We start from the raw sequence: 121,613 nt of genomic DNA, 5'->3' as shown, positions 1-121,613 counted from the left end.
AGCAGAGCAGGCTAGAAAAACAACTAGTCTGTGGTGAGGTTCGAACTCACGACCTCCTGTCAAGCCGGGACCGTCGCTCTACCAGCAGGGCTAGATCTCAGTTGTTAACACACTTATGTGTTCATGTTTCATTGAATATATGATATGGTACTGTGATACGCCTTCAATACAGATTGAGCAAGCATTGACGTACGGTTGTTTCTCAGCTCGCTACCCTCTGAGCCTATATATGTATGTATAGCTTTTTTTGACGATTTTTAGAAAATCCAATTTTTCTGGGAATTTACCGGAATTTTCAACAAAAACCGGTTAGAACCGCCTTAAACTGGTTAAATCAAGAATTTGGGGCAATTAGGAGCAACAAAGTTTTTTGGTGAAATTTGTAAATTTGGCAAGGCTATAGCCTTGGTGTTTTTTCGATTTTTGAAAAATCCAATTTTTATGGGAATTTACCGGAATTTTCAACAAAAACCGGTTAGAACCGCCTTAAACTGGTTAAATCAAGAATTTGGGGCAATTAGAAGCAAAAAAGTTTTTCGGTGAAATTTGAAAATTTGGCAAGGCTATAGCCTTGGTGTTTTTTCGATTTTTAGAAAATCCAATTTTTCTTGGAATTTACCGGAATTTTCAACAAAAACCGGTTAGAACCGCCTTAAACTGGTTAAATCAAGAATTTGGGGCAATTAGGAGCAACAAAGTTTTTTGGTGAAATTTGTAAATTTGGCAAGGCTATATAGCCTTGGGGTTTTTTCGATTTTTGGAAAATCCAATTTTTCTGGGAATTTGCCTGAATTTTCCACAAAAACCGGTTAGAACCGCCTTAAACTGGTTAAATCAAGAATTTGGGGCAATTAGAAGCAAAAAAGTTTTTTGGTGAAATTTGTAAATTTGACAAGGCTGTAGCCTTGGTGTTTTTTCGATTTTTGCCGATTTTTAGAAAATCCAATTTTTCTGGGAATTTACCTGAATTTTCAACAAAAACCGGTTAGAACCGCCTTAAACTGGTTAAATCAAGAATTTGGGGCAATTAGAAGCAAAAAAGTTTTTTGGTGAAATTTGTAAATTTGACAAGGCTGTAGCTTTGGTGTTTTTTCGATTTTTGCCGATTTTTAGAAAATCCAATTTTTCTTGGAATTTACCTGAATTTTCAACAAAAACCGGTTAGAACCGCCTTAAACTGGTTAAATCAAGAACTTGGGGCAATTAGGAGCAACAAAGTTTTTTGGTGAAATTTGTAAATTTGGCAAGGCTATATAGCCTTGGTGTTTTTTCGATTTTTGCCGATTTTTAGAAAATCCAATTTTTCTGGGAATTTACCTGAATTTTCAACAAAAACCGGTTAGAACCGCCTTAAACTGGTTAAATCAAGAATTTGGGGCAATTAGAAGCAAAAAAGTTTTTTGGTGAAATTTGTAAATTTGGCAAGGCTATAGCCTTGGTGTTTTTTCGATTTTTGACGATTTTTAGAAAATCCAATTTTTCTTGGAATTTACCGGAATTTTCAACAAAAACCGGTTAGAACCGCCTTAAAGTGGTAAAATCAAGAATTTGGGGCAATTAGGAGCAACAAAGTTTTTTGGTGAAATTTGTAAATTTGGCAAGGCTATATAGCCTTGGGGTTTTTTCGATTTTTGGAAAATCCAATTTTTCTGGGAATTTGCCTGAATTTTCCACAAAAACCGGTTAGAACCGCCTTAAACTGGTTAAATCAAGAATTTGGGGCAATTAGAAGCAAAAAAGTTTTTTGGTGAAATTTGTAAATTTGACAAGGCTATAGCCTTGGTGTTTTTTCGATTTTTGCCGATTTTTAGAAAATCCAATTTTTCTGGGAATTTACCTGAATTTTCAACAAAAACCGGTTAGAACCGCCTTAAACTGGTTAAATCAAGAATTTGGGGCAATTAGAAGCAAAAAAGTTTTTTGGTGAAATTTGTAAATTTGACAAGGCTATAGCCTTGGTGTTTTTTCGATTTTTGCCGATTTTTAGAAAATCCAATTTTTCTTGGAATTTACCTGAATTTTCAACAAAAACCGGTTAGAACCGCCTTAAACTGGTTAAATCAAGAACTTGGGGCAATTAGGAGCAACAAAGTTTTTTGGTGAAATTTGTAAATTTGGCAAGGCTATATAGCCTTGGTGTTTTTTCGATTTTTGCCGATTTTTAGAAAATCCAATTTTTCTGGGAATTTACCTGAATTTTCAACAAAAACCGGTTAGAACCGCCTTAAACTGGTTAAATCAAGAATTTGGGGCAATTAGAAGCAAAAAAGTTTTTTGGTGAAATTTGTAAATTTGGCAAGGCTATAGCCTTGGTGTTTTTTCGATTTTTGAAAAATCCAATTTTTATGGGAATTTACCGGAATTTTCAACAAAAACCGGTTAGAACCGCCTTAAACTGGTTAAATCAAGAATTTGGGGGCAATTAGAAGCAAAAAAGTTTTTTGGTGAAATTTGAAAATTTGGCAAGGCTATATATAGCCTTGGTGTTTTTTTGATTTTTGGAAAATCCAATTTTTATGGGAATTTACCGGAATTTTCAACAAAAACCGGTTAGAACCGCCTTAAACTGGTTAAATCAAGAATTTGGGGCAATTAGAAGCAAAAAAGTTTTTTGGTGAAATTTGAAAATTTGGCAAGGCTATATAGCCTTGGTGTTTTTTCGATTTTTGCCGATTTTTAGAAAATCCAATTTTTCTGGGAATTTACCTGAATTTTCAACAAAAACCGGTTAGAACCGCCTTAAACTGGTTAAATCAAGAATTTGGGGCAATTAGAAGCAAAAAAGTTTTTTGGTGAAATTTGTAAATTTGGCAAGGCTATAGCCTTGGTGTTTTTTCGATTTTTAGAAAATCCAATTTTTATGGGAATTTACCGGAATTTTCAACAAAAACCGGTTAGAACCGCCTTAAACTGGTTAAATCAAGAATTTGGGGCAATTAGGAGCAACAAAGTTTTTTGGTGAAATTTGTAAATTTGGCAAGGGTATAGCCTTGGTGTTTTTTCGATTTTTGACGATTTTTAGAAAATCCAATTTTTCTTGGAATTTACCGGAATTTTCAACAAAAACCGGTTAGAACCGCCCTAAACTGGTTAAATCAAGAATTTGGGGCAATTAGAAGCAAAAAATTTTTTTGATGAAATTTGTAAATTTGGCAATAGCCTTGGTGTTTTTTCGATTTTTGGAAAATCCAATTTTTATGGGAATTTACCGGAATTTTCAACAAAAACCGGTTAGAACCGCCTTAAACTGGTTAAATCAAGAATTTGGGGCAATTAGGAGCAACAAAGTTTTTTGGTGAAATTTGTAAATTTGGCAAGGCTATATAGCCTTGGGGTTTTTTCGATTTTTGGAAAATCCAATTTTTCTGGGAATTTGCCTGAATTTTCCACAAAAACCGGTTAGAACCGCCTTAAACTGGTTAAATCAAGAATTTGGGGCAATTAGAAGCAAAAAAGTTTTTTGGTGAAATTTGTAAATTTGGCAAGGCTAATAGCCTTGGTGTTTTTTCGATTTTTGACGATTTTTAGAAAATCCAATTTTCTTGGAATTTACCGGAATTTTCAACAAAAACCGGTTAGAACCGCCTTAAACTGGTTAAATCAAGAATTTGGGGCAATTAGAAGCAAAAAAGTTTTTTGGTGAAATTTGAAAATTTGGCAAGGCTATAGCCTTGGTGTTTTTTCGATTTTTGGAAAATCCAATTTTTATGGGAATTTACCGGAAGTTTCAACAAAAACCGGTTAGAACCGCCTTAAACTGGTTAAATCAAGAATTTGGGGCAATTAGAAGCAAAAAAGTTTTTTGGTGAAATTTGAAGATTTGGCAAGGCTATAGCCTTGGTGTTTTTTCGATTTTGACGATTTTTAGAAAATCCAATTTTTCTGGGAATTTACCGGAATTTTCAACAAAAACCGGTTAGAACCGCCCTAAACTGGTTAAATCAAGAATTTGGGGCAATTAGAAGCAAAAAAGTTTTTTGGTGAAATTGGAAAATTTGGCAAGGCTATAGCCTTGGTGTTTTTTCGATTTTTGACGATTTTTAGAAAATCCAATTTTTCTGGGAATTTACCTGAATTTTCAACAAAAACCGGTTAGAACCGCCTTAAACTGGTTAAATCAAGAACTTGGGGCAATTAGGAGCAACAAAGTTTTTTGGTGAAATTTGTAAATTTGGCAAGGCTATAGCCTTGGTGTTTTTTCGATTTTTAGAAAATCCAATTTTTATGGGAATTTACCGGAATTTTCAACAAAAACCGGTTAGAACCGCCCTAAACTGGTAAAATCAAGAATTTGGGGCAATTAGAAGCAAAAATTTTTTTGGTGAAATTTGAAAATTTGGCAAGGCTATAGCCTTGGTGTTTTTTCGATTTTTAGAAAATCCAATTTTTCTTGGAATTTACCGGAATTTTCAACAAAAACCGGTTAGAACCGCCTTAAACTGGTTAAATCAAGAATTTGGGGCAATTAGGAGCAACAAAGTTTTTTGGTGAAATTTGTAAATTTGGCAAGGCTATAGCCTTGGTGTTTTTTCGATTTTTGACGATTTTTAGAAAATCCAATTTTTCTTGGAATTTACCGGAATTTTCAACAAAAACCGGTTAGAACCGCCTTAAACTGGTTAAATCAAGAATTTGGGGCAATTAGAAGCAAAAAAGTTTTTTGGTGAAATTTGAAAATTTGGCAAGGCTATGGCCTTGGTGTTTTTTCGATTTTTAGAAAATCCAATTTTTATGGGAATTTACCGGAATTTTCAACAAAAACCGGTTAGAACCGCCCTAAAGTGGTAAAATCAAGAATTTGGGGCAATTAGAAGCAAAAAAGTTTTTTGGTGAAATTTGAAAATTTGGCAAGGCTATACTTGGTGTTTTTTCGATTTTTGACGATTTTTAGAAAATCCAATTTTTCTTGGAATTTACCGGAATTTTCAACAAAAACCGGTTAGAACCGCCTTAAACTGGTTAAATCAAGAATTTGGGGCAATTAGGAGCAACAAAGTTTTTTGGTGAAATTTGTAAATTTGGCAAGGCTATATAGCCTTGGGGTTTTTTCGATTTTTGGAAAATCCAATTTTTCTGGGAATTTGCCTGAATTTTCCACAAAAAACGGTTAGAACCGCCTTAAACTGGTTAAATCAAGAATTTGGGGCAATTAGAAGCAAAAAAGTTTTTTGGTGAAATTTGTAAATTTGGCAAGGCTATAGCCTTGGTGTTTTTTCGATTTTTGACGATTTTTAGAAAATCCAATTTTTATGGGAATTTACCGGAATTTTCAACAAAAACCGGTTAGAACCGCCTTAAACTGGTTAAATCAAGAATTTGGGGCAATTAGGAGCAACAAAGTTTTTTGGTGAAATTGGAAAATTTGGCAAGGCTATAGCCTTGGTGTTATTTCGATTTTTGACGATTTTTAGAAAATCCAATTTTTATGGGAATTTACCGGAATTTTCAACAAAAACCGGTTAGAACCGCCTTAAACTGGTTAAATCAAGAATTTGGGGCAATTAGAAGCAAAAAAGTTTTTTGGTGAAATTTGAAAATTTGGCAAGGCTATAGCCTTGGTGTTTTTTCAATTTTTGAAAAATCCAATTTTTATGGGAATTTACCGGAATTTTCAACAAAAACCGGTTAGAACCGCCCTAAACTGGTAAAATCAAGAATTTGGAACAATTAGAAGCAAAAAAGTTTTCTGGTGAAATTTGAAAATTTGGCAAGGCTATAGCCTTGGTGTTTTTTCGATTTTTGACGATTTTTAGAAAATCCAATTTTTCTTGGAATTTACCGGAATTTTCAACAAAAACCGGTTAGAATCGCCTTAAACTGGTTAAATCAAGAATTTGGGGCAATTAGGAGCAACAAAGTTTTTTGGTGAAATTTGTAAATTTGGCAAGGCTATATAGCCTTGGGGTTTTTTCGATTTTTGGAAAATCCAATTTTTCTGGGAATTTGCCTGAATTTTCAACAAAAACCGGTTAGAACCGCCTTAAACTGGTTAAATCAAGAATTTGGGGCAATTAGGAGCAACAAAGTTTTTTGGTGAAATTTGTAAATTTGGCAAGGCTATAGCCTTGGTGTTTTTTCGATTTTTGCCGATTTTTAGAAAATCCAATTTTTCTGGGAATTTACCTGAATTTTCAACAAAAACCGGTTAGAACCGCCTTAAACTGGTTAAATCAAGAATTTGGGGCAATTAGAAGCAAAAAAGTTTTTTGGTGAAATTTGTAAATTTGGCAAGGCTAATAGCCTTGGTGTTTTTTCGATTTTTGACGATTTTTAGAAAATCCAATTTTCTGGGAATTTACCGGAATTTTCAACAAAAACCGGTTAGAACCGCCTTAAACTGGTTAAATCAAGAATTTGGGGCAATTAGAAGCAAAAAAGTTTTTTGGTGAAATTTGAAAATTTGGCAAGGCTATAGCCTTGGTGTTTTTTCGATTTTTGAAAAATCCAATTTTTATGGGAATTTACCGGAATTTTCAACAAAAACCGGTTAGAACCGCCTTAAACTGGTTAAATCAAGAATTTGGGGCAATTAGAAGCAAAAAAGTTTTTTGGTGAAATTTGAAAATTTGGCAAGGCTATAGCCTTGGTGTTTTTTCGATTTTTAGAAAATCCAATTTTTATGGGAATTTACCGGAATTTTCAACAAAAACCGGTTAGAACCGCCCTAAACTGGTAAAATCAAGAATTTGGGGCAATTAGAAGCAAAAAAGTTTTTTGGTGAAATTTGAAAATTTGGCAAGGCTATAGCCTTGGTGTTTTTTCGATTTTTAGAAAATCCAATTTTTATGGGAATTTACCGGAATTTTCAACAAAAACCGGTTAGAACCGCCTTAAACTGGTTAAATCAAGAATTTGGGGCAATTAGAAGCAAAAACGTTTTTTGGTGAAATTTGAAAATTTGGTAAGGCTATAGCCTTGGTGTTTTTTCGATTTTTGCCGATTTTTAGAAAATCCAATTTTTCTGGGAATTTACCTGAATTTTCAACAAAAACCGGTTAGAACCGCCTTAAACTGGTTAAATCAAGAATTTGGGGCAATTAGAAGCAAAAAAGTTTTTTGGTGAAATTTGTAAATTTGGCAAGGCTATAGCCTTGGTGTTTTTTCGATTTTTGACGATGTTTAGAAAATCCAATTTTCTTGGAATTTACCGGAATTTTCAACAAAAACCGGTTAGAACCGCCTTAAACTGGTTAAATCAAGAATTTGGGGCAATTAGGAGCAACAAAGTTTTTTGGTGAAATTTGTAAATTTGGCAAGGCTATAGCCTTGGTGTTTTTTCGATTTTTGACGATTTTTAGAAAATCCAATTTTTATGGGAATTTACCGGAATTTTCAACAAAAACCGGTTAGAACCGCCCTAAACTGGTTAAATCAAGAATTTGGGGCAATTAGGAGGAACAAAGTTTTTTGGTGAAATTTGTAAATTTGGCAAGGCTATATAGCCTTGGTGTTTTTTCGATTTTTGACGATTTTTAGAAAATCCAATTTTTCTGGGAATTTACCTGAATTTTCAACAAAAACCGGTTAGAACCGCCTAAAACTGGTTAAATCAAGAATTTGGGGCAATTAGAAGCAAAAAAGTTTTTTGGTGAAATTTGTAAATTTGGCAAGGCTATATAAATAGCCTTGGTGTTTTTTCGATTTTTAGAAAATCCAATTTTTATGGGAATTTACCGGAATTTTCAACAAAAACCGGTTAGAACCGCCCTAAACTGGTAAAATCAAGAATTTGGAACAATTAGAAGCAAAAAAGTTTTCTGGTGAAATTTGAAAATTTGGCAAGGCTATAGCCTTGGTGTTTTTTCGATAATTTTTCTGGGAATTTACCGGAATTTTCAACAAAAACCGGTTAGAACCGCCTTAAACTGGTTAAATCAAGAATTTGGGGCAATTAGGAGCAACAAAGTTTTTTGGTGAAATTTGTAAATTTGGCAAGGCTATAGCCTTGGTGTTTTTTCGATTTTTGACGATTTTTAGAAAATCCAATTTTTCTTGGAATTTACCGGAATTTTCAACAAAAACCGGTTAGAACCGCCTTAAACTGGTTAAATCAAGAATTTGGGGCAATTAGGAGCAACAAAGTTTTTTGGTGAAATTTGTAAATTTGGCAAGGCTATAGCCTTGGTGTTATTTCGATTTTTGACGATTTTTAGAAAATTCAATTTTTATGGGAATTTACCGGAATTTTCAACAAAAACCGGTTAGAACCGCCCTAAAGTGGTAAAATCAAGAATTTGGGGCAATTAGAAGCAAAAAAGTTTTTTGGTGAAATTTGAAAATTTGGCAAGGCTATATATATAGCCTTGGGGTTTTTTCGATTTTTGACGATTTTTAGAAAATCCAATTTTTCTTGGAATTTACCGGAATTTTCAACAAAAACCGGTTAGAACCGCCTTAAACTGGTTAAATCAAGAATTTGGGGCAATTAGGAGCAACAAAGTTTTTTGGTGAAATTTGTAAATTTGGCAAGGCTATATAACAGCCTTGGTGTTTTTTCGATTTTTGGAAAATCCAATTTTTATGGGAATTTACCGGAATTTTCCACAAAAACCGGTTAGAACCGCCTTAAACTGGTTAAATCAAGAATTTGGGGCAATTAGAAGCAAAAAAGTTTTTTGGTGAAATTTGAAAATTTGGCAAGGCTATAGCCTTGGTGTTTTTTCGATTTTTGACGATTTTTAGAAAATCCAATTTTTCTGGGAATTTACCGGAATTTTAACAAAAACCGGTTAGAACCGCCCTAAACTGGTTAAATCAAGAATTTGGGGCAATTAGAAGCAAAAATGTTTTTTGGTGAAATTGGAAAATTTGGCAAGGCTATAGCCTTGGTGTTTTTTCAAATTTTTCTTGGAATTTACCTGAATTTTCAACAAAAACCGGTTAGAACCGCCTTAAACTGGTTAAATCAAGAATTTGGGGCAATTAGAAGCAAAAAAGTTTTTTGGTGAAATTTGAAAATTTGGCAAGGCTATAGCCTTGGTGTTTTTTCGATTTTTGAAAAATCCAATTTTTATGGGAATTTACCGGAATTTTCAACAAAAACCGGTTAGAACCGCCTTAAACTGGTTAAATCAAGAATTTGGGGCAATTAGAAGCAAAAAAGTTTTTTGGTGAAATTTGAAAATTTGGCAAGGCTATAGCCTTGGTGTTTTTTCGATTTTTAGAAAATCCAATTTTTCTGGGAATTTACCTGAATTTTCAACAAAAACCGGTTAGAACCGCCTTAAACTGGTTAAATCAAGAACTTGGGGCAATTAGGAGCAACAAAGTTTTTTGGTGAAATTTGTAAATTTGGCAAGGCTACAGCCTTGGTGTTTTTTCGATTTTTGCCGATTTTTAGAAAATCCAATTTTTCTGGGAATTTACCTGAATTTTCAACAAAAACCGGTTAGAACCGCCTTAAACTGGTTAAATCAAGAATTTGGGGCAATTAGAAGCAAAAAAGTTTTTTGGTGAAATTTGTAAATTTGGCAAGGCTATAGCCTTGGTGTTTTTTCGATTTTTGGAAAATCCAATTTTTATGGGAATTTACAGGAATTTTTAACAAAAACCGGTTAGAACCGCCTTATAAACTGGTTAAATCAAGAATTTGGGGCAATTAGAAGCATAAAGTTTTTTGGTGAAATTTGAAAATTGGCAAGGCAATAACCTTGGTGTTTTTTCGATTTTTGACGATTTTTAGAAAATCCAATTTTTATGGGAATTTACCGGAATTTTCAACAAAAACCGGTTAGAACCGCCCTAAACTGGTTAAATCAAGAATTTGGGGCAATTAGGAGCAACAAAGTTTTTTGGTGAAATTTGTAAATTTGGCAAGGCTATAGCCTTGGTGTTTTTTCGATTTTTGGAAAATACAATTTTTCTGGGAATTTACCTGAATTTTCAACAAAAGCCGGTTAGAACCGCCTTAAACTGGTTAAATCAAGAATTTTGGGCAATTAGGAGCAACAAAGTTTTTTGGTGAAATTTGTAAATTTGGCAAGGCAATAGCCTTGGTGTTTTTTCGATTTTTGACGATTTTTAGAAAATCCAATTTTCTGGGAATTTACCGGAATTTTCAACAAAAACCGGTTAGAACCGCCTTAAACTGGTTAAATCAAGAATTTGGGGCAATTAGGAGCAACAAAGTTTTTTGGTGAAATTTGTAAATTTGGCAAGGCTATAGCATTGGTGTTTTTTCGATTTTTGACGATTTTTAGAAAATCCAATTTTTATGGGAATTTACCGGAATTTTCAACAAAAACCGGTTAGAACCGCCCTAAACTGGTTAAATCAAGAATTTGGGGCAATTAGGAGGAACAAATTAGGAGGAGTATTTCAATGGTTTGGGGACTTATTCCGATTTAGACGGTACTACGACTATTAGGTATTACTGTATTTTGGTCTTATTCTGATAACTGATATTGTTCAAAAGTCGGTCTTAAGGCTGGAGTACATATTTGCCTGCACAATATCAGCGCAACCCGAGCAAAATATTTCAGGTCCAGAAAAAGTTTTTAATCCATAATCAGAAAATAAAGCCCGGCATTTTAAAGTATAGCTAGCGCTAATTAAGTTTTTACTCCTGAACCGTTTCAAATACAACACAATTAGTTTTAAAGTGCTGCAGAACTTTAATTCTCTTAAAGGCACTAAAATCGTTTTTCTTTGAACTTCTACCAACCATAATTAGGTAATAAAGGTTCGGGATTATGTGAAATACCAATTTTTTTTAATTCACACGCACGGGTTTTACATTTCAACACAATTCTAGCAAAGGCGTTAAGGTTTTGATAAAAAAAACGGTGAAAAACGTTTTTTCGCACGCTTGACATTTTGCACTCCACATAATCAGGTGAAACTCGAAAGAGGCCGGAAAAACGGAAAGCGATCGAGAGGCGTGATTTCGAATCGTGCAACCTTTATCGCGTCATAAGGGCCGTTTATCACGCAATGTGACGCACACTCAGCCATACCTTGGACCAGTGGTCGGCAAACTTTTTTGTCGCGGCCCAAAGTACTATTTTCGGAGCTATTGAAGGCCCACTAGGTAAAACCACTACGAAACAGTTGCAGGTTCAGGATATTTGATTTTAAGGTGAATATTACACGGCGCCTTAATGCCCAAAACTCTGCAATGTCATAATATTTATCATACTATAAAACAAAGAATATACGCGCAAATCGCGAAAATTTTTTGAGTTTACATATAGTTAAAGTTGGCAAAAAATATAGTTCGATCAGGACCACATTTGGCACGTGGGCCTTTCCAAGCTGAGTAAATAAAAAAATTCTATGACACACCAATTTTTTAAATAAAGTGCCCACATTTTGCCGACCACTGCCTTGGACTGAGTTCAAAAAAACTTGCGGAGAAAACGAAATGTTTGCTTTAGTAAATTTTTTTATTATGATTGTTTTACTTTACTCACAAAGATACACTCGATATTTTTTGGCAAAAGTATCGTGATCCTGTATGATACCGCATGACATCTTTACCAAACTCATGCAAGTAAAATATATAAAATTAAAACCTACAATGGTAATGTTTCCAGTTGAAATGGTGTGAGTATAAATTTGTGTTCGCTGCCCGCACCGTACTTTTTAGTAAGTTGTTCGCAAGCTGCGCTGCACCGCAAATTATTTTCGCAATCTCTAGCTGCGCTGTACCGCGAAATTCGGAAAATTATGTAGTATAGATGGGTAATATCGGTGTTCTGTAGTGATTTTCGGTTTATGGGTTTGCTTGTTGCTTAAAAAGTGCAACTTTTGTAAAACGAGAGTCACTATAAGCAATATAGTCCAACACCTTAAGACAAAAACACTAGAAACACTAAAAAAAAAAACACTAGAAACACCAAGCTTAAAGATAGTATTTGTTTAATAGTAAAGGTCTACTCAATGAAATATGCACACACAAATGTCTCTGCTTGCATCATTGATCGACAGATTCGGTGAGTCTGCGATCGCTTTCGGTGTACTACTGGTCTACTCACGTATTATTTACAAATATCGAAAAACCTTATTTACTAACTTTTAAAAGGTGTTCTAGATTTCTTACACATTTCAGTTGATTATAACCAATTTAAGCAGAACTTTACGAAGCGAGCCACGGAATATTTTTTACAAAAGTGGGCCACCACCATAAAAAAGTTGACAACCCCTGGACTACATTTTATACCATTGATAGCAGAGGTAAGCAAAGAACACTGCTATAATTATTTATTATTATATTTTTATCTACAATTAGTTTGGGAACTTTTAACAATTGTCACAAGGTGTAGAGATAAAAAAAAATGTTTGTCCCACTCTTGTAAATAAAGTACTTAAACCCATTCGGCTGCCTAGATTTGAAAAATCCAATAAATTGGTTTTACTTTAAATATTTTAGTTTCGCAGCAATGTTAGAAAAAACATGGACTAGCAATTTCGATACGAGGTTCGCTGTTTTTATAAAAGCCTTGAAAATTTGCTGTTAAAAACAGCTTGGTAAATTTAAAACACACAATGCCACTCCTAGCATAATATCGACAAATTGCCAACGCTTTTTTTAACTTATAATTTTCAGTATAGTTCACAATCCGATATGAACGATCTTAATTTGCTGCACAGTAGATTCCGTCCTAAAATCCCTTAAATTAATACATTTTTAATAGTGAAAATAACGGCCCAAATAGACATAAAAAGCGACATGCTTTATTTTCAAACGTTTCGGCAATTTCTAATGCCATCATCAGTGATCACTGATAATACATTTTTTTGAACAATTAATTGCAGCTAATAAAATGCGTGCAATCACGCAAAGGAAAAGTCATTAATTAAAACAAAATTTAATGTTGCTTGTTTTTAAATGCCCCTGTAGAATATTGTATCACATTACACAGTTTACAGTCGTTGAAAAGTCAAAAATAAGGACCAAGTTGCTTGGAGTGTTCATTCAGTAGTTTTAAATTGGAATTGGCAGTGGCGTATCTTGCATTCAAGAAAGGCGCAATGCCAGTCAGTACGAGAAACAGCAGCAGTCGGACAGTTGAGGGATACGTGGGTTAATTACCGGACGCACACTGCCACCGGTTAAATGTCAAATCTGCACGACTGATATGACTGATTCACAGCTAGCAGCCCTGACAGAACAGACTGAGCGAAAGCGATGGTCGATTGTTTGTTTGATTGTGATTCACAAACGATGGTTTCGTTTGTTGGGGTTAAATACAGTAGTAACATGTTAGTGTTTGTGTTTTTTTAAAGTAGTTATGCATCTGGGTTAGCCGATTATACCAAAGCTTTTATGCGAATTAGACTGCTTAGAGTGACAGCCCCGTTAGGTCCTTAGGGATAAAACAAGTTGTTTGACTAAAGACATTTGGCTGAATAAATTGATTTGAAATAATGTTAAACGTTTTGTGCGAATCTTGTTAACTGGAATAGTTGCTCGTAAAAAAAGTGCAAACGGAAAGCTCGTTTGAGATTTATAATATTTTGCGTCTAATTTGACATGCCAATGTTTTGTTGTATGGATATTTTCGAAAAGAGTTGTCAAAATCAGAGAATGGTTATAATAATACTTGACCGACCCGAACCCAAACGCTTACTCGCACCTAAAATATGTTGGCAATATAAACCCCAGGACAAAATGTACTAGGATTCTAGACGCGCGCTTTTCTAACGCAGGCTGACTAAGAGTCTATTTACACAATTAGGCTTGGCTCGATATTAATTAACTTAAAGGCCTGTTGCTTAAATATTTGTTTTGCATTTGAAACGCACAACCATAAACACGCTGGCGGAAATTGTTAGCGCTGTGCAACGAAGGCTTTCTTACAAGCTTTTAAGCTGCATTCAATTGCCGGAAACTTGTGACGCAATTTAGGTAACAAGTATTCGTCAGAATGCATTGCATTAGGGGCATCGTATGGTCTTTTTGGCAGATTAAGTGTTTAAGGTAGCGCTTGCTGTATAATTTATTAAATTTAAAACATGCATGACTAAAATTGACTGAAATCTGGGAGATTCTAGAGCAGTGGTTCTTAAACATTTTTGGGCCGTGCATTCCTTAACACAATTTATAAAAACTCGCGCCCCACTATGTGAATAACATGTTTTAAATCCACAATGATCAGCAATATACAGGTATATTGCATGCATCAATATTGGTGTAATTGCCAGGAACAACTTTGTTATATCATTTTAAGCCTTCAAAAGCCTAGATATTGATACAATAACGGAGGGTGTGGAAAACAGAACTAGCAAGAGGCAAATGTTATTTTGTGCATCAGGTAGTGTTCAATGTTTATTATGTAACAGTTACAAACTGCATGAAGGTAAGTAGCCTAGTCTGGATTGTTTGGTGAAAATGCATGGTGACTTATTTTACACGGCATAACATATGCGATAGTGTCACCGGCTCCTTTTAAGGGAAATAATCCATTTATATATAGCAAATATAAAATAGGTTTAGTATGGAGGCATGGCCTGGTGCAATTCAGCTTGGCAACCTCGAATAAGATAGGGGCAATTTTAGTAAGAAACCTTACAATTCGATAACAGTGCTTAAGGCGAAAGAAAATATTTGAAAAGCGACATCAGCAATTAAACCTATTGTATGCAAAGCGTGTTATGAGCATATCAGCGTCAGCTACAAATACTATATTGGATTGTGTCCGTATTAGATATAACGTGATAAGGGGGCAAGTATAGGGGGACTGAGTACTACTGCAAGGCTCCTTAACTGGATACTGGTACTACTAGTCTATAAGGCCCTGTGTTACGCATTGAGCTATGCAGTTAACAAATAAACGACATTAAGGCTTTTTCTTCCCGAAACGCATGAAAATTTTCAGAAATGACGTCACCAAGTTACGTCATAACGGGAGGTATAAAACAAGTTTTCCTAGAAAACCGGAGCTTATCTTTTGACTTAGTACACAATTATGCAACTAGAAATTTAGTTTGAACACATTAACGAAAATGGTCTGGCCAAAAAAATATTTTTTTAACCTATAGCCTAATAACATTCCACTGCTTTTTGGCGTGGAATATCGTGGACCTAGTTAATTTACCAAAAAAATCTCGTTTTTGGTGTATATATTGTCCTATATTGGCGCAGAATTTTAGCCAAAATAATTTTTGGCGTAAATCTTTGCCGGCCACAAACTATGGAATGCAGTGTATCAGCACAAAATAGCAGCAATTATGTTCTTTTAAACCGTTTCGGTTCACCTTCACCACTACATTAAGGCAAAGTGTAGGTAGAGTGAACAGCTACTTTAAAGTGTAGGCTACCCACCGAATACATCGTCACTCTTACAAGTTAAAAAAACAAATAAGGGTTATTTGAGTCTGTAATTAATGTACTCACCGAAACTAATAAAAGTTTTCTACCAGGAATGTAGGAAATTGTCACACGTGACGTCACAATGTTACGCCATAACGAGTCATCAAAACAATTAACGGCGACCCAACCGAATCGTACGGCGACCGTTTGGGTCGCGGCCCATGGGTTTAGAAAAACAGGTTTACTGGTAAAAGTGTGATTTACTAACGTCTGATTGTATTACAGGTTGATGTCGACCTGCATTGTTTAGGCCTTGCCTTAACCACTTATAGGCAATAATGTAAGTGTGGCCGAACTGTAGTAAAAAAACAAAGGCTGCTTTGAGAATGGACGCCGGCCGAAATATGCAGCGTTTTCACCGCCAGGATCGACATGACTATTTACAGCCGATATGTAAGTGCATTAATAGTGTTGTAAATCCTGAGAAGAGTGTGTTTTGGTAAAACCTCGTATTACAACCGCAACGAACTAAAGCCTGCCTACTCCAATTCAGTCACAGTTTGTCTTGTATATGCTCTATAGCAGTGCTTTTCAACCTTTAAAATTTCCATCCGCACTTTTTGTTCGAAACATTTCCATCCGCACAAAACAGGCACAGTAAGTTGCAACCTTCAGTTTTATTTGTGGAATAACAATGAAAGGGTTTGTGTATTAAAACCGTGAGCCTAAGCCTTGACCGATATAAAAAAGATAGCTTAAGCTGCAATGAACCACTACGAGACTATATTACTGCACTTGTAACACATAAGTGGGCGTACCAGCTTATTTGCTTACTGTATTACACATAATAAAAGATAATAATATGCATCATTTCCATCCGCACAACGTTAGTTATCCGCATTACAATTTTTTTCATCTGCACAAGTGCGTACCATCACACGGGTTGGAAAGCACTGCTCTATAGTTTTAGCTAAAAGCGTTTTTGTCTCAAACTAACTTTTTAAGTCACGCAGTCAAACGAGTTTGGACGAATTGTAAAGCAAAAAACCTACCACTCTTGGTCCCAAATATTGGCTCGTGATACTCTTGCCAAAAATATATATCTGCTTTTATTGATTTAAATGTGGTCATAAGGCATTAGGTTATTTTTCTTGTTTTTGCGAAGCCCTTTATTTTCATTCTGATCTTAATAAAAACTAAGAGCGCTATTTTAATTTAAAACATAAAAAAGTAGGCTCGTAAAAATATAAAAGTTTAAGCTTCTAGGTCAGGGGTTCTTAAACTTTTTTTACCGCTGACCCCTAAAATTTTTTTGCTTCGCATGGACCAGTGGAGGCAAGAAATTTTTAAATATGACGTCATAAAATTACGTCATAATACAAACAGACTTCAGAAATTTCCTGTTTCCTGTCCTAAATATGTGAAATGAAATAAAATCTAAATATATTCAGTGCAAAAACGTTTTATTTTTAATAATAAATACCCCCAAGGGGTCCACGGACTCCAGTTTAAGGACCCCTGTTCTAGGGAGTTATGGCATTTAAACGTTTCTAACACCGCGATTGTCTCCATTTCGAGATGACAAGGCACGGTAAACGTTTTAAAAGGTCGGCAACTGTATATTGTGTGCGTCGTGCTGTCTCCGTGAATACATCGACACAAAATGGGGAGGCGACATTTCGCGAAGGTTTTATAATCTTGCAGCTTTCATTTGTTGATCAGCGCATATACGCAAATCGACGCCACGTTTTACAAGGCGCTATTTCCATACAAAATTTGCAATTTCGAAACAAACGTTGTTTCTGTCGAACGAAATTCGGAACAATATTAGGAGCACCATGCAAATTCCTATATCAGACATCTCCAGCCATAGCTCTCATCATATGGAAAAGAACCACACGCTTATAGACGCCAAACTTAAAATTCCAGGGCGTTTAACCAGAACAAAATGCTTTAATTACCAACGAAGCATAACAGCTCTTGGAAAAGCATTTTTTTACGACATTTTAATCAATGGGACAATGTGTGTGCCTTCAGTAATTTCGCCAGAACAAATTGTTCTTTACTAAGTGAAATTGGTCTTTCAGTGCTTCAGTTTATATGTATTTCAGAAAAGTATCGCACAGTATTAATGAACCTAAAGTGATTACTGAAGGCGCATTTTGCCTTATCGTTATAGTTTTCTCTATGCACACGTCAAATATGTTTTAGTACGCAAATCGCATCCACGTTTTAATAGGCGCCATTTCCAGCCATATCCTCATCATGAGGAAAAGCGTGCATTGAGGCTGAGGCCAATCCGGTTTTAGAGTGAGCATGTCTAAGGTCAATCACGCTGGCAATTCATGGCCGGATGTTGGCTTTATTCCTGGAACGCGAAAGCTTAACTTGGTTGCAAGGAATATAACGACATGCAAATGTATTGCCCGCGAATGAAGTCCATCGTAACAGAAGTATGCGCCCGAATTGATGCTTTGTAGGAACAAAATTAAAAACATACACTATTCAATGATCTTTGGAAATAGCTTGCCACTCTTACAAAGGCCCAAGACACTTAGAAATACCCCTGAATAATTCTTTCTTTCGATTGACCTGGAAGTGGTGAAGGTTAGTCTATTTCCCTCAAAAATCAGTGTTGACAATAAGGATTTAACAGTGTTACAAGGGATGTCATTTACAATTTTTTAACGTTATTTCTTATGGTTTTAACAAGCTAAAATGCAACCAAAGAAAAATGTCATACTTGTCGCATAAACAACGTTGTTTACTGACGCCAAAGCCGCGTCGGCTAAAACAATGAATACAATTATGTACGTACAAATAAATCTTTTTTTTTTCATTTTGTAGTGTGTTCTGATTTACTTACTTAGCAAATGTAAAGAAGCATATTTATTTATCCCATTTTCCCCACATTTTACTACACCCCAGTCGCTGTGTGTACGCAATTTTTGTGACCTGAAAATGACACCCATTTTCAATTAATCCAGGTCATCCCCTGATTAATAATTGTCGATAACTTTATGTGATTGGTTACGGCTCGCGAATGTGAAAAGGTTGCCGACCTCTGCTCTATAGAATGGATAGCTTTAACTGCGACTTCTATTATTCTCGTGTTCTTAAAGTTTTTTTACCGCGGACCCCTAAATTTTTTTTTGCTTTGCATGGACCCCGGTAAGCAAGAAATGCTCTAAAATTACGTCGTAAAGTGACGTTACAATACAAATAGACTTCATGACTCTGTTATTTCGGTCCGAAAATGTGAAAGTTAAATGGAGTCTTACTATACATTCAGTGCAAAACCGTTTAATTTTTAATTAAAGTGTTTTCTTTGAAAAAATTAATTACTTCTTAAGTATACACTAGTTCGTTAATTAGGCCTTCATGGACCCCCTTAAACTAGGCACCGATACCACCCTAGTATCGGACGAGTGCTGATACCACCCTAGTATCGGACGAGTACCGATACCACCCTAGTATCGAACAAGTACTGATACCACCCTAGTATCGAACAAGTACCGATACCACCCTAGTATCCAACAAGTACCGATACCACCCTAGTATCGGACGAGTGCTGATACGACCTTCTGGCTTATTATTGATTTATCAGACATTCCTAAATTTGACAATCGATATATTCAGTGTTTAAACCAATTTGGTTGCAAGCTTATATATTGATCGCCTTCGGTACGACACTGGTGTACACTTGGCAGCCTAAAACCGTTTTATGACATTCGGGTATTAAATGTTTTAACGGAGGAACTCAGTGTTGCTGTAAATCGAGACATTTTAAAAAATAACTTCCAAGTCTTTTGTAATAATTTCCAAGACAAGGCCCAGTCCAAGTTATAAGTTGGCGAAGTAAAGTCAAATCAAGTCATTGACATAAAAATAAAATGTTAGACCATTGAAACTGACCATGCCATATGAGTAATAACTCAATAACGCAACATATAGCACGTAAATTGCATTGCGTGCAACATTGAGACAAATTTAATTTTATAAAAAATACGGTTGCTAAAACACTTAATTCCAACCAAGTAGTTTGACCTTATGAGCTAAGTCCAAGTTACGCTATTTGGCTAACTTGGACTTAGGCTTAAGTCAAGGTAAGTAGTTTGAAAACAGGAACCTAAGTGTACTTTATGCGTTTGTTTAGTTCTTATAATGTGCCAGCAAACTTAACTAAAAAAACACATTTTGCTTTAATTCATTGAATCCGAAATTTAGAATGCACTAGTTGTCCAAGTCTGGTGGCTATAACTACAGCAATGGTATTTAATTAACATCACGGACAAATAATTACTGCTAACATTAGATAAGTTGAAAGAACGATATATTTTTTTCTTTCCTGCAACAGCTTTCAAGAAAAAGCCTGTGAAATCGAAAAGATACTGTTCGAAGTTGATCGTTGGCTGCCTCGCAATACTCACACTGTGTGCAATTGGACTTTCGGCTTTCTGTTTGGTCCGGGTAAGAACACAAAAAAACAATTATTTTCAACTGTATTAGAAGGACACTATATGAAACCTCGTTTGTAATTATTTTTTTGAAGTATTTCTGATAATTCTTATCCTACGTAATGGTTCTTAAAATGAAGTGTTGTAATGAATTCGTTAATGACTAGACTACGTTTTTTTTTAAATGATTAAACTTGACTTGAGTAGTTTGACTAAAATACTTGACTTGATAATGACTTTCAAAATGACGTGTTAACAACACTCAGACCTTTGCAATGTAAGTGGATCAGCCTTTTTTCTTTAAGATTTTCGTTGATATTCCAACATTTTTCAATCCCTATAATATTTGAGTTGTTTAATCACTGTTCGATTACAGACCATTATTTAAAAATTTTGAAAAAAAAAATATTGAATAATATATAACTGATTCAGCAAGTCTGATAAAGAAGTTAAGAACATCAGTTTAACATTTACGGTGTAAATTAAGAACATCAGTTCGACCTTTTTTTAATGATTTCTTTTTTGCTTCAAAATGCGTGTTGCTTAACCATGACTCATTTGAAAATTTGCTCAGGTGACGCAAGTGACTGGCGAAGCTTTAAAATATCCGGGTCCAGAGAAGCTTACCGATCCGGAGCGACAGAGTCCGGAGGAAATGACGAGCGAACTCCAACAATCGATCGACAAAATCACCAACCTCCTAATCTTCGCAAATAAAACGGTGAGAATAAAAACAAAATGCACACATTCGCTGACATTACTGTATTTGCATTCTTGGCAATGTACATCATCTATAGTTTTTCTCAACCTTTTCTAACTAGTGCAAATTGCGGCACCCCTACAAGATTTTTTCCGAGGTAATTCATTAAAATGTCACAATAAACGGAATGGAACACCACACATCAACTCTACACAACGTAGGAAGTTACAATTGGATTTATTCAATTATAATCTTTACAAAAAAGTTGTAAGAATTGAGCAAAAATCAGGTTCTTAAAGTTTCTAAAATATCTCTCGGCATCCTTGAGCATTAAAAATGGCACCCCAGAGTGCCGCGGCACACCGGTTGAGAACCACTGATCTATATAAATGTAACCAGGCATGACAGATACACTCATACACATGTACAACAACTGTGAGATAGTCATTACAACACTGAGTTTGTGAAACAAGGGGGACCACAAAGTATTTAGTGTCAATGGAAGGGGGCACAACTCATAAAGTTTAAGAACCACGACTTAAACTATTTGGCAAAGCGCTTACCCGTTGCCGTGACGTGTCGTTCAGTTATTTACTTTCAAAAACAAATCTCACGATAGGTTGCCAAGATACTGGACAACAACGACCTAGCGGCGGACAACGACGCCACCTACCGGCTGCGCACTACGTCACTGCTACAGTCACATGACTTCGTGCTAGCCGAGATTCAGCAGCTGCTGGTTTTGCTCAACTCCACCTCGCTAGCGACCAGTCGGCGGCTCAAAACCGGTTTGAACCGGGTAAATCGGGATTTTTCGCACATGAACGGTTCGACCAGGGTAACGCTGCTGTACGTTCTGCACCAGCTCGAGAGAAACCAGGAAAAGATCGCTGACTTACAGAGAGGTATGGTAGAACGTGGCACTGATTGTGTGATAATGGAAATAACTTTCACCCAAGATAAAGGTCGACCTTAATTACTGACAAGTAAGAGCAGAAGCCTCAAATTTAGGTTTTTTGAATTTCCTGCGTTTTATAGCAACGTTACACTGAATATGTGATAATTAAAATCACTTTGACCGTTGTTTTGATGCTTTGTAGACTCAGGCTGGATTTCATTGTTCAACAGCTACCAGTACCTGGTAGAAAGATCAGGAATGAACTTTACAGATGCCCGGGCGTTTTGTAGAAGCAAAGGAGGTGACCTGGCCACGGTTGGTATGCGAAACAACGTTAGCAGAAGGTGAGTGTTGGGTTAAGGTAGGGCTAAAGTGCTGTAATGAGCAATGACTTGGGTTGAAATGAAGTGTTTTCTAGCTATTTATCCAAATGTTTGCACATAAAACAATTTTCTTGCTATATGTTGCGTTTTTCTCATTTTTTAGTTCAGTTATTGCTCATAATCGTACGAGATTAAAAATTCCAATGGTTTAATGTTTTATTTTTACGACAAGACCATGACTTGAAGTTGACTTGCCCCAATTTTACCTTGACTGGGACTTGACTTGTTATTTATTCAAAAAGACTTGACTTGGACTTAAGTTATTTTACAAATGACTTGACTGGGACTTAAGTCAATGACTTGATTACAACAGGGCTGCATAACCTTTCAGCTTTCGACGGTCGCAATACGAGTCTGTATTTTTCTTACGGTCGCCAGTATGGAAGCCTGATCATTTTGGATCGGAGGGGATAACTGATGTCAAGTTATGGTATCGGTTTTCGTCCGATACTAGGGTCGGCGCCGATCTAATGTATTTAGCCATGATTTAGCGTTCCAGTGCAGTAATTTCTACCTTGAAAAGTGTTCCGTACGACCGCCAAAAAACAAGCACACGCCACATAAGTAACTGTCAACGACCGCATTGGACCTAAAGAGGTCTTTTTAACGCTTTGGGTGAATTGCTTTGCTCTTTAGTTCTGTGTTTGGGTATGTCAAAAAAGTTTTACATGAAAAAAAGTGTATGTCAAAAAACTTTCACGTATCGGTGCTGGTAGCAAATTGAAGTATTTGGCCATAATTGAGCGTTCCAGTGCATTGGTTTTACCATTATATAGTTATAAGTCGGAGATGGTCTGGAAATTAACCTTTTTGTAGCAACGCACGGCCTCCAAAAAATATGTACACGGCCACATGCGGACTAACGACCTGGGTCATTTCACAAATGACTTGTTTACAACAACACTGCTTATTCCCAACAGCTATCTCACCCAAGTGCTTGTACCCTCCAAGACCATCTACGGAACCTGGATAGGCCTGGCCGACCGGCGGGCCGAGGGGGAATGGGCCTGGTTGGACGGCGTCAGGGCCAGCGCGGCCAACACCGACTTCGTGGCCGGGGAACCGAACAATTCCGGCGGCGGGCAAGATTGCGCTTACTTGCACAAGTTCGATGACCGCTATAGGATGGCAGACTTCAGCTGCGCAAGCCGATTTTCGGCGCTCTGTGAAAGACACATGCAGAGGAACAACTAGCCATACGGGTGTGACTGAAGTTTGGAGGTCACAGGTTCGAATCGCACCGCAGGCGGCTGTTTTTAGACCATCTAAACGAACTTACATCATTTCAGGCTTAAGCAAGATGATTGATCGAAGTCGTAGAGTCTTGGGTTCGAATCTCATCGCAGGTGGCCGACTATACTTGGTCCAGATGTACTTAAAACGTTATAGCCGATTGATTTCGGTTAGTCACTACTTTTGGACTTTAGCAAGCCGGTGTGACTTAAGTTTAAAGGTTGCGGGTTCGGATCTAATCGAAAACACTGTCAAGCTGTATTTTGGTTTTAAAGGAAGTTAATGAAAACAAAGCGCTCCGGATAATTTATTGTTTTGCTAGAAAAATATAAAACAAAGTTGTGAGCACTCCTTGAAATTTCGTCACGCAACCCAGTTTAAAAACCACTATCTTAGACGCTTTTTTGCGTCAAAGTTAGAAGGTCGCGGGTTCGAATCTCATCGTAGGCGGATTTTTTTGTTTTTAGCGCTAATGCCTCCTTTAAACAAACTTAAAACGTAGTTGTCATCAACTATTCGAGTTTGACCATTTTTCTATTATCAGGCAACTGTTATCTTTAAAACGGAGTTTAAACACGTTTTATTACTTCTTCTCCCAACCTTATGAAACGGTGTATTCATGTTTAAGTTCATACTTGTATCCGATCTGTGCGTGCATTTCAAAAAAGTGAAAACTATTTTGCTTTCCTGTAGTTCAGTATTTATTTGCGCGATTGACTCTGTTTTATTGATTTATGTTTTTGAATGCCCGGTTGTGTATTTTTGTCTTGTCATATTTAAAGCTATCTGGACTAGAACGCTTGGCTTATCATGCTTTATAACTAATGGTGAAATTTAGCCGGGACGGTGTGGAAGGACGCCCTGTTTAATATATTCTTTTTTCAGGTTTTTTCGTTTCCTTGAACGTATTTAAACTACGGTTTTAGTTGGATACATGCGCACTGCATAGAACAATAAACCCAGGTTTTCTAAGATGATTTGTTTTGAGCATACCATTATGAAGTAACAAAAAAAATCAATGTTTAGTTTAGAAAGGTATTTTACTTTATCTCCCGTTTATAATTTAATAACTATCAGTTTTTAAACATATTTTTTGTCGTTTTTAAGGATCAATTTATGCAAACTGTTTACATTTTCGAGAACTGTCTTTATTTTTTATTTATCATTTATGTCACGTATTCTTACAGTATATAGTTGAACTCGCCCAAAACGGTTATGTTGCTTGCTATTAGTTAAATCACAGTTTTTTTTAGTCTCAGCTCATTGTACATCACAATCCATACAGTTGTGATGTCACAAAAGCAGTGTTGTAAACAAGTCATTTTGAAATGACTCAAGTCCAAGTCAAGTCTTTTTTAAAAAATAACAAGTCACAGTCAAAGTCAACAGTAACCCAAATCAAATCCCAGTTGAGACATTAATAAAGCGATAACAATTATAATTGGTAATCTCGTTAGATTTGTAATAAGTCAACCAAAACTCTGACTGTTTTCCATTTGAGATAAATTGCTAAACTTTAAAACAGATTTTAAATAAATCACTTAATTTCAACCGAAGTTGTTAGTCCAAAAAACTTAAGTCAAGTCAGGTCATTTGTAAACAGTGAATTAAGTCCTGTCAATTCAGTCAAGTCGATAGTTGGGTAAATGGTCAGTGGAGTAAAAGTCTATTAAACCATTTTACTCTGTTTGATAAGAATTAACTAAAAAACAACACATTCCAAACTCGCTGTCTGTCCTGCAAGGCCGGGTCATAACTTGTTCATAAAACTTGGACTGTTTGAATCATTTTAAAGCATTTTTTAGAACTGTGAACACAAATTAGAACCAAATAGGAGCTATACAAATATTTATAAAAAGTAACAAATTAAGATTTCGAACAAATTCGGACCGGTTTTCGATAGCCAGGCATCAGTTGGGTGACGGCAGACTTGGACAACTAGATAATTCTAGTTTTGTCGCTAATTCTAGCAAAATGTGGCTACTATTCTAATCTAATTTGTAAATTGCTTTTATTCTAAACCTAAACAAATTTCAAAAAAATAAATCTAGTTGTCCAAGTCTGGAAAACGGCATCACGCGGCAACGTGGATTGAAGCCGCAAGAAGCAACCACAAGCAGCAGGCAACAACCACCAGCAAGTGTTGGTAGTGCGCCTTCTGTCCGCGGCCGTTGCTACAATGCCATAACTGCGGGGCGCATTGTAGCCGTGTATGCAACGCATGGTCCCCAACTCGCAGCTACAGTTCAGTTAATCGCTTCCATCCCGACAGTCGGTCCAGCGGTCACAGAATTGAGAAGGCTTAAGGCAACGACTGCCGTCCATGCAGCCTATATGGCTATCGCAGTAGCAGTTTAACTCATCGCTACCGTCCGTACAGTCGCTCACACGATCACACACGTGCCCTAAAGCTATACACTGGCCCCCGGAGCGGCACAACCAAGCGTTAAGGGTGCAGGAGATACAGTTTGCCTCGTCACTATTGTCGTCGCAGTCTTCAAGGCCGTCACAATGTCGCTTCTTGTTAAAGCACCCGACGCCGTCCGCGCACCTTGCCTTTGTCGCAAACGCAGTTCCACTCATCGCTTCGGTCTCGACAGTCTTTCACGCCGTCGCAGATATAAGATTGAGAAATGCACTCTCCAGTGTCATTACACAGGACTTGGTCTTCTTTACAAGTGCAGTTCGACTCATCGCTTTCATCTTCACAGTCATGAATGCCGTCGCAAACTCTTTCAAAGCGCAATCACATTCAGGACCATAACAACCAGAGCAGCTTCCAAATGACATCAGAAATAGAACTGCAAAAGTCAGTACGTACAGCATTGCGTTCTTAGACTTCACCAAACACCGCTTTACTCTTAAATTCTGAAACGATTTCAAAGCAATAGCTACTTTACAGTTTTCAGTCACTATAACTCAACCGAAAAGAAGTATTTTCTGTATTTTAATCTCTCTGTTAAAAAAAGTTACAGACTTAACATTTGTTAAACAAGGCCTAACAAAGGACCTTGTAATCTTGTATGCCCGGATATTTTTATATCTGTACAAGTTTGTCTCTCTTTAAACCAGCTCGCGTACAACTGTTTGCGGGGTATTTGAGTACACACGTGTCGGACACGATTGTATGGATAGGAAAAGCAATGTGGAATTGCCAGGCTGGGCAGCATGTACTACGTTATGGAAAATACATCAAACTTATGCGACAAGGTAAACTTAAATCACGTGGCTTTACAATTTCAATACAAGCAGGGCTAGCCTGGCAAAACTAACCAACGGTAAATTCAAACTCTGTTAAATTCGATTAATTTTGTCATCTAATGATCAGAAACGACCTATATTTGACATTTTCTTGCACTACCCGATATTTCGACTGAAAATTATAGAGATTCAATACCAAATGACGTCATTGGTGAGCCCAAACAAGAATGAAATAGAAACATTTGAAGCTTTCATTTTTAAGCTATGAGACCAAAACTTGCTTTTTTTCGTGTAGCCAACTGTAGAAGCTTACTTATCTTAGTAAGTAGAAATCTCTGGCATGACTCGAATAGTCAAATTGTTGCAATATCCATGATAATATGGTATCGGATCGTGACGGACGTATGGGCGCCCAACTTGGAGCTTATGGAGTTCCGAGAACCCTACTTCCACATAAATTCTGACAGTTAGTCGAACAACTTTTAAGCAATGTTTTAAATAGTGCTGGGCTATTAATTCCAACGTTTATAGTTATATCATGAAGATCGCCGTTCGTAAAACGAAACCATGAAGGGACATTTCCTAAATACAAGTCGCATTTTGTCAAGTAATAAAAGTTTTAAATAGCAAAAGAAAAATAAATCTTACTTCACATATAAACTCATATTTTCAGCGGGCTTTTAGTGACGTCATTTAAGTGGACAATTTTGAGCACCCCTGTGAAAAACAAAAGTCGACGTCTATGATCGAACGAGTACAGATACTACCACTGGGCATGGAGTGAAGTGTCATCAAACTACACAAACCTTTATTTCAGTTTATTTCCACAAACGTAAAAGTCAGGAAAGGACAAAAAGCATCGCCAACCTACAACAATGCGTATTGTTCGTTAACAAAATGCAGCAATTGGCTGGGTGCTATTTTCCAAGGAACACAGGAAATGGAACAAAAAATCTGTCAGAGAAATAAAAACTGCACGATTTAAGTAAAATAAAAAATCGGGACTTCGCTCATACAGTATGATTGCTCAAAATAAAGACAACAGAAAGGCCTGTTACAGATGCAGCATAACTTTACTAAACTTGCATTTAGCAGTCATACACTACACAAAATAATTTGTGGCCGAAATTAATTATAAACATATTAATCGAACACAAAATGTCTTCGTAAACGCTTGCAGAAATCAGTAAGTCTGATAAGTATTATATTATGCCCGTATTTTTAGAAAATAAAGGAACAAACACGGTTGTTGATCCCCTTCAATTGAGGTTGCATGTACGAACAGGATGCAGTAGGCAATTTTGCTATAGTTATTTCTCAACTTTGTCTCCTTTAAGCCTGTGTAGCTCAGTTAGTAAAGCGACGGTGCCGGTATGGTCGGAGGTCGTGAGTTCGAACCTCACCACAGGCTAGTTGTTTTACGTAGCCTGGCCTTGCTTGCAGACTGATAACAGTAAGCCTTTCCGAAAGCACCTTGCGTGTTATATAATGTCTGCCACTATCGCTTGTCAGCACGACTCCAGAATGGCTTGATCACAGAATACACATTGTGTAGGTTATATGTACGTTTTAGAAATTAATCCAAATGGGATTGATGAAAATTTAGTCCAACAAATAAATATGCACGGTGCTTTCGACAGTTTTGACAAGTTATGGCACAAATTACATATTGGTAAAAAATTATAATGCAAAACAAACATCAGCGTAATTAACGCAGAATTGGCTAAGACAAGATACACGAGCCCTGAACACAAATATTGGATGAAATGAAAGCTCACAATTCAAAATAAAAGTTGTTAGACGGATCGAACCATAACAAATACATATGATTCTTTTTCTGAGATCCACAGCTAGCTTGAGAGACTTAAATTTGCGATAACAAACCGACAGAAGTTCATAATGCCTTCAGACGCAGGTGGTACTACAGCCATGTATGTTAGGTAAATTTGTGTCAATCACACCGATCAACCCAGAGTGGTTAATCTGATTGTAAACTTTATAAATTGTTACACACCCAATATGATTTACCGTGGAACTTTTTTAGATATAACGTCACCAATTCACGTCATAACGTGACGTCACAAAGTTAAGTAAAAACGTGACGTCGCAAAACACCATAGGAAACCGCGTATAGTTGGTTTATTTTGTTAAAGTTTGAAGTTGGTCAGGTGTTACCTTAATGCAAAGTTACAAAGAGATCAAATGAGTATTTTCAATTCATAACCAAGAAAGTAGAGCTTGGTCAAGTATATTAAACCTAAAATGTTTTAAACCCTGGGTTAAGGTATTATTTTACCTTTTCGGTCAGGATTCGGTAGTTTTATTTTATTAGGTATTTCTACCGGTTTAGCAAGGATTCACCCTAGAATTAAGATTGTTCAAAACAATAAAAATATGAAAAATTACAGTTTCTTTCAACTTAGGCAATTCGTAAGCTGCCCGTAAATATCCCGAAAACTTCAGGTGTACAATCAGTAAGTTTTTTTCGTTTTTTGATGAGGCAGTTTATTATGCTTATCAATATGCTTGACAAATAAACTTACTTAATTGCTGAATTAGTAAAGCAAGAGTTAAGTTGTACTTTTGTTGTGTATAGGTGAGAATGTTGATCGTGTGAAACCACTTTATGCTTTCTCTGCACATGCAGACGCCATAGAAGATGAAGTAGCAGTAAAGAAATGGCGAAAACTGGCCTTTTGTAAAGTCCAGTAACTTTAAATGTATGATCACACTTCCTTGATCAAACTTCGTCGTTCAAACTGGGTTGTAAGGCTTTAGCTTCAGATTACCAAAGCAAATACCTACCCAAGCTGAAAATGTATCTGAACGCAAAAATTAGGCTCTGAGAGACGAAATCGTTTACACTTCGTTGTAAGGCTTCAGCTTCAGTCTTGGAATGATATTCATGGACGTTAGTTCTTGGAAAAGCAGCTTACAGGCGTATGGGATCTTCAGGGTGGCAACCTCCTTGGAAGACTTGCACAACTGACACCAGTTGTCGTAACCCAGAAGACCGCATTTGCCGCAAACGTCCACCTGAGAAGGTTTGTTTCAGATGTTGGGCTGGATTTTCAGTAAAAATGTAAAGTGAAAATCTCGCAGTAAAAAATATTAGTTGGAAAAAAAGCATCACCAATAAGAAGTGTTGTACGTGTGTGTGGCTCGGTAGTTTCTCAGAGGTCAGGTGTTTAATAAAAATAGGTTAAAAGCAATATTTTTGGTGAAGCTTGTTTTTGTCACGTGTTTATTAAAGGGGTTTCACCCGTCACGCTGGTAAGTTGCACATGCAAACGACCGAAAAAAAAAAAATTTTTTTTTTTAAATTGGGGGAAAACGTTGGCAAAAATAAATAGATTTCACAATTCTCAAAATAAGAAGAAACAAGTTGAAACCAGGCGGGGTTGCGGTTGTTGTACCCTTTGTTAGGGGGTTGTTTTTCAGGCCCTTGTTGGGTGATTTGTCAAACAAATTGGGTTGTTATAAATAGGGTAATTTCCCAGGTTATTCTTTGTAAGTTTGGGGAACATACCAAAATGTGGAACAAAAATATTTTGTTTTTTACAATTAAAAGTTGAAAATACTTTTCACCAAACAGACAAACGTTCCTTTTTTGCATAATCGCAATAAAGAAATATTTTTTAGAAAGCAAAAAGATGCAAAATTTTCGTTTTGAATGTAAGGTAAAAATCAGCCATTGCAGAGAAGCATTAAACGTCGGTCGACCGAAAATAACCAAATAAAAACCAAGTGTTTTCAATCTTTAAACGAAAAACCTTACAGTGCGTAAACGATAAAAATGTTTAAGCCGAACCGAACTGACCCTCATTAAACTCAAAAAAGAAATCTACATAATCAAAAAAATAAACAGAACTTAGTTAGAAACTAAAAAAATTCTGACATAAGTAAACAAATATTTCAATTAAGTCAAACTTACGAAAAGCCAAAAAACGTTAGTTTAAAAACAAAAAAAAGATTAAAAAATAAAAATATTTCCACAACAAAGAGCAAACGCCATTTTCCTCGCACAAGTAAATCACATAAGGAAAAGATACCGACCTCAAATTGGTCGCTTGAGATCATGAGTCGTTCCAGCAGCAGCATACTCGCCCCATAACCGATCAAACAATCTCGTTCCATCTCACCCAAACGCAAGCCCCCGTCCCTTGATCGACCCTCGGTCGGTTGCCTGCAAGAAGTGGGGGTTATTACTTGTTTTAGTTTCATTTTTTACCATTTTTGCTCAAATTCTGACGGAATGAATTAAACTGCAATTTTTTTTTAAGAATTTTGAGTAAAACGTTAAGTTGTTTTGTTAATGGAGACTGCCTGTAATAATGTCTTATTTTAAAACTCAAACAAAATAGTTTTTGATTTGACTTAAATTCGATTAATATAAGGCTAACGCTATTCTATTTGGGAAATGAAGGCCGTGGCGAAAAAAGTTGTTTTATTAGGTGTTTTTCGTTGCCATGAATAATTTTGCTTGAATTCGGACGAAACACAATAAATCAAAAAATAGTAGTGTTTTAGTTTTTGATGAATTTGGGGTAAAAAGATATTAGTTCTTTAATAGAGGCTGCCTGTAAACATGTCTTGTTTTTTTATGTTATCATTTTTAGTATTTTTGTCGAATTCGGATAAATTGAACCACAAAGATAGTATAGTTTTCAATTTCTGGTGAATTTCGGGTAAAAAGTTATTTGGTTTAAGTAATGGAGGCTGCCTGCAAAAAATAGGGATAATAATTATTGGCTTCGTTGCCATTTTAACATTTTTGCTCGAAAATGAATTAAACTACAAAAATGCTAGTTTTGTTTATTTCTCATGGAATTTGCTAAAATGTTATGTTGTTTGATTATAGAGGCTGCTGTAAATAGGTTTTTGGCTTTGTTGTTTTTTGTTATCATTTTTATCATTTCTACCCGAATCCGGACGAGTAGTCTATGAACACATTGATCGGCCTTCAACGGTTTATGGTCAGACTTAATTTACTAGTAACAGTCATGTCATTGAGGTTTGAACTTACGCCTTTGGCCAAACCGGGACCGCCGCTCTACCAGCTACACAAGCTCAGGGGAAAGCGCGTCGAGCCTAGGTTAGTCTACGATTGCTTCCGTTCTACTAATGACACGTAATCCGTAAGCAACTCAGTCCGGTAAGTAGAGCAAAAGTCCCGGTATGACCGGAGGTCGTGAGTTCGAACCTCACTGCAGGCTTGTTGTTTTTGTAGTCTGCCCTGCTTGCATCATTGATCGACAAATTCGTGCGTCTACGATGACTGGTGTACTAATTATATGTAAGCCGTTATCGTTGGTCAAAAATTAAGGGCTAGATCACAGTGGTCAACACATATGCGTGTGAGTGTGTGTATGTTTTATTGAACAATGATATGGTAGATCCCTTCAATGTAAGGTTGTTTGTACTAACAGAACGCAGTAGGTCGTGAGTTCGAACATCACCGCATGCTAATTGAATTTCTAGCCTGCTTGCATCATTGACCGACAGATTCAGTAAGTCTGCAATGGCTTTCGATGTACTACTGCTACGTAAGCCGCAATCGTTGGACAAAAGCAGCTTCAGAAGGGTTGATCACAGTTGTTGAACACATATGTGTGTATGTCTGATTACCTGGTTAAGACGGCTCTAGGACCCCGTGCTCTGGCGTGCATTTTGTCGACGACCATATGCTTGAGTTTCTGGTAGTACACAGGACCGTGGTAGATGTACGCCTCCAACGATTCGCTGCAAAAAACACCATTTAATTAATAGTACAGCGAAGAGTAGTCTAAAAATGCTTTACACACTAGACAAGATATATCTAATGTTCGTTTGTTGAGTTAAAATCCAAATTTAGCGTTCAAGACTTAAACAGTAAACTCCCTTGTAAAAGGACTGGTTCAAAAAGACCTACTTCTCTATGGGCTTTGATAGTCAACCTACAGCCATTGTGTTCCTAATAAACCTAATATTTGTAAAAAAAATTAAGAATATATCGCCAAAAAAAATGCCTTAACGTTAATTAGGCATCACATCGGTGCCGATACAACTTGTATTTCAGGTAGACATCGATATTATACGACATTGTAACTTGTTTGCAGTCTTAAAGGAAAAGGGAAAAACACAGCCAAAAACAATATTTTTGGAAGAAAAATAGAAATATTTGATGATCATTTTATACTGTGCGATAGTGTTATAAAACTAAACATTTGCCTCAATTATCACACTACTAAATACTTCTTAAACTATTTATGTTACCTAAATAAACAGTGGATCAAGTCAAAAATAGCCGCAAAGGCCAGCTTTTTTCACAAAGGACCAAAAGAAACACACCCTGTGATTCCCGAAGTAAGGCAGTCCTTTCCGAGGTAGTTGAAACCGTGGTCGGATAGAATTTGCGAGAGCACCTCTACCTTGTCACCCCCGAACGCAGTGCCGTAGTGGAACTTGCCCTCAACCGCTCCTAACAAATAAAAACATAAAATAAAATTACAAACAAAAAAATGTGTTGCTGCTTACAATTCGGTACCATTTATAAAAAATAGATAGATTTAAGATAGAATCTATTTTTGTGCAACCTTGAAAAAGCATAAATAATAACACAAGGTCAGTGAAAGGAGCTTACGGTCGTCAAGTCAAGCTGCCCACAAAAAATAACGTGAATTTCAAGTAACTGTGAAAATAATTGACATCGCCCATAAATAATAAAATCAAGGATATACTTAATACTCATGCAAGACAGGATAAAAAAGCAACTAACATAATATATATTATAACAAATTAGACAAAAAATAAGATATTTTGCTTATAGGTATATTATGTTAAAACACTGCCCATGCAAGCCAGTCTAGAAAAGCAACTTATATATATTTTATACGAAATTAAACAAAAAAAAGCATTCTTTTTGGGTATATTTCCCTTATTTTCTCACCCGCTTTGCTTCCCAGCAGTTCCAGCAGCTTACCCACAGTCATACGCGAGGGGTAACCGTGGGGGTTCATTATGACGTCAGGGCAGATGCCAAAGTCGTTGAAGGGCATATCTTCCTGCTGCGCGATGAGGCCTGTCACACCTGAGTGAACACAAACAATTACTGTTTGTTCACTCGTGAATTAAAAGATAGATTAACCTCCGAGTTATTATTGGTAATTTTTAAGTTGTCAAATAGTCATATAGTTATATATATTATCTGTAACATCATTGACGTATATGTGTTACAGCGGTTCTTAACCTTTTTTTTTCAGAGGTTCTAGATAGTCTGGCGCCCACCAATATAAGGGCTTTACTATAACTAGAGGGTGAGTGATACAGTGAAGTTATTTCAGCGTTGTGCATTTAAATAGTTAAAACTTTAATCCTGAGAATATGGTAAATTTGAAATGCTTTATTACCTTAAGAAAATAAGGACAGTATTTTATTTTCTCAGTCCTCAACTAAAACATGTATGTGCCCAAAATACACTTTCAAGCAGTGCTTCCCAACCAGTGGGTAGCGAAGCATTTCTAAATGGTACAGTTTTCTATTAGACCTTTTGGCAAATTCTTGTATTATTGTTATGTAATATTTATACAACAATATCACAAATACGTAACAATTATGGATGTGTTGTGTCGCATTAACTATTTCAGTACGTACGCCAGTAGTAAAGATGCAGGTTTTATGAACCTTTATTTGTTTAGTCATATCTTATGGTGGGTCGCACAATAAAACTTACTTTAAAAGTGGGTGTTCGTGTAGTAATTGTCCAGAGCGGTTTTGAAAGGTATAGACACAATGGCCAGTTCACGACACAAGATTTACATTTAACATGTTTCTGAGACCTTTTAAAAACATCTTCTGTGTCATTTTAACAACTTTGGGGTGCAAACCAGGATGGAAAACATTTCCATAGCATCCATGTCCAGTAGTAAAGATGCGGGTTTTATGTAACTTTATTTGTTTAGCCATATCTTATTGCGGGTCGCACAATAAAACTTGCTTTAAAAGTGGGTCGCGAACTGAAAAGGTTGGGAAGCACTGATTTAAACCAGAGGTTCTTAAACTTTTATTGCCCCCCAACCCCGAAAAAATTGTTTGCTTCGCATGGACCAGTGAAGGCAAGAATTTGTTGGAGATGACGTCATAAATGTACGTCATAATACAAACAGACTTTCAGTTAAAAAAGTGTGAAATCAAATGAAGTCTAAATATACTTAGTGCAAAAAAACTAAAGCCTACTTTTTTCTTTAAAAAAAATAGATTGCTTGAATATATATTCCTTCATGTACCCCCTAAAACTAGTCCATGCACCCCCATAGGGTCCATGGACCCCAGTTTAAGAACCCCTTGCTTCAAACGAACGTAAGGCCCTCAATTTACTTTAGTTTTGTAAAACCAAGCGTTCTCAACTTGTAATGTTTTTCTATATTGAACTAGTGACGTCACGAACCTTTTTGTCCGTGTCGGCTGCTGAATTTATCCCCCAGCTCGGGGCGCCTGGTTTGCCGCAGCAGCATCTTTATGAGGAAGGCCTCCTCATTGTTTGAAGACACCATCACCTAAGTACAGACATTTAAAAAAAAAAACTATACAGTTTTCATATTTTAAAAATAGAGGAGTCTAGTCCAGGTTTTTTTTTCATATTCCTCCCTTACAAATCCAAAAAACAAAAAAATGTTAATTCCTTCCCAGCAAAAAACGCGAAATAATGTTTTTATTTATTACTTTGATGCACCCTGCTGAGAAACAATCAAACCTACAGGAAAAAGTCGACAAAATTAAAAAAAGTTATGGAAAACTGCAATAGTCACGTCTGCTCTAAAAGCCAAGACTTGTTACAAAATTGGGATGCGCTAATTCTGAAAGTTGTGTTTGTTTGAAAGTATGGCGTAGGTATTAATTTTATACCTATGTTAAAATGCCTACATTGGTGTAAATTTTTGAAATTGCTGTAACTGTGAAGAAGTAATAGACGAATACTGTATGTAGTTGTGAAGAAACAATAGAATTGGATTACGGGCCTAATAGACTCTTAACAATAACAATAATTACAGTTAAATAAGCTTTTTATTGCTCATAATCGATTAAATGACTAATGTCTCCCTTTGAGAAATTTTACCCGTAAAACAAAAACATATTTGATTTCAGGGGTGGGCAATCTTTTTCTTGTCGCCGACCAAAACCAAACTACTGTAGTCACATATATAATCAATAGACTGTTGCTGCCAGGCTTTGTTTTAAAAAATATTCTTCTTAAAGTACCAACGTTTCGACCACCTATTCCGGCAATTTTCTTCAGGGCGACATTATTGCAACTATCTTTAAACTTATCTTTAAACTAAACGACTCTTAAAAAATCGGCATTATGTTTAGCTAATGCTGATACTATTGTCTTCAAGCCCTCACTTTTTCGATCATGGAGGGAATAGGTCCACGATATGAGCTCGGTGTGTCCTGGTATTGAATTGTCTGCTCCTTGTTCATTACGCTTGTTTGAAGTGGGCACGACTTGTTCACGAGCACCTGGGATGGATATGCGGGTCAGTTTGGGAAAAGAACGTTTGGTTTTTAAGGTTTTAAGGCATGCACTAACATTGGACAATTTACTGAAAAAATATTTTTTATATAAAGAACAATTTTAAATTACCACAGCTACCACTGTTTTTTAAAAAAATGTTCGTATTTCAATCCTCTTAAAATATCATTTTTAACAGCGAAAAAAATTTTAAAATATTTACACAGTTCCATAAGCAGCTTTAGTTACAAAACACTTTTTTACCAAGTTAAAACTTTAAATGGAAATGCATTGAACTCTTTAAATTTCCACTAGTTACGACAGTGTTGCTTTTTTGTTCGGCAAAGCCAAGCGCGTAAACTTAAAAGCTATAGATAAACAGCAGAACAATGATAATAAAAAACTGATTTCTGACATTTACCTAAAACCTCTAGCTTTTTATAGGTTTCCATAATGTAATCTAGTCCTTTTTAGCCATAAATAATCAAAATTTTTACGGCTAGGAAAGCCGAAATTACACAGAAGAACCCATGTTTTTTTTCTTAGGGTGATTTTTACCCTCATTTAAAAAGTGCCTCAACTCAAAGAACAAAAAACGTTTTGCCCGAGTCCACAAAATTAAAAAAAAATTGTTATTTGCACAAGGTTAACGCTATTATACGTAAAATATAAAAAGCTGACTATAGTGAGAATATCTCATATGCTTCAGCGCCTCAGCGGTAATGGCAACTACTTTAACCCCATAACCCCACCTAAATCTTTCGTGAAATTACTGTCGGTATAAATTTCCATTAATTCCATGTGATTTGTTTAATAATACTATACCATAAGCGCACTATTAGCACAGCATGTCGACCAGCAGGCCCCTAAAAAGTTGAATATGGGGACTTAAATTAATGCCAAGTTGTCATTTAGTCCTTTTTAGCAATTAATAAAAAATAATATACCACTGTTTGAAAAGTTGCAATTACACAGAATTGACAGAAACCCATGATTTCTTCAAGAACCTTTTAGTTGTGTGAAATTTTGTTTTGTGAAATACGGTCGGTATCTAAATTTCCATTTAATTCCATGTGGTTTTGTGCAATAATACCACAAGCGCACAATTAGCACAACATGAGAGAAACCTTCGTGTACAGCACTATAGTGCGAAGTGTACCACAACCGCTGTTGCAGAGATAAAGCGTGCAATCCAATAAACTCATTATTTCACTTATAATGGTCACTTAAACATAAAAAATGCGGCAAGTTATTCTTTGGTGGAAGTAATATCACAAACACTTTAAAAAGCAAATCAGCAAAAGCACAACTATTTATCACAGTCGTATTTTGGGAAATCACACAACTTGTTATTCGAACACAAAACGGAAAATTATTTCTTCGTTTAATTTAACGAAGCTTTCGTAAAAGTTGCGATATTAACAGCGATCAACTTTATTGTGGCGATTTCTCGACCAACCTGATAAAAAATATAGGTTTCGCCCGAAAAAAGACCCGAAAACTAAAAAAAATTACCGACCTGCTTATTTTCGATTCTGCTTCCAGGCATAACAATTCCGTCGGCGTCGAGGCCCCGGTGGCGCCAGATCGGTTCCCGGGTCTCGGCGTCCAATGCCGGGCCCATGACGCGGTCGAATGACTGGTTGGCGTAACGCTTGAGTACACATTTCTGGTTCCGGTAGACCAGGCAACGACCGTAACCTTGGAAACAAAACGTGTTTTGGTTTGAATTAATCAGTGTAATAAGTGTTCAGATTCAAATTCCAATTGTTATGAGCCTTTATCTCGAAAAAAGTGTTTTGGTTTGAATTCATCAGAATAACAAGTGTTTCTGTTCGTATTGCAATTGTTATGGGTATCAACCTTAAAAACATCGGGTTTTGTTACTTAAATTACTTAGTCTAAAACATGTTTTGGGTCTCAACCTTGGAAACAAAATGTGTTTTGGTTTAAATTAATTAACAAGAGTTTTAGATTTTAATTCCAATTGTTGTGGGCCTTTATGTTGGAAACAGAAGGTGTTTTGATTCAAATTAACCAGTCTGTGGTTCGGTGGCTACTTTAACTCAGTAACCTATGTTATTAAACATAAATTGTTTCAAACAAAATAGGTAAAATAGGTTCGGGTTTAAATTAAAACCGCAAAGATGTACGGTAAAATATTTTTATGCTCGAAATTAAAATGGTCAAGATGGAAAAGGCAATGGTAGGTATGACCGGAGCTCGTGAGTTCGAACCTCACTGCAGGCTAGTTTTTTTCTAGCCGGGCCTTGCTAGCATAATTGATCGACAGATTAGGTGAGTCTTTAAAAGGAACTTAAGACGGGCTATATCACAGCTGTTGTACACGTATTTGTGTGTCTTTTATTTAAATTACATGGTACTGTAGACTTCGTTGCATCATTGACCAACAGATTTGGTTAGTCTGCGATGGCTTCAGGCGTAGTTAACACAAGCTAGGTTTATTTAATGGCGACAAACGCCGGATTCCACGCACCTCTGTCCACCGACGCCTTGTTAAGAACAAGAGCATCTTCGATGTCGTAGCCACTGTAGCTCATAACTGCCACGATGGCGTTCTGCCCGGCTGGAAGCTTTTCGAAGTTCGTCAGCTCGATCGTGCGAGATTTCACCAAGGGGGCCTAAGAGAGCAAGTTTTTTTAACGCCACTGGGGACGGAAATTTTGTTATTTTTGACAATCACGAACTTAAACAAGAAAAAAGCTCAAGGCTGTACGACTGACACTAGAGTGTCTCGGTATTGCGTCTAAAGTTGTGCTTCGTAAGACGTCACATTTCGTCATGCGGTGTTACGTCACTTTGCACAGTAAAATATGACGTCATCTTGATTAGACAGTGTGTTGTTTATTTTTTATTATAAGATAAATGTTTCTCTTTACAAAAAAAAAATTATCTACCAAGGGTTTCCGCAAGGAAAAAATAGAAAAAAATAAAAAATAATAGTCCCTACTAAAGGCAAAAATCATGCACAAAAAAAAAAATTATACACAAAAAAATTATACAAAAAAATTATACAAAAAAAATTATTTATTTTTCGCGTTTAAATATAGTTGTTGCACAAGAAAACCATTATTTTTTCATTTTTTGCCTCTTTTAATCCCTAACAGATTAAAAATATGAATATTTTTCATTTGTTTGAGTTTTTACTGTTTTCTCTTTTTACTGAAAAAAAAAAAAAAAATAATAATAATACTGTCAAAACGATGTACTTAAAAAAATGTAAAAGGTAATTAAGGACTGCATAAAAACTCCTGGACAAAAACTTTTTGCCTTCTTAGTGATGTACTGTGGTTTAGGAAAGCACTTGCCTGGGGGTAAACAAGAAGGTACATGAGTGTGTCGATTCTCTGTTGCTGGTTGTAGCCAATCGTGCCTGAAAATGCAACAAAAAGTTAGCATAACGCATCCTTGACATAACATAGTTGTAGTAGCATAAGGCCACACCTATTGTGCCCAATATCATCAGACATTCCTACCCAGACTTGGACAACTAGATTTATTTTAGCTTTTTTAAATAAGATTAGAACTAAAATTAGAGCATTTCAGTTTTTCCAAATAAGATGAGATTTAGATCATTTTGAGTTTACTCAAATTAGACTAGAATTAAAGAATTAAAAAAAACGAGCTTGAACTAGAATTTAAACTATAATTACATTTGATTATTCACAATCAAATCCGTAAAAAAACAGAAATCGAGAAAGTATTTTAATAAGAATGTTTATGTGTGTGCTAAGTTTTCAGCCTTTTAGCATAGCATATGCTTTCAGACTGTCAAAATTACGTTCCAACCAAAAAGTTTGAATTAAAATTCTTTGTTTTGACTAAGGGAATAAAAATACCGTTGGACAAAGTAGCATTTTTGGTAAAATCCGAATTAGATTAGAACTAGAAGGTAAGCACACAAGCAATTCACAAATTAGTATTAGAATTAGCCGCATTTTGCTCTAATTCAATTAATTAGAAAACTAGAATTATCTAGTTGTCCAAGTATATCCTACCAAACAACTTGAAGAACTTGTCTAAACACAAGACGGAGGTGAACTTACCCACTTTTAAAAATATATTATTTTAGTGCCAAAAAGTTTTGTTTTGTTGGATATAATGGAAAGCATGACGCCTTCTGAAACCAATTTATCAAAATGGGCTGAGACATAACCTAGTTTAGATTAACGCGCAGCCGCGAAACATTTTAGCATTCACGTACTTGAAATGGGCCAAAAAAACAGTTTAGAGGGGTTGCATGGGCACGTGCAGCACGCCACCGTTAAATACACAAACAGGACACTACAAATACACGAGCAAGTCCAACTTATTCAAGCGAATAACAGATTAGATTCGAAGCCGCATTTTGCCCTCTAACGAATTAGAAAACTAGAATTATCTAGTTGTCCAAGTCTATCCTACCAAGCAACGAACTTGTCTAAACACAAATCGAGCAAGGACAACTCACCCATTGCCTGTTTTCCCATGGCGCACTGGTAAGTGTTCCTGGGTGACTGGTTATGGTGGGGGTAAGGGATTAACCCCGCACACACCCCCAAAAGGGTGAACGGCTCGATTTCCAGGTGGGTAGTCTTCCTGAAAAACGGAAAAGTTTTCCCCTTTTTCTCAATTCTAGGCAGTCTTCTTAAATCGACTGTTTTAACGAATTGCAATTTTACTTTATAACGTGCTTTTTTGATTTAATTTTGCAGATTTTTATAGACGAGAATTAATGGGACATTTTTGTCTGTTTTACTGAACAAATCCGGTTCGATCAAATTAGCATTATGTCCATTTTTTTTGTTGGAAAAAATATTAAAAGTACATTTTTTGGTTTCAATAATTACTTACTTCAAAATTCTAACTTCCTCCTTACATTTAAAAAAAGTGGAATTTACTTTAGAGTTCGTAAACTGATTGGTTTATTTGTTCAATTTTATGTAGTTTCTTACATTTATCAAGGTTACTACAAAACTTTATTAAACAAACTTATGACATTTAACAACTTTTCAAAAATTGGTAATTGTTTTTTTTAACAGCGCTTTCAAAATACAAAACTGCAGCTGAGCATAAAGAAAATTTTAAGACAAAAAAATGTATTTTTTTTCATTTATGGCCTTTCTACCTAAAATATGTAGGGAAAAAATGAACTACAAACTTGTTAGTGAGGCTTTCTTTGAGCGCGATACTGCAGTCGTTATTGTTAGAATAGAGACTTTTCAAAAAATTGTAATTATTTTTTTAACGGCGCTTTTAAAACACAAAACTTCAGCTTAACAAAAAATAAATTCAAAGACAATTCATGTATTTTTTTCAGATTTGTGACCTTCCTACTTAAAAATATAGAAGAAAAAATGGACTACAAACTTGTTAATGAGGCTTTCGTTTAGCGCGATGCTGCAGTCGTTTTCCTCATTGACATCAAGAAACTCGACGAGTCCGGAGCGAAGAAAGTCGGCGAATGATCGTAAACCTCGCTTAAGTTCATGGATATGCTCACAAGTCACCAGCGGAACGCCGTCGCTCACCAGAATGTAAGGCCTGTATAAAGTTTTTTCGTTCAATTTGCATATTTTTTTAATTTTACACCAGAATGTAAGGTCTGCGGTGTTGTTGATAACGCTTATTATTGAAAAAAAATATTTTTTTTGTTATATTTGTGATACTTTTATTTTGCAGAAGTTCATGCTCTCACTAGTATGCAAGGCCTGCCGAATAAATATTTTTTCGTTTAATTTGCGAAACTCCTATAATTAAATCTATAGTTAATATTTTTTATATATATTTTTTTCAAATAAAAATTGATTTGCGATACTATTATTTTTAAAAAGTGAATATTTTCATAATTTTGATTTAGTTCCTTTTAAATTATTTAAAAAAAAGTATCTTATAAAAAAAATAGCTTTGATATTCATAAAATTTTCAGGAAAACTAGCGGGCACATTGCTCATATGTAAGAATCGATAAAAAATAACTTCCTAAGTTTAAAGAATGACTTGATCTACTTATTGGAGTGGTGCTTTCAACTTAACAGTGTTTCTCAACCTTTTTAGCGGCGACACAAATCCGAACGCTTAACTATAACAGCGTTTGGCGAAATTTGTTATCTTCAACTCGTGCCATTTCAAAACAACGACTTAATTCAATTTCAGTCCTCAATAAATTTAGTCTTAAAAAACTACAAGTTGACCTGCAAAGCCTAACATTATTATGCTATAACGAGAGTGAAACATGAAACTAAAACGTTTCAAGGTATAAGTACAGGTTGACCTGCAAAGCATTCCACTGTGCGACGAAAATTTGCACTTTCGTTTACTTTTTAATGATTGAAAATTGATTTAAAACATTTTTTATCTAACTCGTACCATTTCAAAACAGCAACTTAATTCACTTTCAGTAAATTTTTAATAAATTTAGTTTTTAAAAACTACAAGTCGACCTGAAAAGCCTAACGTCATTATAATGCTATAACGAGAGTAAAAAAGAAACTAAAACGTTTCAAGGTATTTTTCTAGGATTTTACACCAACATTTCTTTTCTCAACGGCAGCAAGTATTCCTCCAGTTCATGTCAATAAGTTTAGTTTTTAAAAACTACAAGTTCACCTGCAGAGCCTTCCACCATCCGACGAGATATATACGGTGTTGTGGGCACGGTTTGTACACACAGATATGAAGTCGTCCAAGTATCCATGTCGCCTCATCAACCTCAAAGTTCTCACCAAACCCTGCGGGTCGCGAACAACCCCGATCATGTTGCCGTTAAGAAACACCATGAACGACTGGTCTGAGTGGATTTCCTCGCCTGCAAAACACAGGATGTTTTTGGTGTGTTTCTGTTTTTTTTTTTTGCTTTTACGTGTGTTTTTGTGTGGCCAAGTAGTTGTCTTCATATTTTTTTATAGTTATGTAGTGGGAATGCTGTCATCGCCTTCGCGTGAATTTTCACTTTGACCCCTTTGACCCCAGATAGCGCACAAAAAGGTTTTGTTCATTCCCAGATTCCTTTAAGACAAATAGGGTTATCAACCATGTTTTTTTTTGTTATGTTTCGGTGTTTTTTGTTTTGCGTGTGTTTCACTCTTTGTTTGTTATTATTATTTTGTATTGTCATTTTTTCGTTTTCGCTTTTATATTTTTGTAGTGTTATAATATTCATACCTATTTTTTTTTGCGTTTTGTTAATTATTTGTTTTATTTAAAACAAAGGAAATTTATTTAAAACAAAGGAAAAAGGCTATTTCAAGATCCGGTAATACTCCGTACAGACGCATTGAGCAAAAAAGAATTATTTCTCTACATTAAGTTTTTAACTTTAAATAATAAGATCCCAAAAAAGTTTTTCGAATAAAACATATTCAAAGAAAAAAAAACAGATTACGACTAAATAAAAAGTTTTTGTAAGTTATAGTTGGGGTGCAGGTCTTTGTACAATGTTACGTCTAAAATTTTTTTGTAATACATGTAATTTGTTTTTTAATATTTTAACCAAATATTTTATTTAGTGAACATGAATGTTTTTAGGTGTTGAGGCGGGAGTCCGAAACAAACAAAAAACAGATTAACGCCACAAAAAAAGGGTAGTTTGGAACATGCTCATACTGGTTATTTGGCTTTTAACTTGGAAGTATAATAAAAAAAACAGAAAAAATATATATTTCGGAAAGCATGGTTGGCTAAAATATAGTTGGGGCGTAGAATCCTCGTACACTAACCTAAGAGCATATAGACGCCGCGAAAATGAAAAATCCCAACAATTACCTTGCTTCGCTTGAAGGATATTATTAGTAAAGTAAAGCTGATAAAACGTGTTTAGTTTCGCTGTGGGTTTTGTTGAGGTTAAGTGATTTTAAAGAACCTCTTTTCAAATACAATTAAATCTCGGTATTCAAGTTTTTAAACACACTTACTTCTCATTATCCAGTTTTAAAATACACTTACTTCTCAGTATCCAGTTTTAAAACACACTTACTTCTCAGTATCCAGTTTTAAAATATACTTACTTCTCAGTATCAAGTTTTTAAAATACACTTACTTCTCGGTATCAAGTTTTTAAAATACATTTACCTGAAAGCATGTAAACATCCTCAACTCCGAGATTAAAGAGCAGCCTCCTGGTTGGTTCTTCCTCCACATCTACAGTGATGTGTGTCATCAAAGCAAGGTTCTTCACCAAACCTGCAATAATATATCACGTTAGCAACCAGATAGAGATTCACTATACTAAAATTTCCTTATGTAATTCTTCGTTATGCAATTCTGTGTAATGTCACAATATATTGAAGTGGAACAACAAACATGAACTCTACACAACGAAGGAAAATATAATTGACATAAAAATTCGTAGGAAGTTATTGCGTCAATAAGCTTCCAAGCCACAATTACAGCAAGTCAACCCCAAGTCAAGTTCTTGTCAAAAAAACAACAAAATGTTAACCTATTAAAATCGGTAAAGCTGTCTAAATATAAACAATAAATCAACTGTAACAAAAATGAAACATATAGTAAACAAGTGGTATTAAGTGCAAAAATTAAGATAAATAACCAGATTTAAAAAATTTGCCTAATGAAAACAACTTAACCCAAGTAATTTATTGAAAAGAACTAATTGAAGTCATTTACCCACAATACTGAAGTCAAATTAAGTCAAGGCATTTGAAAACAAGTCATTTAAAACGAAAAAGGAAAACAGTGGTGTCCCCAACCATAAAAACAACGGAGGTAAAGTAACAAAATCATGCGGTGAAAGCAAAAAGTACAAAAAATTGCATTTTAAAGTTACAGGTAAATTCGGGGAAGTAAAATTAAATTACCCACCGCAAGCTTCACCCTCAGGGGTGTCTGAAGGGCAGAGCATTCCCCACTGGGAGGGTTGCAGGGACCGGGGTCCGCTAACTTTGCGCGTTTTCTCGAACTGTGAGTTGACTCTTGTCATCATCCCAAGTGCTGAGATGTACGAGAGGCGGCTGAGGACTTGGGTGACGCCCTTTCGTTCCATCTTGAAACGCTTCACCACCCAGTTGCCCTGGAAAGAGAGGGTAAGGGGTAATAAAAAGAGGATTATTTTGGGGTAATATTGGCGCTCGGAAAAGCTTTGAGGAAGGGGGAAGTTTAGTTTAAAAACAGCAAAATTTTTTTGGTGTGTTTCGTTATGTTTTTTTTGTTTTTCGATCGAATTTTTTTGTTTTTGTTCGAACTTTTCCCTCCGTTTGTTTAGATTTTTTATTGTCCGTCAGAATTTTTGTTGTTGTTTTTTGCGAAAATTAAACAATTTAAAAAATACAGTACAGTGATGTACTGCTATCACGCGACCCACAACTACATGACGAAACTGAAATAATAAAAAATAGCTCAGATTTTACAGTTTGGTTTCCGGTATACTGCTTGAAATAACAAACGCGTTAGAATAATGCCTAAATTAAATTAAATTATGCACAATTCCAAGACACTGTTGGTCACATCATAATGAAAAGTTAAAAATAACACATGGACTTCAAGTTAACATATGAAAAGACTTTTCTATTCTTCTTCAACATTTTGTAGTTTGAAGTAGGAATCGTAATCAACGTTCGAACTATAAACACTGTTTGCAAGAAGTGATGTTTAATTTTACACTTAGGTGTGGTTCTTTAGTGAAATTTTTTTCAATAAACTAAACGTTATTCACATGTGTACACTGTGCAATCAATTCGTAGAAAAAACTAATTGTAATGTTTTGTCAACGATGGTTAGTTTTCTTCTTGTAATAACAACTAATGGGACCTGCCATAATGTGTGTAACCACTAAAACTGCAGCTATTGGTGAGTGATGGCGACCCCATAAAAGGTTTAGGCAACCCTAGGGGTCTCCATAGGTTGGAGACCACTGGCTTGGAGCCTATAGATTTCAGTCGCTTCATCTCTATGGTAGTTATGGTTTCTCCAACATAAAACCACATCTCCCTTAAATCACATCACTCAGTTTAACCAATAAACTCAGTAAAACCACTAAAACCGCAGCAATCTGTGAGTGATGGCGACCCCATAAAAGGTACATGGGTCACAACCCATAGTTTGGAGGCCAGCCTTCGATTACAGTCGCTTTCTCTTTATGGTAGTTTCCGCCAACATAAAACCACATCACCCTTAAACCACAACAACCAGCTTACCGTTGAAATGGCGTTGATCAGTGACGAGGTGATGAGATCTTGTCGCATATGACGCACAATGTCGAACTGGGCAGCGCGAGGTTTGGGAATCGTAAGGTCGGCAATCTTCTTAAGCTCAGAGTTGAACCGCTTGAAAAGATCCTCGAACAGAAGCGAAACCAGCTGCAGGAAAATGTACAGTTTCAGGGGGAAGTCCCTTCGAATGCGGCGCGAAAACAGAGGATTTAGGGTCGATTTTGGTCTAATTCCTAAACTTGGGTCTGTTGACCCCTTGGGGTACGTGGACTAGTGTCAGGGGGTAAAGGAATTCCAAACTAAACCTTAAGGTACACTTTACAAATTAAATATTTTTTGAAATAAAGAGTTTAATTGAAAAAAATATGCTTTGGGTCATTTGAATTTAAACTCTATTTTAAAGTCCAATTCGTTTGATCGAGCTGCAACAGAATGTACAGTTTATGAGAAGTCGCTTTTAAAATTTCGTGAGTCAAGAGGTTTTTAGGTTAGATTTTCGCCAAGTTAATTTTGCTTAACAAAAAGAGTTTAATTGAAAAAATACGCTTTTGTCCTTTTTTCTTGGTGTACCTAAATTATTTTAGTTTCACATTAGTTCAACGAAAAAAGCACTTTTTTTTCTTAACTCTAGTTTGTCTATGGCGGTAATTTATGACGCAATATCCTAAAATTAAAAAAGATTTCCGTTCTAAGCAAACAAAAAATATTTTTAGGAGTCTGCATTTCATAAACACAGGAGTTCTTTTTTATTCTGAATTACTACGAGGGGTTCGTATTTGCTTTTCTTACACTTTATAATGATTTTTTTTACATTGTATACTAAAAAGAATATAATGCAAGTAAATATCTTGAAACATATAAATGAAACAACACTGTTGATGTTTTAGGCATGATATTGCAGCTAACCCAAATCACCTCTAAAACCCCAAGGTCACACTTACCCCTCCAGCCAGTTCCATCCTCTTGTTGCCATAGTAATCTCGGTCATCCACCTCAAGTCTTCCAAGTTGTGTCAAGATTGTTCTTCGCACCATAAGGGCAAGGTAGACCGCCTGTGAGGCAAAACACCAAAATTGATGCTTAAGTTCAGTGCTCCGCGACCTGTGTGACGCGGCACAAGATTTTACTTGCGTTTTTTAAGGGTATTTTTTAATCATTAGGAAAATTAACAGGATAATTTATTGGACATCAAGGCAGGCATTTCGGCCTTGCAATAATCTTAGTGTAACTTTTTTAACTCTCAAAAAACCTATGAGTCAACAGAATTTTTTTTAAAACTTTACATTAGCGTTAGTTTTATCAATAGGCTTGATAACCATGAAATATCATAGTAAATATATTTTTGGCGTTTTGTGATTTTTCTTTAAATTGGAAAAAACAAAATCAAACCACAAATGTCAGGTTTCATTTTTCGAAAATGCTATTAAAAGAGGGGGTGGTATTTTTAGGACTCATTCCGGCTTAAGATATTTTAGGAAGACAGTAAAACCGCAAAATCAAAAGTTAAGAGAATGTAAAACGTCAAATTTTTGGCACCTTTTAAATATAAATCGCTCCGTTTCCTCTGGGCTGCTTAGAATATTTACTTAAGTTGTTTATTTTCGATTTTCATATATTTCGTTGGTGTGCCACAAGTGAAAAAAGGTTTCGGAGTACTGCTTTAGTACAGTGGTTCTCAACCGCCGGTCTGCGTCAACTTTCCTGCCAGTCAGCCACATATACTACAATTTTTTATCTCAATTGCAAAATTTAAGATGTTGAAGGCTTGTCCATCAAATTTAGAACTTCGCCAGTTCCGTAATTTGCAGCATTGTCACGTAATATAGAGTTAATGGTCTACTTTGGACTTCAATGTACGTCACAATACTGCAAGTGTTTTGGCCAACTGTTTAAAAGTAGGCTACAACTCGTTAAAGTCTTAAACTTGTAGACCAGTTATATGTGAAAGCTAAGAAGTGTTTTAATTGAATAATGTTGCGTTATTAAAATTTGGGTTGATTTTAATTTTTGATGGTTCACCGGGTCGCAAAACAAACTTGTTTATTATTAATTGTAATAATTCCAGTTTTATTGCAATGTACTTTTATCCCCTGGCACACAGGAACAGACGTTGCAATGCACATTTGACCAACACCTGATATAACTACACACACTACTTGAGCTGCTAAGGTTATCCAAGTTTATGAAATGTTTTTGGTGGTTTTTACATGAATATTGCTTGCAGGGCCCTATTTTTAGAATCCGGCACATAACCATCTCTAATTGTCAAAGATGGTTCTATGTCTATAATAGTAAGTTAGTCCGCCTGCGTGGCAAAAACACCAAAGCTGATGCTTTATGCTTTATTCCTAGAGACTGATGATGCCACATTTTGTCGAAATATATTTCTCTGGTAAAGTAAAGACTAGAACTTATGAATGGCTGAATTTGACCCAGACCGGAAAGTGTAAAGTATATTTGTTTTCATTTAAAGCCATTGACAATATTTAGGTGTAAGGGCAAGAAGGTATCTTCTTATTTTACACATTCCGATTGTCATTGAAGCGCTACTTTTGTGACAAAGAGCATTATAAGGAATATCAAAGAATATACAGAAGTGCATTTTGAACGTTGAGACTATGTTGAAAATTAATGAAGAGTTATTCAAAACATACAAAATGACACCTACTTGTGTATGGGCTTTAATATTCTTATTATGTCCAACTATAAGCTCATGCAATCATCTAAAGATTTATTCAAAACATACAAATTGACACCTACATCTATATGGGCTTTAATATTCTTATTATGTCTAACTATAAGCTCCATCCGTTATGTTAAGAGTTATTCAAAATATTCAAAATGATATCCACTTTTTATAGGCTTTGATATTCTTACTATGTCTTACTAACTACAAGCTCCAGCTATTATGCTGCAAAAGAGCATTGGTTGTCTGGTTTTATAGATTTGTTCAGTAGTAGCAGAACGAAAAATATGCTCAGCGTTTTAGTTTGGTTAAACTTGAAGGGTAATAGTTCGCTATTTTTTTAATCTTATTTGTACTTATTATCTCCTGACATACACACCAAACAACAAGCAAATGTTTTCTCCGGCTGCTAACAAGAGTAATCAGTTATGTAATGTGTGGCTAACTAACTTCATCGCCTGAAATATTATGTAAAGGCTCCTGATCGAATAGTTCAGTAATAAAGAACAGGCCAAAAATCCTTCAAAGCAGGCACAGAATAATTGATGTGATCATTAAGTGTCGGCCATCCCTGATATTAAACAACGTTTTCAAGTCACAAATGAAAGTAGGCAAAAAATCTTAGGGCAAACCTGTGTGAGTTTATGTTCACATTTAACAGAACAAATGAAAACTTTTGAGTAAGAAAAAAAATACAGGATGCTAACTAAAAATGTTCTCTACCATGTTGTTTTTTTACTTTCAATATCAAAAATTAAAAAAAAAGTTCATAATTTTTACAAAACATTTTTTCACAATTGGTTTTTCAGTCAGTCATCACTAGGGCCATTTTTATTTTAACCTAAAAAAAAAATTTTTAACTTTATTTTAACCTAACAAAATTTCTTATTTGTAGAGGCTACAGTTCTTCCTTGAATTGATGCCAGTTACCCAAACATAACATTTTGTCGATTTTGGACCCAAACGTAATATTTTGTCGAAAAGTCAAAGTGTTTTATGGATTTAAAAAGTGCGTCGTGTTTTCTGGCGATAGATTTAGCCTGCTTAAGGCATTTTTGTATTACAAAATGTCAGTAGGCTATTCCTAAGATCCAAAATGATGATCTTCGAAAAGACCACGTTTATGAAGAGGAAGTGTTTTATAAGAATTATTTAAATGCGTAACTATGAATAAAAAAATGGACAATTTGCGATAAAAGTTAGTGCTGATCAAAGTGGGCATTGTTACATATTTCCCGCTTTTATGTGTTAATATGGTTTAATTGTCTCGCAGTTCCTTATTTACAATGCTTCCACGACGATTTTTACAAAAACTACTCTCAAGAAACGCAAAAACTTTGTCAAAAGCAATAATTTGACAAATTTTGACTTTATTAAAAAACTTTAACTTTATTGTAAATTTTAACTTTATTTTAACCTATAAACTTCTTAGAAACAGTCCCCTAGGTGCTAAAAACAACTTTATTCTTTGACTCGTGGACAGACGAGCTCCTTAAAAAAAATTAACTTTATTGACCTTTGCGGGCCCTAGTCATCACTAACATCACTGTTTTTTAGGAACTTAATTTTTTAAACCAAATTTGTTGGTAATTTTCTACCTTCGAGTAGTAGTTCCACTCGATGACCGGTACGTGGGCCAAGAGTGTCGTGGCCAGCCAATCCCTCGCCTCATCCGTCCTGGAACGTCTGACCGTCATCCAGGAACCACGCTGGCGTCGGATCTTGCTGCCGATGTATCTTGAGGCTTGTAGTTGGGTGAAAATCTGGGGTAAATATATCAAAATGGGTGAAAAGGCGTTCAGCAACACAGTAGGCTACATGAGAGGTCACCAAACTACCGCCTGTAGAGTTTATTCTACCAGGCAGCAACTTCAAACTAAATTTAAAGACACACACACACACACACATATGTGTTTAATAACTGTGATCTAGCCATTTTGAAGCTGCTGTTTGACGAACGAATGCCGCTAACGTAACATCAGTACACCAAAAACCATTTGAGGCTCCCGGTATGACCGAGGTCGTGAGTTCGAACCTCACTACAGGCTACTTATTTTTCTAGCCTGCCCTGCTTGCAGCCCTGCTTGTTGATCGAGAGATTCGGTGAGTCTGCGATGGCTTTCAGTTTACTAAATTTGAAGTTTGAATTAAAGAGTTACTTACTCAACTACAGTTTTGTTTCACATAGCTATTAGTCATTCACCTTTCCTTTGTTTAGCGACAAAAACATCAAGTTAATGAAAAGTCCCGGCAAAATTTTATATCCAGCCCGCAATGGCCGAGGCTTTTCAGAATTCTGGCCGTTACGCGAATGTTTGGGGAGCCCTGGGCTCCAACATTTTTTTCCTTATCAATTTTTTTTAGTAAGTAACTGACTACTTCATTAAATACAGAGCTGGTTCAGTAAACCTGTTAGATTGTAACAATACAAACAAATCTTCTTACCTCTAGTTTTTGACATTCCTGGATAGATGGTGCAAAGAGTGACATGACACTGTCGTCGGTCCCGATCAGTTGCATAATCGCCTGCTCACTTTCTATGCCCATTGCCTAGAGCACAAAAATAAATAACTTTTCAATGAAGGTCTAGGTCAGGGGTGGGCAACCTACAGCCTGCGAGACAAACCCGGCCCACCAAACAATATCCTCCGCCACCTTCTTTATGAAAAGGATTAGAGGATATTTCTCATATTTTGGACTATTTCAACTATAATATAGGTAAATGCAAAAAACTTTTAGCCTGGCGTGGTGTCTACCCCAGGTTGAACTATCACCAATGGAAGTTTGGAGAACTCTTTGTGACTAAATGCGTAATTGTCAGTTCAGGTTTAATATGGCCTAGGTTAAACAACCCTTGTCTTGGTCATGGTTTTTTGGAGATGCCAATGCCCAACTCAAAGATGTTCACAAAGTACTAAATTATATCTCAATTTGGAAGGTCCAAAGTAGAACATTAGGTCCTTAGATTCGAATCCAAAGCAGATTCAAGTTTGTTGTTTGTTATGTACAATCGGTTAAGGGGTTTAAAGTTAACAAATTGAACGGGTATAATTTCTTCACTTAAATGTCTAAACGCAAGGGAAAAGTTTAAAAGGCCTGTCGCTAGGGAGACATTCATAGTGCATGCTTCAAATGTTGCCATGTAGTGCAGTGTCAGTGTTTTTTCAGGCGATCAATTTTATAACCATCCCAAAAAACAATTAGGTGTCAATTAAGCGCTATTTGCCAAGTGACTAATGTGTCTTTCTTTAAAAGCTGAAAGTAAAGCTACACTACGAGGTTACTCAAAATTAACAGTAGCCAATATTCACAAAGGGTATGCACAGCAGATTGTCAAGTATTGCATTGCTGCCTTACAAATGAATAAACCTTAAACGGATAACGTATATATCAGGATATTTGAATTTGAGCCTAACCGGTTAACATGTTGAGGCGATAACATGCCATTTAAAAAGGTTAATGTTTCTAAGATCCAAAAAACTGATATATCCAGATATTTGTACTTTAACCTAACCAGTTAATTGGATAATAAAAATCAATTTTTAGAAACCAAACTTGCCTTAAAAACAATGCAGATTGGCATATCTTCGTTGAGTGCATTCTGTTGGATATAGAAGTTGCCTTTCTTCTGCAGAACTGTGACCCTTGTCTTTTTTTCGTGGGTCGAGCTGTGAACGGAACACGACGCGAGGTTTTTGCGGTCACGCTCTACGATCATGCGATTTTTCGATAGCTGCTCCTGGATCAGGATAACCTTTGGACAAAATAAATTAAAAAAATAGATCTAAAAATACACAAAATAAAAACAACAAAACATTTTTTTTCAAACCAGTTAATCCTTTAGTTATATCCTGCACATAAAAAAGCCTACACCAGCATTAAGGGAAGTTAAAAAAAAAATAAATACATTTTTTTAATGCTAATGGAAATGGTTTTACCTTAAGGGACATTTTATTTATTTATTTTGTTTTAAATGCCACAAACTGGACCAACTTTATAACTTACACTTTAAAAAGATAAGTAACAATTGGAGTGTAATTGACTTTTTTTATATTAAAAGAATCGACTTTATATTAAGGAATGTAATTTCAGCTTTATTTGAGGAATGGAATGAGAATTCCTTTGCTTTTAATTGAATCGTGCTATTTTATTTATTTGTTTTCTTGTTTTGGGGTTCTATATTTTTTCAGGCATCTAGTACAGGTTTCTATTTACTGTGTTTTCTTGCTTATTGGCCATTTTAGGCATCTAGTGCAGGTTGGCTTAATTAAACCAAAGCCAGCAGCAGGGCTGGGGAGCCGGAGCCCGGAGCTAAGCATTTTCTCTGGGGACAGAGCCGGAGCCATTGTTATTATTCTTGTGGAGCTGGAGTCGGTGCCGGAGCCATTTTTATCCTTTTTGTGGTGCTAAAGCTAAGAAATTATATTTTGTTCCATCTCCAACGTTAGTTAGCCATTGAATAAAGTGACTGGTGGCACCGGAGCTGGAGCCGGAGTCGATGGGTGTGTGTTTGATGGCTCCGGAGCTGGAGCCGGAGCCAAAGGATATGAGTTTTACTACTCCGGAGCTGGAGCCGGAGCGAAAGGATTGAGTTTTACGACTCCGGAGCTGGAGCCGGAGCCATTTAATAATTGCCTGATGGCTCCAGAGCTGGAGCCGGAGCTAATGCTATTTTACGGTGGCTCCCCAGCCCTGGCCAGTAGGCCTAATGTGGCCAGCAACATCAATATCTGTGGGTGGAGGCCTTGTTTAATTCAGTGATAAACTTATCCCAATGAAAAAGTGCAGTGTTTCTTAATTAGGTTAATGGTTCACCCCAGGGTGAATAAAATTTTTGCAGGGGTGAACAGTCAGAAATGGATGATGGCTTGCGAAACAACATAGGTACTATTGTGCTGTTATATATAGACGAGATAGTTTTATCATATCCTGAGACAATGGTGAATGAAATCTGGAGATAGATGCTAGGGCTGGACAATTCTAGTTTTGTAATTTCATGAATTAGATCAAAATCCTGCTAATTCTAATTTTAAACAAATATGTGAAATGCTGTGGTTGGATTGTAGTTCTAATTTAATTTGGATTTAACCAAAAATGCTGATTTTCCAACGGCTTTTTTAGTCTTCCATTTAAAACAAAGGATTTGAATTAATACGCTTTACTAAGAAAAAATAAGGGTGAACCGTCAGAAATTAATGATAGCTTGCGAAACAACCTAAGACATTTTGTGCTGTTATATATAGACAAGATAGTTTTATCATATCATGAGATAAGGGTGAATGAAATCTGGAAATAGATGTTAGGGGTGAGCACTGATCTAGATGTTGTAATTGGCCCCCGGAGCAATTTGAGTTTGACAAACTCCTGCTATAGCCGAATTCAAGATAAAATGACTGCAGATGACTACGGCTGAACTTGCGTATTATCTACCAGCAAGATGTATAACACTGGTCGACATAAAATTTTCGGTTTTGACTTTCAAAACTGATTTAGAAGAATTTGGGGTCGCTGATTGCAGAATGTGCTAAATTTAAATTCCCGCAATGCACAAAAAAGGCTTTTCTTTTTTAATGTGCAAGATCAAAAAATAAATCCAAATTAAGATATATCCTGATGCCAGTAAAACGAGTTGCCACCTTCCGCGCTAACTAATTTGGAATTAGTGGTAGGGCATACTTATTTTTTAAATGGCATATTAGCTAACCAATCTATGTATCCTGTTCAAAACCAAATGCAGCTTCTATTTTATGGTAAAAATAAAAATGCTGTAGATCTATAAAAAAGTTCTGCTCTATTTCCAGGCATGCACAGATTTGAGCTTTTCCATGGTTATTTGTGAGATTGGTGTTTTTTAGAAGCTGTTGGCTTGCTTTGCATAGTTTATTTAAGGTTTATTATAATCATGTAATTAGCTATTATGTGGCTAAACTTTGTTGTATTCATTCTCCATAACAGAAATGACAAGCCTATAGAGCAGTGCTTCGTAAACTTTTTAGTTTTGTTCACCCCTAGCATCTATCTATAGATTTCATTCACCCTAATCTCATGATATGTTTTAAAACTATCTTGTCTATATATAACAGCACAAAAGGTCTTAGGTTGTTTCGCAAGCTATCATTAATTTCTGACGGTTCACCCTTCTTTTTTCTTAGTAAAGCGTATTAATTCGTTCAGTGCAAACCAACTTTACTATTACAATAAGCAAAGACAAAATAAAACGCCAGTTAAGTAGTCGATTCACTGCAGAGCTAATATCCATTTCTAATGGTTCACTTTTATTCACCCCTTTTGGTTAGTTCACCCCTGCAAAAAATCCATTCACCCTGGGGTGATCCATTCACCCTGGGGTGATCCATTCACCCTGGGGTGATCCATTCACCTGTTTAAGAAACACTGCTATAGACTACTTCATGTTTGTTTAACACATATGCAAACCATAATATTGGGTTGTAAAATTAAAAGCGTTCATTACTGAAAAACCTGATGTGATGAGCAAATCTGAGTTCATATCCAGATTTACGAACCCACAATTAGTTAAAATCAGTTGAAAAAATTAAAACCTGATAAAAAAATTCTATAGACCTGTGTAATACACCTAAAATACAGTGCAATATTTTAAGGTTTTTTTACTTACCTTTTCAACGCCTTTGCACACAAAGTAACCGCCTGGATCATACGGACATTCATTCATCTTCGCCAATTCGGCAGAGTTTTTTCCAGTAAGAACACAGTTCGAGCTTCTTAACATTATCGGCATTCTAAAAACAAATTATGAACTAGAAACATTATTAATTGTTATTGACTTACACAAATACTTTTTAACTTTAGAAGAAATAGTAATAAGGAAAACAAAATCGATATTTTGATTAATTATTATAAAATGAACTCTGATAAAAAAAATATTACCCTTTTACATAAAAAAATAAAAAAATAAGATTAAAAAAATATTACCTTTTCACATGAAAAAAATTAGAATTAAAAAAACTAAACAAAATGTTATAATTAGTTATTTTGAAATAATTTACAACACCGATTCTGAGACAATAATGTTACCTGCCAATTGGAAGGCCTTTTCTAATGACTCTCTGCTGTCCCCTGGTGTATTGTATGTCCACGGTGATAGGAGAAGAGTAAGTCATGTCTCGGAGACGACACTCATGGGGCGTGACGATGCGAGTAACATTGAAACTTTCTTCTACATCCGGTTGTCCTGTTAACATGCGCAGCTGCCTTGAATGATTTGAATTAGAAATGACGGCATTTAGACAAAAAGTATCCATTGACGTTGTTAATTAAACACAAGTTTAATTTGTGTCACATTTGCTTCGCTACAATTTAAAGGTGAAGAACAGAAATGTTTGGAAACAAAAATTATTGTGATCTCATACATTACCAAATAACATCCATATTATGGTCAAAAAATTAAAATTGATAAAACTAAAATGCTTAAGGCAAGTTTGTGAAAGTTCTAATTTTCTTTTTAAGGCTTGCTTTAGGGTTTTTTTAAGGTTTGCTTTAGGGTTAGGTTTAGTTACCTCAAGTTTTTAACATACAACTTTTACAATAGTTTACTTTCAACATAATCCTGACTGAAGTTCCTTTGTTAATTTGGTACCGAATTGGCACTGATACCACCTTCACAAAGAACAAGAACCAACACAACCAGTTGGCACATGATTCAAGTTCAACCGATATATTTATTTCATATATAAACCAAAAATGTTGCACCTTGGTACAATACTTCCATTTAAAAGCAGCCTTAACGATGAAGTTCAAAGCTGTAACTTATATAATGATATGAAATCAGCTATGTGTCTAAATCAAATGCAAAAAGCCTTTTTTGTCTTTTGTTTGCACCAGGGTCAACTGTAAATGCAAGATATACATGTGGGCATTTTGTTATTTTTTCAAGTTGGCTATACAAGCAATTTTAAATTCAACAGTTGACAATGTTAAGTTAAGCCTTCTACATTTTTATCTCGCTTAAAACGTCGGGTTATGTTCCTTGCTGCTCACTGTTTGCGATAATATCTGATGTTGGTATAACACTGTCATGTTTTAAACAGATTCTCTTAAATCAAACTGTGATGCGTGTTTCAAATCCCCATTTTAAGCATTAAGAAGAAAATTGCAATATTTTTTAGTGTTTTTACGCAAAAGGCTGCATTACAGAAAAACTGACCGGTCAGACAAGAAATATTGAGATGCTAATTCAATTCCCAGCTGAGTTAAAAATTGTGCAAAGTGTGTGACAGGCAATAAAATAAAAGATTTAGCCAGTAGATCAGGGATGGGCAATTATTTTTAACCGCAGGTCGCATGGAAAACTTGAATTGCAAAATAAAAGGATCTCAAAAATACGCAATATAACATCATACTGTGACGGTAGAAAGCAAATAAGCTATCGAACTTGTTATTACGTTTGCATTTGTGCCAAAATGTGCAATTTAAGTCAAATTTAAAGCAGAAAAATTGTGACTATATTTGTTTTAAAATGCAAATTTTAATTTAGATTTAGCGGGGGTGTGACAAATTAAGCACAAAAAAAGTACGTATTTTGTTCATATTGTAAAGATGTCAGTATTTTGTTCATATTGTAAAGATGAAATATATTCGACCAAAGCGCAACAGTTTGTTCAACTTTCATTGGAGAGAGTGCCACATAGTTGAGGACACTATTTGTCTGTAAAGATGCCAAAAAATAAAGTGGAACATACTTGAAAGACAGAAGAGATTCGCGCACAAGAACATTTTCCGTTTTATTATTAAAACAGGCTAAAAATGAAATTTGGCGTGGCCATGACTAGATCCGCGTCCCTGGAAAGAGTGTTTATGATACAACCAAACATGTAGAAACTCGCCCTTGTGTTCGCTTCACTAACTTATTTTAAGAAAAATAATCTTCGGGCCGGATTAAATTGCTTGCCAGACCGTATGGTGCCAATGTCTGCAGTAAATCACGGAAGAATTAAAATAAAAAAGGGAAGAATTAAATAACAATCCTAAAATCTTGTGTGCAATCTACTTGTATGATCTATTCATAGATGAGAAAAACTAAAAAACAACAAGAGTGCTTACCTACTCTAATATCCAGGTACTCCACATACCAGTTCGGGTCGGCGTCACTTAGAACTTTCTTGTTGGCTGCGACAATCTTTTTTATGTCAACATTGATGAAGTAATTAAAGGAGTCGATGTGCTGCTTCACGAGACCTTTGACCTTGAGAAATTCTGGCAGTAGAAGCCATTTCTCCTAAGAAAAAAATTTTAGCATAAAAAATTTTGTTGAAAAGTGGAGATAGACCAATAATGTTGGACAATATTTTGCTTTTAACGATATTTTTCAATAAATTTAATTTTTTTGATGTTATAATTTTTTGTATATAAAATTAAAAAAAAAACATTTGGTATCAAGAATTCTGGACACAAACAGAAAAAACTAGTATGGGTTCTGTTGGCAAAAAACATAAAACACGGTATTAGCTGAGAAAAGTTTTACCATGCTAAATTAAATTACAATGCTAATTTAAAAAAAGATTTTGGCAGCTTAAACTAGATGTGAAATACAGTTTTACAGAGACAATGAACAAGTACACGATTTAATTAGACCATTGGTACCTCAAGTGTTCCTACAGATTTTCTTAAGTCACATTTCCGATCCTCAAATTCCTCTTCTTTCATATTTCCTTCATACGCTTGATCCAGGAAACATTGAATAGCAAATTTTCAATTCATTTTTGAAGTATATCTTTGCAATAAAAAATATTAATAATAAACATGTCATTATTGATATTTTTATTGAATTCATATACCAATTATACACTACGCCCAGATTGGAAACTTTGAATATTGCGCAAGGGGGATGTTTTGCAGCTGAAAAAATTACGACTTGAACTTGCGCAGCTGAAAATAAACCACCAGGCTACCGAAAGTGGTAAGTTGCGACATTATAATAAACCTACAGGTTTACAGCGTTCATAGAATATTTGGAAGTACTGAGCAATTTTTGGTTGGTTGGCGGGCGCAGCTAAATATTTAAAAAGTTTGATAGTGTAGCATTTAATATGCAATATTACTCAATATTGTCTATTTTGACGTCACTATACACGTGACCGTTTTCCACTGATGCGTGACTAAAACGCCGAACTGTGCATTTTAAGTTTCGCAGGGGATTCTATATGATGCATTACATTACATACGTCTTACAAACTAGCGTTTAAAAATGTTATGCAACTTCAGTATGCGGCCCGCCAATGTTTTTTGTGCTTGTTGTGGCCCTTACCATTATAGTTGTGCAGGCCTGATTTAAGGTGACACATTTTCGGTCATACACAAGTGATGAGTGAATAAATGTGACATCAGTTTTACAGGAGCCATACTAACGTTTCTATTATGTTAATATACTTCTCGTAAATAGTAAAGTTTGTTAAAGCCCGTATTTATATTTGGCGCTCTTTCACTATTGTACGTAAAAATTTGTAAAAAAAAAAATTCTTTAAATGCCGCATACCACAACACATATTGTTTGGGTTAGGGTGCAGGTTAGCGTTTGCTTGAGGGTGGGTCAAGTTATTATTAATAATAAACATAATATTACTTGACCCACACTCACCCAAACGCTAACCCGCATCCTAACCCAAACAATATGCGTTGTGGTATGCGGTATTATTTTTTTTTTTTTTTGCAGAACTTTTTAAGTACAATAGTGAAAGAGCGCCTTATATTTTAGCAGTATTACTCATTTTTGGGTAATTTAGTTTCATACAGAAGTTTGCGCGGCTGAAGTTTTGCGAGTTTGCTCGAGTCAGATTTGCGCGGCTGAACACATTTTCTATAAAATGCGCGGCTGTGACCGCGGCTGAAAGTGCTACTGCGTGGGGGATTTATCCAGGCCAAACTTTCCAACCTGGCACTACGCCTACGGTACTGTTAAACTACAGTGACAAGTGTGCAATTATGTTTTTTATACACCTTAGGTTGGAAATTCTTCGACATTTTAGTTTTTCTGTAATTTAGGTGTTTAATTTACATTTCAAATGTACACACATGAATTTCTTAAAAAAAATATCGGGTGTCCACAATCTGCACCAGAATGTAGACTGGCACAGCAGGACAATCAATTATTTACAAAATACTGACAGAAACAATCAAATTAAATAATGTAAATGACCACATTCGTTCATTTAAGAGTTATAAACAAAACTAGTAAACAAACAAACATTTTTAGAAAGACAAGTTTAAATAAGAACATGTGTTATGTGTAATCCGCGACCACAGGGTATCGTATGTAGCATATAGCCTACTTTTACGTCACTATACACGTGACCATTGTCCACTGACGTGTGACCGCCGCAACTAGCGAATTGCTTTTCCGCATTTGACAATTCATTCTACTTTATACGTCTTACTGATTAGCGGCTTGAATCACCGCTCCGCGTTATATCGCGTGTGTAGTGAGATTTGCGATGTAACAATCTCTAGGATGACAGAAGAAAGTTCCATTGGCAAGTTGCCCCACTATAAACTAGAGAATCGACTGCCAATCGTTTCTCTCCGAAGACGACAGATAGCTCTCCTATCAGCCACAGGATTGAATATCTTGCTAGCACAGCCCCGAAGATGCTCAGCCCCCTTCAGCGTTCCTCAGCAATCTCGCACCTCAAAAGTGTTCGACGCACTCAAATTATTTGGATGGATTATTTCGCACCAAAGATGTCCTCGCATTCCAGAGGTCTCGACGAGGGACCCAGCAGCGAACGCTTACATGGAATAAAGCGCAAGTTAACTTCGTTTGCAACGAACCGACTAGGATTTCTTCACTACAACCCAACACCCCAGTAAGACATTTAAGTCGTTTGACGCTATAAAGACAATGTTTAAACCGTGTAAATTTCACGGCAAATGCTATAAAGCAATGCAACAAATCGGTATATACTTTTCTGATACCAGTATGCGACAATTTTGTGCTCTCATTATGTAATATTTAATAAATTATGTGTAAAATGCTACGAAGCACATAAACTGTGTTGTAAAAAGTTTGTATATCGTGTCCCGATTTTGCGTTGTTTCACACAGTGCATTTTTAAACGTCGTCCGCAGCGCCACTAAGCCATTTCCTGTTCTCACGCTTTTGTAACATTGTGCGCTGTTGGACCGGGACCACATTGGAGCTGTAATTATACAGTTTACTTATTGTTCGCGAACCGAGTTCGAATCTCGGCCGCACCGTACAAACGTTACCCTTCACCTTTTCACCCTACCCTTTGTGAACCCACATCTACTACCATTGCCATACAAACATGCTGTTTGGTGGCAAGGCATATGGAGGTCCTTCTGCAATATCGAAGGCTTCTTTACATCAACATGCTCCTCAACTTCAAAAGATTCCAGGCGTCCTCACTGCTCAACCACGCATCGGAACCAGCTCGTCATGAGAACAGCTTTCCGACCGCTCATTGGGATCGAATATGATCTCAGTCTTAAGTGCAACTCTGAACGCACTTCATCAAACACTTCGTTGAACTTCACAGCACTAGAATACGTGATGCCACGTCTCTGCTTCCGTTCAACCAGCTTCAGTAAAGTGAATTCTATTGAAGAATCACGTCGATTTACTAAAGAAATCTCCAGCTACGTGAGACAGCCCTGCTAACTATGAAGATCCTTCGGGAATGGACTATATCCCGGGGAGCATTCGACTACGCAAATTTGCTAGACGACGCTTTTCTATACCTCCTTGCCTCTAACGAACCCAAAACCCCCTTACTAACAAACTAACAACTGCAGCGTTACAGCTGACAGAGTTGGTGTCTGACAGCGCTAATATAGCGACACAGAGGCCTAAATTAACGTTTGCTAAAAATAACTTTAAAGCCAAACGCTAAGCTTACCGAATTGTGCATGAAATTTATCGCCATGTATCTATCATTCGATGTATCACATTTCATCAATGTACGCCTGAAATTTATTTGTGTCTCAAAGGGTCCGAGCGACCAAGAAAAATAATCGTTCAAACTTTGTTTACAAAACAGACAGCCTTCAGCTGTTCATTTGAGTTGTTGCCGCAGCTTGAAAGAGCCCGGCCAAACATTAATTGTTTCCTGTATTGCATTTTCAATCGTTTGTGTACAAATATATCACGGAGAAAAATCTTTTACAAAATCGCCCCCAAAAAAATTATAAAAACACCCATAAAACGTTGCTCTCTTGAGTTGTAAATATATTGTTTTCTTACAACGCCACGCTTGTTTTTCGCTCGCCATTTTTGCATGCTATTTCTCTTCATGTCCCACAGCTTTTGGACATGCACCCAAACCAAATACTAATATCAATCTTCCAGATCTCTTTTCCAATTAATGAACAACCCTTCCTACGTCTGGCTTGTTCATTGGAAGGGGAATTCTGTAGCATATAGCCTACTTTTACGTCACTATACACGTGACCATTGTCCACTGACGTGTGACCGCCGCAACTAGCGAATTGCTTTTCCGCATTTGACAATTCATTCTACTTTATACGTCTTACTGATTAGCGGCTTGAATCACCGCTCTGTTTATCGCTGTATTTCTGAGATTTGTGAATATACTCTATGAGCAACTATCTACTGAGTGGATTGTCTTTGCTTAGAGTACAAGAAGTTAAGGACAGGTATTCTAGCGGCCTGCTCCTTTGGAGTCGGATTAAGAACTTGTAAGAGACTTAGGCAGCCGTCGGCCCTCGTCTATAGGGTCAGCAGCCTTCTTATAGCTCCCTACAACCCCTCCACGCTTCACGTATTTAACTTATTTACAACCTGGCGCACTGGATTAATTTTTTAAGTTAAAAATGGAAATTAATTTCCACTGATCTATATTAACAAATAAATCTATTTAAAAGCCTAATAAAAATCAGCTTTAACGCCACAAGTTACGTCATAATTCAAGTAATATTTTCTTCGAACAAACTACTGTGTGCAATTTTGCAGCTGAAATTTGTGGGGTTGCTGGCTTAAAGTTCTTTATTAGCTGCGATTTCCTGAGACTTGCCAAGACGACTAGATAAACAAAAAAAGCGTAAGGTTTAATGTGAATTTTGTTTATTGTCTATTATGGCCACAAGTCGAGTACGCGTGCAGCTCGAAAGTTTTGCGCTTGTTGTGAGCGGCATATATTTATACTTCGTAGAAAGAGACATAACTGATTAGGTCTTAGGTCATAAAAGTGGGTTGCAATACGCCAGGATGTTTCTAACATGTACGGAATTTCAGCGTTGCACTTTCAGGATGCGGTGTCGGTTAAAAACAACCCGAGTCCGACTCCGACCAATTGTGCGATTTTGTCAAGTCATGAGTCAGTCGTAGGCTAACTCAAATAAGGTGGAAATTCACCAATCCGCTCATATGGTTATCATGTAATTCATCCACCTACAATGTATGGTTGGAAAATATTCCACCATATGCTATTCCTCCTTTACAATTTACAGTTGGCGGCCAATCTGTTTCAAAATTCAGCAAACCGACTCCGTCGAGTCCTGAGTCCACCGGCCTGTACACTTCTGCACCGATTTTTTTAGTCTGACCAATCACTTTTACGGTTAAAAATTGACAAGGGTCGCTTGCTTTCAATACCTTAGCTTAAAGCAACTTATACTTTTACACATTATTGGTCTAAATCAGTGCTCCGCAACCGGTGTGCCGCGAGACCATGCCAGGTGTGCCGCGACGTTCCCGGAAGTGTTTCACTTACGTTTTTAAGAACACTCTTCAATTATTATAATCAAAGTCGAATGAGTCCGAAGTTCATGGGAATACGGCCTAAATGGACAAAATAACGCCTGAATTGTAGTGAGAGTGTATTAGACGACCGGGGGCCATTGGTCTGGCATCGAATGATTTGGAGTCGACGTTTCGACTCCTTAAATTTGAATATGCATTGGCTTGTTTGCCCCTGTTTGGTGTTAATGGTGGGTTATGGGTTGGGTTAGAAATTAAGGTATATAGTTGGAGATAGGTGAAGTTATATAGCTGGAGATAGGTGAAGTTATATAGCTGGAGATAGGTGAAGTTATATAGTAGGAGATAGGTGAAGTTAGTGATGGAATTAGGGGTGGGGTTTAAGGTCAGATAAAATATTGTATAGGCCTTATTCTAGCTATTTAGGTCTGATTCCCACTGGACTTTCCGATTTAGACATTTTTACGATTATTAGATAATATTTTGGTCTTATTGCGAACTGTGTTTTATCTCGAGGTAGTGTTGTTTTACTTTCGTTTATGGAAGGAGTCCCTAATTGGCCGTCGTAAGATATTTAAATTTAGGAAGACCGTGAAATAGCAAAATCAAAACATAAACAAAATGTAATACATCAAGTTTCCGGCGCGTCAAATCATTAATCGCTCCTTTATCTATGGGCTGCCTAGTATGTTTGCCTTCTTGTGAATTGTTGATCTTCATATATTTCGTAGGTGTGCCGCCAACTTTTTTTTTAGCTCTGTTGGTGTGTCGTAAGCGAAAAAAGGTTGCGGAGCACTGGTCTAAATACGGTTTTCAAACCTGTCATGAATGTGTCCGGGTTTTGCCCTTTTTTATTGGCAACCCGAACATAAAACGATCAGCAATATCTACACCGAACAAACGTAAAAACATTAAAAAATCAACAAGGGTTACGCGATTTTCTAAATTAATTGTTCAAAAGATGTTGTTATAGGCACGACAGATTAATCCACTAGATTAGTACACACAAAAATAAGTTTAAATTCACCCATTTGGGGTAAAACTACAATATATTGCTTACCGAAAATTGTCAGAAAAAATAATTTAGCGTAAGCCAAAAAACACGTAAATAGCGCAGTACAAAAATCACGTTTACAAAACTGTCAACTTCAGAAAGTGCCATTAGACGAAAAAAAATAAATGAAAAATACTAAAACGAGATTCCCCTAAAAGAAAAAAAACGCTGGTTTTTTTTGCGATACCGGTAACATGAAAAAATTTGACAAAAATATTAACTTTGGGGCATGACTTATGAAAGAGAATATATTTTACGCTTTTTCGGTAATAGTTTTTTGACCAGGACGCCGTTCTTCACTGTTGTTCCGGCTTTGTTTCACGTTTGGTGGTTCGGGATAAGTAAAAAAATAGTTTAATAACTGTTTGAAAATGAAAATGCATGAGAATCAAGCTTACTTGCTGCTATAACATAGTCTGAATTAACATTAAATTTCATCGTCAGAAGCAAAACAAACACAGCTCAAAATTAGGTGAATAAATCATAAGCTGAAAAGATAGAAAACTAGCAAGTTTACAATGATATAAAACAAAAACTTTGTTTAAAACCTAATATAGATCAATATAAGGCACGATCAGAGAATGCATCCCATCATGAAACACAAGAGTGGTGTTGACATCTACTTATTTCAGGTTAGGCATTATATAGCTGGCAAAATACGATTACATTAATGTTGGCAAACAGCTTGGCTCTATGAAGCAAATGGGCACTGGACAGTGGACGCAAAGAACTTTGTGGAATTGGGCAAATGCAATATGAGGTTCTGCGCCATTTAAACTGCAACAATACAACCGTCGCTGGCAAAATCATCAGTGTGGAAACACACGGTCCACTTGTTTTCTTGCGGGTCGTAAACTTCCACCGATTTCTCTTCGAATCTGTGACAAGATGTACAACAACGATATAAACAATTTGTTAAACTTTGGCAAGTATTATTATTAGAAACAATCAGTTACATTCTCAACCGACGAGTATTGTTTAGCCAAGTATTAATGCCAAAAACCATAGGTTAAATATATCTAGAAAACATAAACGCCAAGAAAAATGAGTTTCATATCGGGAAAATAGAATTGAAGTAAGCTCCAATCTGAGCCCAAATACAATTAAGAAGCCATTTAATTATTACTCTAACCTTACTTGTGCTTTTTATGACAACAATGGTAAAAGTGAACTCTTAAAGCAGTTTTTTGTTTGTTTTAATTGCAATTATATCTGTGTCTCGGGCGAATAGCAACAACGCCATCATTTTGTTCGCTTTTTAAGAAAATATATATAAAATGGTGGAAACGCAATAATAAATCACAAATGAAAACTACAATAAAAAGTATTAATGGCAGGAACAATTGTTTAAATATATATAGTAAACGTAAATTAGGAAGAAACATATATCCAATCGCGATTGCGACCAAATACAAATAAGAAACCTCTTAATAATGAACTTTTAATTATTACCAACTTTACCCCGTATTTTAATAATAATATTAGCAACTAGTAAATTGTCGGTAAAAAATATGTTTTGTTATTTTATCAAGAAAATATATAAAACGATGGAAAAGCAACAATAAATTCCACTACAGTGTACCGATTTTATTAATATTTGTAGTTTTAATTCACGGTGGTTAGATTATTTTTACTTCGGAATCCTCACCCGCAAATAACATGGAGCTTTCCTTGCAACACACAAGTTGCATGATAGCACCGTCCAACATTGGTGGGTCGAACTTGAGTCCACGAGTTGCTTCTGGGGTCGTATCGTTCTACTGTGCTCAGCTTAACGCCTGGTTAAAAAGCACAATTGGTAAAGTATGAACAAACTTATTCTTTTATTTCACCACTTGTTTTGTCGGTTGTTTTCAAAAAGCAATCGGGGAAAGAGGCGATATAACGCAGAAAAATTAAATAAAAAAACTTTCTGAATCGCTCAACTTAAAAACATATTTTACAAACCTCAATTGCGGGTGTTCCCCGTTTGTCAGAGTATTTTATGTTTGGGTTATATCAATTGTTTGTCGGTTCGAAACTACTGCACGGTTCGAAATGTTTAGATGTCTGTCAACCACAGGTAGAAATTTAAAATGGCGCTTTTCAAACTCATCATATGACAAAAAAATGTTAAAAATGTATTGCAAAAAATTATCCCAGCGAAGTATCGCGCTAAAGAGATGTTTTTAGAAAGTTTGTGGAAATTAAAATGTTTATTCTTTCAGCTAATGGCGACGTGATCGGAAAAATATATTGTTTGTATGATATTTAATTGCATTTTAATCCTTTAATTGAAATCGATGGACAAAAAAACCTAACCTTAAACAACAAAATATAATATACGTTAACAACATGAGGTAACTAAACTTCTAAACGCTGAAGAAAATTACCGAAAGTTTCGATTTAATCGATTTGAATGTTTGAGCATAGTAATGACGTTTAATATTCTAATATAATAAAATATCGTCTATCGCTATCGGAGTAAAATGTCAAGTATCGGACATCCCCAGTTCAAAGTACAAGTTGACCTAATGTGTCGTGATATCTACTTTATACACTGAACTGTTGTTAGCTGGGCACTTGTTACGCAACATTAAGTTCCTCATTACCTCTTGTGCGTTTTGTTAATTGGGAAACGTTCAGGATTACCGAGAGGGGTAAACAGCCGCTACTACCCAGTGGCCACGCATAACTTTGTTAATACTGAGTGTGTCGCTATTTTGCAAGTGGACCAACAATTTTAAAAGCTCCAGGGCCTTTCCATATTCATATAGGGATACTTTTAATTGTGGTTTATGATCAGAATTGCGCAAATTTAACCAACTGATTTTAGCAACATTCGTATTATTAAATTATAATAATTATATTTCAGACTCTGTTCAAGATACCGTTCGTCTATATTTCGGGTAAACTTTAATAAAAAAAATCTTTTCTGCTGTTTAAAAGTTTTCTTCGTAAATTTTGGACACAAATCAATGGAAGTAGTTAGTTTTGCGCTTGTTGGATGTCTCCATAAAATATTTATAAACCTATTAAATGTTTTATTAAGAATCTAAACAATACAATTACCATTGAAACCGCAAGTTGCGTAAATGTTTCCTTGAAACGCAGCAACTGATAGACATTGTCTAGCTTCATTCATGTGTTGAATTGCTGACCACCGATTATCCGAGAACTTCTCACATGAGTTGAGGTAGGAGCCGTTCCATCCACCAATAACAAAAAGTGAACCTGGCAAAACAACAAACAAAAACTCAACACAAAAGTTTAATATTAATAAAGCTTCACTGTTATGGGCAAATTTTGGCATTTTCATCAAATGCCCCTTGAGAAAACATAGCAAAATGTTCCAGTTTCGAAAAATAACGACAGACGTGAAGTTAGAATTTCGACGACGTGAAGTTAGAATTTCGAAAAGGGCAAAAAGTGAAGCCCGTATACCAGACAAGTCATATTGTAGGTTTGCATAACACTTATTCAAACCCTGAACCAAAAATGAAACCTTTACCATAAAATAGCAAATGAAAAGGCTGTAGCGTAGCGTTGTTAACCTTTTATTAAATAAACTACACAAGCGCAAATATTTACGAAAATATCATTTTATAAACGCGTTGAAACCAAACTTTTACAAAAAAAAATAAAACTGCGCAGATTGGTTATAGTATTTAACACTGATAGATGTCACGTAAATAAACTACCTGGGCAATCTATAACAGATTAACAATCCTTCTTAAACTGGGTCCTCTTTGCAGTTTAAGGGAAACATTTCGTTAATTAGTGACGTCATAATAAGCGCAGTTGCCTTAAAATTGCTCAAAAGTCATCAAACGGTTAAGTTGAATAGTTCACCAAATATTCCAACCTCATAATCATAATATCGAGAGTATTAATCTGTTAAACCAGAGTTGACAAAAATATAATTCAGCTCCTATACGTGACCGCAACAAACACATACTTTTATGTTTACGTTACAATGCTTATACGATAGAAAGTTGGCAACACTCGCAAACAGCTGATAGCGATGCGAGGTAAAGTCAACTTTCATCCTTACCTTCAAATTCGACCATTGCGTGGTCCCATCTCGGTTGCATCAAGTCAAGGCCCTTGCTCCAGGAATTGTTGTTGGGGTTGTAGATGATACAAGTTGATAGAGATCTGTTGTTGTTATAACCACCGGTGACGTAGATCAAACCTGGGTTCAAAGCAAAATATTTATATTAAACGGAGCTCTAAAACACAAAATATACGCAACAACAACAAAAACAAGCTCATATATTATACTCGGGCAATTGTTCATATTTCGTCATATTCCGATCGAAATGTTGACGTTTTTGAACAGAATACATTTTTTAATACGCGAAAATGAGCACCAAAAACTACACATTTGCCAAAATGGCGGACGTTATAGAATAGTGTTCATCCATAAGATATCGAGTTGTAATTATTAGTTCAATTAAAACGCGAGAACCTAAAATTTCCACTTTATCAGCAGACTCCTCAGTTTATAATAAACATGGTCAATTTATGAAAGTGACATATTTACAAAAAAATTAATATGCAACAAAATCAAAGGGTAGGTATGTTAGATACGGAAATGCGTTTCTAGGATCAGTAATCGACCCGGCCGAGTAATGCACTGTGCCGAGTATTCGAGTTTGGAACTTTGTGAAACAACTTAACTCGGTGATCGACATATTTTTGTTTGCCCCTGCGCAGAGCTTATGTTCGTATTTTATTTGAGGAATTTTTTTCGTGCAAGTAAATTAAATATGAATCCCAACAATTAATGCATGTCCAGTAAATAAATGAACCCAGCCACTTTGATTTGTGGGAGGGTGACATTGCTGGTTATCAATAAAAATATGAAGTTATACTTTACGCGACTTCCCACAATCTATAAAAACATAAATTACATTTTAAGTCGGAGGTTTCCAAACTGGGCGCCGCGAGACTTTGCCAGGGGCGCCTTAAAATCAGATGAAAGTTGTTCTATTGCAATGATTTTCAACTTTTTAAACACATTTCCAAATAAATAAACTTGTGGAACACCAAAAATAAATGTAACGATATTGAAGTTACGTTACGGCACAGCCTAATAATTACAAGCAATCACAGTTTTTCTGCTTTCTAACCTATTTTATTGTGGTATTTGAGGTTTGTTTTGAAGAGCATAACTTTGGTACTAGGGCATTAACTGACAAACTACCAACACGAACACACCTACTAGTGTATTTGTAAGTTAACGCACGATTCATGCGTTTGAAACAACAAACATCTATATTTTTCTTTTTTTATTGGCTATTAGGTAATAGAACCTCAATATAATGGTATTGTCAATGTCACAATGGTAGGTTTACTTAAAATCAGATGCTCTATTTAGGCCCATTGTGCAAAGCCAATAAGTTTTCGCAGAAAAGTGGATAATTTTGCGCAGATATTTTTGTGGATAGTATCAGTAAGAAGCTAAATAAAAAAACTAGTTAGTTAAACTATCCAAGGTCAAAAGGACAGAGTAGGCACCATTTTGCATTCATTACGGCGCCGCGAGTTTAGATAAGTTTTCAAAGGTCGCTGCCAACAAAAAGTTCGGCAACCGATGGTTTAAGTGGTTTATTTGAAAGGGGTTTAAAAATGTTTAGATAGGCATGAGTTCCAGGGTTCTGAGTTCAACTTCGAACCCACGGTTTACTTGCAATGCTTGAATCCTTGCGACGACGTGAAGTTAGAATTTCATAAAGGTTTCCGGTAAATTTCTAGAAATGCTATTTAAATCTTGGGGAAAACAATGTTCATATTAAGCTCGTTTACGCAACAGGTTGTACAAATAAAATGTCTGCGGCGAAACGATTTTTATAATTTTCGAAACTTGCAGTGTGCATTTTAATACGGACGTATTGCAGACAGCCAAGATTCGACAAAATAGTGAAACAAGTTCGTAACGTTTCCGTCAATTTTCAATGCCAAAGCGAACGTGCGTATGTTCAACACAGGTTCACTTATTCTTTTGAATAAATAATTTGTTTCTCACCATTTAAAACAGCACAAGCGGCAAGATATCGACCTTCTGGCATATCGGCCAAAGTTGTCCAAGTTTGTTCGATGAGGTCAAACATTTGGCAACTTTTATTGTTTTTACCATCTCCTCCAAAGATGAAAACCTTGTTCATAAACTTCACCGCGGTCGCATTACAAACTGGCAAGATCGGTTGCTGGAAATATACGAACATAAGTTGACTAAAACGCCACAGTTAGACGTGCATTAAAACAAACACACAATCAGGGAAAATCACGTACATCACATTTCAAGGGCTCAATCGCAAGTTTACAAGGAGTTATCATGTATATCAAATTTCAAGGGATATAACGAAAGCACTGAATAATAAGCCGAATAACACAAACTCTATCAAAACAGGCTTGAATATTTGGATACGAAACTATTAGCGGCAACCAAAAGTCCTGAGATTTACATAAATGAGTCGCATGCAAAAGTACAACAGGGAAACAGGCTGACTAGCCTTTTGTTTCTCTAATTCGATTGTTTGAGATTGGTTAGCAGAGGTCGTTTATGTAAGTCCGCCTACAATAGTTATTTTTTTAAATTCTGGAATATTTAAACGTCTGAGCAATGAATTTGTGGTACAAAATTTTCTGTGGGATGCTCTACTAATATGCTTCAATTGACACCAGAACTAAACGACCTAAAACGTTTATCAAAACTTGTTTGCTCTTGCAGAGAATTCACTTCCTAAAATTTGGTATCTGTATTTACGCAACTTCATTTAAGAGATTTTTTTAACGCAACACATTTGCCTAACTGCTTGCAACTTTTATTGTTTTGATGCAAAACAAACTTTGTATTATGATAACAAAATATGTAGAAATATTATAAAAAGTAATATCCAATCATTATTTACCCGCAATTCTTCTTTTTGCTTAGTTGTGACATCAATCAGCAAACATTGTTTCTCTGAATTGCGACCACCAGCCACCAAAAGCTTTGTTGATTCTGCTTGTGAGCAACCCCATTTTTAATAAAAAAAAAATGCCAAATTTAAACAAAGATAAAGAGAATAATAAGGACTATAAAGTATTTATGTATTTCAGAAACACCATTAAAAAGCACGGATTGTTTTAAGTTTCTCTATGAGAATAATTTAGGGTCTGGATTTCAAATAACTAATGAAAAATAAATTCAAATCTGACTTTAGCAAAATTTATGATTCTCTGATCCCATCTGCTAAAGTTAGAGACAAATATCAGGAATTTGAGGCTTGATACATTCCATTGGAAAAAGCAATATTTAATACTGATAATGTTAACACCTAACAAGGGACTTAAAAATCAAAATGAAGGGACTTAAAACATTATATTTCAATACATAAAAAATCCTTAGGCTGGAGAAAGCTAGATACTGTAATATCATGGCATCTTGCAATTTACTGTCAAAGATTTGTATTAAAAGATATAGTTACGTGTATAGAAACAATGAATCAACTAACCTTGAATTTTAGGTTGAGGTTTGGGGAGAAATTTTATTACAGCATCCATCGCAGCATGACAGCATGAATTATTTTCACGAACAAGAATCTAAAACACAAATTAACAAGTGGCAATCAGGGATCATGACCTTTTCATGCAAAAATAAATAAAAGCTCTTTCAAAGACTTGTATACATTCATATTTGTGTAAACCTGTAACTGTGACCAACCTCGCCAAAAACAGAGGTCTGCAAGAAATCACCAGAAAGAGTTGAAAGGTCAAGTTGAGAGAAGAGGTTCACAAAATGTTCCCTACGACTGGAAAGTTTGAAGTGACACCATTGAATAATTCCAGTGAAAACAGACTCTCCTTGTTTCTAAATGAAATGATAAAAAAAAAAAAAAAAAAAAAAAAACGCAAACGTTGAAAAAGTTAGAAATGCTTATGCAAGGTTGTCTAAGTATACATATCTGTTAAACACAAACTGGCATTTAGAATAAATAGACAATCTGATGTTAAAATGCACAACAATCCTAAGTCAGCAATACCCGTTTTTTAAATCCCATCTTTATTATTTCCAGCATAAATTTGTTACCTTGGTATTTTCATGATTGATTATTGCAGACATAGAGTCAAAATCCAATTGTTTAAAGTCATCTTGTTGCACAACAGCTTCAAAGTTGTCATGTATCACTTGTTTTGCTCTTTTCTCGATTTTAGGGAGATTGTATCGCTGGGCATAAGCCAGGATTTCCAAGCAATTATCAACACCCACCATTTGCAAGATGTACTTGGCACAGTTGGATTTAAGAACTATAAGCAACAGAAAAGGTGTTGGAAAATTGTAAATAAATAAACAACCATAAAGTGAATATTGGTATGAAACTTAAAAACAGAGACTATTGTTACAAGTTATACCAGTGTTTCTTAACCTTTTTTAGTAGGGGGCGCACCTAAAGATATGTGAAAATTTGGCGGCGCACCTTGCGAGCGAAGCTAGCGCAAAATTTTTGAGGTGTACCGGTATTTGCTTAAAATTGCTTGCAATATTTCATTATATAAGCTTTATAGTTGCAAGATGTGACGTCATAAAACATTCTAATCAGAAACAGCTAATGTCCAGCAAATGCGAACACGTGCGTCGTCGACACTCCTGCCAGGCGAAAAACTAAACCAAGATCGTAAAATACTTGTGATAGTCGAATTTTTTACTTTTAGCAGCGCAGATTCTTAAGTTCCATGTACGGGACTAGCGTTAAATTACCGGCACGGTTTTGGCCACCTGCTTTTTGCCAATACTAAACGAAGATCGTTTTTCCCTGGTGTTATTACGACGATTAGCGCAACATCTGTGCTAGCAGTGCGTCAAGTCAGCTAAAATACAAGTTTCGGTTGAGGGAAAATATGTTGTGTTAACTGCGCACTAAACACGTGGTCTTAGAATATGCTTATAAAGAACAGTTTTGCGTTAACTATCAGTACATAAAAATAGCGACTTTAAAACGCGCACGATAGTCATCATTATACCACCTTTTAAGAATCTAATTCAGTTCAAAAAAATCCGTTGTTAACCTTAATCTAATATTAGAGCAGACAGCGAACAGCAAGGAGCACTAGCTGCGCCTAACTTCGACTCTTTAGCGTAAAAAAAGAAAGACGGTTTGACTTAGCGAACTGTTAATTGTCGAATTCACACTTGATAATTAATTAGCCAATCTCAACAATTATCGAAAGAGATAAAATATATATTGCGTTTACGGTCCACCAAAAAAGACCAAAACGACGTTTTGCGTTAGATTTTGGTTGCAATAGTTTTTTTTTAACCCCAGCCCCCTGGATACGCCACTGTGTCACATGATCAGTAACCCTAACCAACTAGGGGGCCTGGGGTATGGTGTGAACAAACTCCAGCGAGTACGGGCGAAGCCAAAAAAATTTACGTTTCGTGGTTTCTAGACGCTAAAAACGGAGATTATTAGGAGCTTACGGCTGTTTAAAGTCGTCTATTTGACGTTAGAAAAATTGCAACACCTCGTTGACTTATTCACGTCCGATTGTCAAGTGTTTTCAATTGCGCGCGAAACGCTATGGAATTGCGGTGTCAGAACAGCCTCTGTGACGTAACAATCACAAACTGTTGCACTTCGTTGTCAGCAAACTTAACGATGTTTATCAAACAAATTTGGTGATATTTGTAGTTTAATTTCGCCGATGGTATGAAGCGTGGCTTCAAAATCGCCCTTTTAGAACTCTGTATAATTAGTAAATTATTCAGCTGAAACTGAGCAAGAAAACCACACAAACATGGCTTATTACTGCAGTTACGGTAAGACGGCCATTTATTATCAGTTTAACGGAAAGCTATAGTTCGCCGACGTTTTAATGTGTGTTTCAAAATGCGACGGCCAATCGCTCTTTTTCGAGATTGAGGCTAATAAAAAACATTCAATGGAGCGACCTGTGGTGAAGACGTTTGCTGTACCTTACAAGCTTGTTTTCTACGTTGTTGAAAATGTTTGTTCCAACAATAAAATATATTTTCGTTAAACTACAGTACTTGATTTGTTGACAGACGAAATGCTAAATGAAACAACGATAACGAGCGGTGATTAGGCGTTGGCGGCGATAAGCACCGACGTGTTTTCAACGCCAGCTGCAATGTTTGCGATGTAACATTGCAGGAATCACGGTTTTGGTTTTATGATAATTGTTTACTGAGATTCCAAAGGGGGTTTCAACACTTCTATCTACCCAAAACACTACGCCCCTGCTAATAGTCGTAATAATGACAAAATCGGAATCACGCCTAAATGGCCTAAATAAGGCCTATACCACATTTTAACTAACCCCAAACCCCACCCATAACTATCACTAACCTCCCAAATATTTTCAACCCTAACCCAATTGCTAACACCTCCAACTACCCGCCTAAGCCAAAACAGGGGCAAAAAATCCGGGACAAAATAGCGGTGCCCAAATGTCGACAGCAAACGGCCAATGCCAGATATGTGGCCCCCAATCATCCCATACCCTTTCCATACAGTCGTAGGCGTTATTTTCTCCATTTAAGTCTAATTCAGTAAATTAATTTTGGACTTATTTCGACATGTTTAGGTCTTATCTAGACTATTTTAGATCTTATTTTGTTGTGATTGTTACTGCGAATTTGGCGTTATTATGTCGGTGGTCTTAATACTATGGTATTATGGATTATTTAATTTAGATATTGCTGCTTTGTAGGCGTTATTATGTTTTCTACAGGAAGTACTGTGAAATCAATGAGCTAGGCTTAAGGGAAAAATAAAAACATATATAATATGTTCAATATTTTTTTTCTTTTGCTCACGGCGCACCTGGCAGCCTTCCATGGCGCACCGAGAGAAAGCGCTGAGTTATACAGTTGAAATTGTTAAACCGGGCATTACATGCTGGAATTAAAAATATTCTGTGGATTTGAAATTAAAATAGATTATTTTATATACAAACAGGCCTACATTCAATCTGTGTGTAGTCAGCATCCTCATGCAATTCCAATGCATTCTCATTTGTAATCTGCACATCATTAGTGTAAAGGCAATTTAAAAGTCTCTCCAGTTGTTCATCTGTCATTTTAATTTTGATCTCTGCAGCAAATTGTTCTTTCATCTGAACAGTAACATGTGATTACATAATTTGATTCATATTATCTGGCCAACATTATCATTTAGTTCAGGGTGGCCCGTGACATCAATGTTTGTGGCCTGTGGAGCATTATTGTTGTAATGCGTAGCATTCGAGGGTTTAATAAAATAAATATAAGTGATTACGAAAAGCAAGCATGTTTTAATTGTTTCGTTACGATTACATTTTTCGAGTTGAATTATTGAACAAACCAGTTTTCAATCACTCATAAAGTTAGATTCAGGGGTTTGGCAAAACAGCCATGCAACTTTTTGTTATGTTTTAGAACAGCGGTTTTTAACCTTAGTCGACTTTATGTAATTGTCCAGTGCCTTGCATAACAAAAATCGAGTAGAAAGTTCACACGAAGCACAAAAAATATATGTTACACACAATGCAACGGCCATATTGCCAAAACATTATGGATTCGCGCAAACGATAAAGGAATTATGGATTCGCGCAAATGATAAAGGAATCTGAGTCACCCGACCCAGCCTGTTGCTATAAGAAAGATGTAGAAGATATATGCATTTCTGGGGTTCTGGATTATAAAACTTTTATTTATGTTAGAAAAAATTGTAATATTGAACATATGCACAGAGACTTCAAGCTTGCAATGTCTACAAAACAACAAAAAAAACAGAAAAAATAATTTGGCGCGAAGCGCAAGAAAAATTTGCAGTAACATTATTTAAGTTGGTAATAAATATAATTTGCGAGAAGGCATGGCTTGGTGTCCACCCCTGTGCACACTTTAGATCAACTGTACCGTATTGTATTGAATAAACCTAGTCCAAATTTTTTTGTCTTATATGAACATCAAATAGAAAATAATATTGCTACTTTCAACTAATTAAGCAATAAAACATAGTATCGCCATTCTGAAAGATTTTTTCTAGTTTACTGTGTGACTAAAGGTTAGAAAAATTTCAGCTAATTTAATGTTGTTAATACATTTTTGTTCAAATCGATAACGATATTGTAATTTAATTATAAACAATAACTCAAACACTTTTTTACAGGGTTTATGACTTTGTGATTTAAAAATTTTGCAAATCACAAAATTTTTTCACCCATGCACAATTTTACTTTTTTCCAACTTTCCTCTCAAGGTAAGAATTAATAAACCCTTTAGACAACTATTTACATAGTTCAAAAAATGTGTATATTACTTCCTTTATTATAACTCACCCGAGTTGTAAAAAGTTTGCAAAAGAACTTTGACATAAGGCCCAGCACAACTCTATGAACCGAAAAACATTTGGTTTCCGCCTTGAGTGTTACATCACAAAACTGCTTTTCAAACTTGCGATCACTAAAAATAAAAATTCAAGAAGGCGATTTGAAAGGTTGCGGAAACATAGTTACCAATTACAATTAACAGAGGAGCTGTTTTTAATTATTATTATTATGCCTGGTGGCAACAGTTTATATAAACAAATTCTTATTTAAGGCAACTATCAAACAAGTGAAGTGATTCTACATTTTTGTCACTTCAGCGAGCCCCTTATGATTGGTCAGACCGCATGCTTTGAATAACACAATAGCTTTTTATAGAACATAGGCCGTTTTGTTTATTTTTACATTTGACTTGAATCAAGGCAAATCGCTGAAAAGTTTAGTTTTTAAAAGTTTTTTTTTATACATTGGACTTTAAATATTTATAATATACACCAGGTTGAAAAGAGATTTAGTGATTAGTAGTTTATTTTACAAGTTACAGTGATAAGTTATGCAGCTTAGAAACCATAAACAAACAAATACAATTAGTTTGTTGACAACCTTTACTGTGCATTTAATCCGATGTATTTAAATTTTATGGAGATGAATATTAGGTTTAAAGTGGAATACTGGATAATAAAACAAAGATCACCATATTTGAACCCTAAGTCCGTTCTACGCTCGTCTAAAATCCTACCTCAACGAACGTTATTCGGGTTAGGGTGCGTATGGGTTTGGGTAGGTTGAGGAATATTATTAAATAAAAAATATATTAATACTCATCCCTCCCTCACCCAAATATTGTGCGTTGCTTTAATTTTTTTCAAATCTGTGGTAGGATTCTACACCAGTGCTCCGCAACCGGTGTGCCTAGACCATGTCGGGTGTGCCGCGACGTTCCCGTATGTGTGTTACTTGCGTTTTTTAATTGTACTTTGTACAGAAGATTATAACAAAAATGATGCATCAAGGCAGACATTTTAACTTTATGCAATAATCAATGTAAATTTTCCTTAATATACAAAACTATGACCTATGTTCAATCGCCGGAATTCAAATTTCAAAACATATTTTTTTAACTAACTCAATAACAGGAGTATAAATTTTCAGCAAATGATTTTTAACCACGATATAATTAGATCTAAAATCGTCGAAAAAAATGGCTAAACCTGTCGGAATAAACCTAAAGTTGATGGGAATAAGGCCTAAATCTAATTTCGACAGGTTAGGACTTATTCCGATTTAGACGATATTATACGACTATGGGTATTAGTCCAATGTTGGTCTTATTCCGAACTGTGTTTTATTTCGACGTTGATGTTGTTCTAATTTCGGTCTCATGGCTCAAGTACTTTTGGCCGTCTTAAGATATTTTAAAAGACCGTAAAACCGTAAATTCAAAAGATAAAAGAATGGAAAACTCAAATTTTCGGCGCCTTCGGCGCGTTAATCGTAAATTGCACATTATTCTCTCAGCAGCCTGCCATTATGCTTTTGTTGTCTATTGTCAATCGTCATATATATCGTAGGTGTGCCGCCAATTATGTTTACTGGTGTGGGTGTGTCGCAAGTGAAAAAAGGTTGTGGAGCACTATTCTACACCATCGCTGGCCGTTCTTCTGATTACAGTTTTAAAAACAAAAAAGTGTTAATAAATTATTATGGGAAGTTCCACTGCGTTTAATGCCAGGAGTGATTTTTACATCTTCTTGTGCATTTTCACAGCTAAAAAAGCAATCCATAGCAAAGTGTGAAATAGGATATAACGAAATATGACATAAAGTGATTTATTTTATTTTATTGTTGTGTAGCATTTATCTAGCAATATTACTCTGTATTGCCTAACTTGAAATCACTATGCATGTGACTGGTGTCTACTGATGCATGACGAATAGCGGAACCATGCATTATCGGCGTTTTTCAATTCATTCTACTTGACACGTCTTATAAATCCCTGCGTTACGCTATCATGTGAACTGGTATAGTGAATATATACTCAACGAGCAATACCAACTTAGTAAAGTGACTATACCTAGAATTGAAGATGTTAAGGACAGGTATTTTAGCGAACTGCTCCTTTGAAGTCAGATACCTACATGGAACGTGTAAGAGACTTATAGCTCCCTAACAATAAATAAATAAAAACATACAAATTTAAAAACAGGATTCTAGAGCTAAATCTACTATTTACCAAGTCCTTGACTTTAAACATCTCTTGCAGCTATGGTACTGTGAAATACCTTACAAGCATTTAACGGATATACAGGATATTTTTGTTAGACAACTTATTTGTAAAAACACCTTAACAATGACAAATTTATCAGTAAAAAAATATAGTTTTATTTATTTAATTCTGAAACTGCTAGAATACAAACATTGGCGCTGGTCTAGAATCCTACCACAGGTATTAAATCAACACACAATATTTGGGTTAGGGTGCGAGTTAGCGTTTGGGTGTGGGTGGGTGAAGTATTATTATATTTAATATTTAATAATAATTACTTGACCCACCCTAACCCAAATAATTTGCGTTGTGGTAAGATTCTAAACCAGCGCCCAAACATTTAATATCGTTTTTGGTTATTACCAAGTAATACCGTGTTATACAAAAAGTCTTGTCATATAGGGTATTCCTTTTCCTTCCAGATATCACAATAGCTATAATAAATATTTCAATTACCGGTTAAGCAGTTCCAATATATCAGGTTTTTCTGTGAAATCTTCTTGAAATGTGGTCAAGACATCTGCTGTTGCCATGTTGAAGTGTGAAAAACTTAACAGGACAGTAGTACTTAAAGTGTAGGACTAGTAATGGCTGCAATATGAAAACAAAACGCTGCAATATTTTCGATTTATTAAATACCAAAACGTTAAAAGTGCAACTTGCAATTGAACGCCCTTCAACTCTACAAAACATCATATCACACAAACTGTTGGCTTTCTTGCTCGGCGATACAAAAGTATTGTCAGTCACTCATTAACTTTGCAGTGACGAAATACAAACAAATATGCGGCCATTTTGAAAGTTTAGTTCCTCTTTGCAATTTCGTTCTGGTGAATACAATAGAGGCATAGAAAGTTTATATAATAAACTGAACCGCATCTCTTTTACCATTTTTGACAATATGTTGCCGAAAAATTGCAAATATGGTTGATAAATGAATTCTTTAAACTTCGGTGCATTTTTTTTGCATTTGTTGTTTATGTTGGCGGTAAATATGCAATAAACCATGACGGTTGTAACCATCCATCCATGACCAATCATAACAACAAGGAAATGTATTTTGTTTAAAATTCTGTTTAATTAGGAATTTTTGAGCAATATTTTGTTGAAATATAAAATTACAAACCAAGTACAAATAGTTGTTGTATGACGAATTTAATGTTCCTGAAGTTGGATGAACATATGCATTATTTTTATATTTTGTTTAGCTGTAAATATTTTAAACCAATGCAAAGCTCATAAAATGTGCCGCAGAATTTTTTGTAATTTTGGAACATAGTTGAATTACAACCAGGTATGCAGGCGACATGTTAGGTTTTTAATCTAAACTATCTATTTTCCTGGTAAATCGCATTTTATTGTTTTCGTTTAGTCAGGGGTGGGCAAACTGCGGCTCGCCAGCATGTTTTTTAGTAGCTCTTCTAGTCGAATCGTAAAATTCCAAATAAATTTTAAAGGCAACTATAAGACTACCGTTTATGAACGTTTCGTTCTTTTTTTTTCTTTATTTAGGCCAGCATTTCCTTTATGACGTAACACTCGACATAGCATCTGTGGCATCACAAACAATAAAACATCTTGTGCCGAGAAGTTAATTGACACTAACAGCAAGTCAACGCAATTACATTACTAAGACAGTAAGTTCAGTTTAGTCTGTATTCCGGTAATGTCAAGCAAATACGACGAATCCGTATTTTTAACCGTTGTAAAACGTAGATATGAAATGTAACGTTTGTGTTTTTACCAGGACATTAGTTTTGTGTTGTTGCTAACTATCAATTAGACAACATGAATTTGTATATTTCAACAGGTGAGACATGACCACCGTGCTATCTGAACTCCACTAAATCGAAACTAAACAAACTGTCATAGCATTTCAAAGTGCATACTGTCAGGTCGCTTATAGATTTATTGTACATTCACATAACTTAGCATAGCTCGCTTTCAATAAAAGAGCTTACAGCGCAGTAAAAACGGGTCTCGCAAGTAAGGCATGCATCAGTTGACTGTAGTGTTTAATCCAACAGCAGCGTGACACTATATAGCACAAGAGCGACTGCGATGGAGATTAGCTGAGTCGAATGTCGGCTAGATTTGCCAGAACGACCACGAAAGGAAATGAGTATCTAGGTGAAATATTTAACACTTTACCAGGCGAACACGCTATAATTACAAGCACAAACAGACATGCGTCGTTTCTCTACAAATTCAACGATATTTCGAATCCAAGAAGAACGACAATATTTTTTTAGGTTTTTAATTGATTTGAATTGTCGATATTTTATACGAAAGTTTTTTTGTTTAGTAGTACAAGAAGTTACTCTACTGTGATGCCCATAACTTGAGTAAGCGCAACTTTAACCAGAAATATCTAATATTAACGTTTCAAGCGAACCCTGCTACCAAACTGCAAGTATCGGTACTCGTCTGTAAATAGCGGTTCTCGGTAATAATTCCACACCAAAGTAATTTGACAACTATAGCCATGGTTTGTTATTTAACGCACTTTTCCTTTGTAAGTCAATAACAATAACGTGATAAGCATGACCTTCGCATGGAAACACACAATAAGACTTAAAGAGCAACAACTTTTAAAGTGGAATAATCTAGAATACCATAAGTTTTATACCAATGAGCTAATACAGCCAAGTACGCATAGTAATATCGCCGACAAAACAAGACATAAATCATCGAAATAACACAAAAAACTGTACGGAGAGGGCATAAAACGATTGGGGGGCACCGATATGGCGTCGACGTTTAGGCGCCCTAGTTTGAACGGCGACGTTGGGGCGTCGCTTTTTTCACCAAACTGTTTGCCCCTGTTTGGGGTTACGGGTGAGAACTGGGTGTCGTTAAAACTTGAGTTAAGTTTCAAATTATTAGGGAAATAGTTGTGCAGCTATGGATGGGGTTTGTTCTAAGATAAACGGATATTGAAACAGTATTCTGACCGTTTATGTCTTATTTCGGCGGGTTGAGCTGTTATTTTAGACCTTATGTTATTTTTGTGTTAGTCGTAGTTTTATATTTTTTGCGAACTGTGTTTTATTCTCACGTTTTTATTCCCGATGTTAGGTTTCTCGTGCTTAGAGACAAAGTGTAGCGAAAATGTTAGCAAATGGCACACATTTGGTGTTGCCGTATACTGACTGTCATTATGTTCAAAAACCTCTTGATCAAGGAATTAATTAAAACCTTAACCTAAGCAGGTATTTTGGGATCGTGTTCCGAACTAGTTTGCGACACACGTATTTTGCGCAGTCAGGGACTTCATGTTTGTCAACTTGCCCGAAGACCTTTATCCAAGAAGCGTTAAGTTGTGTCCGATATTAAGTAAAACGTCATATAAAATCATTGTTATTTTAAAAACGGAATGGTAATGTTATGGAAAATAGTGTTGAATATGTATGTTGTAACCGACAATAAGAACATCGTTTTTTACCTGTGTGTTAACAAAATTCTGCCAAAACGGCCGACGATCGTCTAAGCTTGGAAACTTATCTTAGTTAAATTTTTTAAAATATACTTTTATCGGCATCAGTTAAAATTGACCCTGGGGTAGCAATCAGCGGAACATGGTTAGGGTTTAAATTTATGTACTTTTTCATCGGTATCGCTTTTATCGGTACCATCGGTAACAAACTAACATTGGCTTTGTGTCTTTGCTTGGAATGCCTGGGCGCTAAATGAACCCACTCTTTGCCCTGGAGGAAAAACGTTGATTAAGTTCGTGGCTTTTATTGCACGAAACTGGGTTAAATGACGACCTTCGTTTAAATTAGTGCTTGTTAACCTGGGTTTCCTCAGACAGAAGTGAGTTGTCCCAGAAATAACATAGAAAAGCAATAAAAACCATAAACAGTTGTTTAAACTCCACTTTTCAGCCTTAAGCGTTATAATTCAACGTTTAAAAATTCCAGCTACATAACACTTGGACACATTAATATCAGTGTTAAAATGTAATAAGAAACAGTGAGGCAAAACCAATGCCGCTCAGAAAACAGAACAAAGAATAATTTTAAAGGTAGGAGATCAGAGGGTGGAAGTGTTCCAATTTAAGGCGCAAGTTACAATTCTTTAATTGATGCCAGTATAGCGTTAGTTGAGTGGGTAGGCCTATACATGAGTCCAGGGACCGAGGAGCCGATATGGAAAGGCGGCGTTTGTCGAGCGTCCTGCACCGCAATGTCAAGCGCAAACCCCGATGTAACAAGTCGAACAAATTGAACGAAGAATGCAACGAAACTTTATTGTATAAAATGTCATCGATGAGTAACAAAAAATGTAAACGTCTAAAAGAAGAAAAATGTAAATATTTACAGAAGATTGTATCTAAAAGAAGAAAATGGGTGGGGCTCGCAAGTTGCATAAAAAAATAACAACTTGAAATAAAAACAAAAACAAGCTTGCTTCTGAACTTTAGCATAAATAACTTATTTCATCAACTCATTTCATCAAAAAAAGAAAAATACCAGAATAAAGTTGTACACATTATAGGCCAACGGTGGGCAAATGTATTCAATGGAAGAGCCATTTGCAGAAAATACAAGCACCAAAGAGCCTCAAAATTATTTCAATACCATAACGGTAAATAATGCAAGGCCAGCCGCAATAATAACAGAATTGTAATATAACAAAACGGTAATAATCAACACAATAATAATAACGGTAATAGCAAAATAACAAGCACAATATTCATTAATATCAGTCTTTTGTTAACTAACTCTTCGGACTCTGTGTCTCGTGTTACGTCATAAACGAAATCTGGCCTAAATAAAGAAAAAGAGAGAAACGTTTATAAACGCTACCCTCGGTAACCTTTACAATTTTTTTTGAAATTTTACGATTCAACTAGAAGACCACAAAAAGGATGCCGGAGTGCCGCAGTTTGCCCACCCCTGTTATAGGCTATAAAATTTTACAGGTTAAGTAAAAAAAAATCAGTTTGGTACAACATTTGAAATAAAACTTTGTTTAAAACGAGATAATAGGCAATATAGGTTTATACGTCCACAAAAGATATTATTGATTGCTAATTGATATTCACGTTTTTCACATCATTGGATGATTGGAAAAATAGAACAACCTTAATGTAGGCAACAGCTTGGTTTGTGAAGCAAATGGGCACTGGACAGTGGACGCAAAGAACTTTGTGGAATTAGGCAAACGCGATATTAGGTTCTGCGCCATTTAAACTGCAACAATACAACCGAAGGTGGCAAAATCATCAGTGTGGAAACAAACGGTCCACTTGTTTTCTTGCGGGTCGTAAACTTCCACCGATTTCTCGTCTTCTCTGTGACAAGATGTACAAAAACGATATAAACAATTTGTAGAACTTTGGCAAGCATTATTATTAGAAACAATCAGTTACATTCTTAACCGACGAATATTGTTTAGTCAAGTATTAATGCCAAAAACCATAGGTTAAATATATCTAGAAAACATAAACGCCAAGAAAAATGAGTTTAACATCGGGAAAATAGAATTGAAGTAAGCTCCAATCTGAGCCCAAATACAATTAAGAAGCCATTTAATTATTACTCTAACCTTACTTGTGCTTTTTATGACAACAACGGTAAAAGTGAATTCTTAAAGCAGTTTTTTGTTTGTTTTAATTGCAATTATATCTATGTATCCCGGGCGAATAGCAACAAAGCCATCATTTTGTTCGCTTTTTAAGAAAATTTATATAAAATGGTGGAAACGCAATAATAAATCACAAATAAAAACAACAATAAAAAAGTATTAATGGCAGGAACAATTGTTTAAATATATATAGAAAACATAAAATAGGAAGAAACATATATCCAATCGCGATTGCGACCAAATACAAATGAGAAACCATTTAATTATTACCAACGTTATCCCCGTATTTTATATTAATATTAGCAACTACTAAATTCTTGAAGCTTTAGTTTTTTTTGTTTTTTAGTTGTAATTATATCTGCGTCTCGGGCGAATAGCAACTTTACTCGCTAAATATAAAGCCATTGTTTTGTTATCTTATCAAACAAAATTTAAAATTATGGATAAGTAACAATAAATCCCACTTCAGTGTACCATTTTTATGAAATTAATACATATTTTTTATTCACGGTGGTTAAATTATATTTATTTCGGAATCCTCACCCGCAAATAACATGGAGCTTTCCTTGCAACACACAAGTTGCATGATAACACCGTCCAACATTGGTGGGTCGAACTTGAGTCCACGAGTTGCTTCTGGGGTCGTATCGTTCTACTGTGCTTAGGTTCCCACCTGGTTAAAAAGCACAATTGGTGAAGTATGGACAAACTTCTTCTTTTATTTCAACACTTGTTTTGTCGGTTTATTCTCAAAAAGCGATCGGGGAAACGACATAAAACAAAAAAAATGAAATAAAAAACTTTCTGGATCGCTCAACTTGAAAAATATATTTTTACAATGTATAGCTCAACCTACGATGGTCTCTGTTTGGCAGAGTATTGTTATGTTTGGTTTATTACTTATTTCGTCGGTTCGAAACTATTGCAGGGCTCGAAATGTATGGATGACTATACGTGTCGCTAACGGGAATAAATTTTAAATGACGCTTTTCAAAATACTCATACGACAAAAAAGTTAAAACGTATTGCCAAAAATTATTCTGCTAAAATTTCAAAGTTTTTACAAAAGCTTATGGTCATGAAAATGTTTATTTTTTCAGCTAATGGCAACGTCATCGGAAAAAAATATGTTGTTTATATGATATTTAATTGCATTTTACTCCTATAATTATGATCGTTGGACAAACAAACTATAACCTTAAATAATAAAACATAATATATGTTATCAACATGAATTAACTAAACTTCCTAACGGTAAAGCAAATTGAACCAAATGTTTTTAACCTGAAAATTACCTTTTCATCGATTTGAATGTTTGAGCATAGCACTGACGTTTAATATTCTAATATAATAAAATATCGTCTATCGCTATCGGAATATAACGTCAAGTATCGGACATCCCCAGTTCAAAGTACAAGTTGATCTGATGTGTCGTGATATCTACTTTATACACTGAACAGTTGTTAGCTGGGCACTTGAATGGCGCTGGAACTTAAGTTACGGAAAGCATTTATCGTAACCTGTATACATTCAACAATCGAAATCAAACTAAGAAGCTTCCAGATAAAGTTTAACTTGGGCGCAATTGTAACAAATGATTCCCTTTATTCGTTTGGTAAAACCGAATCTAACCAATGTACTTTCTGCAAAAAGGCCACGGAAACGGTATATCACCTGTTTTATTTGTGTCCTGTGACGTGTTTATTCTGGGAAAACGTGAGCTCGTGGTTAAGTATGAAACAACGAATATCGTGTTTTTTCATCCCGATCAATTATTCTTCGTAGCCGTGCAAAACATTTGTGAATTGTGTCCTTTTATGTGCAACGCCATTTATCAGTGTAAATATGCCGAAAGTGCCCCGACTATATGTTACGCTTTTTCGCGATGTTACCTTCTAAAAAAGAGGAAATATGGCGATGCACAAAAGTAGATGGTCGTTAGATGCATGAAAACTTTCCAATAATAATTTGTTTTCCTTGTGCTTTTTTCGCCATTTTATTTATCAATAATAAAACAAATAAAAATATCTGGACACTTGTAGCGCAATATTAAGTTTATCTTTACCTCTTGTGCGATTTGTTAATTGGGAAACGTTAAGGATTACCGAGAGGGGGTAAACAACCGCCATTACCTAGTGGCCCACGCATAACTTCGTAAATACTTAGTGTGTCGTTATTTTACAAGTGGACCAACAATGTTAAAAGCTCCAGGGCCCTTCCATATTCATATTGGGATACTTTTAATTGTGGTTTATGAACAATTTGCGTAAGTTTAGACTAACCGAATGATTTTAGCGACATTCGGTCAAAACATTCTAAGTATATTAATTAAGTTCTGTTCAAGATAACGTCGTGTCGTCGTCTCTATTTCGAGTAAACTGTAAGTTAAACAAAAACTTTTCTTCTGTTTTACAAATTTCCTTGACAAATTTTAGACACAAATGATTAAAAGCAGTTAGTTTTGCGCTTGTTTTGCCTAAATAAATATTTAAGAGCCTATTGATTGTAAAGAATGTAAACAATACAATTACCGCAAGTTGCGTAAATGTTTCCTTGAAATGCAGCAACTGATAAACCATCTCTAGCTTCATTCATGTGTTGAATTGCTGACCACCGATTATCTGAGAACTTCTCACATGAGTTGAGGCTTGATGAGTCGTTATGTCCACCAATAACATAAAGTGAACCTGACAAAACAACCAACAAAAACTCAACACAAAACTCTAATATTAATAAAGCTTTACTTGTTATGGGCAAATTTTGGCTTTTTTATCAAATGCCCCAACATAGCAAAATGTTCCAGTTTCGAAAAATACGCAACGACCTCAAATAGATTAGAGTAGCCAGGACGGGCAAAAAGTGAAGCCCTATACCAGACAAGTCATATTGTAGGTTTGCATAACACAAAAATAAAATTAGGGATGGTTATAAATGACTTTGAAAAAGGTTTTAAATCATCCTATGGAGACAATAATCTTATTTTACACTGACAGATGTCACGTAAATAAACTCCCCTAGTAATCTATAACAGATTAACAATCCTTCTTAAGTAGGGTCCGCTTAGCAGTTTAAGGAAAACATTAAAAAAATGCTCAAAAGTTATCAAACGGTTAAGTTGAATAGTTCACCAAATATTCCAACCTCATCATCATAATATCGAGAGTATTAATCTGTTAAACCCAAGTTGACAAAAACATAATTGAGCTCCTATACGTGACCGCAACAAACACATACTTTTATGTTTACGTTACAATGCTTATACGATAGAAAGTTGGCAACACTCACAAACAGCTGATAGCGATGCGAGGTAAAGTCAACTTTCATCCTTACCTTCGAATTCGACCATTGCGTGGTCACTTCTCGGTTGCATCAAGTCAAGGCCCTTTCTCCAGGAATTGTTGTCGGGGTCGTAGATGATACAAGTTGATAGTTGCATGTAGTTGTTATCACGACCACCGGTGACGTAGATCAAACCTGGGTTGAAAGCAAAATATTTATATTTAAACGGAGCTCAAAACAGAAAACATACGCAACAACAACAAAAACAAGCTCATATATTATACTCGGACAATTGTTCATATTTCGTCATATTTCGATCGAAATGTTGACGTTTTTGAACAGAATACATTTTTTGATACGCGAAAATGAGCACCAAAAACTACACATTTGCCAAAATGACGGACGTTATAGAATAGTGTTCATTCATAAGATATCGAGTTGTAATTAAAAACTAGTTAGCCAAACTATCCGAGGTCAAAAGGACATAGTAGGGCACCATTCTGCATTCATTACGGCGCCGCGAGTGTAGATAAGTTTTTAAAGGGCGCCGCCAACAAAAAGTTTGGGAACCGCTGGTTTAAGTGGTTCATTTAAAATGAGTTTAAACTGTTTAAATAGGCACGAGCAGCATGTCCGGGTTCTGAGTTCAACTTCGAACCCATGGTTTACTTTCACGACGACGTGAAGTTAGACTTTCAAAAGGTTTCCGGTAAATTTCTAGAAATTCTATTTAAATCTTGGGGAAAACAATGTTCATATTAAGCTCGTTTACGCAACAGGTTGTACAAGTAAAATGTCTGCGGCGAAGCGATTTTTATAATTTTCGAAACTTGGAGTGTGCATTTTAATAGGGACTTTTGCGGAGACAGCCAAGAGTCGACTAAATAGTGAAACCAGTCTGTAACGTTTCCGTCAATTTTCAATGCCGAAGCGAACGTGCGTATGTTCAACATACGTTCACTTATTTTTTTAAATAAATAATATGTTTCTCACCATTTAAAACAGCACAAGCGGCATCATATCGACCTTCTGGCATATCGGCCAAAACTGTCCAAGTTCGATCAGTGAGGTCAAACATTTGGCAACTTTTCGTGTTTTTACCAAATCCTCCAAAGATGAAAACCTTGTTCATAAACTTCACAGCGGTCGCGTGATAAACTGGAAAGATCGGTTGCTGGAAATATACGAACATAAGTTGGGTAAAACACCACAGTTAGACCGTGCATTAAAACAAACACACAATCAAAAATATCATGTTAATCAAATTTCAAGGGCTATAACGAAAGCACTCAATAAGCTGAATAACACAAACTTTGTTAAAACAGGCTTAAATATTTTTGGATAACAAACAACTAGCGGCGACCAAAAGCTTAGTACTGAGATTTATGTTATTCATTTTTTTCGTGTTGTAGATGTTTAACCCAACACATTTGATTTTTTTTTTAATTCTCACAAACTTTCGGTACCTGCAACAATATAAAGCTACTATGTACTAAGAAAGCCTCGTGAGAAGTCTGGAAGGTATACGACTTTACTTTACCACAATACAGGTTGCTTTACAGGGGCTTGATTAACGCAATATACAACAACACACAAATATTGCTACATCTCGATATGCTGTTTGGTGGCGCCCTTATGCTATAAATGACACCAAAATAGAATCGCAGTTGAAAAATACTCAACATTTGTTTGTGCTTTTAAGTGAAAATGGTATTTACCACAAATTATTTGCCCACAATACGTGAAACTTGTGTAAAGAAACGACGCATGTCTGTTTGTGCTTGTAATTATAGCGTGTTCGCCTGGTAAAGTGTTAAATATTTCACCTAGATACTCATTTTCTTTCGTGGCCGTTCTGGCAAATCTAGCCGACATTCGACACTGCTAATCTCCATCGCAGTCGCTCTTGTGCTATATAGTGTCACGCTACTGTTGGATTAAACACTACAGTCAACAGATGCATGCCTTACTTGCGAGACGTGTTTGCGAACTATGCTGAATTATGTGAATGTACAATAAATCTATAAGCGACCTGACAGTATGCTCCTTAAATTACAATGGCAGTTTGTTTTAGTTTCGATTTAGTGGAGTCAGATAGCACGGTGGTCATGTCTCACCTGTTGAAATATACACTTGTTTAACGAATTACCATAAAGTTTTTTAACCGGTCAAAGTTTAATAAATCAATTATTAAGTGAAGTTTTTAAAAATATTTTTAGACTGCTTAGTTCACTTTGGTTGTTTGTTGTTTTAGTGGAAAGTGAACTTTGCATTTTTAATATTATACATGTTTACATATACACAGTAATTATACACCATTATTTACCGGCAATACTTCTTTTTGCTTAGTCACTACATCAATTAGAACACATTGTTTCCTTGATTCGCAACCTCCAACCATCAGAATCTTTGTTGATTCTGTTTGAGAGTAACACAATTCAAATTAAAAGTTAAAAAATGCTAAAATTAACAGACAGAGAGAGATTTGTAGCAGTAGGCTACACATCTAAATTAGAGAATAAACAAAAACAATATTTATAGTATTTTTAATATATTTCTTTAAATATGTAAAATATATAATTAAATATTTTTACTTTATGAAGTCAATATAAGCAACAAAACACCTTTTGAATTCTATATATTCAAATATGGACAATTTTAGATCTATTACTTTAAATGACTAAATTTCAAATGCATTACCGCTAAAATTGTGTCAATATTTTGTTTCAGAATTAATTAATTATTCCAGTAGCTTTCACATTTACCTTCTTTAATAGCGACTAAAAAACGAAAAATTAATGAATCAGATTAACCAACCTAAAGCTATAAAAAATGCATATGTGCAAATACTGGTATATGCTACACATATATTGTTAGAAATCAGATATACACTTAAATATATTTTGATATACACTTAAAATAACTGCTGATAAACTATTAGTGACCTTGAACTTGGGGTTGGTGACCTTGGGGTTTGGGTTTTGGGAGAAAATTTCTCATCGCGTCCATCACAGAATGACAACAAGCAAAATTCTCTCGGACAAGAATCTTAAAAGCAAATAACAACATAGTTGTAGGTTAACAATTATTTATACCAAAATAATTCAGCTTTAAAGATGTATGCTAGTTTATATGGCAAAATCAATGAATTAATTTGAGGCAAAAACTTAGTACTGGTGAATAAGTAGTCAGAACCAGATTAATAAAACATGATCGAATGTGAAATTTGTTTAGAGAAAAAAATGCCATCTTTAATTTGTTTTCATTTTAGCATTTGTTTAGCAAGGTAAAAGAAATACACAACATAAAAGACACAAAAAACGACTGCATCGTATATTAGTAAACAAATTGAAATTGAAAAATGTAGAAAACGAATAGAATATTTTTAAGTTTCTGCAGCAGTAATTTTATGCAAACCTAGTGAGTTAAGGCAATTGAAATAACTAAACTAACCTCGTCAATAACAGTGGTCTGCAAGAATTCACCAGAAAGAGTTGAAAGGTCAAGTTGAGAGAAGAGGTTCACAAAATGTTCCCTACGACTGGAAAGTTTGAAGTGAACCCACTGAATGATTCCAGTGAAAACAGACTCTCCTTGTTTCTAAATGTTAAGAAAAAAACACAAACTGTGAAAAAATTAAAAATGCTTATGCAATGTTGTCTAGGTATACATATCTGTTAAACACAAACTGGAATTTAGAATAAATAGACAATCTGTAAAAAATGCACAACAATCCCAAGTCAATACCCGTGTTTAAATCTTATCTTTATCATTTCCAGCATAAATTTTTAAAGCAAAACATCATACTAAGTTACCTTGGCATTTTCATGATTGATTATTGCAGACATAGAGTCAAAATCCAGTTGTTTAAAGTCATCTTGTTGCACAACAGCTTCAAAGTTGTCATGTATCACTTGTTTTGCCCTTTTCTCGATTTTAGGGAGATTGTATCGCTGAGCATGAGCCAGGATTTCCAAGCAATTATCGACACCCACCATTTGCAAGATGTACTTGGCACAGTTGGATTTAAGAACTATAAAAACAAAAAGTGTGTTCAAAAATTTAAAATAAATAACTGAAATTCCCTATATTGGTATAAAACTTAAAAACAGAGACTATTGTTAATAATTATATAGTTGAAATTGTGGCATTACATGCTGGACTTAAAAATATTCTGTGAATTTAATTGTTTTATATAAGTAAAGAAAGAATAAATTAAAATAAATGATTATATATATAAATACATGTGATCTGTGTGTAGTCAGCATCTTCATGCAATTCCAATGCATTCTCATTTGTAATCTGCACATCATTAGTGTAAATACAATTTAAAAGTCTCTCCAGTTGTTGATCTTTCATTTTAATTTTGATCTCTGCAGCAAATTGTTCTTTCATCTGAACAGTAACATGTGGTCACAAAATGTGAATTCATATTATCTGGCTAACATTATTATTTAGTACAAGGGTGGTCCAAACCCAGGCCCGACATATTGCTCGTGGCCTGTGAAACATTGTTGAATTATTTTAATGTGTAGGTCTACTGTTAAATGTTTTATCAAAGAAAGCTTAATGACCAACAAACAGCAAGCAAACTGCAATTGTTTGGTTGCGATTACATTTTTCCGGTTGCACAATAAAATAAATCAGTTTCTGATCGCTCACCAAATTAGGATCCAGGGGGTGGCAAGAACGACTAACTTTGGTATTTGTTATATCGTTTTAAGAAAGGCCGCAGTGCGTCATAAATGAAACTTTCTGAAATAGCTGTTTTACGAACTTATAAGTTATATTTGTGTTTGGTTTTCAGTCTTTTTATTATGAACATTACATGAAAAGTACACCCTATATAAATTACTTTTTTTCCCACTTTAAAGTAAAAATCGATATAATATATCGCGCTGTTAGAAAGTATTGTTTTACAGGTTTTCACTGTGACTTTAGGCTAACGCCCTGACCCTTTCCAAGGTGCAATTTCAGCCAGGTTGATCTGGTCCTTTTTGCGCGAAACGATATCTTCTTTGTAGTTTGGCGATTGTTTAGTATGCGACATCTCTCTTAAAATTTTAGTAAGGAACACAATACTCACGGTTTTTCACGATTATTCTACGCTTTTCATTCCATGCCCCCACCAAACGAAAGTCGTCGATCCGCTTCTGACATGCATGTAGCCTACTTTATGTGGCCCGCGAAGAACACGCAAGAAATATTGTGGCACTCGATGTTGTCATTCTTGGACCAACCTGATTTAGTTAACGGGTGGCCAGCGACATCATTGTATGTGGCCCGAGGAGCATTATTAAATTATTGTAATGCATAGCATTCGAGGGTTTAATGAAATAAATGTAAGTGATAACAAAAAGCAAGCATGTTTTATTTGTTTCGTTACGATTACATGTTACGAGTTAGACTATTGAATAAAACAGTTTTCGATCGCTCATCAAATTCGGATCGAGGGGTTTGGCAAGACAGGCATGCTACCTTTTGTTATGATTTAGACCAGTGGTGTTAATCAGCTTTATATAATTGTCCAGTGCCTTGCATAACAAAAATCGTGCATAACTTTCCTGTGTTATCTAAACTCGATTTCATTTGCACAAAACCGCAAAAGCATAGCAGCAGGTTTCCGGAGCTTATGTGCATCACAACCATGAATTTTGAAAAAATGTAGTGAATTCATCTTTAAACATTTTTTGGCCGCCAAACAAAAATCCATATAATGCATGCCTGTAGCCAAGTGCAGTGCTCTTTAATTTGTGTGCATGGTACACCCTAGTGTGCACAGAAATATGCATGGGGCGCACCACTACAAAAAGGTATACAAAGGTGTATCACAAACTTTTAGGGAGCCATTAATGTTAGATTTTCCAGTAATTACCGATTTCTAAGAGACAATGGTGCTGTAATCATTGTAAACTAACTTTCTCTTGCATTCCGTATTTTTGTATAAAGTTTGAATGCTGTTTTATGACATGCAATAGTACTCGCAAGCAGCCTGCAGCCAAAATCAAACTCTCACCGACAGTGTGTAAAACTTCGGCAGCTCAGCTCGGTTTGATTGACATGATGATATTGATATGTATATGACTTATCATATCGCTTGTACCTCAGTTTACCTTTTAGGTGGACATCAACGTCACAACAAATTTAAGGGTTCACCAAACCAAAAAAAGGTTAAAGAGCACTGGCTTTGTGTATGTGGCCACAAACTATATTTAAAAAATATTATGGCCCGGAAAGCTGTCAACCTTGGACCACCCTGATTTAGTATATAAAATAACAAAGATAAAATTTTATGTATTACTAGAAAAGTAAAAAATGGAAAAAAATAGAAGGTAGCAAAATAATTAATCTGATATTGCTGAATGAAGTTATTGTGTTAACAAACAAGAATCAAATTGGTCCATCTTGAAAGTGTAAGAACTGAAAACATAGCTTTTACAACTAATTTCTTAAGATAGGAATTAATAAGCGCTTTAACAGACAATTATTTACATACTTTAAAAAATGTGAATATTACTTCCTTTATTAATTATAACTTACCGCAGTTGCAAACATTTTGCAAAAGAACTCTGACATAAGTCCAAGCACAACTCTATGAACTGGAAAACATTTGGTTTCCGCCTTGAGCCTTACATCACAAAATTTCTTTTCAAACTTGCGATCACTGAAAATAGAAATTCAAGAAGGCGATTTGAATAGGTTTTTGAAACGTTTACAATTACCAGAGGAGCAGATTTTGATTATTTCTGTTAGCAATTGTTTATATATAGAAATTCTTATTTAAGGCACCTAGCAAACAAGTGAAATGATTCTACATTTTTACACTTTAGCGAGCCCCTTATGATAGCCAAGACAGCCAAATGTTGACTTCTAAACAGAAAATGTTTTTAATCAATGGAATAGCTTTTCACAGAACATAAGCCGTTCTGTTTATTTGTACATTTGACTTAAATTGAGTCAAATCGCTGAAAAGTTAGTTTTTTGAAGTTTTTGGATAGATTGGACATTAAATTTAGATTATACACCAGGTTCAAAATAGATTTATTCATTAGTGGTTATTTTCACAACAGTTACAGTGATAAGTCATGCAGATTAGAAACCATAAACTAATAAAAAAACTAATACTGAACATTTCATCCAATATGTTTAGCTGGGTTATATTAGACTGCGAACATATTAGGTTTGCTCAAAGTGGAATACTGGAACAAAAAAACAAAGGTCAACATATTTGAACCCTAAACCTGCCTTCATTTCAGTCAAGAATGACAAAGTTGTTGCCGTAATGCATGTTTAAGTAGGAGGTTGTTACTGTGCTTTCTATAATATGCTTAAATAGCAAGTGGGTACAATTGCTTGCCTTTTTGTTAAACAGTTACGGTGCTTGAATATGTTCAGTGGGGGTTCTTCTGATTACAATATTTAGGACAAAAAAAGTGTTACAGTTTTGAGGGCAAAATCAATTACTATGTGATGTGCCACTATGTTTAATGCCAGGGATAGTGATTTTACATTATCATGTGCATTTCCACAGCTAAAAAACAATCCATGACAAAGTGTGAAATAAGGATTCAGCGAAGTATGATATGGGGTGATTTATGTTTTTATTGTCGTTATACATTTCAATGTCTGCAAAATGGCCCAGAACAAACATTGTTTGTTATTTTTTTAGTTAATGCAAACTTATTTTTTTTAAATTGTGAGAAAAATGCTAAACTGGAAAATTTAAATGAATAATATTTCTTGGAAAATTAAATCCAATAATGGAAGTTGAACTTGAATGTGTTTGAACAGGTTATTGCAAACCTGTAATCTAATTAAAATATTTTTCTGTATTTATTAAAATTTATAAACACTTGGTAAAAATATTCAAATCAGTAAACGAGTTGTTTCTTTCAAGTAATTTTCAACCTGCTAATGCATTTTGAAACTTGCACTAGTAAGCACAAACCTCAAAGATTACATTAGAATTTATTGCAAAAGTTGTGCACAGTACTTCAAAAATTAAAGTTTGGTAAACAGGCAAGCGGGGTAAAATGATCTTTCGAACAACTAACTGACTTACTGATTGAGCAGTTTCAATATATCAGGTTTTTCTGTGAAATCTTCTTGAAATGTTGTCAAGACATCTGCTGTTGCCATGTTCAAGTGTGGAAAACTTAACAGGACAGTAATACATTAGTAGTAATTTAATTATGGGCTAGTGTTGGCTGCAATACAATAAATTGTTGTAATTTTTTCTATTCATCAAATTTTAAAACGTTAAAAGTACGGTACAGCTTACAAGCAACTAAACGCTACGTAAAATGAACAAACATCAGCACTGGTCTAGAATCCTACCACATTTATTTTGACACTAATAAAACGAGTTGTCAAAGTTGAAATTGCAAGAAAGGCATAAATATGTAAGAATAATTATAATAAGAATACTTGACCCACCCAAACGCTAACTCGCACCCTAACCCAAACATTGTTAGCAAAATAAACCCTTGAACGAAATAAGAAATGTGGTAGTATTCTAGACCAACGCCCAAACATCATATGACGCAAACTGTTGGCTTTCTTGCTCGGCGAAACAAAAGTATTGTCAGTCACTCATTAACTTTGCAGTGACGAAATACAAACAAAGATGCGGCCATTTTGAAAGTTCCTCTTTGCAGTTTGGGGCGCTGGTCTAGAATCCTACCACAGTTCTAAAATCAACGCACAAAATTTGAGTTAGGTTGCGGGTTAGCGTTTGGGTGTGGGTGGGTCAAGTATTATTATATTCTTTATTTAATAATAATACTTGACCCCTCTTTACCCAAACGCTAACCAGCACCCTAACCCAAAAGGTGTTTCGTTGTGGTAGGATTCTCGACCAGCGCCCAGTTTGGTTCTGGGATAGAAAAGTTTAGAAAGCAAAATACTTTAACCGTATGTGTTTTTTTAACAACGTTTATCGAAAATTGCAGTTTAACGTTTTAACAATTTCTTATTGTTTGCATTTTTTGTTTATGTTGGCGGTAAATATGCAATTAACCGTGACGGTTGGAACCAACCATTCGTAACTAACAATTACATAGTTTAGATTTCTATTTTTAGTTGAAGTCTATGAAATACGTACTTTTGCGGAAGTTAGTTTTTCTTAAAATTTTTTCGCTTGATAAAAATTTATTTAAACAACATTTTGAGTGAAAGGTTTTACGTTGCAAAGTTTTTACGTCACCCCGAAGTTGATGTTGACAAGCAAACGTAACAATAGCATGACGCAACAATGGTTAAGGATTCAGCTTTGTTTTCATAATTGCGATGCTTGCAGCTCATTTATTCAATGTAGTTGTTAAATAAGCTGTATTGCTTAGTAACTAATTGTTGAGATTTGAGTTTAACGAAACTAAGATAATTTAGTTCCTGTGATAAACTGACCAAAAGTTGAAAGAATTCGCAAGGTAGTGGTTGTTGAGTATAAAATAAACTTTGTGCTTACCGAACAACTAGGTTCTCTAAAATAGTGCAGAATAAAATAACTATTTCACCAATACCGTCTAAAAAATTAACATTATTATTATTGACTCTGAAAAGGCAATTTCGTGACGGCTTATTCAAAGATAAATGTTAACGGCCATGAACGAGAACCCGAAATCGGCCACTGGGTGGGGCTGTGCTGTCTTCCGGCAATTCACGTCAATCATCCCAGGGTCGGTCCATTGTTGAAAATCATATAAAAGCGACAAGCAAAGTGGGAGTCAACTCACTTCAGTAAATAAGCACTGGTAAAATGACAAGCACTAAACCAGCGTGTTTGATATCTTGGTTTTGTGTCTTTTTACAAAACTAAATCAATTTTTAAATAAAATACATCAAAAAGTACACCAACAAGGTGCGGACGAGTGCACTTAAAGATGCACAAACAACAATAAAACATCAACAAGTTTTCGGCGGTTTTGGAAAAAATATTGTAAAAGCGGTTAACATAAGCGCACCTGGTAAATCCACCCGATTAGTTCACACATAAAGAAGGGTAAATTCACTTATTTGGGTTAAAAATAGAATAATTTTCTTAGGCAAAAGTATAAAAATTTTCAAAAATTATGTCACATACTAACGTCTTAACGAAGCCTCAAAAACCTGCTGTTCTCGGTCGATCCATTGATTGCGCAAATATAAAATTTAAGCTAAACACATGGAAAAAGGCGACGGCGAAGCATTTGCGCGAAGCGAACATTCGTTTATTGCACGCCAATTTAACCGACACCGCCGTCTGTATTCGGGTCTTTGATGTGTTGAATGTGGGCCTGGGGGATATAAAGACAGCCTTTACGTGGCATCCCCTATGAGTAGCTAACATAAGCGAAACCAATGTCTTTAAACCGTCAAACACGTCAAATGAATCATGACCCGGCGTCAAGTCCAAGGAAGCATGTGGCCTTTTTAGGCCAGGCGGCAAAAACAACGTTCGTCGAAAGCCAAGACTTGGCGCTGCTACAGCTAAATGTTGAGGGCCTTACAACCGCCAAACTCAGCGTCATTACACATATCGCCAACAACAACAAAGTTGCGATAATTTCCCTGCAGGAAACGCATGCTACCAACTCTAGCGTCCTGAAGATACCGGGTTTCAACCTGGCCGGATTCACACTGGACAAGCACCATGGCATCGCAACCTTTATCAGGAATGATATACCTTGGTCAGCGATGGCGCAGTCTGACGACAATACAACTGTGGAGTGGCTGACAACCAAGGTACAAGACACTACCATCGTCAACATCTACAAGCCACCACCCAGCAGACTGTATCTCGACTCACTTCCAGATGTCACCGCACCAGCTCTTTACGTCGGCGACTTCAACTGCCATCACACTGACTGGGGCTATAGCGTCAGCAATGCAGACGGCGACACCCTTATCGAATGGGCTTCATCCATTGACGCCACTCTACTTTTCGATCCGAAAGAGCAACCGACATTCCACTCCGCGCGCTGGAACACCGACACCAATCCCAACCTGGCCTTTTTTAAAAGCTGCGCCGGTGAGCCAATGCCGGAGAGGCGCGTTCTGGATAGATTCCCCCATTCTCACCATCGTCCATCGCTGATTCTAACCCCAGCGTTAGTTCAGCCTATTGAAGGGAATCCCGTGAGGCGTTGGAATTTCCGCAAAGCCAACTGGAAAAGATTCAGTCAACAACTCGATGCGATAGCTGTTGGCTTGCCGTCCCCGAACTCAGTCAACATCAACTGCGCCTATAGCACCTTCTGCAAGGCTATAACCTCTGCTGCGAAGAATAACATTCCCCGCGGCTTTCGAAGGAGCTACGTTCCTTGCTGGGACGAAGAATGCGAGCAATTACTTCGCACACAAAACGAGGCGGAATCCATCCATGATCGAGAAAGGGCTGCCGATGATCTCATCCGCAGACTAAACGAACAACGAAGGGAGAGATGGAATGAAACAGTGAAGTCAATAGACTTTACTCATTCCAGTCGTAGAGCCTGGCAAACAGTCAACAGGCTTACTGGAAGGTCGGCAAAACCAAGTAAATGCCCCATCACGGCCAATGCGATTGCCGCCCAACTTCTCAGCAACAACCGTTGCCCTAATGTAGACAGGTCCTTCAGCAGAAGAATTAATGCCAAGACCAAAGAAATTCGTGCGTCCCCCACCTGTAACTCCAACCTTTCAATCGACTTCACCGATCAAGAACTTGCGGAAGCCACCAAACAACTTAAAGTGGGCAGATCACCAGGCATCGATGGAATTCATCCAGAGTTTATAAAACATCAAGGAAGGAAAATGTCCTCATGGCTAACCTCTTTCTTCTCGACCTGTCTTCGAACTGGCAGGTTACCCAAGATCTGGCGTCGGGCGAAGGTAATAGCTTTACCGAAGCCAAACAAACCAAAAGGCGACCCGAAGAGTTATCGCCCTATATCGCTATTGTGTGTTCCTTACAAGATGTTGGAGCGACTTCTCCACACGCGCCTAAATCCTATTATCGATCCACAATTGCCCAAGGAGCAAGCGGGTTTCCGCAGTGGCAGATCTACCACAGATCAGGTTACCCTACTGTGCCAAGATATAGAGAATGGGTTTGAGGCTGGTGAAAAAGTCGGAGCCGTGTTCATCGACCTCACGGCTGCGTATGACACCGTTTGGTTGCGTGGTCTTCACCTAAAGCTCCTGAAGATGATCCCAGATATGCATATGGTCAACTTCATCTTAAACATGCTGAGTAACCGTAGCTTTCAGCTCCACACAATTAACGGTCAATGCAGTAGGACTCGAAAGCTGAGGAATGGCGTACCACAAGGTTCCGTCCTTGCTCCTATGTTATTTAACATATATATTCACGACTTACCCGCCACCCAGTCGAAGAAATATGGCTATGCAGATGATCTTGCAATTCTATTCAGCAAGCCAACATGGGGCGAAGCCGAAGAAGGTCTAACCGCAGACATGGGGATCCTGTCGTCCTACTTCAAGAACTGGAGACTAAAATTAAGCATGGGGGAAAACTATGGCCACAATGTTCCACCTAAATAACAGGGAAGCCAAGCGTACTACAAACATCCGAGTCAACAACACGTTGTTGCAGCATAATGCTACCCCCACATACCTCGGGGTCAAGCTTGACAGAACGCTGACGTTCAAGCATCACGTCGACAGCGTCAGGGCGAAGGCAACCGCTCGCATTGCGCTTATACGCCGTCTGGCCGGTACTGCGTGGGGAGGCTCAACTAAGGTGCTGCGTATATCTGTCCAGGCACTGGTGCTATCCGCTGCTGAGTACTGTGCCCCTGTGTGGTGCCGAAGTAGCCACGCTAAGAAGGTGGACACTACCCTTAATAGTGCGTTGCGTGTCATATCTGGCTGCCTACGTGCCACGCCAACCGAGCAGCTGCCCGTGCTGGCCGGCATAGCACCGCCTGACATCCGCCGAGAGGCAGCGACCCTAGCCCTCTGTAGAAAAGCGCTCTGCAACGAACAACATCTACTGCACAGAGTTCTCACTAATAAGACTTGCCATCAACGCCTAAAATCGAGGCACTCCTTTGCTGCCCAGGCAAAGACGATGCTACAGGTCGTCAGAGATGGCATGTCCAAGGACACCTGGGTAAAGAACCGGTGGACGGAGAGGTGGTCAGCAGCACCACAAACAAGATTACATCGCTACATAGACAGCCCTTATGAAGTAACAGGCCTGGACCTTCCACGGCGACAGTGGGTTAATCTTAACCGCCTCCGCACTGGAGTCGGCTGTTTCGGAGCGTCGATGCTGAAGTGGGGCTTGACCGACAATCCAGCTTGCATATGTGGCGCCCAACACCAAACTGCGGACCACATCGTGGAGGAATGTACCACCTACCGTCCACCCCATGGGGAACGAGGCCTCAGAGACCTCGACAATGACACTCTGAAATGGCTCTCGTCAACAGAGCTCCGTGTTTGACACACGAAAGAAGAAGAATGTGGGCCTCAAAAAAGTATAATTCACTGCAACAAATGATTAAGGACTATGCGCCACGATTAGGTGACATTTTCGAGGAAATTTAAAAGTATTGAACAAACGTTTTGATTTCGTTGGTTAGTTTATTTCGATATCCTGAATAAAATCATATCTATCTGTATATTTAAATTGTCAGAAAAAATAATTTAGCATAAGCAAAAAACACGTAAATAGCGCAGTACAAAAATCACATTTACAAAAATGTGAACTTTCAGAAAGTGCCAGACGTAAAAAAATAAACGAAAAATACGAAAAAACAAAAAATGAGATCCGCGCAAAGAAAAAAACGCTAGGTTTTTTGTAATTACATGAAAAAATTTGACAAAAAATATTAACTTTGGGGCATGACCTGTGAAAAGAGAATATATTTTACGCCGTTTCGGTAATAGTTTTTTGACCAGAACGCCGTTCTTCACCGTTCTTCCGAGGAGCAACTCACTTCGGTTTGATAACTGTTTATATATTGACAAGCATAAAATCAAGCTTACTTGCTGCGATAACATAGTCTGAATTAACTTTAAATTTCATCGTCAGAAACAAAGCAAACACAGCCCAAAATTAGGTGAATAAATCATAAGCTGAAAAGATAGAAAACTAGCAAGTTACGAACGATATGAAAAAAAAATTGTGTAAAACTTAACATAGATCAATATAAGGCACGATCAGAAAATGCATCCGATCATGAAACACAAGAGTGGTGTTAACATCTACTTATTTCAGGTTAGGCATTATCTGACTGACAAAATACGACTACATTAATGTTGGCAACATCTTGGCTCTATTAAGTAAATAGGCACTGGACAGTGGATGACAAAGAACTTTGTGGAATTGGATAAACGAAATATTAGGCTCTGCGCCATTTAAACTGCAACAATGCAACCACGGTTGGCAAAATCATCAGTGTGGAAACAAACGGTCCACTTGTTTTCTTGCGGGTCGTAAACTTCCACCGATTTCTCGTAGTATCTGTGACAAGATGTACAACAACGATATAAACAATTTGTTAAACTTTGACAAGCATTATTATTAGAAACAATCAGCTACATTCTTAACCGACGAATATTGTTTAGCCAAGTATTAATGCCGAAAACCATTGGTTAAATATATCTAGAAAACATAAACGCCAAGAAAAATGAGTTTCACATCGGGAAAATAGAATTGAGTAAGCTCCAATTTGAGCCCAAATACAATTAAGAAGCCATTTAATTATTACTCTAACCTTACTTGTGCTTTTTATGACAACAATGGTAAAAGTGAATTCTTAAAGCAGTTTTTTGTTTGTTTTAATTGCAATTATATCTGTGTCTCGGGCGAATAGCAACAAAGCCATCATTTTGTTCGCTTTTAAAAAAATGTATAAAATGATGGAACGCAACGAAAATCCCATGTGTACCGATTTGATTGATATTTGTAGTTTTTATTCACGGTGGTCAGATTCTTTATTAATCGGAATCCTCACCCGCAAATAACATGTAGCTTTCCTTGCAACACACAAGTTGCATGGCAGTACCGTCCAACGTTGGTGGGTCGAACTTGAGTCCACGAGTTGCTTCTGGGGTCGTATCGTTCTACTGTGCTCAGCTTCCCACTTGGTTAAAAAGCACAATTGGTATAGTATGGACAAACTTATCGGTTGTTTTCAAAAAGCAAATTATGGTCCCTGTTTGACAGAGTATTTTATATTTGGGTTAAATCATTTGTTTGTCGGTTCGAAACTACTGCACGGTTCGAAATTTGTAGATGCCTGTCAACCACAGGTAGAAATTTAAAATGGCGCTTTTCAAACTCATCATATGACAAAAAAACGTTAAAAAAGTATTGCAAAAATTATCCCAAGTTTCGCGCTAAAGAGATGTTTTTACAAGGTTTATGGAAATGAAATGTTTATTTTTTCAGCTAATGGCGACGTCATCGGCAAAATGTTTTGTATATGTAATATTTAATTGCATTTTACTCCTTTGATTATGATCGTTGGGCACAAAACTAACTATAAATAAAAAAACATAATATACGTTAACAACATGAATTAACTAAACTTCCTAACGGTGAAGCAAATTGAGCCAATTGTTTTAACCTGGAAAAATACGAAAGTTTTAATTTCATCGATTTGAATTTTTGAGCCTAGTAATGGCGTTTTATATTCTGATATATAAAATATCGTCTATCGCTATCGGAATATAATGTCAAGTATCGGACATCCACAGTTCAAAGTACAAGTTGACCTAATGTGTCGTGATATCTACTTTATACACTGAACAGTGTTGTTAGCTGGACACTTGAATGGCGCTGGAACTTAAGTTACGGAAAGCATTTATCGTAACCTGTATACATTCAACAATCGAAAGCAAACTAAGAAGCTTCCAGATAAAGTTTAACTTGGGCGCAATTGTAACAAATGATTCCCTTTATTCGTTTGGTAAAACCGAATCTAACCAATGTACTTTCTGCAAAAAGGCTACGGAAACGGTATATCACCTGTTTTATTTGTGTCCTGTGACGTGTTTATTCTGGGAAAACGTGAGCTCGTGGTTAAGTATGAAACAACGAATATCGTGTTTTTCCCACCCGATCAATTATTCCTCGTAGCCGTGCAAAATATTTGTGAATTGTGTCCTTTTATGTGCAACGCCATTTATCAGTGTAAATATGCCGAAAGTGCCCCGACTATATGTCACGCTGTTTCGCGACGTTAAGCAGCCTCAACGATGTAGTTTAAAGCTGTAACTTGTACAATGATATGAAATCAGCTATGTGTCTAAATCAAATGCAAAAAGCCTTTTTTGTCTTTTGTTTGCACCAGGGTCAACTGTAAATTGCTCCTTTTGTTATTTTTTCAAGTTGGCTATACAGGCAATTTTAAATTCAACAGTTGACAATGTTAAGTTAAGCCTTCTATCTTTTTATCTCGCTTAAACGTCGGGTTATGTTCCTTGCTGTTCACTGTTTGCAATAAAATATGATGTTGGTATAACACTGTCATATTTTAAACAGATTCTCTTAAATCAAACTGTGAAGCGTGTTTCAAATCCCCCATTTGTGCATTAAGAGGAAAATTGCAAATTTTTTTAATGTTTTTAAGCAAAAGGCTGCATTACAAAAAATACTGACTAGTCAGAGCAGCGATATTGAGATGCTAATTCAATTCCCAGTTGTGATAAAAATTGTGCAAAGTGTGTAATATGCAATAAAAGAAATAATTTATCCAGTAGATCAGGAACGGGCAATCATTTTTAACTGCAGGCCGCATGGGAAATTAAAATGCAGTGACGGGATGGGGCAAAAAAAAGATCTCAAAAACACGCAATATAACGTCATACTCTGACGGTAGAAAACAAATAAGCTGACGAACTTGTTATTACGTTTAAAATTGTGCCAAAATGTGCAATGTAAGTCAAATTTAAAGCAGAAAAATTGCAACTATATTTTTTTTTTTAAATCTTTAATTTAGATTTAGCGGGGGATGTGACAAATTAAGCACAAAAAAAGTACATTGCTTGATATTTTGGCTTTTGTTAAGTTGTGGAGCCCGTTGACCCATGAGTTAAGATTAAAATACGTCAAAATTTCGCACAAAAACTCACAATGTTTTTAAGGCTTTTTGAGGCTTAAGTTACTGATGTGTTACTTGCGGTTAAACGGCCATATTGCAAAGACTATTTAAATGGGGAAAACACACAATGGCATTAACTAATATAGGTCGAAAAAATGTAAATCGGTATAATGAATTAAAGGAGTCGATGTGCTGCTTCACGAGACCTTTGACCTTGAGAAATTCTGGCAGTAGAAGCCATTTCTCCTGTGAAAAAATTAAGCGTATAAAATTTTGTTGAAAAGTGGAGATAGACCAATAATGTTGGACAATATTTTGCTTTTAACAATATTTTTTAATAAATTTAATTTTGATGTTATACCAAGTATATAAAATTAAAAACAGAAAAAACTAGTATGGGTTCTGTTGCAAAAAACATAAAACACGGGTATTAGCTGACAAAAGTTTTACCATGCTAAATTAAATTACAATGCTAATTTAAAACAAGATTTTGGCAGCTTAAACTAGATGTGAAATACACTTTTACAGAGACAATGAACAATTACACGATTTATTAAGACCATTGGTACCTCAAGTGTTCCTACAGATTTTCTTAAGTCACATTTCCGATCCTCAAATTCCTCTTCTTTCATATTTCCTTTATACGCTTGATCCAGGAAACATTGAATAGCAAATTTTCAATTCATTTTTGAAGTATATCGTTGCAATGAAAAATATTAATAATAAACATGTCATTATTGATATTTTTATTGAATTCATATACCAAATATACACTACGCCCAGATTGGAAACTTTGAATATTGCGCGGGGGAGATGTTTTGCAGCTGAAAAAATGCGCGGCTGAAAAAATTACGACTTGAACTTGCGCAGCTGAAAATAAACCACCAGGCTACCGAAAGTGGTAAGTTGCGACATTATAATAAACTTACAGGTTTACAGCGTTGATAGAATACTTGAAGCACTGAGAAAGTTTTGGTTGGTGTGCGGGGCAGCTAAATATTTAAAAAAGTTTGATAGTGTAGCATTTAATATGCAATATTACTCGATATTGTCTATTTTGACGTCACTGTACACGTGACCGTTGTCCACTGATGCGTGACCAAAACGCCGAACTGTGCGTTTTAAGCGTTTCGCAGGGGATTCTATATGATGCATTATATTACATACGTCTTATATACTAGCTTAAAATGTTATGCAACTTCAGTATGTGGCCCACTAAGTTTAAATTCACCCATTTGGGGTAAAACTACAATAATTTGCCACCATTTTTTTTTGTGCTTGTTGTGGCCCTTGTACCATTTTAGTTGTGCAGGCCTGATTTAAGGTGACACATTTTCGGTCATACACAAGTGATGAGTGAATAAATGTGACATCAGTTTTACAGGAGCCATACTAACGTTTCTATTATGTTAATATACTTCTCGTAAATAGTAAAGTTTGTTAAAGCCCGTATTTATATTTTAGCAGTATTACTCATTTTGGGGTAATTTTTATTGGCAACCCGAACATAAAACGATCAGCAATATTGACACCGAACAAACGTAAAAAAATTAAAATATCAACAAGGGTTAGGCGATTTTCTAAATTAATTGTACAAAAGATATTGTTATAGGCACGACAGATTAATCCACTAGATTAGTAAACACAAAGATAAGTTTAAATTCACCCATTTGGGGTAAAACTACAATATATTGCTTACCGAAAATTGTCAGAAAAAATAATTTAGCGTAAGCCAAAAACACGTAAATAGCGCAGTACAAAAATCACATTTACAAAACTGTCAACTTCAGAAAGTGCCATTAGACGAAAAAAAATAAATGAAAAATACTAAAACGAGATTCCCCTAAAAGAAAAAACGCTGTTTTTTTACGATACCGGTAACATGAAAAAATTTGACAAAAATATTAACCCTGGGGCATGACTTATGAAAGATAATATATTTTACGCTTTTTCGGTAATAGTTTTTTGACCAGGACGCCTTTCTTCACCGTTGTTCCGGCTTTGTTTCACGTTTGGTGGTTCGGGATAAGCAAAAAAATGGTTTAATAACTGTTTGAAAATGAAAAAGCTTGAAAATCAAGCTTACTTGCTGCTATAACATAGTCTGAATTAACATTAAATTTCATCGTCAGAAACTTAACAAACACAGCTCAAAATTAGGTGAATAAATCATCAGCTGAAAAAACAGAAAACTAGCAAGTTTACAATGATATAAAACAAAAACTTTGTTTAAAACCTAATATAGATCAATATAAGGCACGATCAGAAAATGCATCCCATCATGAAACACAAGAGTGGTGTTGACATCCACTTATTTCAGGTTAGGCATTATCTGACTGACAAAATGCGATTACATTAATGTTGACAAACATCCTGGCTCTATGAATCAAATGGGCACTGAACAGTGGACGCAAAGAACTTTGTGGAATTGGGCAAATGCAATATGAGGTTCTGCGCCATTTAAACTGCAACAATACAACCGTCGCTGGCAAAATCATCAGTGTGGAAACAAACGGTCCACTTGTTTTCTTGCGGGTCGTAAACTTCCACCGATTTCTCGAGGACTCTGTGACAAGAAGATGTACAACAACGATATAAACAAATTGTCAAACTTTGGCAAGCATTATTATTAGAAAAAATCAGTTACATTCTTAACCGACGAATATTGTTTAGCCAAGTATTAATGCCAAAAACCATAGGTTAAATATATCTAGAAAACATAAACGCCAAGAAAAATGAGTTTCACACGGGAAAATAGAATTGAAGTAAGCTCCAATCTGAGCCCAAATACAATAAGAGGCCATTTAATTATTACTCTAACCTTACTTGTGCTTTTTATGACAACAATGGTAAAAGTGAATTCTTAAAGCATTTTTTTGTTTGTTTTAATTGCAATTATATCTGTGTCTCGGGCGAATAGCAACAAACCCATCATTTTGTTCGCTTTTAAAAAAATGTATAAAATGATGGAACGCAACCCGCAACCAAAATCCCATGTGTACCGATTTGATTGATATTTGTAGTTTTTATTCACGGTGGTCAAATTCTTTACCAATCGGAATCCTCACCCGCAAATAACATGGAGCTTTCCTTGCAACACACAAGTTGCATGATACACCCGTCCAACGTTGGTGGGTCGAACTTGAGTCCACGAGTTGCTTCTGGGGTCGTATCGTTCTACTGTGTTTAGCTCCCCACCTGGTTAAAAAGCACAATTGGGAAAGTATGAACAAACTTCTTGTTTTGTCGGTTGTTTTCAAAAAGCAAATCATGGTCCCTGTTTGACAGAGTATTTTATATTTGGGTTAAATCATTTGTTTGTCGGTTCGAAACTACTGCACGGTTCGAAATGTTTAGATGCCTGTCAACCACAGGTAGAAATTTAAAATGGCGCTTTTCAAACTCATCATATGACAAAAAAACGTTAAAAATGTATTGCAAAAATTATCCCAAGTTTCGCGCTAAAGAGATGTTTTTACAACGTTTATGGAAATGAAATGTTTATTTTTTCAGCTAATGGCGACGTCATCGGCAAAATGTTTTGTATATGTAATATTTAATTGCATTTTACTCCTTTGATTATGATCGTTGGGCACAAAACTAACCTTAAATAAAAAAACATAATATACGTTAACAACATGAGGTAACTAAACTTCTAAACGCTAAAGCACAAATTGAGCCAACTGTTTTAACCTGGAAAAATATGAAAGTTTTAATTTAATCGACTTTTAATGTTTGAGCCTAGTAATGACGTTTAATATTCTTATATATAAAAATATCGACTATCGCTATCGGAATATAATGTCAAGTATCAGACATCCCCAGTTCAGAGTACAAGTTGACCTGATGTGTCGTGATATCTACTTTATACACTGAACAGTTGTTAGCTGGGCACTTGTTGCGCAATATTAAGTTCCTTATTACCTCTTGTGCATTTTGTTAATTGGGAAAACGTTCAGGATCACCGAGAGGGGGTAAACAGCCGCCATTACCTAGTGGCCCACGCATAACTTCGTGAATACTTAGTGTGTAGTTATAAGTGGGTCAACAATGTTGAAAGCTCCAGGGCCCTTCCATATTCATATTGGGATACTTTTAATTGTGGTTTATGATCAGAATTTGCGCGAATTGGGACTAACAAAATGATTTTAATAATACTCGTTTTATAACATTCTAATAATAATGTTTTGGTTCTGTTCAAGATAACGTCGTGTCGTCGTCTCTACTTCGGGTAAACTTTAATAAAAAAAAAAAACTATTTTCTGCTGTTTTACAAACTTTCTTCGTACAATTTGACACAAATCAATGAAAGTAGTTAGTTTTGCGCTTGTTGGATGTATCAAAAAAAATTTAATCAAAGAAAGGTAAACAATATAATTTTGATCAAGAAGGTAAACAATATAATTTTGATCAAGAAGGTAAACAATATAATTACCATAGGAACCGCAAGTTGCGTAAATGTTTCCTTGAAACGCAGCAACTGATAAACCTCTTCTAGCTTCATTCATGTGTGGAATTGCTGACCACCAATTATCCGAGAACTTCTCACATGAGTTGAGGTATGATGAATCGTCCTCTCCACCAATAACAAAAAGTGAACCTGTAAAAACAACAAATAAAAACTCATTACATAAGTTCATTGTAGATAAAGGTTCACTTTTATCGCCAAGTTTTAACCGATATTTTACTGCACAAATTTACTAAATGCCACTTGAGAAAACAAAGTAAGCAAATGCTCTAATTTTGTAAAGTGTCAAACAGCTTTACATCGATTTTGAGCATTTGCTTACTTTGTTTTCTGGCAAAAAAGTGCAACCAACCAAGTCTTATTATAGGTTTACTTAAAAGAAATAAAATTTAGGGTGGTTTAAAAAATAACGTTGACGAAGATTTTAAATCATCCTAGGGAGCCAATGGCCTTATTTTAAACTTGCAGATGTAAATAAACTCTGCAATCTATATCAGATAACAATCCTTCTTAAAGTAGGGCCCGCTAAGCAGTTTAAGGAAAACATTTCGTTGTGACGTCATAACAAGCGCAGCTGCCTTAAAATTGCTTGAAAGTCGTTAAACGGTTAAGCCGAGTAACTCGCCAAATATTGCAACCTCATATTCATTACATCTAAAGAGTGTTAATCTGTTACACCTGATTTGACAAAAATATAATTGAGCTCCTATACGTGACCGCAACAAACACATACTTTTATGTTTACGTTACTTATACGATAGAAAGTTGGAAACACTCGCAAACAGCTGATAGCGATGCGAGGTAAAGTCAACTTTCATCCTTACCTTCAAATTCGACCATTGCGTGGCCACTTCTTGCTTGAATCAAGTCAAGGCCCTTGCTCCAGGAATTGTTGTCGGGGTCGTAGATGATACAAGTTGATAGTAGCCCACTGTTGTTATAACCACCCGTGACGTAGATTAAGCCTGGGTCAAAACAAAACTATTTATATTAAACGGAGTTCTAAAGCACAAAACATACGCAACAACAACAAAAACAAGCTCATATATTATACTCGGGCAATTGTTCATATTTCGTCATATTCCGATCGAAATGTTGACGTTATGGAACAACTTACACTTTGTAAATAGGCGAAAGTAAGAACAACAAATAAACGTTTGTCACAAAATGGCAAACGTTTTGAAATAATGTTTGATCAATAGTATATCGGATTATAATTATTAATTTAATTAATTTTTTAAAAACTAAAGAAATCTAAAAAATTCACACAATAAAAATTTTGGGAACCACTAGTTTAACCAGACAAAATGCAGGTAGACTTCGTACATTATCGTGGATATTGCAGGTGTAATTATTTTTCAACCAGTTAGAATTTAACTAGTGAATATTTAACCTGGCAACGTCGGGTTTAATCTAGTATCTAGAAAATAGATAAACTGAGTTGGCTTATTATATTAATAAGTGTGAAGTTATACTTTGTGTGACTTCCCACAGTACATGAATTTCATATTGCTTGTCAGCGGTTCCCAAACTGGGCGTCGCGATATTTGCAAGGGGCGCCGTGAAAGCAGATGGAAGTTGTTCTATTGCAATGGTTTTCAACTGTTTAAATACCTTTGTAATTAAAAAAACTTGTGGAACACCAAAATAAATTAAATTGAATTTTTACGCTACGGCAACGAAATTGAATTTTTACGTTACGGCATAGGTTAAAAAAGGTTTAAATAGGCACGAGCAGCATGTCTGGGGTTCTGAGTTCAACTTCGAACCCACGGTTTACTTGCAATGCTTGAATCCTCACGACGACGTAAAGTTAGAATTTCAAAAAGGTTTCCGGTAACTTCCTAAAGCTGCTATTTAAATCTTGAGGAAAACAATGTTCATATTAAGTTCGTTTACGCAACAGGTTGTACAAATAAAATAACTCCGGAGAAACGACTTTCATAATTTTTGGAGTGTGCATTTCTATACAGACGTATTGCGGACAGCCAAGATTCGACTAAATAGTGAAACTAGTATGTAACGTTTCCTCAATTTTCAATGCCAAAGCGAACGTGCGTATATTCAACATAGGTTCACTTATTCTTTTAAATAAATAGTTTGTTTCTCACCATTTAAAACAGCACAAGCGGCAAGATATCGACCTTCTGGCATATCGGCCAAAACTGTCCAAGTTTGATCGGTGAGGTCAAACATTTGGCAAGTAATAATGTTTTCACCGTGTCCACCAAAGATGAAAACCTTGTTCATAAACTTCACCGCTGTCGCACAATAAACTGGAAAGATCGGTTGCTGGAAATATACGAACATAAGTTGGGTAAAACGCCAAAAGTTAAATCATGCATTGAAACAAACACACAATCAGGAAATATCATGTATATCACATTGGCTGAATTATACATAATAACAAAAACCTTATCAAAACAGGCTTAAATATTTAGATAACAAACTATAGCGGCGACCAAAAGTTAAGTCCTGAGATTTACATAACTGAGCCGCATGGAAAAAGTACAAAAAACAGACTGACTAGTGTTTTTGTTTCTCTAATTTGATTTTTGACTTTAGCAGAGGCCGTTTATGAAAGTCAGCCTACAATCGATTTTACTCTAAATTTTTTCTTGAGAAAATAAATTTCTGATTTTCCGTTGGATGCTCTTCTACTATGCTTCAATTGGCCACTAAACTACAAGATCCCAAAAGTTTTTTAAAACTTGTTCGCTCAACCAAAGAGATCACTGCCTGAAACGTGTTATCTGTATTTATGAAAGTTCATTTAATACATTTTTTAACTCAATTATACTGCTTGCAAGTTTTTTTAAATTCCAAAAAAGTTACTTCTAAATTTATCAAGATCAAATAAAAATAATTTAAACTAATGACTTTATTTTGGTAGTTTTTCACAAAAAAACTTTGTAATATGATTACAAAATACCGGTATGTACAAATATGATACATAGTATTATCAATTACCGGTAACTTTTCTTTTTGCTTAGTTGTGACATCAATCAGCAAACATTGTTTCTTTGAATTTTGACCTCCAACCACCAAAAGCTTCCTTGATTCTGCTGAAGAGCAACACCATTTACTATTAAACAAACTTATATAACACAAAATGTATAGAAGAGATACAGTTATTATTCTGTTTGTGAGCAACATAATTTTAATTATCATTTAAATATGGCAATTTAAATAAAGATAGAGAGAATTATATAAAGGCAATAAAATGTTCAGGTATTTCAGAAACACTGTTAAAATAGTGTTTGTTTCAACTTCTACGAGAATAATTTATTAGCAGGGTATGGACTCCATATAACTAATAAAATATCATTTTAAATCTGTCTATATAAAAGCAAGTATAATAATGTTAAAAACGATCAAAATCAATGGTCTTTAAAACACTATATTATTTTTTTAACTAATGTCATGGTATCTTGCAATTTAATGACAAATATTTGTATTAAAAATTTGCAAGATATAGTTATGTTTGTAAAAACAATGGAAGAAGTAACCTTGAATTTTAGGTTGAGGTTTTGGAAGAAATTTTCTTATTGCATCCATCACAGCATGACAACAAGCAACATTCTCACGTACAATAATCTAATAAGAAAAAAATATATTTTTCCAGGGCACAATTATATTTGATCAAGTCCAAAACAAATCAGGGTTTGACTATAGCAAGTAGTTTGAAATACAACATAAGGCAGAACAAAAAGAAATGTTTTTGGTGTGTCTTGGAATGGCAAATCAGCAATCAAGCTTATACAGCTTATTATAAAAGATAGATTTGTTTTTTAATTAAATGTTGAGTAGAGCTAGAGCTTGTTCAGTGCAATAACTTCCACCAACCTCGTCAAAAACAGTGGTTTGTAAGAAATCACAAGACAGGGTTGAAAGGTCAAGTTGAGAGAAGAGGTTCGCAAAATGTTGCCTACGACTGGAGAGTTTGAAGTGACACCATTGAATAATTCCAGTGAAAACAGACTCTCCTTGTTTCTAAATGAATAAAAAACCCACAGAATTAAAAAAAACAGAAATGTTGAATTTGAGGTTATCTCAGCATACTTGTCTAAAACAAATAGTGGTGTTAAACCCAAAACTAACATTTAGAATAAATATAAGCAATCTGATGTCCAAACACACCATAAATTTAAGTCAGCCACTCCCTAAATAAAATTCAATTTTTATTATTCCAAGAATCAATTTTGACAAACAAAATGTGATATTTAAGTTACCTTGGTATTTTGATGATTTATTATTGCAGACATAGAGTCAAAATCCATTTGTTTAAAATCATCTTGTTGCACAACAGCTTCAAAGTTGTCATGTATCACTTGTTTTGCTCTTTCCTCTATTTCGGTGAGATGGTATCGCTGGGCATGAGCCAGGATTTCCAAGCAATTATCGACACCCACCATTTGCAAGATGTACTTGGCACATTTGGATTTAAGAACTATAAATAAACAAAAATGTATTAAAATTTTAATTAAATAACCGTAAATTGCAATATTGGTATGACACTTAAAAACAGAGACTATTGTTAATAATTATACAGTTAAAATTGTTAAATAGGACATTACATGCTGGAATTAAAAATATTCTGTGAATTTAATTGTTTTTTCAAGTAAAGAAATAATAATTTAAAAACAATTACTAAATATATAAATACATCCGATCTGTGTGTAGTCAGCATCTTCATGCAATTCCAATGCATTCTCATTTGTAATCTGCACATCATTAGTGTAAATGCAATTCAAAAGTCTCTCCAGTTGTTCATCTGTCATTTTAATTTTGATCTCTGCAGCAAATTGTTCTTTCATCTGAACAGTAACATGTGATCACATAATGTGAATTCATATTATCTGGCTAAAGTTATCATTTAGTACAAGGGTGGTCCAAACCCAGGCCCGACATGTTGCTTGTGGCCTGCGAAGGTCTACTGTTAAATGTTTTATCAAAGAAAGCTTAAAGACCAATAAAAAGCAAGCAAACTGCAATTGTTTAGTTGCGATTACATTTTTCCGGTTGTACGATAAAATAAATCAGTTTCCTATCGCTCACCGAATTAGGATCCAGGGGGTGGCAAGAACGCCTAACTTTGGTTTTTGTTATATGGTTTTAAGAAAGGCCGCAGTGCGTCATAAATGAAACTTTCTGAAATAGCTGTTTTATGAACTTATAAGTTATATTTGTGTTTGGTTTTCCGTCTTTTTATTATGAACATTACATAAAAAGTACACCCTATATAAATTACTTTTTTTTCCCACTTTAAAGTAAATAATCGATAAAATATATCGGGTTGTTAGAAAGTATTGTTTTACAGGTTTTCACTGTGACTTTAGGCTAATGCCCTGACCCTTTCCAAGATGCAATTTCAGCCAGGTCGATCTGTTCCTTTTTGCACGAAACAATATCTTCTTTGTAGTTTGGCGATTGTATAGTATGCAACATCCCTCTTAAAATTTTAGTAAGACACACAATACACACGGTTTTCGCAAACATTCTACGCTTAGAAAATGCAGTCTTCTAATTAGAAAGTTAAATAGTCAAATACGCAAATTGTTTGCTCTTCGCGCTCAACCTTTTTTACAGTCTCATAACGGTCGACTTCATTTGTGCACAACTTCGACGATAGCAGGAAGTTTCTTGATCTTATATGTGTTTGACGATGCTTTGTGACGTCAAAAACCGTCATATTTACACATTCCATGCCCCGATCAAACAAAAGTCGTCGATCCGCTCCTGACATGCATGCAGCCTACTTTATGTGGCCCGCGAAGAACATGCAAGAAATATTGTGGCCCTCGATGTTGTCATTCTTGGACCACCCTGATTTAGTTAACGGGTGGCCAGCGACATCATTGTATGTGGCCCGAGGAGCATTATTAAATTATTGTAATGCATAGCATTCGAGGGTTTAATGAAATAAATGTAAGTGATAACAAAAAGCAAGCATGTTTTAATTGGTTCGTACGATTACATGTTTCGAGTTAGACTATTGAATAAAACAGTTTTCGATCACTCATCAAATTCGGATCGAGGGGTTTGGCAAGACAGGCATGCTACCTTTTGTTATGATTTAGACCAGTGGTGTTAAACAGCTTTATATTATTGTCCAGTGCCTTGCATAACAAAAATCATGCATAATTTTCCTGTGTTATCTAAACTTGATTTCATTTGCACAAAACCGCAAAAGCATAGCAGCAGGTTTCCGGAGCTTATGTGTATTACAACCATGAATTTTGAAAAAATTTAGTGAAGTCATCTTTAAACATTTTTTGGCCGCCAAACAAAAATCCATATAATGCATGCCTGGAGTCAAATGCAGTGCTCTTTAATTTGTGTGCACGGTACACCCTAGTGTGCACCGAAATATGCATGGGGCGCACCACTACAAAAAGGTATACAAGGGTTTATCACAAACTTTTAGGGAGCCATTAATGTTAGATTTTCCAGTAATTACCGATTTCTAAGAGACAATGGTGCTGTAATCATTGTAAACTAACTTTCTCTTGCATTCCGTTTTTTTGTATAAAGTTTAAATGCTGTTTTATGACATGCAATAGTACTCGCAAGCAGCCTGCAGCTAAAATCAAACTCTCACCGACAGTGTGTAAAACTTCGGCAGCTCAGCTCGGTTTGATTGACATGATGATATTGATATGTATATGACTTATCATATCGCTTGTACCTCAGTTTACCTTTTAGGTGGACATCAACGTCACAACAAATTTAAGGGTTCACCAAACCAAAAAAAGGTTAAAGAGCACTGGCCTAGTGTATGTGGCCACAAACTATATTTACAAAATATTATGGCCCGGAAAGCTGTCAACCTTGGACCACCCTGATTTAGTATATAAAATAACAAAGATAAAATTTTATGTATTACTAGAAAAGTAAAAAATGGAAAAAAATAGAACGTAGCAAAATAATTAATCTGATATTGCTGAATGAAGTTATTGTGTTAACAAACAAGAATCAAATTGGTCCATATTGAAAGTGTAAGAACTGAAAACATAGCTTTTACAACTAATTTCTTAAGATAGGAATTAATAAGCGCTTTAACAGACAATTATTTACATACTTTAAAAAATGTGAATATTACTTCCTTTATTAATTATAACTTACCGCAGTTGCAAACATTTTGCAAAAGTACACTGACATAAGGCACAGCACAACTCTATGAACTGGAAAACATTTGGTTTCCGCCTTGAGCCTTACATCACAAAATTTCTTTTCAAACTTGCGATCACTGAAAATAGAAATTCAAGAAGGTGATTTAAATAGGTTTTTGAAACGTTTACAATTACCAGAGGAGCTGTTTTTCATTATGTCTGGTAGCAACAGTTTATATATAGTAATTCTTATTTAAGGCACCTAGCAAACAAGTGAAATGATTCTACATTTTTGCACTTTAGCCCCTTATGATAACCCAGACAGCCAGTTGTTGACTTCTAGACAGAAAATGTTTTGAAAACATGAAATAGCTTTTCATAGAACATAAGCCGTTTGGTTTATTTTTACATTTGACCTAAATTGAGACAAATCGCTGAAAAGTTAAGTTTTCCGAAGTTTTTGGATAGATTGGAGTTAAACATTAAATTTAGAATATACACCAGGTTCAAAAGAGATTTAGTGATTAGTGGTTATTTCACAACAGTCACAGTAATAAGTTATGCAGCTTAGAAACCATAAACTAATAAAAAAAAAATACTGAGCATTTGATCCAATATGTTCAGCTGGGTATATTAGACAGTTGATATCGGGGTTGCTCAAAGTGGAATACTGGAACATACAAAGGTCAACATATTTGAACCCTAAGCCTTTCTTTATTTCAGGCAAGAATAACAGAGTTGTCATAATGCATGTTTAAGTACGAGGTGGTTACTGTACTTTTTATAATATGCTTAAATAGCAAGTGGGTACAATTGCTTGGCCTTTTTGTTAAACCAGTAATTCTCAACCTGTGGTACGCGAATACATTTTAGGTGGTACGCAGTATTTTTTTGTATAAAAATTACAGTTTTACCAAAAGGTTAAGCATATTTTTGTATTGTAGGCCTAAGAAACTATACACTCATCACAATTATTGTATAGCTAAATATTTTATGCTTCATCAATTATAGGAATTATTATCTTTCCAGAACATCTATGCAAATTTATTTTATGACATCATAGCAAAACAACAAAGAATCACAAAACATGACTACCGGTATCTTGCAAAGGTTAAAAAGGAAACTTTTTCGAGAGTAGTGGGCCGCAATTTTTTCGAAACTTCCGGGCTAACTGATCAGCTAATTCGCCCCTGTTAATAATCCTATATACATTTTGAGTAAAGATGAGTTTTTTCAAAAATTTGTCGCAACAAGATCATAGATCCTCGAGGTGGTATGAGGTAAAAAAAGGTTGAGAACCACTGTGTTAAACAGTTACGGTGCTTGAATATGTTACCGTTCAGTGGGGTCCGTTTGATTACAATATTTAGGACAAAAAAAGTGTTACAGTATTTAGGGCAAAATCAATTACTATGTGATGTGCCACTATGTTTAATGCCAGGGATAGTGATTTCACATTTTCATGTGCATTTCCACAGCTAAAAAATAATCCAAGGCAAAGTGTGAAATAAGAATTCAACGAAGTATGATATGGGGTGAATCATGTTTTTATTGTCGTTATACATTTCAATGTCTGCAAAATATCCCAGAACAAACATTGTTTGTTATTTTTTTATTTAATGCAAACTTATTTTTTATTTATTGTTAGAAAAATGCTAAACTGGGAAAATTTAAATGAATATTATTTCTTGGAAAATTAAATTGAATAATAGAAGTTGAACTTAAATGTCTTTGAACGGGTTATTGCAAACCTGCAATCTAATTGAAATATTGTTCTGTATTTATTAAAATTTATAAACACTTGGTAAAAATATTCAAATCAGTAAACAAGTTGTTTGTTTTAAGTAATTTTTAACCCGGTAATACATTTTGAAAATTTCACTAGTAAGCACAAATCTTTAAGATTACACTAGAATTTATTGCAAAAGCTGTGGACAGTACTTAAAAAACTAAAGTTTGGAAAACAGGCAATCCGGGTAAAATGATCTTTTAAACAACTAACTGACTTACTGATTGAGCAGTTCCAATATATCAGGTTTTTCTGTGAAATCTTCTCGAAATGTGGTCAAAACATCTGCTGTTGCCATGTTCAAGTGTGAAAAACTTAACAGGACAGTAGTACTATTATTGGCTAGTGTTGGCTGCAATACAAAAAAAAAATGTTGTCATATTTTCTATTCATCAAATTTTAAAACGTTGAAAGTACGGTACAGCTTACAAGCAACTTAGCGCTATGTAAAATGAACAAACATCAGCACCGGTCTAGAATTGTTCCACATTTATTTTGACACTAATAAAACGAGTTGTCAAAGTTGAAATTGCAAGGAAGGCATAAATATGTAAGAATAAATATAATAAGAATAACGCTAACTCGCACCCTAACCCAAACATTGTTAGCAATAATATGAACGCTTGAACGAAATGTGGTAGGATCTCAGACCAGAGCTCATGTGGGGGTTGTCTTATTATTTGTTTATTTTTGTCGCAGTTCTGTCAACATAAATTTTGCCACATTCAGTAACACAAAGATGTTATTTTCATGCTGTTAAGTAAACACGTCGGTGCTAAACAATTATATTGCAAAGCGATGTGTACAAATGCCAAACGAGACTTAGTGAACTGGCTCTTAACCTAACCAACTGAATGTATAACTGAACTGAACGCAACTGGACACACTGCTGGAAAGTATGGCAGATATTGACGGGATCTCGCGAGTACACAGGCAAAAAATACGGGTGACTGGGTGCAACAAAGGTCTAAAAAGTGCACCTCGGGTGCACTTTATGTTTTTCCGATGCACTGTTTATTGCATACATTGCACTGTAAAAGATGCCGCACAAGCGCTTTACATATTTGGGGTGCGCTTCAGATATTTTTTCGGGTGCATTTATGAAAGGTTGAAAAAAACTCGCTGGTGCACTTGCCATACTTTCCACAGTGGACAGAACAATGGACAGAAGTAATATACTGGAGTGTTAGTACTGTGCATGGACCTTAAGCTATTCCTGTAAGTTGATTACCGTTCTGATGTTCTTCAATTAACTAAGATACGTTTAATACCTTGCTGTGGTTAAGCTGTTGGAACATGCAACCTTCGAATAACCTTTAACAAATGGAGTCGAACTCAAAGCATAGCAGTAACCTTCATCAGCGGTCAGTTTGAAAGTTTAGTTCCTCTTTGCAGTTTCGTTCTGGTGAATACAATAGAGGCATAGAAAGTTTATGAAATAAACTGAACCGCATTTCTTTTTCCAGTTTTGACAAAATGTTGCAGAAAAATTGCAAATATGGTTGATAAATGAATTTTTTAAACTTCGGTGCATTTTTTGTATTTGTTGTTTATGTTGGCGGTATATATGCATTAAACCATGACGGTTGGAACCCTCCTTTCGTAACTAATGACAACATGGTTTAGATTTCTATTTTTAATTAAAATTTATAAAATACGTTCGTTTGCGCAAGTTAGTTCTTTTAATTTTTTTTCGCGCATTGAAAATAAAAATTTTTTGCTTAATTTGTTAAACAACATTTCGCGTGAAAAGTTCTACGACGCTAAGTTTTCACGTCAGCCCGAAGTTGATGTTGACAAAGAAACGTGACAACATGATGACGCAACAATGGTTGTGGAATCAGCTTTGTAGCACATTTATTCAATGTAGTTGTAAAGTAAACTTTTTGCTTAATAGCTAATTGTTGGGATTTGAGTTTAACGAAACTAAGATAATTTAGTTCCTGTGATAAATGACTGTAAAAAAAAACCTTGTGATTAGTTTATGTTGGTTGTCTGGCAGTGGATTTTCCGGCACTGGTCTAGAATCCTACTACAGCGTTAAAAGAATTATTAAATCAACAAAATATTTTTGTTGGGGTGTGAGTTAGCGAATAAATGTGGGTGGGTCAAGTTTCATTATATTCCTTATTTAATAATTTTGCATTTAACCTACCCTAATCGAAATAATGTGAAATGTGGTGGGATTCTAGACCAGCGCCGACTTTCTGGTTTAGAAACCGTACTACGGTAGTTCGTTTATTTTGTTTTAGGTTGGTAAGGTGTTAGCTTTAATACAAAAGCCACAAATTACAAAGATGTTATTACGCCTTTATATCGTTAAAGTTGCCTAAAATTTAAATTTGAAAAGTATTATATTGTATTACTAAAACAGTCGTGTTAAGTGCTTTTCAAGAAATGCACACTCTAATCATACTCTATGGGCGTTGTTGTATGAAGTAGTGTTTCCCACAATACAGGTCTTTTTAAGGAATAAAACGCGATTTTAATTTCGGTTAACATCTCTGTTTTATCGTTGGAATAATCAGTCAGCTACTCAAATAATCTACCATGCAAACAAATTAATTGTTACAACATTGTTTTGGTTAATTTTTTGGTTATTTTTTTTTTTTTAATATACCACTGTTTTGGATTTTTGTGGCTCTTGGGGCCCATCAGCCGAACAACTTGATTCTAGACAAAAGAGTGCGACAGAAAGTAACCATTCCATCGATAACGTCTATAAAAATTGCAAACTACAATTATCGACTATGAGAAGGCAATTTCGTGACGGCTTATTCGAAGATAAATGTTAAAGGCCATGAACGAGAACTCAAAATCGGCCACTGGGTGGGGCTGTGCTGTCTCTCGGCAATTCACGTCAATCATCCCAGGGTCGGTCCATTGTTGAAAATCATATAAAAGCGACAAGCAAAGTGGGAGTCAACTCACTTCAGTAAATAAGCACTTGTAAAATGACAAGCATCAAATAAGCTTGTTTGCTAAATTCGTTTGGCGTTTTTAAAAATCAAAATTTTAGTTAAAAAACAACAAAAAGTAGATCACAAGGTGTAAGGACGATGAACGAGTGCGCTTTAAGATACACAGACAGTCAGACAAAAATAAAACATTTACAAGTTTTCGGCGATTTTGAAAACATTTTTGTGTGAAAGCGGTTAATATAGACAGACTGGTGAATGGACCCGATTGACAACAAATAAAGTAGTTTAAAATCACTTATCACACGTTTGGTGGTTCGGGAAAAGTAGAAGTGGAGCAATTAACTTTATTTTACAACTGTTTGAATAAGAACAAACATGAAAAAAAGCTTAGGCTACTTGCTTCGATAAGATAGTACTCAAATAACTTCAACGGTAGAAACAAAACGAACATAGCTCAAAAATTAGGCGAATAAATCACAAGCTAAAAAGATAGAAAAAATTAAGTTTCAAACAATATTTAAAAACGTAATATAGATCAATATAAGGCGCGAATGCATCCGATTAGGCAACCCAAGAGTGGTGTTGGTGTCCACGAAAATCAGGTTAAGCATTATCTGACT

General features: G+C 35.6%; 7 protein-coding genes across 10 annotated transcripts in view; 1 reads left to right on the top strand and 6 right to left on the bottom strand.

The window, feature by feature from the left end:
* The first annotated feature begins 15,544 nt into the window (after nt 1–15,544).
* LOC146146358 (uncharacterized) lies at nt 15,545–23,801 on the top strand. Its single transcript, XM_083389774.1, has 6 exons — nt 15,545–15,706; nt 19,611–19,723; nt 20,285–20,431; nt 21,030–21,315; nt 21,511–21,652; nt 22,612–23,801. The coding sequence occupies exons 1-6, from the start codon at nt 15,640–15,642 to the stop codon at nt 22,883–22,885; spliced, it is 1,029 nt and encodes a 342-aa protein (XP_083245900.1). The 5' UTR covers nt 15,545–15,639; the 3' UTR covers nt 22,886–23,801.
* A 4,424-nt stretch (nt 23,802–28,225) lies between these two features.
* LOC146146357 (DNA-directed RNA polymerase III subunit RPC2-like) lies at nt 28,226–58,214 on the bottom strand. The gene is made up of 24 exons (XM_083390409.1): nt 58,085–58,214; nt 57,545–57,719; nt 55,520–55,676; nt 55,101–55,224; nt 52,026–52,220; nt 50,912–51,016; nt 50,065–50,229; nt 46,722–46,832; nt 45,766–45,927; nt 44,435–44,642; nt 43,685–43,795; nt 42,224–42,422; nt 40,986–41,159; nt 40,087–40,214; nt 38,945–39,009; nt 38,113–38,257; nt 37,135–37,316; nt 35,507–35,623; nt 34,551–34,659; nt 33,054–33,194; nt 32,456–32,585; nt 31,754–31,867; nt 30,182–30,311; nt 28,226–29,161 (listed from the first exon to the last, which is right to left on the bottom strand). The coding sequence occupies exons 1-24, from the start codon at nt 58,145–58,147 to the stop codon at nt 28,985–28,987; spliced, it is 3,387 nt and encodes a 1,128-aa protein (XP_083246535.1). The 5' UTR covers nt 58,148–58,214; the 3' UTR covers nt 28,226–28,984.
* Nucleotides 58,215–65,002: 6,788 nt separating this feature from the next.
* LOC146146355 (kelch-like protein 3) lies at nt 65,003–95,863 on the bottom strand. The gene is made up of 12 exons (XM_083390731.1): nt 95,730–95,863; nt 76,543–76,666; nt 75,186–75,336; nt 72,287–72,504; nt 71,921–72,067; nt 71,712–71,799; nt 71,127–71,218; nt 70,241–70,421; nt 68,264–68,404; nt 67,282–67,443; nt 65,879–66,008; nt 65,003–65,108 (listed from the first exon to the last, which is right to left on the bottom strand). Exons 1-12 carry the CDS (start codon nt 95,804–95,806, stop codon nt 65,003–65,005), a joined length of 1,617 nt encoding a protein of 538 aa, XP_083246857.1. The 5' UTR covers nt 95,807–95,863.
* Nucleotides 83,665–94,398, bottom strand: LOC146146356 (kelch-like protein 7). The gene is made up of 11 exons (XM_083389910.1): nt 92,754–94,398; nt 91,912–92,062; nt 91,483–91,700; nt 91,121–91,267; nt 90,613–90,715; nt 89,994–90,085; nt 88,661–88,841; nt 87,719–87,862; nt 86,920–87,075; nt 84,932–85,061; nt 83,665–84,095 (listed from the first exon to the last, which is right to left on the bottom strand). The coding sequence occupies exons 2-11, from the start codon at nt 92,060–92,062 to the stop codon at nt 83,990–83,992; spliced, it is 1,428 nt and encodes a 475-aa protein (XP_083246036.1). The 5' UTR covers nt 92,754–94,398; the 3' UTR covers nt 83,665–83,989.
* A 5,328-nt stretch (nt 95,864–101,191) lies between the features above and the next one.
* On the bottom strand, nt 101,192–111,443 carry LOC146146354 (uncharacterized). Of its 2 annotated transcripts, XM_083390276.1 has the most exons (5): nt 111,283–111,443; nt 109,996–110,136; nt 109,139–109,303; nt 107,772–107,901; nt 101,192–102,119 (listed from the first exon to the last, which is right to left on the bottom strand). In XM_083390276.1, the coding sequence occupies exons 1-5, from the start codon at nt 111,419–111,421 to the stop codon at nt 102,014–102,016; spliced, it is 681 nt and encodes a 226-aa protein (XP_083246402.1). In that variant the 5' UTR covers nt 111,422–111,443; the 3' UTR covers nt 101,192–102,013. The 2 variants fall into 2 exon arrangements, 1 of the variants encoding a protein (XP_083246402.1); XR_014498729.1 differs by lacking the exons at nt 107,772–107,901; nt 109,139–109,303; nt 109,996–110,136; nt 111,283–111,443 and adding an exon at nt 102,613–102,742.
* A 447-nt stretch (nt 111,444–111,890) lies between these two features.
* LOC146146353 (kelch-like protein 3) lies at nt 111,891–118,406 on the bottom strand. Its single transcript, XM_083390730.1, has 7 exons — nt 118,294–118,406; nt 116,297–116,420; nt 113,838–113,988; nt 113,404–113,621; nt 113,018–113,164; nt 112,681–112,768; nt 111,891–111,910 (listed from the first exon to the last, which is right to left on the bottom strand). The coding sequence occupies exons 1-7, from the start codon at nt 118,368–118,370 to the stop codon at nt 111,891–111,893; spliced, it is 825 nt and encodes a 274-aa protein (XP_083246856.1). The 5' UTR covers nt 118,371–118,406.
* Nucleotides 118,407–121,172: 2,766 nt separating this feature from the next.
* LOC146146352 (kelch-like protein 23) overlaps nt 121,173–121,613 on the bottom strand; it is a 7,568-nt gene continuing 7,127 nt past the window's right edge. For all 3 annotated transcript variants that reach the window (XM_083389911.1, XM_083389912.1, XM_083389913.1), the window contains exon 9: nt 121,173–121,613. This exon is cut by the window's right edge and continues 227 nt beyond it. The gene's annotated coding sequence lies outside the window, so the exon portion shown is untranslated.

The sequence above is a fragment of the Ascidiella aspersa genome, chromosome 5, assembly GCF_963924565.1.
Source record: "Ascidiella aspersa chromosome 5, kaAscAspe10.2, whole genome shotgun sequence".
NCBI lineage: Eukaryota > Metazoa > Chordata > Ascidiacea > Phlebobranchia > Ascidiidae > Ascidiella > Ascidiella aspersa.
The sequence above is the reverse complement of the archived record's forward strand: the minus strand, read 5'-3'. Positions and strand labels throughout refer to the sequence as shown.

What these genes read in the sequence shown, in the direction of transcription:
- LOC146146356 (XM_083389910.1), bottom strand. Translation starts at nt 92,062, where the DNA reads ATGAAAGAACAATTTGCTGCAGAGATCAAAATTAAAATGAAAGATCAA. An exon ending in TCACCAACCCCAAGTTCAAG is followed by an intron (nt 90,086 to 90,612) that starts GTCACTAATAGT and finishes ACTCTCAAACAG; the next exon opens with AATCAACAAAGATTCTGATG. An exon ending in CGCAATGGTCGAATTCGAAG is followed by an intron (nt 87,076 to 87,718) that starts GTAAGGATGAAA and finishes TTGTTTTGTCAG; the next exon opens with GTTCACTTTATGTTATTGGT.
- LOC146146358 (XM_083389774.1), top strand. Translation starts at nt 15,640, where the DNA reads ATGGACGCCGGCCGAAATATGCAGCGTTTTCACCGCCAGGATCGACAT. An exon ending in TAATCTTCGCAAATAAAACG is followed by an intron (nt 20,432 to 21,029) that starts GTGAGAATAAAA and finishes ATCTCACGATAG; the next exon opens with GTTGCCAAGATACTGGACAA. An exon ending in GATCGCTGACTTACAGAGAG is followed by an intron (nt 21,316 to 21,510) that starts GTATGGTAGAAC and finishes GATGCTTTGTAG; the next exon opens with ACTCAGGCTGGATTTCATTG.
- LOC146146353 (XM_083390730.1), bottom strand. Translation starts at nt 118,370, where the DNA reads ATGGCAACAGCAGATGTTTTGACCACATTTCGAGAAGATTTCACAGAA. An exon ending in TAAATCATCAAAATACCAAG is followed by an intron (nt 113,165 to 113,403) that starts GTAACTTAAATA and finishes TTATTCATTTAG; the next exon opens with AAACAAGGAGAGTCTGTTTT. An exon ending in ACCTCAACCTAAAATTCAAG is followed by an intron (nt 111,911 to 112,680) that starts GTTACTTCTTCC and finishes AACACGTTTCAG; the next exon opens with GCAGTGATCTCTTTGGTTGA.
- LOC146146354 (XM_083390276.1), bottom strand. Translation starts at nt 111,421, where the DNA reads ATGAACAAGGTTTTCATCTTTGGTGGACACGGTGAAAACATTATTACT. An exon ending in CGCTTGTGCTGTTTTAAATG is followed by an intron (nt 110,137 to 111,282) that starts GTGAGAAACAAA and finishes GTTTTGACCCAG; the next exon opens with GCTTAATCTACGTCACGGGT. An exon ending in AAGCTCCATGTTATTTGCGG is followed by an intron (nt 102,120 to 107,771) that starts GTGAGGATTCCG and finishes ATCTTGTCACAG; the next exon opens with ATACTACGAGAAATCGGTGG.
- LOC146146355 (XM_083390731.1), bottom strand. Translation starts at nt 95,806, where the DNA reads ATGGCAACAGCAGATGTCTTGACAACATTTCAAGAAGATTTCACAGAA. An exon ending in AGACCTCTGTTTTTGGCGAG is followed by an intron (nt 71,800 to 71,920) that starts GTTGGTCACAGT and finishes TTTGTGTTTTAG; the next exon opens with ATTCTTGTTCGTGAAAATAA. An exon ending in ACCTCAACCTAAAATTCAAG is followed by an intron (nt 71,219 to 71,711) that starts GTTAGTTGATTC and finishes GCTCACAAGCAG; the next exon opens with AATCAACAAAGCTTTTGGTG.
- LOC146146357 (XM_083390409.1), bottom strand. Translation starts at nt 58,147, where the DNA reads ATGAAAGAAGAGGAATTTGAGGATCGGAAATGTGACTTAAGAAAATCT. An exon ending in TGTGCAAAGGCGTTGAAAAG is followed by an intron (nt 52,221 to 55,100) that starts GTAAGTAAAAAA and finishes TTTTGTCCAAAG; the next exon opens with GTTATCCTGATCCAGGAGCA. An exon ending in AGTGGAACTACTACTCGAAG is followed by an intron (nt 46,833 to 50,064) that starts GTAGAAAATTAC and finishes TTTGCCTCACAG; the next exon opens with GCGGTCTACCTTGCCCTTAT.